General features: G+C 37.4%; 6 protein-coding genes across 6 annotated transcripts; 1 reads left to right on the plus strand and 5 right to left on the minus strand.

Annotated features, from left to right (window-relative positions):
* The first annotated feature begins 2,559 nt into the window (after positions 1–2,559).
* On the plus strand, positions 2,560–4,179 carry LOC140143380 (uncharacterized). Its single transcript, XM_072165236.1, has 3 exons — positions 2,560–2,784; positions 3,096–4,022; positions 4,156–4,179. Exons 1-3 carry the CDS (start codon positions 2,560–2,562, stop codon positions 4,177–4,179), a joined length of 1,176 nt encoding a protein of 391 aa, XP_072021337.1.
* A 10,842-nt stretch (positions 4,180–15,021) lies between these two features.
* LOC140143381 (uncharacterized) lies at positions 15,022–15,369 on the minus strand. Its single transcript, XM_072165237.1, has one exon. The coding sequence runs from the start codon at positions 15,367–15,369 to the stop codon at positions 15,022–15,024; it is 348 nt and encodes a 115-aa protein (XP_072021338.1).
* A 909-nt stretch (positions 15,370–16,278) lies between these two features.
* Positions 16,279–16,731, minus strand: LOC140143382 (uncharacterized). Its single transcript, XM_072165238.1, has one exon. The coding sequence runs from the start codon at positions 16,729–16,731 to the stop codon at positions 16,279–16,281; it is 453 nt and encodes a 150-aa protein (XP_072021339.1).
* A 7,523-nt stretch (positions 16,732–24,254) lies between these two features.
* LOC140143383 (uncharacterized) lies at positions 24,255–44,360 on the minus strand. The gene is made up of 19 exons (XM_072165239.1): positions 44,132–44,360; positions 43,281–43,576; positions 42,118–42,276; positions 37,965–41,878; positions 37,643–37,776; positions 37,266–37,515; positions 36,406–36,790; positions 34,406–35,605; positions 33,782–33,891; positions 33,065–33,687; positions 31,510–32,744; positions 31,116–31,346; positions 30,621–30,732; positions 30,119–30,309; positions 29,469–29,601; positions 28,328–28,504; positions 27,841–27,942; positions 26,674–27,357; positions 24,255–25,754 (listed from the first exon to the last, which is right to left on the minus strand). The coding sequence occupies exons 1-19, from the start codon at positions 44,358–44,360 to the stop codon at positions 25,252–25,254; spliced, it is 10,668 nt and encodes a 3,555-aa protein (XP_072021340.1). The 3' UTR covers positions 24,255–25,251.
* LOC140143366 (uncharacterized) lies at positions 43,287–46,053 on the minus strand. Its single transcript, XM_072165221.1, has 3 exons — positions 45,949–46,053; positions 44,132–45,336; positions 43,287–43,576 (listed from the first exon to the last, which is right to left on the minus strand). Exon 2 carries the CDS (start codon positions 45,158–45,160, stop codon positions 44,378–44,380), a length of 783 nt encoding a protein of 260 aa, XP_072021322.1. The 5' UTR covers positions 45,161–45,336; positions 45,949–46,053; the 3' UTR covers positions 43,287–43,576; positions 44,132–44,377.
* Positions 46,054–50,925: 4,872 nt separating this feature from the next.
* LOC140143384 (integrin beta-like protein A) lies at positions 50,926–63,047 on the minus strand. Its single transcript, XM_072165240.1, has 10 exons — positions 62,913–63,047; positions 61,995–62,227; positions 59,554–59,729; positions 58,005–58,105; positions 56,862–57,133; positions 56,285–56,446; positions 55,752–55,792; positions 54,692–54,789; positions 52,850–53,114; positions 50,926–51,044 (listed from the first exon to the last, which is right to left on the minus strand). The coding sequence occupies exons 1-10, from the start codon at positions 63,045–63,047 to the stop codon at positions 50,926–50,928; spliced, it is 1,602 nt and encodes a 533-aa protein (XP_072021341.1).
* Positions 63,048–136,925: the final 73,878 nt, after the last annotated feature.

Raw genomic sequence — 136,925 nt, forward strand, 5'->3', positions numbered from 1 at the left:
CCTTGTTTTAAATTCGGAGTAATGACCCTTCGGAATAACGAGCCTTGTTTTAAATTCGGAATATCGGGCCTTGTTTGAAATTCGGAGTAATGACCCTTCGGAATAACGAGCCTTGTTTTAAATTCGGAATAACGGAATAACGACCCTTGTTTTAAATTCGGAATAACGAGCCTTGTCTTAAATTCGGAGTAATGACCCTTCGGAATAACGAGCCTTGTTTTAAATTCGGAGTAATGACCCTTCGGAATAACGACCCTTGTTTTAAATTCGGAATAACGAGCCTGGTTTTAAATTCGGAGTAATGACCCTTCGGAATAACGAGCCTAGTTTTAAATTCGGAATAACGAGCCTAGTTGTAAATTCGGAATAACGAGCCCTGTTTTAAATTCGGAGTAATGACCCTTCGGAATAACGACCCTTCGGAATAACGACCCTTCGGAATAATGACCCTTCGGAGTAATGACCCTTCGGAATAGTGAACCTTCGGAGTAATGACCCTTCGGAATAATGAGCCTTGTTGTAAATTCGGAGTAATGACCCTTCGGAATAACGGTCCTTCGGAATAACGACATGACCCCCCCAAATCAGCCAAATCCCTCATTCACTATTATGTGTCCAAACATCCGCTTTGATTTTACACTTGTTCTGTCTGTCTCTCCCCCGGTCCCCGCACTCCGCGCATCCGCAGGTATTCATGCTTGTCGGTGAACTTTAAAAAGACCCCCTTTTGCATCTCATTTCGCGAAGTTTTTAGGGGAAAACACCCCTTTTTTAGCGATTTCGCGAATTATTTGCCCTTCGACAATAGCCCTATTTTCCTAAAACGCGAACGATATGCCCTTTTCTGGCAGAAACGCGTAGGCTGCTCGATGAAAATAGCCTTTTTGTCAAATTCGCGAACACGTGCTTTGAAAAAACACCCCTTTTTTGTGTGTTTCGCGAATCGCGTTTCTTCATCTGAAAACACCCCTTATTTCGCGAAATTTTCGACGAGCATGAATACCCGCGGATGAACGGAGTGCGGGGACCGGGGTCTCTCCCCACCCGTTCAGACTTACCTCACCACAACGATGCTCTGAAGATATCATCTGTTTAGGTACTCACGTCCAGATCAATCTGCAAACCTGGAAAATATAGTATATACAACGAAAAATTAATGTAACTTCATCTTCTTGAACAAGGGCATTTTTCTTCCAATAGTTACAATACTAATAGTATTTGTGCGAATTTGGAATGCTTATTGTACATATTGCAATATAGTTCGAACTCGAAGACACTGGAATCCAAATGAGAAAACGAACCTTCTGATTCATAATCTGCAAAAAATGCTGCACAGACACTGATGAATATCACCACTTTAACATGCATTCTGGGTATGCATTAGCACGAAGTAAAAAATAATTACTACATCAGTGGGTTCAACATTGCAAGTACTGCACGTAGCATCGACTGTTTTCGAGGCATTAGGCTATTATTATGCTTTTGACGCCATCCAATAGCCAATCAGGTATTAGGGTTCATTTGACACTGAGTTCATGGACACATATATTGAATAGGTAAATTAACATGATTAATTGTAAGCATATCAGTTACAGCTGCCTGCCTTTTAATTTGCTATACTCAGATAATATATAATAGATAGTCATAAACATATGAGCCCGTATATATATATATATATATATATATATATATATATATAGGCCCATGCAATATACCTGGGAAAAATTGGCTCTGGGAAATTAAAAATATTAAAGACCACTTGAAAAGATAAACAAAAAATATTAAAGACCTGTTAGTGTTAGGTCAAAATATTCTTAATGGTTTATCGTCGTATATAAATGATCCGGTCATACACGTCTAGTGCACTATTCTATTGACTATTTATTCATTGTTGTCACATGTATATTTCATGAACTACTTTGTCATTATTCTGAATCATTAAACAGGCAGAACTTGAGACACCTGCTTCTTTTCTGGACATGGTGGCGCTCTGTAGCAGTCACACCCACTCCGTATCGTCTGAAATTTTGTGCCGGATTTTCACCGTTTTTGCAGTGCTGTTTATCGTGAGTGTGTGTGTTATGAATATTAATTGTGAACTGGTACCTCCGCTGAAGAAAGAATTTCAGAACTCTTAAAATATAAAGACTTATTGCTGCACTGAGTGTCACCACCACTGTCGTAAGCTTAACTGTGTGTTGATATAGATCTACTTAAGGTTGACATTTTCTTGCTGTCTCCGTACCAACACGCACAACCTACGGGTTTTGAGGCGTTTAATGTCAGCCCTGTGCGAATCCATTATTCAAGCCTACAATATTGAATATTCGCAATGACACAGCCGTCTTACACACCAACGAGCAGGTAGAAAAATCCAACGCCCTATACATACAAGTTGTGGTTGGAAATAGACCATCAGAAGTTTCACCCCGCCCAACACGCCCACCAGCAGTGCTTGCGCAAGTTCCATCAGCATCAAATCTGCCACCCAAAAAAACTGAATCAAACACAACCAGCTTCCTCCTTCCAGGACTGTTTCTTACAAATGCCCGCTCATTAATGAATAAGTTTGATGAGCTGGAGATTTTGCTCAAACAAACAGATATCAACCCCATTGATATAGCAGTTGTCACTGAAACTTGGCAACCAGATAGAGTTGACAATGACTTTCTTGCAGTAGATGGTTTCAATCTGTTTACCACGACCAGAATTGAAAAACGCGGAGGTGGTGTCGCAGTTTACTCCAATGAAAACATTCCAGTGGAGACCTTACCTGACATCAATGTGTCCGACGAATTGGAATGCATTTGGCTTCGCGCCCGCCCCCACCGCCTACCACGAGCTGTGTCTGCAATAGTTATCTGTGCTGTCTATATACCACCCGAGTCACCGTACCAAGACTTGCTGATTGAACATATTTTGACAACCCTAGATACTCTAAAGTCTCAGCACCCTGAATTGGGTCTAGTCATTTTAGGTGATTTTAATAGGCTCAATATTAACCCGCTGTGCAGAGCCCATTCATTAAAACAAGTTGTTGATATTAACCAACACGTAACAATGCTATCTTGGATTTGATCATTACAAACCTTCAGAAGTACTATGGTACTCCTATTGTGAGCTCTCCAATCGGTAAAAGTGACCACAACACTGTCTACTGGTCACCAGTAGGGTATAGTAAGAACGGTAAATCTCACAAAAGAACAGTTAGGCCATTACGTAAACAAAGTGTGCATGAGTTTGGAAGATGGATAACCAAACATTCTTGGACTGAGGTTCTGAACGCGACATCTCCTGCTGATAAAGCGAATGCATTTTATGCTACTGTTCAGGAAGCAATTGATCTTCACTTCCCCTCTAAGGTTATCAAACTACATTCCGAGGATAAACCTTGGATCACTCCTGAGATTAAGAACCTAATCAGGAAACGTCAGGTAGCTTTTGCAGAGAAGAAAATGTTTCTTTGGCGCTTTCTCCGCAATAAGGTTAGTCGTGCCATTAATCAAGCGAAGAAATTTTACTACAAAGATCGCATTCAGAACCTCAAGTCAAGTGATCCATTAGGCTGGCATAAGGGAATCCAACTAATAACCAACAAATGCCAGAAAAGGCTAATTATCTCAGTCCCTGTTGTCCAGCAAAATGATGAAAAAGCAATTGCAAGGGCTATAAATGATAATTTTGCCTCAGTCTCACAAAGTAGACCTCCAATCAACCCACAGGCGCTGCCTGCCTTCCTACCTGCAAGATTGCCACCTCAGATCCAGGTATGGGATATGTACAATGCTCTGAAAAAACTGAATGTTAAAAAAGCAGCAGGACCTGACGGTCTTCCTGGGAGGTTGATTAGAGAGTTTGCCTGTGAGTTTAGCATCCCAGTAACAGATATATTCAACTCATCTTTAAAAGATGGAATGGTCCCCCAAGTTTGGAAAGATGCCAAAATTGCCCCAATTCCAAAGGAAACCCCTGCTACAATCTCAAAACTAAGGCCAATCTCATTGACTTCCCTTTTGGCAAAAGTATGTGTGGGGTTTGTTGCAAATTGGGTGCTTGATGATATTTCTAGTGCAATTGACCGCAACCAATATGGTAGTATCAAAGGGTCGTCTACTTCTCATTGTCTAATTGAAATTCTTGATGTTTTCTTCAAAGGTACAGACAAAGGAGGAACTGTAGGAACCCTAGTTGTGACGGACTTCTCCAAGGCATTTGATTGCATCGACCATACTTTAGCTATCCAGAGACTCTACGAGCTTGATAGGACCCTATGTCACTTCCTCCCTGCCTCCCCTACGAATCAATATCCCCTCTCCCTCCCCGGCCCCTTCTCTCTCCTCTCGTGTTCTTCTTTTCTAGTCTTTCCGTCTCTCCCTATACCTTTCTCCTTCGACCCTCCCCTCACTTGTTCAGTCTGTCAGTCTCAAGTATCTCTCCCTCCCTCTTTATGAAATGTATCATTTTGATCAATGCCTGACAAAAATCAGCTCCGCAAAAATAAACATTTAAAATAAACTCGAGTGTAGCATATAGGCCCAACCAATTATCAGATTAGTAATTGCCATTGTTACAAATGAATAGAATAAATTATCTTCGCTCCAATGCAATTCTTTAATATTGCATTTCAATATAACATGATGACCAAATCGCCACTTACACGCCTCATTGGGCATTACTCGTTGATGGTCGATAGAATTGTAGCGTTGCAGCTTGATTCACCATCCACAACATGATAATGTATGCACATGCTACATTATATGGTCGAATCCAACCAAAAGTGTCCACGGGCCAAAAATAAAAGTCCGAAATAAAAATGTCTCCACAATTTTTCCTTTTGCCCATTGATTGATGACATATTGGCCTTATAGGAACCAAAAGTGCCATTACTAATCTTGAAAAATAAATCCAGGACGTGTGATAGTAAATGTGATATCAAAACCCAATGTTACCTACGAATACCACTAGGATGCTTTCACTATCGCAATACTAATCAACCTAAAACAAATGGAATATTCCCATTAACGCTTTTTTCGTGTAATGTAGACCACAGGGTGTCAGGAAAATGCTAACTCAACCAGAAAATATTTGTTTTTATTTTATAACGCGATCAATATGATCTTAGTCAATTTATGCTAGTTTATTTTTGAAAATGAAGTTTAGGTCAGTTTCTGTATTTTATTTATCAAATGAGTATGAATAAATTTACACATTGTATAAGAACGAGTATGATATATGTTTTCAAGAATATTAGGAATTATACGCATACACCCAACGCTTTATACAATGAAAAGGTGAAGAAACCTGGGTATTCGTAGGTAACATGAGCGATTTAACAATATCTATATTGAGTTTATAGGTTTAAATTTGCTATTATGGTAATGAATTAATAAAATGGTAGTTTTTAGATCCCTTTCAGATGGTACGTCCACATGAATAAATGCTATTACCTTAGATCAAACAATTTTGATGCTTTTAGCAAGATTATGAACACTTCATTTTGATATACAAGTAGTTAATCAGCAATTTTACATAATAAATAATTGTTGAATGAATCCGTATATGGGTAATAATAGTGTCCTGGGATAACGCTTAAAGTTTTGACAATTAATTTCCATTGGTAGGGACACTTCATTACACATGTCATGTATTATGCTGTATTCGTAAGTAACATTTCAGTATTTGTAGGTAAGAATTAGACTTTTGGTGGATATCGCAATCAAAACTTCATTTTATAAAGCACTTTGAATGTATTATTTTCTTTATGTACGTTTATTGATACTTTAGACCCTATCATGTATTAATAATGTCGGTTCACAACGGTTGAAAGAGGATTGAAGTAAGAAACAAAGGCATTAAAGTGACTTTAATTTGCTTAATTGCACACAAATCGCTTAAAACCGTTATTGCAGACTTGTGAAGTCCATCTTGGAGTCAGTTACGTCTTGTGGCCTTTTGTTTGAGGGCAACTACAATTAGCTTTATACCAGGGTCCATCAATGTGTTGTCTAGATCATGAGACAATGAGAACAGTCGTTTTTTCCATGGTATTCGTAGGTAACCTTAGCGAAAACGTCAAAAGTTACCTTCGAATAAATCAATTTGGACACAAATTACTAAGAAACCAGAAGGTCGGTAAACATTTAAAATGAAGCACACATGACAGTTGACAAATCCAAGTATTTATCCCCTTCTAATCTTCTTTGAATCTGATTTTTCTTTCAAATGAGCAGACCGTCGTCTATTTCAGTACATATTTTCACCAATTAAGCCGTATTCAGTTTTGCATGGTGGGCATGTATGTGAATTCGCAACTTTCATTGACATATGATTTGATAGCAAACATACAGGCCTTCGTTATGTACCAATATGGGCACTGGCATGAATGGCGGTGTTTCACAATACTGTCATGATGTCAAAGTGTATTCGTAGGTAACATTCGGTTACCGAAATTTACCTACGAATACTTGCTTTTATTGTTGACATCTCAGAAATATTTAAACGCAGGTTATTGAAACTTGGTAGAAATAAAGAGTGTATTACCCTGCACCTATTGCTTAACTATTATTTACTATTCTCTCACTTTGTGGAAATGGCACAGCTTTTAACATGTATTCGGAGGTAATGCATATTTTTACCAAACCTACCTTTGTGCCATTTAGAATTTCTGGCAGCTAAACACAATAATAAAGATGTCCGAATGCAATGCATTTCAGTATTGGACATATCAAAGCTTGTATCAATTGCGCATTTATTAGTGATTTCCATTTTTAAAGATATATCTAGTGCTATGAAAAATTGTATTCGTAGGTAATGTAAAAAAATACCACTCAAAAAATTATCACAAAAAATTAATAATTATGTACAAATATGTGAAAAATTGAACAGGCAATCTTTGAATACACACCTTTCAGGAAATCAATTTAGATTCAATCCAATGACTTCTTTTCATAACTGATTTAGATGTTTTTAAAAATACTTTAAGAAATATTTTGAAAAAATGGGTAAAAATAGCATGTTTTGGGGTCTCTGTGTCTAAGTTTTTTCACAGAAGGGGCTCTTATTATATATGGCGCGAAGCGTATGATCAAGGCGAATAAACACAATACAAAAACGAATGCCAATTGATTAATACTTTTAAGTTATGGCCCTGAACATGCCGTGTACACTTTTCGTTGGATTCGACCATATACACTTGTAGGCCTATGTTGTTGTTGGTGTATAAGTAATGGGCCTTGCAATTGAAATGCCTCAAGCTTTTAATCCGATATTCAGATTATCTATTTGTTTTCATGAATTGGAAGACATTCTTTGATGTATTACTGAGCTCAATGATCTGAAATTACTGGAGTGTGAGGTCAGCATAGTATTTTATTAACAGAAAGTATAGAGGCCCTGCATGAAATTATCGATTGGCTCCAAACAAAGGATTTGAGCCGGTGTCCTTCACCGTAGTTATGGCGGAGTGCAGTCCATTCAATCAAATGTTGTCATCAACCTATTTGATTGCAATCATGCTTTTGTTGAATGCATTTGAGTAGTCCGCCATATTTACGGGATGATATGTCACATGCAAGGCCTCTATTCTCCAAATTCATTTCCTAATGTATGTGAGAATGATACAATAATGACATGATGAACATAGTCATTGATGTATCAGTTTTAAAATAGACTAGGCGGTTACCATATTTGGTGGTTCTCGGCTGGGCGCGATTACCAGGCTGATGGTGACATGCCCATACGACAGTTTTTACTAATTTGACCTCAGATGACCCCTGGCGACCCCAAAATGACCTTCCAAAAATGTGGCTCTAAATGTTGACTGTACCCACCAAGTTTCATGCCCATACGACAGTTTAGTAATTTGACCTCAGATGACCCCTGGGTGACCTTGGATGACCCCAAAATGACCTAAACTTATAACTCTAAATGTTGACTGTACCCACCAAGTTTCATGCCCATATATGAGTTTTACTAATTTGATTTCAGATGACCCGTGGTGACCTTGGATGACCCCAAAATGACCTTCAAAAAATATTGTTTTAAATGTTGACTGTACCTACCAAGTTTCATGCCCATACGACACTTTTTAGTAATTTGACCCCGGTGTCAGATGACTTTAAAACGAACATAAACATCCTCTTGCCAGGACAGAACTACACCCACCCACCGAGTTTGAGCCCCGTACGACCTAGTTTTATGCCCATATGACAGTTTTTAGTCATTTTACCTCAAATGACCCTGGGAGGGGGCCCTGGGTCGGATGACTTAACGAACATAAACTTCTTCTTGCCAGGACAGAACTACACCCACCCACCGAGTTTGAGCCCTGTACGACCTAGTTTCATGGCCATATGACAGTTTTTATTCATTTGACCTTAAATGACCCCTGGGAGGGGGCCCCGGGTCGGATGACTTAACGAACATAAACTTCTTCTTGCCAGGACAGAACTACTCCCACCCACCGAGTTTGAGCCCCGTACGACCTACGACGGCCTCACATTAGCAGTCACAGACAAAACCTAAATCTACAGAATATTTCCATTACTCGTCCAGAGCTCAAAATAAATAACTTAGAAAATTTTCTTGATGTCCTCTAACATGTTTCCATAGTTAACCATCGTTAGCCAGGGAGATCTATTCTGTAGAACTGACCGGTGACTAAGTCCGATTTATTGGGACGTCTATCGACCACCGACGAGTAATGGAGATATTTGGCTATTTTAGACGCTCGATTCATCGTCAGTATGAAAGATTTTGCTTATGGTTAATATATATTTCAATGCTAGGCTGTTTTCGCGAGTCACTCCCGCCTAGGCGGAAGTACCTATACACTAAACGCAAGTCAATTGAAGCCGTACAACTTATCGCGAATTTACGACCGTAAAATTTAGACACTTCTTTTGTCTAGATTAGCACCAACCCTCTCATCTCACGTTTTCATGTCAGAAATTAACATAACTCCTCAAGCCGAAAACAGAAATTATTTTCGTTCAACTTTTCAGTAGGCAACAAAAGACTAGAATAAAAGGATTGTTCACACGTACCATGCTAACACTTCAAAATAACAATGAGATCCGAAACCGAAAACTGAAACAGAAACCGAAACTGAACAGATAAAACGACCGCCAGTCAGATGGTCATAAGCAAGACCAAATGTGTAACAACTAGAAGTAACAAGAAATAGCACACACTGCTTGTGTGTAGGTAAGCACAAAAGAAATGGTCAAATTCTTTTGTGTATGCCTATTGTGATTGTGCAAGTGTGACCTTGTATGCAGATACACTAAGATGCAGACTGCAATTTCAGCTTTTCCACCTATATCTATATGAAGAAATCTATGTTTTTGCTAACATGAAACCTTTGATATTGAAACTTAAGGGTGGTCTGAACCCTGGAATTATGGAAACCTTTGGGCCTCATAACTGCTAAATTATTAGTCTAAAGAATATAAAAGTATACATTTTTAGAATGGAAATGACTTGATGAATTCATCTGTGAGGTCCAAATTTGGGCTAAAATGCTCATTTTGGGAGAAAATCACAAAAACAGGTTTTTGGCCCAAATTTTTCATAACGTAACAAAAAAAAATTGTTTGGCCAACAACATTTTTTTATGAATTTTTAAAAACTAGATAAAAACATCTAGGGACCGTTTTTTCATTTTTTTGAATTTTGACCAACTTCACCAAAAATATTTGAAAATCAGGCTTTTTTATGATTTTTTTGTTGGTCAAAATTCAAAAAAATAAAAAAACTGTCCTTAGATATTTTTATTTAGTTTTTAAAAATTAATAAAAACCTGTTTTTTGTGATTTTCTCCAAAAATGAGCATTTTAGCCCAAATTGGACCTCACAGATGAATTCATCAAGTCATTTCCATTCTAAAAATGTATACTTTTATATTCTTTAGACCAATAATTTAGCAGTTATGAAGCCCGAAAGTTTCCATAATTCCAGGGTTAAGACCAACCTTAAATGTCATTTAAGAAAATCATAATGACAGCATTTAAAATAAGAAATTTAATGAAATATAATGTAGGTCTATAATACTATACGTCGTACATGTTAACCTTGTTAACTATAGAAATCAAAGGGCATTATATGCTTTATCTATTCGTCCATTGTTAAATATCACTGAACAAGCATCTTGAAAAATGGACTGATCTTTGTAAAAATGGTGTCAAAAATTATTGGAAAGAGCTATCTACTTTGTTTTTTCAGTACTTACTGCCAATCACATGTTCATTAGTATGCAAAAGTTTTAAGAACAACATTAGAAATATATTGCTACTACAGGGGTTAATTGAAGCAGAAACAAAGCTTGTAATCACTGTTAAAGTCAGTCTTGAGAAGTGGACTGATCATGGAAATCATCTCCTCTGAGCTCCTGGAGCATTTTGTTTGTCATCCTAAAGATGTTTATTTTGAACTATATCATTTGTTCATTTCATACGATAGAGTTTTATTTTTTTACACTTTTCACAAAAACCCATCTCAAATTATGCACTTCTGACCACCATGTCCATTTTAGATATGCTATCCATCATGGCTTCCATGCACACACAGTATATTGCTCAATGTAGTAAAGATGGGCGAACTTGAAGTACAGGTATCTGGAGAGGGGAAGCAACGAGCTACCCCAAATCACAGCGGCAGGTAGTCACTGGGCCGCCGAGTGCGAATATGTATTTATTTTGGAAGGTCCGTGTTTGTTTTAAATTTTGGGGCGTTTTTCCAAAATTTGATATTTTTGGTGATATTTCAAAAAAGCGACATGCCAAAGCTCTTTGGGCACATAGTTTGTTATTGTCATTGCAGTTATTTTCCACATACCTACGTTACCATTTGCTTTGGTGATTGAATACTAATATTATAGATTTTGTGACTGGAATTTGTCGCTTTCAATGCGTTTTAAGCTTATCATGAAATTAACGCGAATATCTAGTCACGCTCCTTTTAGAATTTTACCTGATCGTCGGCTTTTGCAGGCAACAGAATGCGGATTGGCTCACGTCAGATGTCGTATTCTTCTATGTGGGTCACTTGATGATAAAATTACTTTGAATTCCTTGTAACATCATGCAAATTGGCGTCTGGAAACGGGGTCTGGAACTGATTTTGGAACAGCTATAGACTTCAGCGCCGTATAAAATCTCATAAAAAGGCCACGACTGGCGAGTATGTTTTTATGTTTCCCGCACGAAAGCTTGCGTCAACATCTATACTATACTTCTTTGGAAACGTTGACCTTTGACCATTCTTTGTAAATGCCCTGCCATGACCTTGATATGTAGGCTTGATTGGGTAATTAGTAATATTCTATGATTCATCGGTTTATTATTGATTGTTGATAACTTGAAAACTTGATTGATTGATCGATTGATAGTCATTTCACATTATATTCCTAGTTTATAGGCCCATATGGAACGTCTATCAATTTTGAATAGCATCGTACATTAGATAAATAGGCCTATCAATATTGATTTATTCGATTCAGCAATATCAAGGATTACTATCAAACTTCTCACAGCTAATAGTCAGTTGGCACAGTGGTAACGCACTGAATTTCATAAAAGGGAGGTCCCGGGTTCGATTCCCAGCTCTGCCTATTTTTTTAAGGTTGAGAAAAAAATGCAATTTCTGAACTACAAACTTATTTGGCGCGCAATCTGAGCTGGTCCTTTTCTGGTGGCTGTGTCTGCTACAGGCACACTCCCTCTGGAATCCAACCAGTTTACCGCCCATTACACATCCCTTAAAAGATTGAACAATGTTTAAGACTTCCGCTATTCATGCTTCTGTCACACTACACCGAATAGGTCTTCCGTACAAGAAACGGATGGTATTTTAGTAAATCCGTTGTTGTTCGTCAATGATCGTTTTATGTTCTTTTTATGTCCTGCTATCATCCGCCAAATGCGTTTCGTGTTAGGTGATGTTCGTTAAGTCCATCGGCATGCACAAAACTTGAAACGGAGTGTACCGAATACACATGTTCGGTATTTATCCGATGTGTGTTCGTATGGTGCTGAATATTGCCGGAGTTTGTTCGCTTTCCTTTTGTTCATGTTCGTTCTTTGTTCGTTGCACTCGGCCCGTGTTCGTTGCAAATACGTTCCTGTGAGGCCTTCACCACCGGATAGCATATTTATGCATTCGGTGATGTACGTTGACCCAGACCGTGTTAGTGTCACACTACACCGGATCGGTCTTCCGTATAAGAAACGGATGGTATTTTAGCAAATCCGTTAGTGTTCGTCAATGTTCGTTTTATGTTCTTCATATGTCCTGCTATTATCCGCCAAATGCGTTTCGTGTTAGGTGATGATTGTTTAGTCCGTCGATAATACGTTTCAAGTTTTGTGCATGCACAAAACTTGAAACGGAGTGTGCCGAATACATCTGTTCGGAAGTTGTCCGATGTGTGTTCGTACAGTTCTGTATATATACCCTGGGTTTGTTCGTTATTCTTTCGTTTATATACCGCAGGTGTTTGCAAGGTTTCGCAGGCGCTTGTGCCGGATGTAGGCCTATGGCGAACATGTGCATCAATCATGGGGGGGTTCTGAAGGGTGTGTGACGCAATATCATATTTCCCCAGTACTTTAGTGACTGACAAGAAGAAAAAAAGGGGAAAGGAGAGAAAAAAGGAAAGAAAGTGAGAAAAATTGAAGAGAGAAGAGAAGAGAAAAAGTTAAATTGCACGTAATTTAGTAGGCCTATGCATGTAAGTAGTATTGAGCATGTTGAGGGAGGGCACTTTCTGAAGGGTAGAGGACGCAATATCAAATTCCTACCAGTTTTAGTGATTGACAAGAAAGAAAAAGAAGAAAAACATGGAACAGGTTAAATTGTATGTTATTGAGTAGGCCCAGGATAGTATATAGTAAGCCTAAGTATAGGCCTGTGATTATTATAGGCAGTGCTTTAAATGTCGTTCCTTGGCCCAAAAGCCTGTGAAAATTACTGCCGGCCCGTCGATATGTAGGGCCCGTGACATTTTGTACTCCCATTTTGTCACCAAAATCAGTATTTAAGACGGACTTAGGTCTATTACTGACTTTAACATATCAATTCATGCATGCTTTACCTGAAATTACGAGTCTGAAGTCTTATATCTTAAAGTGTCAGTGGATCAGTGTAACATTTTAAATTTTGCAAATTCAGTTCGGGCCTTCTTTGTTTTTTGTTTAAGGCAATAATAGTGTAAAAATGATGCACCAAAACAAGTGTCCAAATTTTCCATTTTTAAAACTAAATTTTTACACAATAGGCCCAGGCCTAATAGGCCCTACAGTCCCCATGCAAATGGCTTCAATTGGACCTTCATTTTGAAAAATGGACAAGTCTTCCTTTTTGCTTCTGCTATGGACATCCACGTGTTATTTTTAAAACAATTGTTTCTATTATACAATAATTGTGAAAACTTTTCAATGGCTTTAATTAGGCTTTCGTTTCACCAATTTGCGGCTGTTTCAAACTAAAATAGTACCCAATAATATAGTGCTAAAATTGATCTAAAAAATGACAAATGGCTTCAATTGGGCCTTCATTGTCCAAAGGTTTCTCACCTCTATTGCCCCCGGACTCTGGTTGCCCTGATATATCAGATTTGTAGCCCTTTTGTACTTATTAGCCAATATTTGACCATTTTCGTCAAAGTTTTCCCCTAAAAGTTGTCTTTCCCCACTTTGTTCACCCTCTGAAAAAGTGCTTGCTACGTCACTGCCTCTAAGGGGTCAAAAACCCTCTCAAACACCCTCTCCTCCCCCCCTTTTCTGATAGTGTGGACGTCCCTGTTGGTGCCACATGCCACGGATTCGCCGGTTATTTGTCGGACGTTGAACGATTGAATATAAAACGCCTGCAGGATTATTAGCGGCCACAACGCATAGAGAGACGAACGGGAATCGGATCCCAAAATCCGTACATTTGTCGGACGTTGACCCCCAAATCCGGTCATTTGTCGGACGTTGAACGATCGAATATAATACGCCTGCAGGATTATTAGCGGCCACAACGCATAGAGAAACGAACGGGAATCGGACCCCCAAATCCGGTCATTTGTCGGACGTTGAACGATCGGATATAAGACGCCTGCAGGGTTATTAGCGGCCACAACGCATAGAGAGACGAACGGGAATCGGACCCAAAATCCCACCGAATCTTCTGCCGGACTGGTGATTTTTCCACCGAATAAAATATTTTTGTATTCGGTGATGTACGTTAATCCAGTCCGTCGTAGTGTGACAGACCTATCATGTGAAATAATGCACTTATTGTTCTATGGCGATATTTTCCATGGCAGCCATCTATGATCATACATGAGGTTCCACCAAACAAACCATGGGGTTTGAGGTCTTATAGTTTTTGTTGTATGTCAACAAAATCGCTTAAATTTTCAGGATGATCTTATTTCATGTTGTTATGTTCCAGATAACGCTAGTTAATAAATATATTAAGGAAAAGCACCTTAAAATTGCACTTTCTGTTAGTATTCCTTTTTGGACTTAAACTTTTTAACATGTTCTAGCAGCCCTATATAAAAACGTGACACTCGAAGGGGGGTAGTTCATTGGTAGATCACAAACGCGGTCATCTTCGGAGTCTAATTTCACCCTTCTTAAGATGAGCACTTGGTGTAGTTCTCTCTTAGAAGATGACAAAATTCTAAAAATCACCTTGTTGCAGTCTAAGTAACAAACAAACAAAATCAGCTTGTTACATTAGCAAGTGCCACACCGTTGCAACGGTCCACCCGGGGTGATGTAAGGCAGCAGGCAGGACTAGTGTATAGCTATGGAAAGTGTCGTTGAGGAATAGTCGTCGGTAAAACATCACCATCGAAGCCCATTTTCATAGTATAGTGTGCACTGGGGTCTTTGGACTTAGGACCAGACTTGGGGGGGGTAACCGGTTTATGAGCTCAACTTTCCCCATTCCCCAGTGCATATCGATGGTGTTGGTATAAACTCTATCTGTCGGAATGACTTTGTATTTCTGCATAGCCAGATGATGTAGCTAGCTCTTAGCTGTTTTGGAGGCAGTGTCTAGGATTGGTTTTCTTTTCCCCTTTGTGACCCCTAAGGCAGCTAAACACTTGGTTAGTGATGTGTTATAGAAGCTTCTACTTCCCACTTCTACTGGGAAGTAAAACACAGTCCATCCTCTGTTTTTACATTCGGCTACCAGGTCTTCGTATTTACACTTTTTCCTGACGTACGCATTGGCTAGGTTCTCCTCCGATGGTACTGTCAATTCTATGATGATTACATGTTTGGTGATGGCTGAATAGATCGTAATATCAGGCCGCTTGGCAGTTTCTGCTATTTCTGGAGGGAACACTATTGGCTTGTGCTCCTCATCCATCAGGAAGGTCCAGTCTCTAGCCTTCTTCAGGATGTTTTTTTACTTCTGTCTTTGGAGTGTGTAGAGCTGGGTTCCTGTATGTTGTGCCATCGGCTGTACGGAAAGCAATGGTAGGGATGAAGTCTGGAATATACTCTGTTGTTTTGCTGTTGTTAGCCTCATCAATATATGGTGCCAGGCCTGATGCTATTGTTCTTAGTGTTTGTTCATGGCGCCAGTTGTACCTTCCATTCTGCTGCAACAATTCAGGATGAGTAGAGTACAGTTACGGTAGTTGCAGAGTTGGCACAGTCCAAGATTGGTTTTCCCCCACAGTTTCAGATTAGCAGGTGAAGGAAGTTGGTCATGGATGGCATTGATATGGAAAGACAGGATCTCTGGTGTCCAGACATATAGGAACTTCTCCCATGAGGTGTCAGTCTGCATGGCGGAGTCCCATTTCAACCATTGACCTTGTTTAGCACATGCGTAGAGGTAGACCAGCATATCTTCTTCATTCACTTCTTTCACCAGATTAGTGAGGCATTTTCTGTGCTCTTTCTGGCTCATGTCCTTAACAAGCTTTTGGGTCTCGGCTCATCTCATTTAAGATGAGGTGGCGCTCTCTCTGTTCGAGCTCTTTAACTCCATTCTACCTCTTCTTGGTTTTCTTATTTTCCAAACAATCTGTATATAGTGTTTGGGTCCTTCCATTTCTGGAGTATTTGTTCAGATGGTATTTGATGAACTGCATGCATTTGACAGCGGTGGTGAGGTTTTTTTAAACTGTAGGCCATGTTTTCCTTTACTTCTGTACAATGCACTATTGGTGGTGCACCTGCTAATGCCGGCCCAGCTCTTCAAGTACTTCGTACAGGTTGCCTCAAGGTTCTCGATGTAGGTTTTTGGGAGATTGTATATAGTGAACTCCTATGTTATTTTTGGGATAATCATATGATTGTATATCCACATTTTCTTGATTCCATTCAGTTGACTTTTATCAGTAGTTTTCAGCATGGCTGACAGTTTCTGATTAATCATTTGTCTGATGCCATCATCCTTTAGATCTTCATAGATGAGCTTTCCTAGGAATCGCATGGGCTGGTTGTTAATATAGGTGATCATCTGTCCGTCTATTTGTAGCTGAGGATTGTAAGCTACGTATTGGGTCTTGTGGCCATTCAAAGTCTGTTCTGCGTTTGGAATTACTTTCTTCATCGCATGAGATCTGCATTTGGATGGTTTGGCCTTCGTAGTTCTTGTCCAGTTGAGGAAGTTGTTGACAATGTTAATAAGTTGCTGGCAACTTTCTGGGCTTCTTGCTACAAGGGTCAGATCATCTACATATGCCTTGGCTGACGATGTAAGGTCTGAGCTACTCATGCGGTATCCAAGATGGCTGGATTGGTCGAGAAGATCCAGACACAGATTGAAGACTGCTAGGAATAAGATGCAAGATAATGGGCATCCTTGGAAGACACCAGTACAACATTTAATCCAGTCTGTGGTCCAATCTTCAGTTTTCACTCTGATGAAAAGCTCATCGTAATAATTGAAGATGATCTTTCTAATGTGAATATCTCTGGAATGAAACGTCCGATTAAGATTATTTAAACGCCAAAATGTTTCTTTTATTTCTTTTATCAATTCCAGCCAATAAGTTAGGTCTGAATCAATTTAAAAGTACTTCAATTTTTAGTGCACATGCCTAATTATAGGTGAAAAGAGGAGAAGCGGACTGGTGATCGAGATTGTTTGGGAGGAAGACAAAAAGAAAAAAAAAGGAAGAGGGGAGAAGTAGAGAGAGGGAGAAGGAGAGCGATGGAGTAACAGGCCCCTAAAGTGTATAGGCGTAGATCCCGGGGGGATGGGGGATAAATCCCCCCAATATTTTGCCAGGGAGCATACAATCACCCTACCCCCATATTGACGCCTGTGTATGGGTTTCTGTCGAATTTATTCCACTTTTGTCCAATATTTCACCAGTTTAGTTTCAATAGGCCTATGGTAAAAATTTTCGTGCGCATTTGTACCATAAGGTGCTGGATTCACTATACCGGGAGTATTTCAAAAAAAAAAAAAAATCCACCCCCCCATGTCAAAAAGAAATCTACGCCACTGCTAAAGTAGCATAAAGTGTAGGCATAAGAAAGAATAAGTGCAGAGAAAGGAAAAGAAAGGAATGAAGAAAATAATAATTATAAATTATTATAAATATTATAGAAACTAAGCATATAACAGCACTAGGCAGCCATTCAATGATGCCAAAACCTTTATGCATTACGTAATTAAAACACCCAGTCAGATGTATTTCACACCTGCCAAACACAAGTCGCTAACGACTAGTCGATAACTGGACGTTGAATGTACACTGTCATGAATATTGAATGGCAATATTTGCCAATATGTCAGCGCTCAAATCGGACACAATAGAACAATAAACCCTCTAGTGCTGTAGGCTTGAGTCAATATTACACCATATTTGCAAATAAAATAAAACAAAAAAATAAATTTAAAAAAGCGCCCTCACCGCTTAACCCAGGGTCGATATTTTTGCAGACAACCTGATTTCAATTCCCATATGGGTAAGGTTTCCAAAAAAAGTTGTCTCCCAAAATCCCTAGAGGCCTGGAGGGGGAAGGGTTTCACTTCCTAGCCCAGGGCCTAACAGTCATGACAGTGTTGTGGGATGCTGGACCAGAATTCAATTTGCGCATACCAACGTATTGGCTTGCTAATTGTGCTAATTATAGACATTTAAGATGGAAAAGTTGTCGTTTTCATACATAGATGCATAAAGGGGACAATATTTTAAATTGTATGTACGTTTGAAGACAATCCATATCCTAAACCAATAGGGTGACAGATAAAAAATTAAAGTAGACTAAATAATTAGAATATTTTCTGACATTTCAGTTTATTTCACATATTGTCATGTTAAAGATATAATTGAACAAGCAATATATTCTAAAAATATCTTAGACTTTGCCATGGTCAATTTTTGATAAATAAAAAATATGTTATTATTCATGATGAACGCATTCAGTTAAACTCAAAATTCTACAGATATTTATCACAAGTAAAATATTCAATAAATGGTCATAAAAAGTATTATAATTAGTGACAGTAAGTAAATCATACCAATGTTATCGAATGCAACATATCTTGGCATAATTATAATAAGGTCTCACTTACTGATCAATTCTGATTTTGAGATCTACCAGTTTATTGATCGCGAAACCCCAAGTAAAAATATTGGGTATCAACCAAACAGAGGGAGTACGGTGACTAAAAAGATCAGAAAAATCTATCAATTGTGCACAAATAAATACAAATCGGAGTTTTATGTGCACAATGTAATAGCCAGTGTATGTACAATGATAAGTGGGCTACGGAGAATTCTAAAATATCTAGATTATAAATATTATATAAAATATAAAATATTGTTTCTGTTTAAATCCAACAAACTTATATACTTTTCGTACACCAGGCGATAATAATAATACAGACTGTCCTCCCCAAACGCCCATAAAGCGAATGTCTTGCATAATGTAAGAAATTAACGGCAGATGACGTATTGTTTGGTGTAGTTAAATATTAAAAGTAATTTCGGAAGAACTTGATCATATGTGTTGTTTAATTGTAGTACTTCGGGCTGGTTAACTGTTCACTCTTTCCTACAATTTGGGCGTTATACATGAAGTGTTTTTTAACATTATTTTTAAGTAACCTTCAAATCAAACATTGTCATATAAAGATACCGTAGAAACCCGTCTATAAGGAATAGAAGCGACTGTGATGATAGCATATTTCACGCTAGCGCCCTCCACAATATTATATCATTATGGAATTTGAGCAAATCATTTACCGACACAAGCAGGTATACAATGTATTATTTTATCTTTATTTCGCATCTCACGAGCATAGCTCACTTGGCAAGGCATAAGACTTTGGTTCTTTAGATCGGAAGATGGTGAGTTCGAGCCTCATCACGGTCACACAAACTTTTATAAACAAAATATTGTTCAAACTTTTCATTTATATTTTCTTGCATTTTCTAAAGACTCCTTTCGTGATCATTTTTTTTTTCATATTTAGTTTAATTTATTCTATTGTTTTTCTTTTATTGTTTCTTTTCTTTGTCTTTTTTTCTTGTTTAATTTTATTTTTTCTTTATTTTTCTTTGATTCATATAATATTGGCAGGATAAGGAGAGGAGGAACTAAAGACCCATTCAGTGATTTGCTCATCCGGACGATCGTAAAATCATCAAAATTCACCTTTGTCATTGTCATAGATGTGGTAACATAGCCTGCTAGTGGTTCAGCAGAAAACCGTGTGACACATAATATACATTTGGCTACATTTTATTATACGATAAATACGAATTTATTAAACATGGTAACAAATATTCTCTAGCAGATCGGTTATACGATGGAACTGGTAGGCATAGGCCTATTATAAATTCGGGATATTAAATATCTTCCTGACGAGACAGATCTGCGCATGTGGTCAAAGACGATTCCTTACTAGCCACAGACCGTCCGCTGGAATTAGTTGAATCGCTATGGCTGTTGGTCGGACCTCTCATCTCTCCACATCGATTGTGACCTATCCCCGACATTGCCCTTATGAACTCACATCCTCCTGTTTTATTCCAATACGCTGGCGAAGTTACGTAATAATCGGATTAACTACCATAGCAATAGGTGAAAACAATTTTTGAATATACCGCGTTATACACTGATACGTTCAGGCGGTACCTCTTCATTGAACCATATCATGCTGCACCTGTAAGATCTTTGAAAAGACCAGTATTGTATTCAATCTATGATTGCAGACATACACAGTACAGGTGATGAGTGTAACCTGCTTGTAGCGCAGCGCGATATGTTCAAAATTGTTTTCACCTATTGCTATGGTAATTAATCCGATTAATTACGCAACTTCACCAGCGTATAATGGCCGAATAAATTCTGACCATCACTTGGCTTGTTGGATTCGTCTATACTACAATTCGCTGTCGAAGTGACGTAAGTAACTACCATCAAGCAGATTGCACTAATCACCCGCGTATGTCACCAAACATAGATTGAATGCCACTCTTTTCATAAATACTAATCTTACATGGCGAGTGATTAGCATTTCTTTGACAACTATGGTTTAATGCATAGGTGCCACGTGAACGATGAAATGCAGGGCTATGGGTCTTTTTATCTTTTCAGTTTCCGTAACTCTATTGTTCAGATACGAAAACGCAAGGGATTCAGTAAGTTTACTGTAATCTGACTTCATTGTTAACTCTGAAGTACCAATCAGCTTATTTCAATAGAGGTAATTGCCTGTGTCAATAAAGCCCATAAAGGCTGGAGATAAATGAACACCGGTGTACGACCGCTGTTTTAATGGTCTAGCGCCCTCTCGTGTTTGACAGTGATAAATTGATTCACATAATTATAACAAAATGCAAATCCGAATGAAAAGGTCCACTTTTTTTCTGTAAAACGTTGAAAATAAGCCCTTCAGTCACAAAAGGTCCGCTTATGAGCCTGTCGCGCCCCATTGCACTTGTGCAGGGCCACAGTGTCGCCCTTCCCTCGTATCAATGTCTATCTCCCTATTTTGCTTCCTCCTGCCCCCCCCATGATCAGGCTCCCCACTCCTCCCCGGTCCCTACTCTCTCCTCTCGAGCTTTCTCTTTCTAGCCTTTCCGTCTCTTCCTCTCCTCTCTTTCTTCCTCACCCCTCCCACTCTCGCTTGTTTAGTCTCAACTTAAGTATCTCCTCCTCCCTCCCTCCCCTCGCGAAATTTATCAGTATGATCCATGACTAAAAATAAGCTCTGCAAAAATAAACATTTAAAATAAACCCGAGTCTTGCATATATAGGCCCAACCAATTATCAGATTAGCTTGCCATGAATAGAATACATTATCTTTGCTCCAATGCAAATTCTTTTGTATTGCATTTCAATATAAAACATGATTACCAAATCACCACTTGTACGCGCCACATTGGGAGATATTTGACTATTTTAGACGCTCGTTTATTTCACCCATAATTAAGAAGCAGTCTCTCAAGGCTGATGAATTAAAGAACTATAGACCTGTCTCTAACATTCCATATATCTCAAAGGTTGTTGAAAAGTGTGCCATTAATAACATTAACAGGCACATTGACAATAATGGTCTTGGTGAGGTTTTACAGTCAGCCTATAAACCAATTCACAGTACGGAGACAGCTTTGTACAAAGTGAAAGATGACATCATGAAATGTATGTGTCAACATCAGGGCGTCTTTCTGGTTCTGCTGGATCTCAGCAGTGCCTTTGATACGATTAACCATAAAGTGCTGCTTAAGAGACTGGCTGACGAAATTGGGGTTCGTGGTAGAGTATTAAGATGGGTCCAGTCATATCTGTCCTGTAGAATAACTAGGGTGTGCATAAATGGTGTGCTATCTGACCCTCATGACATTGAGTTTGGTTTACCTCAGGGGTCCATTGTAGGACCTTCAATGTTCACAATTTATACTCTTCCTATAGGCAGTATTGTAAGACAGTTTGATGTATTGTATCATATGTATGCCGATGACATACAACTTTATGTTGGCTTTAACCCAAAAGATCATGTTTCCACAGCTTCTTCGCTTCACCGGCTCTCTGAATGCATCAAGTCCATAAAGAACTGGATGAATAACAACATGCTCAAGCTAAACGATGACAAGACAGAGTTTATGGTTATAACATCACCACATCTCAAACACCACATGTATCCTATTTCTTTGCTAGTTGAGGACGTTACAATATCTCCTAGTGACAGTGTTCGCAATCTTGGTGTCATCTTTGACTCACAAATGTCCATGTCTTCACATGTAAAATCTCTCTGCACAAACCTAAACTTCCAACTCCGCAATATTTCGCGTATACGTAGGTTCCTGGACTATGACACCTGCCATCTCGTCACGCGTGCCATTATTCTCTCCAGACTGGATTATTGCAATGGACTCCTTCTTGGATCAGCCAAAACTGACATCCAGAAGTTACAGAGGATCCAGAACTGGGCCGCGAAAGTTATTTGCCAAGCTTTGAAACGAGATCATGCCACGCCTTATTTACACCAACTACATTGGCTGCCCGTTGAGGATAGAGTTACCTTCAAGATCTTGGTGCTAGTGTTCAAATGCCTCAATGGGACGGCACCGGACTACTTATCGCAATGTCTTTCTCTTCACATTCCAACCCGTCAAGGTCTCCGTTCAGCAGCAGACACAACTCGCCTCTCTGAACATAACTCAACTAAGACACTAATATCTTTTGAAAAAGGACATTCTCTTACACAGCTCCTCGCATCTGGAACAGTCTACCTGTCATCATCAGAGAGTCTACCACATTACCTGCTTTTAAGAAATCATTGAAAACACATTTGTTTCCTGCTTAACTGACTTTGTTTGTCTTATATACATGCCTGTAGGTTCTCATATTTGTAGTTTTATTATGGTTCTTCTTGTTCAGCGCTGCGTTCTTTATGTAGCAGCGCTATATAAGCATTATGTATGTATGTATGTATGTCGTTTCATCGCCAATATGAAAGACTCATTGCTTATAACTTGGCAACATGGTCAGTATATATTTCAATGCAAGACATTTTTTACGATCCACTTACGTCTAGGCGTAAGTACATATACACCAAACACAAGTCAATTGAAGCCGTACAATTTACCGCGAATTTAGGACCGTAAAATTTAGACTCTTCTTTTGTCTAGATTGGCACCCAACCGCACATCTCAAGGTTTTATGTAAAAAATCAATATAACTTACCAAAACGAAAACTGAAATTCACGAGCTTCAAATTTTCAGTAACTAACAAAAGGCTAGAATAAAAGATTGGTCATACCTGGGAGACTACCACTTCAGAATAACAATGACTTACAAAAACTATTACGGATACGGAAACAGAAACTGAAAAGATAAAACGACGGCAAATATTCGAAATTGTATTCATCAATTGCTATGGTAGTTAATCCGATTAATTACGTCACATCGACAGCGAATAGCCTATAGTATGGGTTCAAGTGGAACAAAAAATAGTGTATGTCCATTGCTAGCTATGGTAATTAATCATGTTAGTGTTTACATCACTACTTCGGTGAAGACAAGAGAAGTGTGCCTTCTCTACCAACGCCTGTGATATAACAGGTGCAAGCGAAACAAAATTGAATGACCAGAATAGTTTCCTTTGTCAGATGAATTGATTGAAGTTTTTGAAGACACTCTATTCTTGATGGGACAATAGATTCAAATATGGAATAATTATTATTCCTCATCTATTTTTTTTTAATTGAAAAACTGCAATTGTGGCAACAGAACAATATTTATTTTGATTTCATTTCAAGTAGAAACAAAATCGTGCTTAAGCCAAAAACGCACCCTACTCAAGAATTGGGATGGCACAAAGGTGCAACATAGGTTTTTATTGCAAAGACGAGGACAGACAAGTAGTTACAACACATCTGTCTAACCGTGGGTTTCGCTATTATTTAGAATAAATGCTTTTACTAGTTTCTATAAAACCACAAAATTATAAAAAAAACTATAAAAAAACTAAAAAACAAAAAAAAAACGCACATAAAATTAAAAGTAGAAAGGTAGATTTGAAGAAAGATAAAAAGAACATGTCAAAAGTTAAAATTAAACGAGAATGAAAAAACGGAACCGGTGCCCGGACCATGCTCTCTTCAGCATGTCTTCAGTTCCAAAGTCTGACGCTCTATCAATTGAGCTATACGATCCTGATATACGAAACAGTCGTTATTATGTCAATACAATTGATTGGTGTTACAACATACTTAGATGGAATGCATAGCCACCCAGTGCCAGTATATATTTCCTCAAACTCCAAATACAACAAGCAACCAATTTTATTGAGGGCGTTTCTTAGGTATATCCTTGTAGACGGGGTTTTACGGTATACATGTAATTGAATCTGGTAAAAGTAAAGTACAAACGGTTATAAAATGTAAGTCCATTGTACGTCAACACACAATGTATCTAAAACTATCTAGATTCAAATATATTTTCTGAAATATGTTATGCAAAACATCTTTATATTCTTGGGTGAAACCTATTTCCCTCTGACTACTCCTCACTCCTCAAAAAACATTAAGTTTATATCTCGCATGAAAGGGAAATGATGACAATATCTTTTTTGTTTATAGTTAAAAATTTAAAATTTCAAGATAACTTCATGTTGTTGTAAGTTTGTTATTGCATTCAAAAAAGTTATTGCACGTTATGACGACTATAAGTTGATCTTAAAAACATGCTTGTGTTACTTTGTTCATTAAAAGACACCATCTTATTTGACCTGTTTTTGGCTTTTGATATTGGCCTAGGTTATAATACACGAGTGGCCCAGGCAAAATCGGATGGCTCATCTTGTAATTGTCATATATTATTGATTGCAGCATGTCAGTAACAAATTTACACTAATAAAGTGCTTAAAGCGTTTTTCTAAAATTACACAACATTTACCAAACAAAAGTTTTGTTTGCATATTTGCTCTTTCTTAAAATCAGCGATATATGACTGCTGTGTTATTGAACATTATGTAATTGAAAAAGAAAAACATAAAATAAGCATTATTGTTATGCAATAACGTTCCCCGTTTATAATTATGTACATTGAAGTGTATTGTAACATGACTTATAATATATCGTTATAGCCAAAATCATGAATCAATATTGGACAAATTTCCATTGAATTTTGTTAACGACTTTCTTGATAAAACAATAGCCTTGTTTAAGTATTATATAGTCCGTGGTTTCGGATGACACCAAATTAATGGGTTTTAAGCAACATAGGTACTTGTTGGAAGAGAAGAAGCTGTAGATTCCAAATTATTAGTTCAAAATGTGGTGTCATCCATTGGTGTATTTGCTTCACTCGTATTTCCAGATACCATTGCGTCTGTTTCTTCCACCTGCTGGTCAGAGGACTGGTTGACTTCCACATCGGGTGCTGTGTCGACAATGTTATTATCTGCCGGTTTCTTGCTTTCCATACCATCCATTTCTGCGTTACCTTCTGTACCCTCCATGCCATCCTTTTCTGCGTCAGCTCCCGCCTCCCCCATACCGACCTTTTCGGCGTTATCTCCCCTCTCCTCCATACCAACCATTTCTGCATCGTCTCCCGTTGCTGCCTTGTGTACATATGACAATTTCTCATTGCGCTCATGAGCAACAATTTCTGCATTGGCTTCCGAATCAACATCTGTGGATTTTTCAGTTTTTCGACACGCGCAATACCATATGATGAAGATGATTACGATAATGATGATGATACAACACACAGCAATGACGATGGCTAACGTGGTGTAGTCCGAATTTCCAGGAAGTACTGGTCGATCTGTAGAAATGGTAAAATATTGTACATATTGTTGTGAACATACTCTTTAAAACGCAATTTTTTACAGAATATTGAAAAAAAGAAAAGAAATAGTGAATTACGGGGTTGAATATAATTCGATTTCCAAGAATGGAAGTGGAAGAAACATTCACGCATCCCACACTAGAAAAACATTCTAAATTGCGAAATAAAGTAGTCGCTAGATGGAGAAATTTTGTTCTGCGCACTTTGATACCTTAATCGGCACGAAACGATTTTATTCCACTAAGCTATACTCATTTGAATGACAAATGGTCGAGTTTCAAAAGTGACAAATTTAGATATTTCCTGCTTCAATGCAATTTCTGCTACCTTTTGTTACGGGTTCAATACAGCCTAACGGACGAACGCTTACTCCGCTGTGATCAATATCTGCGTCCTTCGAGGGAAAAGTCATGTCAATGCAAATTTTTATAACTTTTTAAAAGCTCTTTTTATTAAAATTCGTATAAGTTACGAAAATAAAGTCGTATCGTATTGAATGTGGTATCAAAATACGCGGAAGATGTTATATCTATGGACTACTTTATTTCGTAATTTAGGTTTAGTGTCTTTAAGAAATGGCTTTCGCCTTTAAGTGTTCGGATAATTTTGGGCGCAGTTTATAATAGAAATTGAAGGCAAGAATGAACTTGAGGTTGATCTCATGCAGTATTGTAAAAATTGTGTCTGATGCGAAAAAGCTTCGAAACGTTTGTTACGTTGTTCGAAATGTATGTTGAATAACTTCGTGATTACAGATAGCATTTCCCTATGCGTTGATGTACTATACTGTTTTAAAGTTGTGCTGTGAGGAGATGGGAGAGGGCACGTGTGACTTCATCTACTTTATGTACTGAAATCACTGATCATGAATGATAGATGCGCGGGACTTGCCTACCTGTAGTTGTGGCACATTCACCAATTTGAATCTCGACAGCGTCTTCCCAGCTATCACCATTTGTAATCTCAGTACTCCGCACAGTCACACTCAATTGAAGTAACGGAAAGGGAGCCATTGAAGACACCAATTCCAGCAATGGCAAATCTTCACTCAAGACCAAATATTGTCCGTTAGTAAGTCTATTCCCAGGAATCAAATTCACGTTTTCTGGCACTCCTGATATGAGCAATGTGACGTTTTCAGATCCATCTAGATCAGTGGGCGTGACTACCACATTAAGAGAGACTCGTGTCTGATCAGGAGTGTAACATGCAGGCTCGATGTCTATGTTAACTGGGTCAGCTACAGCTTGTAAAGCTAACGGCAGAGAAATCTCTCGTGTTGCATCTCCACTAGGCCCTGTCGTAGTTGCTATGAACAATAGAGTGATAGTTCCATCAAAATTGGGAGGTGGAATTAAAGCCAAGTCCGGAAGAGATTCCAGTGGGACGTGCCAGTCCTCGCCAAACTTATCACCGTAATTTAAAGCGGCTTCGGGTGGAACATTGCGGACAACTACCACAGTTGTGGAGTTGGGGTTGGTATCGGCAGTTCGGACGGTGATAGCTATGTTGATAGAGGAATCTTCAGAAGATTCTGTTGCTTGAAAGGCAATAATTGGTGGTTCTACTGGTGGAATATCTGAAGAAATAAACAGAAATTTAACACAGCTGATGTAATTATGTTAATGTTAGCTGATTGTATTTGTAATACAACTGGTAATAAGTATAAGTATACAATATGTGTTTACCATAAGCCTATCAGGAATCAGATGCCAAGGTGCAGTATAAAAGTTTGCGATATGCATCATTTTGGCGTAGTCGGTATACGTACCGGGAATTTAGTTGGGAACCTGTAAGGTCTTATCGCTCACCTGATCCAAATGACTTTGCTGGGACAATTTGCAAAAATAATATTGTGCTATTTTGGCTCATAATCAAATTGAATTTTGGTGTCAAACGGCCCAAAACAAGATGTATACCCCAATTGTGGTCGTTCTGCCCGATAGTTCAGTTGTAGAGCCTCTCTCTACGGGCACTCTTCCCCTGTCCCCTCCCATCCTCTACCCCAGGTCCTCTACCTAAATACGCCATATGATAGTGCTTGGTAACGACTAACACCTACCTGATTGGCAAGCGTCTCCATACCATCCCGGCAAGCAGTCACATAAATTATCTCCAATGCAAGCCCCATATCCAGAGCAATTGTTGACCATCTCACAGGAAACTGTCAATACAAAATATATCGTAACTTGAGTGAAATACGATTTTTGTTAAGGTGCGCTCAAGTAGGTTTACTGCCTTGTCCATAATTAGATAATGATTTGCTTGTTATATTCTTTGCACGGTTAACCATTTAATTTCATTTCGTAGACTATGAAGGCAGCCCTTTACATTCATATATATACACAATTAGTTTACTTATTTAATATAATTATGTCAAGGTAGTAAGGGGTGAAATCCAAAAACTCGACCGGCGATTGACCGTCGGTTCCGTCCGGTTTCCATTGTTTAGAACAATAGAACCCGGACGAAACCGAACGGAACCGGCGGTCAACCGCCGCTCTAGTTTTGATTTCATCCCTAAATAAACAACAAAAAGAACAACCTACATTCTATCTCTGGGAAAAACGCTTCTACAACACTATGTGAAAGTAGAGCTGCAATTGGTGGCGCATTACCAACATTATCCGTTGGTATTGCTATGAGCTTATAGGACATCCCCATTGTCAGATCAAGTGTAACAACCGAGTCAATGATACCATCTTTGATGATTTCGTTACCAGTATCTGTAATAGTGAAACAATAAAAAAAAAAAAAGGTTAAGCCTAAAATAATGTGTTTACCTGTTAAAAAAGAAGATAAAAAAGTCGGAGAGGCCATTTCTCTGTCGGGAGTTTCTATCTATCGTACCCGTTGGACATCCCTGTCAAAGGGGATACGCTCGCGAATCCCATTGGTTTGGAAAGGGCTTTTAGTTCCAGTCAAGTTTCTCAGCATAGATTGGCAGCCGATTCCACTGATAAAAAATCTTTGGGAGTTGTTTCACAAACAGTTATCTATGTTATGACATGTTATGATATGGAACATTTACAAACAGCCAATGCGATGACTTAGAGAATGATCTATTCCAGTTGATATCCATACATGGAAGACATGACCTTAATCTTCCACACAGGGAGTGTAAAATTTTAAATGGAGTCACCCATTCCGGTAACTCCATATGAATTATTCACACTCCCTCTGTACAAGATTACTGGTCATGTCTACCAAAGGGGGCGTATGGACTTCAACTGGAAGACCTCAAATGTGAGCAACTAATATTCCTAGTAGCACATGATAATAAACATAGAATGTTAGTTATTTGGAACCACGGAATACGTCATCCCATACAGGCCCTGCATGCTTTTATCGTTTGACTCCAAACAAAGGATTTGAACCGGTGTCCTTCACCGTAATCGTGGCGCAGTGCAGTCCATTCAATCAAATGTTGTCAACAACTTATTTGATCGTAGTGCATTTGTTATGTGTGTGAGACGAACTGTCGCGGTAGATTGCAATCATTGAATGCATTTGAGTAGTCCGCCATATTTACGGTATGATACTTCATATACACAACCGCTATATTGCAAAACTATGAGTGATTATTTGCATATTACATAACCTATTTTGGTTCATGCTAGATACTTCAATAAACCACTTAATCACACTGTATATGTATTCTTGTAAATAGTTCACATGACATGACAATACCTTTATCTACGAGTATATCCACGGATTTCACACCAGACGCTGCATCGTTCTTTTGCAAGCGAACAGCAAATATTCCAGAAGGAAGAGTCTCCTCAACGACAGTTATGTTAACACTTGGAACACCAGAATCAATCTGCAAAACCAAAGTATCATTCAAAGGGAGACCATGGAGACGGAAATGTTATTTCTATATATAATTCCAATAATGTGACATACGCTAAATCATCAGTTTCCAAACAGTGTTCCCTTGTATCATATTTTGTCTCTCTTATTAGGAAGTTTAGTCCTATACTGTGCATTAAAACCATAGTTTGCGAATTTTTTTAGAAGATCGTATATTTAAAAAATCGTACATTGAAATGAAATCGTATAAAAAATGAAATTTGCTAAATTGAATCGGGCCAGTGAACACCTGAAAAATGAATTTGGTAAATTCTGGTCAAAAGTGACTTTTTACATATTTTGTATTATTTACACATGCACTGACATAAAATTGGAATCAGTCAAATTCATTGTGCTCGTAACTTGTAGGAAAACAGAGCAACTGTGAAATTTTGCCTCTGGTAGCTTTGATGTATGTGTCTTGAATACTTAGTTTGAATTATCTCTGATCTTTATTGATTTATAATTACATAAAACGATTTTGTTACCGTGTTAAATATAGGTGGAGTATCGATGGGATCATTCTGATCAAATATAATTCTTGCTTCAGCATCGATAACGGCCAAATCTGGAGTGTCCCTCTTTGGCCTTACACTGAAAGTGACATAACCCTGACCATCCGTGCCATTCTCCGGGTTTGGTGGTAGGAACCCGATTGAGGGATCCGTTGGCCGTTGACCTATACAAATCAATAACATAAAATGAAAAAATGACACAACCAGCTGAAGAAGGCAAGCAATGCATCAAAGTTAACACCACAACGTTGTGGCAATGTTGTTGTAACTTAAAGACGTTGTGACAACGTTATAGTAACGTTATGACGTTGTGTGTTATTTGTTGTTGAGATGAAACGGCACCCTATCCCCCAAATTGTACACTCTAAAAATCATTACTTGTAGTTGACATTACTTCAAAAACTTAAAAGGTGACTTAATGTTTTTATCCAATTCATTCAATTAGCATTGCATGAAGTAATTTTTACAACCTTACCAGTTTCTGGGTCAATCGTCAATAGTTCCCAAGTTACTTCTTGAGATATGATGTTCAAACCAGCTCGAACCCTCACATAAAGACCGAGTGTGTCCACGAGATCTAGGTTTCCCTAGTGGTGATGTAAAATGGGAACATCAATAAGAAAGCAAACTACAACTAGCACATTACATTACTAATTATTACTCAACCTCTAAGTCTTATCACAGATCCTGGACAGATGTAAGCGTATGGTCATCAATCTTCCGTTGAAAATCAAAAATGAATATTTTACATCATTTTTTTCATCTCAGAATTAAGCAGATCTTCGGATAGCATGCGTCGATTAGTTCAACCAAACAGTATTCCTTGTAATTTGCTTATATTGGTCATAAACTGGAGACTATACAGCTGAACCGGTTATTTTCCCCGAAATAATTCCAATGGAAATTTGAATTACTGAAGATTAATTGCTTCAAATTTAAATGGAATTATTACATTCACTTTTAAACTTACTTGCAAAAATCCGCTGGGGTTAGCCACTTCTTGTGTTAAGTTTCCAAAGCCATAGCTTCCCACACGAAGAGTTCTAATGTCCAGATCATCATCCAGTTCGGTGATAACAAACACGCGCTGAGCAGGGGCCGTGGCGTTAACGTCATTCTCGAAACGGATTCGGTACGACAACACTGCGTCAACTGGCATAAAACGTGCGTCACCATATCCAGAAGGCCCGATGATATCATTCTTTAAAAAGGAAAAGACATACAGTAATATTTTATTTCAGTATGCAGTTAGATATGTAATAGATGTCAGTACACTACCATGACTACTTTATTATCTAGCTATAAAGTAGATTAATATAGTAATGCTGGTTTGTAAAAAATCTGTTTTGGTGTTTCAAACTTACAGGATCTCGTGACCGAGGCCAATCTAACAAGTCTTCCACTAAATTACTCGCACCATCCGCAATATCATCAGTTATATCATCCCAGAGATCTCCCAAATCATCGATTGCATCACCAATATCCTCAACTATATCATCCACAGCATCGCCTATATCATCCAGCGTATCGTCTACAATATCACCAATATCGTCAATCGCATCGGATACACCCTCGCTAATATCATCAATGGTTTCGCTAATCGTATCCGTTACATCGTCAATCGCGTCTGAAGCCGTATCGGTGATTTCATCAAATGCATCACTCGCTGTTTCCTTAATATCGTCCCATGTTTCGGATACTATGTCGGAAACATCATCGATAGTATCGGAAACTGTTTCTTTAATATCACTTGCAGCATCTCCAATGGATTCGCCAAAGTCATTCACTGTTTCACCTATGGAATCTTTTATGTCATTGATGGCATTGCCAGCTGTATCCGTTACGCTATCAATTGTATTATCTATTGTTTCGGATATGTCTTGAATGGCATCCCCGATAGCACTTGTCGCTTCATCAAATGAATTGGCATCCAGAACATCACCGACGGCATCATTAATAATATCCCCTATATCACTCGCACCACTACCAAGAGAATCGGAAATATCATCATACGCATCCGTTACTGAATCTTTAATATCATTATAGCCTTCCGTCGCTGAATTTGATAAATCGTCGAGGGTATTTTGTAACGTATCTTTGATATCAGTTGAAGCATCTCCAAGAGAATCGGAAATATCCTGGAAGCCTTCTTGCAAGGAATTACCAATACTATCAGTAGCTTCTCCAATTGTGTCTTGAATTTTGTCAAATGCTTCATTCACGGTGTTCGAGATATCTGTAGCAGCATCGCTTACTTCGTTTGCAATATTGTCTATTTCTTGTCCTACTCTATCTGTAACTTGGTCAACGGCATCCGATAAAGAGTCCCCAATTTGATCAGCGAAGTCACCGGCATCTTGGATTAAATCGTTTGCTATGTCTTTAAAATCGTCAAGTCTTTCGTTAGCATAATCAATGCCATTTTCGAAAGCATCTGTTATTATTGGCCAGGCATGCTCAACACCAGCCTCAATCGCATCAATCAATTTGTTTGCTGTTGTGCTGATTGCGCTGCCTAGGCCCCCATTTAATACCATTGATAGTCCAGGTTTGCCGAGTAAATTTTGTCGCAAAGTCTTTTCAGTTATCGCATCTAGAACTGGATTTATGAAAGAAAAAATTAACTGTTAGTTTAAAATTTTTAAGAAAAGCATTTCGTTTGGTTATTTGGCGCATTCTTTGAAACCTCTTAATGTATAGGAAATTAGACAGAGCATTCTCATGCTCTTGGTTGTATAACACCATCATGCAATCGACTTGTAAACTGTATGTTAATAGTCAACTAAAATGACCTAGGAGTGTCCTAACATAATGAGGTCAATTAGGCAAGTGCAAAAGTTTCAAAACCTCGTGGATTTCTTTTTTTACCCATCGGATAGATTATTGTAGGCAATAACAAGTGTTTTACAGAGAACTTACGAGCATCGGAACTGCCATATAGAAACGGTTTAATAGGAATTCCGGCGGTTGCTCCTCCAACTAACGTTTCTTGTATTAGCTGTCCGACATCAACGTCTTCCCCTTTAACAACACTGCCAACGATGTTACCAATCGCAGCACCCACTGCGGATCCTCCCACCGGCCCAATTGGAGTAAGAGCCAAAGCGCCGCTTACCGCCCCTCCAACAGCTGCACCTGCAGTACCTGCCAAGGTAGGGGTGTTTCCGGAGAGGAGCTCTCCCACTACATACACACCAGTATTTGCTACCGCTCCTACAATACCAGCAACCACCCACGGGATTGCAGTGCCTTTGGGGTCAATATTTTCTAAAGGATTATTATTTCCATAACAGTAGAGATTTGTAGATTTTCCACCAATTCCATATGGATCAAGGGTAAGAAACCGACCATGTTGAGATTTGTAGAATCTGGCTCTCATGTAGTAGAGTCCCGGTGATTCTTTAACTTTCCTTACACCCCACTGACCAACAAACTGATAACTATTTGGGATAATTTCCTCAGATGCAATAACGTTACCAAATGGATCATATTGATAAGTATTGAGTACCATTTGCTGATCGTCTACCAAACTAAGAACGGATCTGTGGAATAGAAAAATACACGATAATTAATAGAAAATGTGCATAAATAAGATAAATGAAAAAAAAAATAATAGAAATGATAATCTAAACTTACCCCAGTGCATCAAAATGATAATAATACACTCCTGTATTGTTGGAAGGCACCATAGCAATGAGACCGTGATACGAGGCGTGAATGTAATATACTTCATCATCATCCTGTAGCTGTGAGTATGAAAATTGTGAGTATTATATCCATAATTAAACAGAATTAAAGTGAATGCCAGTGGCGTAGATTTCTTTTTGACATTGGGGATTTCCTCGAGGTATAGTGAATGCAGCACTTTTTGTTGACAGAACAAGTTTATGGTACAAGTGCGCGCGAATCGCTCGAAAATTGGGAATTTTTTAGGCAAAAATATGAGGTTCAGTTGGCCAGAAACTCCTCATATCATGCAGAAGTCAACATTGGGGGATGATTGTATGGACCACCCTCTATCAAAATATTGGGTGATTTATCACCCATCCCTCCAGTATCTACGCCTATGGTGAATGCCATAATAAAGGGAGCATTTGATTACCGGTTATTTGTGAAAAAACCATAAATCATGAATTCGCATTCGAAGTTTGTATACGAAAGTATTTTCTACAAGTCTCAAGTCATTCATACTCCAATTCGTTAATTTAAATTTGCGGAACGTTAAGTATACGTGGCTAGTTATTCAATAATTATACTTACCTCTGCTAGGACATCTGATCCGAAGTATCCGAATGGGTCGACTAGATATGTAGTCGTTTTACCAGAGCACGTTTTTTGATACAGATTTCCCAGAGCATCATATGTTAAGCTACAATCTTGTTGCGAAGTTGCGATACCAACAAGTTGACTGTCAGCGCTAAAAACAAACCTTTCCGCATCCCCTTGTGCTTGGTCGAGGATTTCAACAAGATTTCCATTCATATCGTGTTCAAATTCAATATCATTGCCGAAATTTTCATATTGTGTTAAGTTATTCACTGTGTATGCCATGTCTGTGCTACCTTCTGACAACACTCGTCTATTCTTGGCATTATCATAGGTGATACTCGTTTCTTTTCCTCTTGGATCTATCCATCCGGTTACTTGAGACGTCGCATCATATCGATAACGCCAATTTCCGGACGTAGAATTCATCTCTTTGACGCGATTTCTTGAATCAAATCCGTATTCCACTTCCAGAATACTTGCTGAATTACCAGAGTCTAAACATGACGTTTTCAAACTTTTGATCTTCTTTCCACGGGCGTCGTATTCGTAATCTGTAGAGCACCCATTACCAGTTCCTCTTCGCGATACTCGTCCAAGGGAATCAAAGTCAACTTCAAGAACCTTTATCGCTTTGGAATTGTCAATAACATCAACAAGCTGACCATTATTATCATAAACGTAGGTGATGTTATAGCCCATGTTGTCGTGAAGTCCTGTTCTTCTTGACTGGTCGTCATATTCATAAGTTAAGATCCTGCCGTTTGGATATTGTACCATAAATGGCAGACCGGACACGGTGTAATCAATAAGTATTTTACCAATTCCATTTGTGGCTTCGACAACGAAGCCTCTATGATCATACAGGTAGTAAGTGGGCGGTTCGTCGGGGACTTCTTTTTTAACAATGTTACCATTTTCATCTGATTCGTAGCTTAGAGTGTCGCCATTACGAGTTTTAAAACCTGTCAGGCTACCATTGTCATCATAAAAGTATTCTTCTTTTGAGCCATCTGGGAAGGTTACATTGATCAGCAAATCGTTTTGGTAAGCAGCTGTGCGGACATTTCCTTCGCCATCTTTGATGTAGTTTACATCACCGTTTGGTTGGAGTCCAAGGGCATTCGTAGCACCATTTGCATCAAGAACCATCAGTGTGTCAGTTGTTACATCGTATCTTTCCTCTGACAATAGCTAGTGAAAAATATTGCATATAATTAAACATGATAAAGTTGATTTGATAATATTACGGTTTAACAAATGTACAGCAATTTTAATTGAATGAACTACACGAACTATTGGTTCTACTTATCAGAAATAATACATTTGTTGCCAAGAAAAAGGCAATTTGCTTTCTTGTGGTTCATGTGTGGTACAAAAATTATGTTTTCATACTTTTCGCATATCACAAGACGAATATGGAGAGCCAGTGCTGCATTTCAAAAATTAAATAACATGTGTAAGTCATATTAATCCAACAAAGCTACAAAGATCAAGATCTTTCAGAGCAATATCCTGGCTATGCCTAAAACATACCCGAATCACGGATATCATTACCAAGCCTTCGTTTGGACACCTCAAGGAGGAAGAAGACTCAGGGGCAGACCATACATACCTTATATCACGATATTGGATATGGACCAAAGGGCTTCCAGAATCAGAATCAAAATATATTTTCCAGTCGAGAGGTCCACAATCAATCAATAAGAAGTCATACAGGTACACAATAGCAAATTATGGAAGTGTGCTTAGACGTGGTAGACAAATGAGCCCATAATGGGGATGAAGAATGATTTGCTCCGCGCTGTGAACCAACTATGGCAGAAGTTACGCCACGACCTCATGACTCAAGAAATGAAACCTGTAAGGCTAATATTTACCTTCCTATAATATATCACGGAAAAATAGTAGCATATTGAGAGCAGCAAACACCAATGAAGGTGTCATTTACCTTGAAATTGATGTTTATTGTAAGAACTGTACTCTACACTAACCTGATCTCCAATGAATGTCGTTTTCGATCCATCACGGTAGTTCCTTATAAACCGATAAGAAAGCGTCCCAAGCGTCTTGACGTAGCCAAGATTTGCCATCTCATCAAAGATATATACAGTCGTATCGTTCGTTGGTTCTTCGAAGGACACCGTCTTACCACTACTATCGTGTTCAAAGGTGATTCTTTTGTCTAGTTGCCCTGTTGACTTATCGAAAGTTGCAGACCCAGTGTAAAGACCATTGTCGTCGTACATATATTCCTGCCGGACTCCATCGGAATCTCCAACAGATTGCAATGCTCCATCTGAGGTGTACGTGTAATGCACAACGGATTCGTCCACTTCGACGGATGTTAAGTATTGATATTCATTGTCGTAAGTGTATCTGGCAAATGAAAGTATCATTCGGTTTCAAGTCTAATGTAATACCATTACACATGTTAAGTACAGCTCAGAATATGGCAAGTTAAAAATGGCGTAATATATTACATGTAAAACTTTTCATAGTCTGTCTAGTTTCAATAAGTTTACAAAATAGAACCATTTAATTAGACGTATACTTTCCCATGAATTATACAAGTGGTGGTCTAAGGGAAAACTCAATGCAATAACGCTATGTTGTCTAAGTTACAGGTAAATATTGTGACAGTGCGCAAGTATTATTCTTTGCGCCATACAAAAGTTTAATTTTAGTCATGACTTTTGATGTTTTTCAAAATGATTCATCAAGCTCATGAATAAACTTGCATTAACAGATAATTATAGGGATAGTCAGGTTAATTTTATCAATAATCAATACTTATCAATTATGTTTATCAATATTTTTCCGCATTGTTACGGGTATAATAAGAACATGGTACCTTGCAACTGTGGGTTCCGCTTCCTCACCATTAAGTGACACGACGTCAATTAACTTCTGAGAGTTGTATTCAAATGTGAGGTGGAATCCATGACTAGATGTAACGGTCTCAAGTAGAGAGGTACTGTTGTCGTAAGAGAATGCTAAGGCTGTGCGATCAAATTCGTTGGTGATTCTTGTCAACCGATATGTGCTCTTGTCAAAGTGGTAGTTTGTCTTTGCTGATAAAACAGCATCAATAAAAATTATCTCTGAAAAAAAAAAATAATAATTACTTTCGACACACAGATTTTGTGAAAAATGTAAAATCTACAGGAAGGGTCATTTGAGAAGGAAAAGTAAATTTATGAATTTGGCATTCAACTCCAGAATACTCACCTGATTCTTGGACTTCGATCTGACCTATGAAAGGAAGCTCAAAACGATTGAAGCTGGAGACAGGAAACACAAGGGTTTCTGGACCACGTTCCAACACGGCGTATCCAATTGTTACCTTTCGCAAGTTAGTGCTCCTGTACATGACATTGGAGTACAAATCATGAAGAGGTCATATACAAAATAATAACTTAAAAAGATCATAAAAATAATTCTCAGCGTGAGTATAGTAGATGTTTCCGCGCATGCGTGAAACTACTCATACAGACGAAGTTTTATGAAGAGTTGTGAAAATCAAAATTTTAGTATAAACAAATCAACTTACAAATATGGTGTGCTCCAACCTCTGCCAAAGGATCCAACATAGTTACGATGACCAAGTCGAGGACTAAAACTTCGAACGATTTCAGCAGAATGTAATCCTGGATCTTGGCTTCCAAATGTCAGATCAGTTTTACTGTACAACACGTTGCCGGCCTGGAATCCATCAGCAAGTTTTACTTGTAACTGAATCATCTCGTTCATATCAAACAATCGTCGTCCAATCAAACTCAGTTGATTTGCAGTTTTTGCAAGTTGACCACTAAGACTTGCTTGGCTTGAGCCTGTGAACTTGACAAAGTTGGACCACACCCGTTGCCAGGAACTTTTGTCAATTTCGTACGGTTTAAAGAGATGACCCTTTTCTTTGTATGGATTATCGAAATTAGCGTATGGTGGCAACTCTGTTACCCTAAAACGAACACGAGAAGTCGCAAATGAATTAGGTCTTATGTCAAAAGTGACGCGACTATTTTGACCAGGTGGAAGAATACCTCCTGGACCTTGTTGAGGTACACCGTATATCGTGTGACTTGTTGTCCAGTTGGATGTTTGCGAATCGCCAATGATCTGAAATGTAGCGTCTCCATCAAGATCCAAACGTAACATTGGCGTGAGAATGTCAGACTCCCCAACATTTTGAAGGAATAGGTGAATGCGTCCAGTCTCTGAAGGCAGTAATCTACCAGGATTATCGAACCTGAAGCTCAGTGCCCCTGGTCTACCATCAATAATCGTCATTGCATCCGTGAATACCGTCTCTATTGCATTCGAGTAACGGTCGCTTATTCGTAGAGATAACTTTGAACCAATTTGTTTGTTACTTATATTAAACGTCGCATATATTTCTAAAGATGTGAAATGGAAGACTTCCTGGGCATCAAGTGCAACCATATCTTCGTCCAACAATGATACTTCTGATTCTTCTGGGAAAAGGGTTCCTGAAATACGAAGTGTCACAGTACCAAAGGGAGCAGCTTGAGTAGGGGTAACTTCGAGAATTTCTAAGCGTGCGTATTTCACCAAAAGGGTTATTGTTGACTGGTACGAACTCGGTTCGGACGACAAAGATGTTCCTCTCTTTCTTATCAACACAAAGTAATCGCCAGCTCTTGATTTTGCGATAGCTGCGTTCTGGTTTGGGGCGAGGAATTCTAAGCCAGCCGCGTCGTATTCACCAGTAGATGCTATTTCACCATGACGTACATAGAGTTCACTAAAATCAGTTTCTGTGTCACTGGACATTCGAAATATTAAGGTCTCTTCAGCAATAACGTTTGAAACCCGAAACACTTTCACTTCATTCAGGCTCAACATCACGTCAATTGGGTCATCGAGATTTAGAATATCAATATCTACGTCTGTCTCACTTTGAGCTGCACCTACGTTGTTAGCAAGGTTAAGATCTCTGATGTTACTTCTACTTCTGACAATTGTCCTGTACCCCTTGGGTGTAATTAAAGGCACAGTGGATGTAAGAGAGTAAGACATGTCATTTCCAGCATCGTTATTGAATGGGCGTAAATTAACCGAATTACATCGCGTACCAATTTCTTCATCATCGATGGACCACATGCTGTCTTCAGAGAAGTAAGTAGTGTCACATTTGTACCCGATGGCGTCTTCAGACCCGTTGTTCCTGAGTGTCCACTGGACCGTAATATCAGCGTTTACCATAACTGGTGAAGGGGGAGGAGTAACTGAAATGACGGCAACATCGGTGCTGAAAGATTCCAAGACGGTCGCCACCGCATAGGCTATGTTGTTCTCATTGTTGATTTCATAAACATCATTTCGACTATCAATGTGGACTATGACGTAGTACACTGCTGTGGGAATATCAAACGGCATAAATATATCAAACTCAACTGATTCAGTGCTATTAATATCTATGTACAGTGTTAACTCCGTGTTAAGAATCTTGGTATCAAAGGGGCTAATGTCAACATCTTCACTCAAATAGATAACGCTGAAAAAGGTTTGATTTAATGGTGCTTCTCCAATATTCGTGACATTCATCTTCAGGGTAAATGGTTCTCCAGATCTCACAGAAAGTGTATCTTGTGTAGAAACTATCAGATCTGGTAGTGGCGCTGCAACCACTGTGATAGGCGAAGGAAGTGTGATAAAATTGTTCTCTTCATTAGACTCATCGACGCTCTGGAGATAATCTAATTGAATGTAGAGAGCAAAAGTGCCGCTGACTGAATAAGGTACTTGAAATTCAGTTTGAGTCTCATACTGCTCATTATATCCAACACTACCAATGTGGTGCACTTGTTGAACAAGTAAAGCACTTAAAGAAGGAGCATCCGCTTCTGTGTAAGAATCTATGTAAACTGCATCAATCCATGAATTGATTGGAGTTGGGCCTCCAATATTTCTTCCAAGAAAATTGATAGATATAGATTGACCTGCTGATACCTCCAGTGCAACTTCACCACCTCTGTAATCTGCGGTCAGATCTGGACGAGCTCGTTCTGGAATGTCAATTGGGGCATTAACTTCAAAAAGTGGACGCGATTGCAGATCAGTAGAAGACGACGTAAGGACTTGGAAGTAGTCAGGAATTACATAGACGAAGAAGCTTCCTCCTTTTAAACTGTCTGGAACTATTACTGTCCTCACTGCATGGTACGATTGCCCGGCTCTAAGTTTTCCAGTAATTGGAAAACTTGACAGTAGTACACCAGTTGGTGGGTCGATGATACCTTGTACATTGCTTACAATTACGGCATCTTTCCAGGTAAAATATCGAACCATACTGTTTCCGGCATTTTCTACCACCCAGTTTACAGTTAATAAACGGCTATCAGTGTCTTCAACTTGTCTCTTACGACGACGGTTTGCTACCAAAGAATAGTCAAGGTTTATCACGCCAAGTTCCGGAGATGGTGGTATCTGTAGGTTTATTGGTATTGACAAGATCTTCGCAGAGCCATCACTTTCTTGAAATAAACTGTCAAACTCGTCCGCTTTCAATATGATAAACAAGTCACCCCATAAGTCATCTGGAAGAGTTAAGTTAAACTTATTTACATACTTGCTGGCAGGAAAAACCTTCCCTGTATGTTCTAATGAAGCAAGCAGCCTCGCTGAATTGTCGATGAAACGAAATCGAGATATACGAACCGTATCTAACCACAAACTTTTCTCGGTTGCCCAATTGCCGGTATTGGTAACGTTCATGATAAGATCAATTTCTTGACCAGAATAAAGCTCAAACCTGGGAATCCCTTCTGCAAAGATGCCACCAGACACGACTTCCAGATTCGATGACCTGCTGGGTATATCAATTGCAATAGATCTTTCATTATTCGAGATCTCATTATCTTTCTCAATGACTTCATTTCGATAATCTGTTTGTATGTGAATATACATCTGTCCAGAAACACTTTGCGCCAAATTAAAAGATGACGTAGTAAAGTAGGAGCTGTCAGGTGGTAATCCAGAAACGTCTTCGCTGACATCACCTTTCCGATGAAGAGTGTCACCAAGAACTATGCCGGATGATCTAGGTAAGAAAACTTGCGAATTGGACAGGAAAACTCTATCTACCCAAGTTGATCTTCCGGGTTTACCGTCTCCAATATTACGCACGCGCCAAGAGATTGCGAGAGAAGTCCTTTCATTCTCCGTATCGAGTGAAACACTTGCATTAGCATGGTCTACAACTAAATCTGGAAGCAGCTGAGTGACCGTCATTTGATTCGTAACGATGTTGTTGGTTGTAAATGTATGTTCGAAAACCTGTCTATTGTAATCTACATAGAGTGTGACGTCATAAAGTCCATCAGGGAATTCTGAAGGTATACTGAAGGCAACTGATCGTGAGTACGTTTCTGCTACCGCTAATCTGCCAGAAAAGGCTTGTGTTGTGATCACTAATGATTGGTGGCCATCAACGGAAGACATGATCTTAAGAGAAAGGGAGAAATATCAAAACAGATTTCACTTTGTTGACCAAGGCGGTTTAACTGTACTAAAAGTGTTACCTTTCAACCTTTGTACAAATTTAATTAATGTGGTAATTAATTGTTATTTCTTCATTGCATTTTATGATTTCGTAGTTTTATACAAACCATAAAACCTGTGATATTAATTACGCTAACTACGTATTACGACGAAACACAATGTATGCAAGTAAGTCTACTTACCACTCTGTCGCTCCAGTACGTCTCATAGGTTTCTGTAAAGCCGACATTTTCCACCGTCCAGTAAATTTCTACAGTAGTTGCCGATTCAGCTTGGGATGGAATCTCAAATGCTTGGACTGCTAGGTCAGGTGGTGGACTTACAAGAACTTCGATAGGGCTCTGTATATGTGCAAGAAAATCATAGTCACCAATACAGCCAATTATTTGTTTTTTTACAATGTCGATTCAGACCACTACAAATATCAGACCTACGTATACCTATACCGACTATGACTACACATTCAAGGTAAAGACGCTTTTTTCGAGTGCACGACAGATACCCAAGTATGTGTAGTGCGGGTTCCAGCGGACCATACAGCAGCCGATATCACGTCGTATTTTCACAATACTTATTTATTCACTCAGCTGTATGGTTGTGTCGCAACCATTTACGCTGTAAATTTACTCTCCTCTTTAGGCATCACACTGCAGTTACTGTTTATTTTCCTATACACAATACACAGTGCTCTCACCATTGACACGTGACCTCTATAGGGAATTGCCTAGTTAACGTCACTGTGTGAAAAATAACCGGCCAATATGTTTTGTACTTTCTGAAATTCTAGAAAATATAGTTTTGTACCATGTCCTATATTTTTTAGCTAATTTAGATGTTTGGAAATATTCGCACTTTGGTGATTTAATAAGGAAAGGCACGCATGGCCTGCAAAATTCCGTGTAAATCGAATGCAACTTTTAGTGACTATCACTAACTCTCTTCCGAAGGGCATTAAAGCTAAACCACTTGACGGATATTTTTTGTACTTGATGTCAATCAAGAATAATGTATATATTACATGTAGGCTAAAAACTGAGTAGGTGGGGCATCTGCAAATGTTCGTACCTCCCTGATATGTAAGTGACAAGCAACAGCAAAAACAACTCCCATATCTGTCCATAACTTTGGTCAGTGGAGCGAGCCAGGGGATTTCAAGTGGGTGATTATTGATTGGCAAGTGCCATATTTGGGCATAACTACAGTCCACCATTCAATGTGGAGGATGGGCTAGACTTTATCGATTGATTTTGCTGGAGTAATTACCTGTTAACCAGGTTTAAGTACTGCAAAGGTCGAATCATGTTTGCTGTGCAGAATAACTGCACTATGTTCAATTTAGACTCACCTCTGTAATTTTGTCATTATTGTTTTCAGATACGTGCTCATAAACAGAGTTGGATACATCTGTAATAACTGATATCCAGAAGTTCCCAAATATTCGCCTTGGCACAGTCACAGTTTGTCGAACCGTATATTCAACGTTAGGTGGCAGACCGTTGGTATGCCGGACTGATGCTAAACGCAAGTCACGTGTATTTGTGATGTTATCCGAAGACCAGAGGATGGCATCATACCAAGTAGATGTTGCTGTTACTCCATTCCCTATGTTTTTGACGGTAAAGATCACCTCTATTTCTTCGCCTGTAAGTTAAAGAATGATATCACCTTAATTCAAAACCTAATAAAATGAATCGGAAATCTGGTCAGAAACAACTAATTTTATGCGAATTGAAGGTTCAACGACCTCGTTGTCAGACAAGTGTAAAATTGTCAAGCTTTTGTCGGGATTAACTTCGAGTTCTTCACGATAAATTATACTTTATATCAGGAAATATATGCATATGGACCGTCTACACTGGGTCTGGAATGTGCTGTCCCATGTCGAATAATGCTGTATGAAAAGATTCATGCAATGTATAGTGTCCTTTATTAACGGACTATGGATCCAAAAAGAGTAGTTATAGATGATTACTGCTATTAACAGCTCTTCAAAGATACCGTGGACAAGGGACAGTCTTCATGCGTAAATCCTCATCACACTGATAGTTAATACTGACGATTTCAGAGCTGATGAAAGCTTTTCTTTGTATCGCGAAAGGGCCGGCTATCTACATGTACCATGTCATGTAAAGGTGTGTAAATTACCGAAGATTTAATCGACAAAACCTGCAGTCTAATGTAGCTAAATAGGCTTACCTGAGTAGCTGCTCTCTGGTATCACAATGTCGCTGACAATAAGATCGGGAGGAGGGGTTAGACGTATATCCACTGGTGCTTCGCTTCGTCTTAGGTTATTCGCTCGATCATAATCATCGATGTAATAGTAAATATCAGTCAAGACAAAAACGTAATAAAGACCAATGGTATTTTCTTGAAGCTTGATTGTCGTGCTTGAGGTATATCCATCCGCAGGGTCAAGAAACATTGACCTGCGCTGGGTGGCTAATCTTCTGGCACCACCATCAAAATTCGGACTAAGAGATATATAAACCGCATCATACCAGGTTGATACTGTACTTCCCTTGATCCTATGTTCTCCACTTGCCAGGATACAGTAAGATCTTGTCCAGAAAACGCCTCCACAGGAACAATAACCATGGATGCAGAAAAATCCGCATAGGTACGCGTTTCAAAACCCCAGATCGGGCTGGGAACATTTGTAACATTAAGAAGATTATCTGACTCGGAGCTGAGGATGTACTCTACCTGCCAAAGGTATCTTGTGTTAGGAGTATATGGCGTTGATGGTTGGTACGTCAGTGAGGTTGTCGCTAAATTTGGCATGGAAGGACGGGCCAAATCATTCTCCAACCAAATGTAAAGTCTAGATTCGACCGCTCCTGGATAGTGTGGCCACTTCAACATTTTATTCAGGTCGACGTTAACTTGTCCATCCTGTGGCTGATCAGGCATCTGAAGTTCAAGAATCTTGATCGCTTGTTGAATACCTACTGAATTCCCACAATCGTCAATCACAGACCAATATCTTGTGAAGGATTTGCCACATAACTTCTGCTCTATCGAATCTAGATATGAGACGTTCATGCTCCTGTTGCAAGGATGTGAAAGCAGACCATCTTCCACCAATTCCTGAGAACTTCGTAGGTCGTCAATAGGATCACCACATGGAAGCAAGAGTCTCGTTGGAAGTTGGAGCACAGGAGGTTGTGGATTCGAAAAGGTAAGAGTCTGCATGACCGATGCAATATTGCCAGCGGCATCCATTGTCGTCCAAACTCTTTCAAGAATGCAACCATCGCTAGGATTATCCTTGTACGTAAGAGAGGGGTCGGAATCGTAGCTGTCCGTAACTGTTGGAGTTCCTGTTGAATCCGGTGTGAAACTGTCCCCACAGGAAAGACTCACGGGCGCCACGGAAAGGATTTCAGGCGGAGAAACATCTGATTAAAACAATTATAAACAAAGGCAAGATTTGGAGCAATTTAAAAAGGTGAATGTGTTTGTTTTATGTGTGAAATTTCTATATTGTCAAATTATCAAATTAAATCTTTCAACGTTTAACAAGAAGACATATGGGGCATTTGAAGGTCATGTATTAATGAGTTTAATATGACGTGATATCAATCTTTAATACTCTAGTCAGCTACTGCTACCTATCTTCAGCTAATCTCCAAGCATTACAATAATAAATGTTAATATTTGTGATGCGATCAAGCAAAATCAGTCGGAAATATTGAATTTTCAGTTTCTTATAGGATAGTAAAAAGCATTTACAAAGCCTAATTTTGCAGGAAACTAAATTGAAATTGAGCAACCAATTCCAAAGATATGAGCAATTAAAGAGTTTCCAAGAGAAGAGGAAACAAAAGCAATTATTTCTATTGTTTGGCTATATCTCAGAATCAATATTTTTCGAGTTCCGACTGATTTTGCTTGACTACTGCCTTTCAGTAGTGGAAACACCATGTCAACGTGTTTGACTCAAAACCACTTACTGATTTATACGCAATCTTAATTTTAGCCAATTCAATTGAAGTCTACGTCTAGCTTACCTATGTACCACTTGAAAGACGCCGGCTTTCCTTCATTGCCAACTTGATCAGTTGCTCTTACGAAAAACTCGTAAAAAACGCTGTCATCCAAATTATTCCGGTAAAATGATCTGGAGTTACACTGGGTGTAAGACGGCTGTTCGCCTTCTCTCATCAAAGAACATTCAAAAGTACAGCTAACTTCATTACATGTGAAATAAAACGTGGCTGATTGTTCGTTGGTAGGTGACAATGGTGTGCTGGAGATAGTTACTATTGGTGGTGTTAAATCTGGAATAAGAAAACGTATGTAATGGAATACGTCATTGGCGTTAGGCCGGGTTTTTATTTTGAAAACTTCTTCAATTTGGTTTTAAGATACAGATTGCGGAAAACCCGGTTTAACATGGTAGATAAAACCAAACATTTTGCGTAGTGACGTTTTGTACTCGACGTTTAGGAGATAAGAAGCTGCTGTGATTAAAGTTTCTGTAGAACAGTGGCGTAGATTTTTTTGACATGGGGGGTGGAGGGGGCGGGTGGTGTTGAAATACAGTGAATCCAGCACCTTTTGGCGACAGAAGAAGTTTATGGCACAAATGCGCACGAAATATTTTGTCATATTGAAGCTAAAATGGCGAAATATGTTGCAAAAGTGGCCAACTTTGACCGAAGAACGCACAAAAATTGGCATTCTTTAGGCTAAAATGGTAAAATATGAGGTTCATTCGGTCAAAAACCCACATACAGGCTTCAACATGGGGGAGGGGGAGATTGTTTTATATATAAGTCCTATGTGACTTACCGACTCTCCATGAGTGAACCTTAGGCAGTGCAACATTACCGGCTTCGTCCACACCAGTTACATAAATAGCATGCGATCCTTCAGTAAGATTACTACCTGTCCAAGACAAGTCGCAATCCACTACGGAATTGGTTCGGTCTGGATATTGAATAGTACAGGACGAATTACTCTCCTCGTTGTAAGTCCAAGTGATGGTGATTTCATCATTTGAGACGGATGGTCGGCTCGTGAATTGTAACACTGGTGGCGTAGTATCCTCTGGCATGATGAGAAAGGATGGATGCATATTATTTTTTTATTATTCAGTCTTCGAAAACGTAGCAAATGCACATAGTAACTTAAGTGTAGTTACAGTTTCACGAAGAAGACTAACTGATGGGCCAAGATGGCGGTGCTTGAATTTGCTCGTAACGACCTGCGACCTACCTAAACAAATGAACATTATACTCAATAAAAAACTTGGGGTGGGGGGGGGGGGGGGTTTATAGTATTTTATCTACGCAGAAAGGTAGTGAGCTCTTTTAATTTTTTTCCTGATATTCAAAGCTCTGCTAGCAGGTACACTAATGCCCTACAATTCTACATAATGTTACATAATTGCTTTTGAGCCGAAGATTTTAATTTTAGTGTTAAGCATGTTAAGAGTAGAACAGCTTGGATCTGTTTTTAAAGAATGATGCCATGATTACTGAGAGAGGACTACCCAGCATGCATCAGCGGTAGCAAGACGTGTTCTGGAGACGTCCGGTCTTATTTTTCGTCTTTTTTAATGGAATACGGTGGAAATGTAGTCTAATTGTTGGATATATATCTGCATAACTGTCTCGAGCTTCTAAAGAAACTATAAAACATGTCGAACGGGCGAAAATCCGGAAAGAAACACAAAAGACATTCATCAAGTCGATCCAGCACAGGTGAAGAGTTTGCCGAATTCGGAAACCGTAACAGTAACGAGTCTCCGGTGTGCAGTGAAAGATACGGCATGGCGACTACAAAAGAACAACTCGATATAATTATGAAAAAACTTGAGAAGCTCGAGATACTTGACACAATCAATAAGCGGCTAATGGATATGGAGAAGGATATTCACGAAGTTAAGTCCAAGGTGGCGGAATTAGAAGAAGGATTAGAAGAAGCTGATGCTTCTATTAAGGACTTGACTGATGGGAAGGTAGACAAGAAAGACTATGACAAGCTGGAATCACAACTCGAGGATTTGGCTAACAGAGCAAGGAGGAACAATCTGGTATTCATAAATGTGCCTGAAGGCGTTGAACAAGGTAATAATAAATGTGCTGAACTTATTAAGACGATTATTGCTACGCACCTTGAACTTGACCTGGATGATAATGATATAGAAAGAGCTCATAGAACCCCAACGCATCTTACGGCCCCCAGAGCCAATCCCAGGCCAATTCATGTGGCATTCCACGCCTTTACTGTGAGACAGAAAGTGATTAAGGCTGCTAATCTGTTAAAACTAATCCTTATCCCGATGGCGAGGCTCAGCGTAAACTTGTGATTACGGAAGACGTCACCCCCAAGCTGCAAATTGAGCGTGCCAAGTTGTGGAAACTTCGCAGAAAACTTTTGGAGGAGAATCCAGCTAGAAAGGCCTTTGTAAATTACCCATCGTCGCTCAAAGTAATAGAACCAGATGGATCCGTAAGGCGGATAAATGCAAAGAACATTGAGTAATTGTTTCCAATATGATTCGGACTATCCGGATAAATACTGCATGCATGCAGAAAGGTAAACTTTAGGAAAACACAGGATTTGACTTTGTTTACAAACAGTTAACTGTGGTTTCGCGGGTGTTTTTACCATCTTAAGCCTGCATTAATTTGTTTTTTTGTTTGGTATGTTTTGCAAACTTCTGTTTAAGAATCCTTATCTGTGTGTTTTTTGTTTTTTTTTTAACCCAAAAAATTCCAAGATTAAAAATCGTTACCTGATATATGTTTATTTAAAAATATTTTCTGAATTTTTTCATGATTAATCTAAGATTTTGTACATACAATGCCAAAGGCTTAAGAGATGGTAAGAAACGTTCCACTGTGTTTTCGTGGCTGAAGAACAAAAACTTAATGTTTACTTTTTGCAAGAAACGCATAGCACTCGTTTTGATGTTAATGCGTGGAGTGCACAATGGAAAGGCACATCAATATGGAGTCATGGAACTTCAAATAGCAGAGGTACTGCCATTTTATTTGATGAAAATTATGACTGTGACATTATAAAAAACTTGTCGACCAAGATGGGCGTTATATAATTGTGGATGTTAAAATTTTTGATGTTATATATACATTGGTCACTGTTTATGGGCCAAATAGAGACTTGCCGCTTTTTACAGAGAAGTGGACAATGAACTTGATAATTTTTGTTGTGACAATATAATTTATGCCGGTGATTTTAATCTTGTTTTAAATGTGGCTTTTGATAAGAAAGGTGGTCGCAAACAAACAAATTTTAAATCTCAAGAAGAGATTCACAAGTGTATGGCCAAAGGGGATCTGGTTGATATCTGGCGTTTAAATAACCCTGGTAAGATGATGTTTACTTGGAAATCAAATCACCAACCACCTATCATGTGTAGATTGGATTTTTTCCTGATTAGTACAGGTTTAAAGAATAAAGTTAAAGATTCTGGGATTCAACATGGTCTAAGATCAGATCATTCTTTGGTTACGCTTTCTTTATATGGTAACGAAAGCAATCATGGTAAAGGAATGTGGAAGTTTAACACCTCCCTCTTACAGGACACTGAGTATACTAATTTGATACATGACGTAATTAAGGATATTTGTTCAAACAATTCAGAGGCATGTCCTGATATTCTATGGGAAACTATGAAATGTGTTATTAGAGGTGAAACAATTAAATATGCAAGTCAGAAGTACAAAAATATGAATCAAGCTGAAAAAAGTCTTGAAGGTGAAATAAATGATCTTGAGCATGCATATGTGTATAATCCAAGTGTTGATCTTAGAAATAAAATTGAGACCAAGAAACATAACCTGGAATTCATCTACGAAGAAAGAGTTAAAGGTGCAATGGTCAGAAGTAAAGCAGATTGTATTGAATATGGTGAGAAAAGTTCGAAGTTCTTTTTCAATCTTGAAAAATCACGTGTTAAGAGGAAATCTGTCGAAAAAATTGTGTTGGATGATGGTTCCATTATTATGGATGATAAAAACATTCTTGATGAATTAAAATTTTTTATTCAAACCTGTTCTCGACAGAGTGTGAGGATGAAAACTATATTGATACAGGTATCTTAGAGTTGGGAATACAGCCTGAGGACATTCCTAAAATCAGTGATGACCAGTGTAATTTATGTGAAGGTATTCTTTCTCTGCATGAATGTTCTGAAGTGTTGAATGATATGCAGAATGGTAAGAGCCCAGGCTCTGATGGTTTTCCAATTGAATTCTTTAAGTATTTTTGGAATGACATCGGCCAAATTGTCGTTAACTGTTTCAATTACTGTTTTGAAAAGGGATGTATGACTGATGAGCAGTGTAGAGGAGTCATCTCATTAATTCCTAAAGAGGGTAAAAATCATGATCAGTTGAAAAATTGGAGGCCGATTAGTCTTCTCAATGTAGACTATAAAATAGCAACCAAAACAATTGCAAATAGGTTGAAGAAAGTACTTCCTTCTGTAATCTCTAATGATCAGACAGGCTTTTTAGCAAATAGGTACATAGGTGAGAATATCAGGCTGGTGTTAGATATTATTGATTATGCTGATATTAAAAATATTCCAGGCCTACTCTTATTTTTAGATTTTGAAAAGGCATATGATAAGTTGGAGTGGAATTTTGTTGAAAAATGTATTAACATGTTTGGGTTTGGTGAGAGTTTGAAAAAATGGATTTCTCTTTTTTATAAAAATATTCAAAGCTGTGTTATTAATAAGGGTTTTGTTTCACCATATTTTGAATTAACACGTGGTCTGCGTCAAGGATGTCCCTTGAGTTGTTATGTTTTTATTCTTTGTGCAGAAATTCTTGCAATTGCCATTCGTAAAATGATAATATAAAAGGGATTGAAGTTAAGGATTCTATTTCTGTCAAATTAACCCAATTCGCAGATGATACTACCTTAATTTTGGACGGATCTGAAAACTCCCTTCTGAGTTCAGTGGAGACCATCACAAAATTTGGCAAAATTTCCGGTTTGGTTGTTAATTATTCAAAATCGTCCATTTTAAAAATTGGTTCTTCAAAGAATGAAGACGATATCTTGATTCCTGGCACAAAATTTACTTGGACCAAAGGCCCAATAAAATTTCTTGGTGTGAATATTTCTTTGGATAAACAAGAGATGTTTAATTTAAACTATGAAAGTCAATTGCATAAAATGAACACAGTTTTGAATATTTGGTCACAAAGGGGTCTCACCCCAATTGGCAAAGTTGCCATTATTAAGTCGCTTGCAATGTCCCAGCTTACTTACCTTCTTTCAGTGTTATCTAACCCCCCTGATGCTTTTCTTAAGAGAGTTGAGAAACTATTTTTTAAATTTATTTGGAATGGTAAACAAGATAAGATTAAAAGAGAAACAATGTATAATAAAATTGAAGATGGTGGTTTGAACATGACTAATATATTTCTTTTAAAGAGGCAGTTAAAATATCTTGGGTTAAAAGGTTCATGAACCCAGATAATAATGGCAAGTGGAAATTACTTTTTGCTAGAGAACTTGACAAAATTGGTGGGTCCGGAACAAGTAACTGGTTATGGCAGTGCGAGCCATCTAGATTTCTGATTTTAAATGTCACACAAGTAATGACTTTTTGAAAAATATTTTGGAAGGCTGGTTTAAATTGCGTGCAGAATATGATGTTACAAACAAAGTTATTTGGTTTAATTCTAAAATTAAGGTGAACCGGAAGTGTGTTTATTACCGTAGTTGGAGTTTAGATGGTGTGAACTTGTTATCAGATTTAATTGAAAATAATCAATTTATGACTTTTGAGGGTTTTAAAAAAAAGCATCCCAATGTGAAGTGTAACTTTATTCAGTATTATGGTATAATTAGGAGCATCCAGAATGCACAGTGCAAGGTTTTTTTCAATGAATGATAATGAGATGAGTGACTGTCTGTTGACTGAACTTTGGAATACACAAAGAGTTTGCAAATTTGCATATGAAAAGCTAAGACAGCAGGCATGCCCCACATCACAGGCATACTGGAATGCCAGGGTTAATGATTTTGTTGTACCAGTACCTATTGAAAATTGGAATGAGATATATACTATGGCTTTTACTAGCAGTATCGACACATACACAAGATATTTTCAATTTAGATTTATTCATAATATTTTAGCGACAAACAATTTTCTTTACAAGATAGGATTAAAAGAAACAAATTTGTGCAGTTTTTGCAAGACAAGTATTGAAACCACTAAACATCTGATGTGGGATTGCAATTTCTCCAACCTTTTCTGGAAGGAAATTATTTCCTGGATAAAAATGATCTTCATCTTTTCATAAACCTTACTTTCAAAATAGTTTGTTTTGGTTTGCTTAACGAGGAATTTGATTGTTTCAAATATTTAATTATTCTTTTGGCCAAGCGCTACATTTATAGGTGCCGGGTCGAGGAAAAGCCTTTGAGCATTTTTGTGTTTACATCGTGGGTCAAAACTTTTGAGAAGTCAGAGAGGTTTATTGCTGTTAGAAATAATAAGTTTGCTAAGCACACAAAAAAATGGGAGCCTTTGATAATTTGATTTTGGAGCTGTAACCCTTTATTTTATTAATTCAGGAACTGTACAATTAAAAAAAAAATTATTTTTTGGGCTTTTTGTCATGTGTTGTGTTATTTTGTTGCAAGGTACATGTACATTGTATGTTGTATGAATTATGAAACTCTTGATTTGTAATTACATTTTATGAATACAGTCTATAGTTAAAGTTTGTTTCCTTTATATTATAAAGTGCTTTACTGATTACATGTATGTATCTTGCTTGTTTATGTGTGTAGGGTTTGATGGTTTATTTTGTATGTTTTTCCCCCATCAAACCCAAGTACAGGGAATAAAATACGAAAGAAAGAAAAAAATGATTACTGAGAGAGATTCATATCTTTGTATTTCCATACACTTACTTATCTTTACGGTCCAGAATGATCGGTCCCTAACAGCTGAAGATTCTGGCCCACAAAACTCTAATCCTTTTGTTATCCCAGACTCCATGAGAATGTAGTAAGTTTGTTTTTCTTGTAAGGCAAGACCAGTAGAAGAAAATTCAACAGATCTGTCCAAACTGGAAAGGTACAAAGCGTCTGATCTCGATGCCACATCAATGGAATAAACGTTAGTGCCTCCACTAGTGTAGAATCGAATGAATGTTGGTTTCGTTGGACGCACAAACTATGAACAAAATCACGTTTGAGTTGAGAGTAGTAGAAAGATTATATTTCAATTTAGGAATACTAGTAATATGCGGCTGTAAAGACTGGATTGCCTTCCACAGCCAGCCCAAAGAGAAAGACAGCTCTTCTTAGAACCAGCTCTACTTAGACTCGTAGACGACCAATAAAGGTTTTGTCACCTTCCCTTACATAGGCCTTTCTGAGAGGATAGAACGTTCAGGACTGCGAGGGTATCGACCAATTTCAAACTGACCAAAAACCCGCATATGAGTGCTCTAGGAGCCCCAAAAGACGAGAAAGGAATAGAAATAGATAATATCTTGCATTACATATCAGTAAGGACTATTCCATAATTGTCATGATTGTAGACAGGATAAAAGCGAGACTGAATCCCAATTGAAGACAAAAATCACATTATCTCCATCTGCTGGAGACGCTAGTCGACCCACAGTTGTTTGATGTCATCATTTATTAATGTTTCAATTTATTAATGTTTCTAACTAAACATTACATAATTTTCAATTCTAGACCTTTACAATACCAACAACTGTCACACTTATATATACATAACCCTTTTCTGCCTTTTTGTTGTAATATTTATTCTATGAACTGTATTATTTGTGTACAAATTGAGGGCGCTATTTACATATATTTTAAATAATTCTTTCATTTCATGATAAAGAGTATTTTGAAAACTTCCTTGCTATATGATACTCATTTTTATGATGTTTTAATGCCATTTTACAAGTGTCTTGTAAAGATGCAAACAAGATTTAAGATAAATAGCGCCATCAGTGTTCAACTTGGCTTGAAAATTAATACAGTTCTATATGCCTTCAAACAATGTTCCAGTGAGAAACAAATAGCGTAGTGTTGAGTAAACTCTTTAATCACGTTTATTTTTGTATTTAAGTAAACTGAATCGGGAAGGGAAGGGCACTCAACTTTCGAATTGGCGGGCATTGAACGAATGATCCCTTTTTCAAAATCTTATACCCGATGGTCACCCTTTTCATATACCCAATGAGCCCCCCTTTTTTTTTAACAATATTTAATACAGATCAGATAGGCCCCCCTACTTCATGATGCCAGTAGGTACATGGAATCAAATTATTTTAAAAAAAAGGGTCACTGGTTGAAAATGTCGAAAAAAGTTGAGCAAAATTCTATTTTCTTTTGTTCCATATTTGCAAAATTTACGATACAATTTGTTGAAATCAGGGAAATTGTAAGTTTCCTCATAATTTTATGGCATTTTGATGATGAACATTTGACAATAACAAATGGGGTCTTTGGGTATCCGAACCTAAAAAAAGAGGGTCATCATGTGTGACTTTTAAAAAATAGGTCATCGGGTACATTTGACTTCAGAAAAGAGGGTCTTTTGACAGGTACATGTCCGTCACTAAAGTTAAGTGTCCCCCGGGAATTGAAGCTATAATATTTTTCAGGGAATACTGACGATATGCGCAAAGTAATGATAGCGCTGCAGTACAAATGCCAAACACACAAAATAGATTTTTTATATAATATAAATTTATATCAAACTATTATGAAACGTAAACAATCCTTTACCTCGGCGTCGAATTTCATGCGCCATGTTGAATGACTCGATAAAATTTCTGAACCTGGTGGTGGTTCCAAAGAGGCAGGAATGACTTCAGGTGCTGCAACTATAATTTTATAAAACAGAACATTAATGGTGTATTAATATCAATTTTTATTATAAATGAGAGCAAATTATAAATGTGAACTAATCTAGCAGATGGCTATAATGATTTGCAGATGGTTTAATGCAGTAGCGTAGTCAGAATGCTTCTGGAGGGGGGGGAAACGACTTTCAAGGGATAAATTTTGAGGAAAATGAAAAAAAAAGGACACAAAAGACCTAAAAATGTAAAATTTGAGGGGTTAGCATCCCACAGGCAGGGAGGGGGGGGGGGGTGAGTTAGGGGTGAAAAGATAGCAGGCGGAAAGCTTCCCTCCCTCTATTGGCTACGTCTCTGTAATGATAGTAAGTACAATATTGATATACGATAGTGAATTAGGCATAAGTATTATTATTAATTAATAGACTCCGAACTGTAAACCTCCATTGATTTTGTAATAATTATTGGTTTGTTGGTTGGTTTTAAATGATTCTCTCGAAGGAACTCAGCATATTATATACATATCATGCATAACGGGACTTTTGTGGTAAAGTTCTTTATGATTAGTTTCGTATTATAGATACATATATTTCCTTGCGGAAATACTCTCAACATGCAGCTAATACTAGATACAATCAATATTCTTCCGTTTTCCGCTGGCAAGATCCTATTTTGAAACAGTAATTATACTACCACAACAAACCCACGACTTCTCTAAGTCACGTTATGTTCATGTCATAAGATACTTGTATAATTATGTAAAACATTTTGTAAAAAATCGATTTAATTGACCAAAAAAAAATTCCAACAAAATTTACCCACAGGAAGACTTTAAAATGTTTGCAGTAAATAGGCCTACATCAAAAATATTCAAGTATTGGATTAAAAAAAAACCATACTCGCAATTGATATACTGATTACTGAAAAAGGTCCAACTGTTCATCCGACATTATAGACTAAGCAAGTAATAATCGTGTTATAGTTACCTCCTGCCACATATGTAACACACTGCTGGTCACTTGAGAGGCTGAAAATAAAGCAAGTTATATTTTATGTATTAAAAAGTAATTATATTACATCATTATACACATTTAGAGTTATTTTTTCCGTGTATAAAGTGGGTCATGGTTTTATTTAGGGTGTTTACCCGCGTATATCCAAACTTGTGCAAGTTTCCTGTACACACCAATCCCGGGACACCAATATCTTTATAGAAAACATTGTATTGAAACTTAAACCATATCACACTGATGAAATCAAATCGGAACACAATTAGTTTCATAATGTAATTAAGATGAAGAGACTATAATACATAAGTTGATCAGAATTCAAGTATCTGTCCTGCAACGGGGAGTAATTACATCACTAGTAACTACCTCAATTACAAGGTTGTTCTCCTAGATAGAGAACACTTCTAAACCGTGTCTACATAAATGCATGTAATAAAATGAGATTCGGTTTCAACCAAGAACAGTATTCCAGTTTAATATGATGATGATGATGATGATGATCAACATACCCAACGCTATCCGCTGCAGTAAAACAGAATATATTTTCTCCATATTGAGACAATTGTGGCGTCCATGTTAGATTGACGTAATAATGGCGATCAACTCCCTGCAATTTGCCAACATCTGATTTGAAGAATCCTATCGGTGATACAGTTTCGATAGCTAAAATGCTAGAAGGTAGAAATAAAAGCTGTTATTGAGTTCAAATATTCAAGAGTCACGAAAACCAGTCCCATTATAGGCTGTAATGTTTTTGTTTTTTTCTTTCAATTATGAGTAACAAACGCCTATTATAATTCGTGTAATTTTTAAAAGTTAATGAATGTAAGAGCACCAGCTAGTAGTTGTTTTAAAACCCTCTAACACGGGTTTTTACTATTTGTATACCGTATGATATTAAATCTTATCTTTAGCAGTCAAGTTAGCTCAATCGATAAGGCGTTCGACTATGGTGCGAGAGGTTGCGGGTTCGAATCCTGGCGGTGCCTAGTATGCTCTCGTGGAAAACCTTTTACCATTTTACATGTTTTAGGGGTTGATGAGAAAAAAATCTGTTACTATTTTAGCAGCGAAATCATTGCCTACCTGACAGATGAGTCTCCAGTTCTCGCAACGAGTGGCTCAGAGAAAGTTGTGTTTGGCGGAATACCGACACATGCTCCTGCCTTAGGTGTTGGGTCCACAAATTCCGGCGCACTGCTACAAGGGCCATCATTCGAGTACACCAGCACCAAAAATTGAAGAGGTATTTTACTGAGTGGAGTGGAAGACAACTGATGAGCGAAGTCTTCTATCATTAAAGCTACAGCATACCATCCCGTTTGATAAACTGCTTCATATCGGAGCGTACAGGTGGTCTGCAATATAAAATATAAGTTTGAAACTTGCCATCTCGCCATCTGAACAAAGTCACACTTCGAAAGAACGATTTGTAATTATCTCTCCCCGACTATTTCTTTCTTTCTTTCTTTCAATTTAACGGTGTTGTAGCTTGAATCAATACCTCCATAAAGTGTATATTTTAAAGACAATCACGTCTATTGTTGAGTTATTGTTTTACGAAGGGGAAGGTTAATATGTCACCAATGCATTCAGGCAACTGATTGTTGAATACCCCAGAAAAGCAAGACGCTTATACAATAGCTAACAATGCGCACAATCATTTCATTTCATTTTGAAGCAAAATATTATTATTATCTAAATTAAACGAAGGCGACAACATTATACAGTCATGGCAGGTGCATGCTATATACTGGATAGTAAAGAGGTTATTCACTTTACTCATGTGTGACTTTTAACAAAAGGCAGTGACGTGCGCAAAGGGGGGCGGGGGGGGGGACACGACCACCAATTTGGTTGGTCATTCGGGGAAATCAGTCATTTCCCCGGAAATAGGTGATTTCGCCCGCACAATCAGACTCCATTCGGGGGAACTGAACAACCTGGCCCCCACTTTCATTGTGCTGCGCACGCCTCATTCAAACCAAGTCAATGCACGACCTCGGAGTTGGCTGCATGACTTTGGCGGGCTATTTTAAAACAGTCATGGTTGCACAATGCACATGCAGGTATGCTTCTTTTGAAAGTCCTAAACAAGGTATAGAAGTCGCTGATAGGATAACCTCTATAGCTTCCATGAATTTACATGTATTGAGACAAGTCATATGAGTAATCACGTCGGGTTACCGGGTCTCCAAAAATGGTACAAATGAGTTGTGAAAAACTTACTTCTTCCAATAGTGAATTCGGAAAGGTTTTACAGACACCGGCGCACTCGTCACTTCCTTCAGCCCATCGGCATCTTACAATGTCTCCGTCAGGGTCATTAGCTGAAATTCAATAATAACATTACATCTTCAACAAGCAGAATGTATTCCACAATTCGTCGGCTTCATTCAATAGTCATAATAGTGGAGTAAGATCGGGTTTGAAGAAATGCCAATATAAAATCGAGTTGTGTTAATCATAATATTCATTATATTTTGTACTTGATTTCTGTATTAAAACAAATAGATTTAATCTTGATATAAACTTCAAAAGAAATAAAGACTTATTATTACTGGCAAATTAACAGAAGTACGTCAGTATGGAAAACACAATACCCTCTCACCTTACGCCACCTCGGTCGCCGTGTAATCCCTATGGCGTTACTTTTACGTCGGCTTCTTACCATAGTGGCGTAAGGTGACCTTAGGCCACTATGGAATGAAGCGACGTGATATGCCAGTATGACGTGCAATGTTTTTCATTTTGCCGATATTTCTTACTTAGTTTACTATTATAAAATGTGTATAAAGAGTGGCATAAGATGGATACGCCAATTTGGAAAAACACAAAATATCACTTTGTACCCATACGCCCAATTTAATTAATTAGTTTTTAATTAATTAGCTAATTTTGGCTGGTCAGACTTAGTAAAATGATAGAAAACATCATTCAAAACATGTGTACCAATTTTCAAAATTGCCAAAACTACCTTACGCCACTATGGAATGAAGTCGACGAATGTACCATATACGTCATTCTTTTTGCTTTCTCTATACATGTACATGTGGCAAACGACCACCATTTCACGACGACTAAGAGCAGCTGTTCCAAGCCTCAATGAAGTAGATTGTTCGGGAAGTCAGTTTAAAAAAACCGTAGTGATTTATAGTGCGCTACGCATAGGCACAATGCCTAGACCTTGATCCACAAGCCACTTTACAGGTTCTGTCACTAACCACTACAGCCCATATAATTCCATAAACCATTACACAACAACACAGGGACTTGCAGGTAAGAAGCGCACACCCTAAATATTCCATAATTGACTTTCGCAGCCAGGATCAGCTCCCAGAGTTCCCAGGGCCACTACGAGACAATTAGCAGTAAGTTCCTTCTCCACGGGAATTTCAAGATAATTCAAGAAGCGTACTAACCACTGCCAGGGTTCGAACCTGCAACCTCTCGTGTCATAGTCGAACGCCTTAACGATAGAGCAAACTTGACTCCTTCAGTTACGTACGCCTATATCATACACCTTATGCATTCATTTCTTCACGATTTAGTACTAACAGTTATTCGTTCGTTTGACAGTAGAAATGCTACCCTAATTAAATCAATTTAAGATTAAAGTAGACGTTAGAAAATTTATATATTGTCTCCAATAATGTGGATATGTAGGGGCCTCGAGATAGGGGCTCGCATACTTCATGAACTTTATCAATAAGGATGAAGATTACTCCATTCCGGTGTCAATTTCTTATATTGTGACAACATTTACAACATTTCTTACTTGGAATAACGAGTGTATGGTTACATCCATGTTGCAGACGTACAATAGGTGTGACGGCGGATCGTGGAGATGAATTAGGTCTGCCTATATCAGCCCTTCGTGTCAGATTGACCGTTGCGGGCAGAGACCACCTACCGCCACCGTCATTAAGATTAATCCAATCATTTCCCGTAAACCTGCAGATAAAAACCCGGAAAAAAGCAATAAATGGATATCATAAAACACTTCAAAATGCTTAGCTTTACCAGACTTGCACCTGCATTGCTGAAAAGTCACCCAGTTTTTTTTCTTATCCATCTGTTCGTATGGGACAGGAAATTGTCAAAAGTCTCAGGGAAAACCTTCAAAAGTCACCCATTTGGGCTACCAAACCACGGGTTTGGCAACCCTGATTAATTTGTCCTTCAACACAAAAGCATCCAACAGTTTAACTAATTCAATAAAGAAACACTCTACTGTTGACAATAGGTTCTCCATAATAATGTTGACAAATTAGTTGAATAAACAATACATGTTAATGAGAACTCTAGTAATAATGTTAATGATTTTCTACTGTGTGATATAATAAACTGCTCAAATAAAGAAAGTCCGCAGTCATGTAACCTGTCCTACACCAAACCCTGATCATGTTATGACAATTTAATTGATACGGTCGTATGCATAATCTTGTTCGCTCCAATTTGATACCAAATTTGCTACCAAACACTCTAAATTCAGAGAGATTGATACCAGTATATGAAATTTGGTGCATTTTCAAAAGTTGCAATTTAAAAACGGACCACGCGGACCTGTAGAGGTGAATAGCAGAGCGTATCCCGAAACAACCGCTAGGACATATCGATCGCATCGTGCCCTAGTTTTCATCAGTAAAGCACTGTAGCAATCCATGCGTTTTAAATTAACAATGGAATAAAGCGCGCACTTGGGATAGTCAACAGGGGCCCATCGTGGGCAAGCAAGCTTGACCAAATTACCATGCAAAGCAATTTCGACCGCGTGCATAGTGTTGATTTGCAACTTTTAAAAATGCACCAAATGCCATAAACTGGTATCAATCTTTGTCACTTTTGAGTGTTTGGTAGCAAGTTTGGTATCAAGTTTGAGGTAACAAGATTCTGCATACGACCGTATCAATTAAATTGTCATAACATGATCAGGTTTTGGTGTAGGACAGGTTATATGACTGCGGACTTTCTTTATTTGAGCAGTTTAGTTGATGTATTGACCGGGACATGGGACAAAACAGAGTATGCGAGTGAAAAATATGGCATTGTTATTTTAGACTGAAAGGCCTTTTCAGTGCTTTTGGAACTAATTAACTTAATTTGAACCCCTTAACGTGAACAAAAAAAAAATTGACGTTTTATTGGGGTGCGCTCAACCTTGTTCTTCGCATCGCAAAAGTCGGTTTTCCGAAATAATGTAAACCGAAAAAGTTTTTAGCCTTACCAAATTCGCCAGTAATTTATTATAGATTGGTCTTGTTGGTCGAAGCAGCCAACAAAAACGCAATCAAGCAATAAAACAAGGTCGTCGAGGAAGCACACCCCAATAGACATACACACATTGGTTGTATTATTGCTTGCTTATTTCTTCTTTATTCTGGGTCCATATCACTTGTTCATATTCAAAGACAAATGTAAGTATCCCTCTATTATCTCATATTATATAATGGCCCAACCATTGATTTAAAGTCAAAACTTAGAAAAACAAACTTACATATTAAATATGTAGACCTACCCAATAGAGCAAATTACAATTACAACTGAAAAAAAAGATGTGTTTTCATGTTATATACTAAGCAAACTTACAATCTGGTACATTAAAACATATACAATTGTATAATTGAAACTAGTATTCCGGGTTTTTTTATATTAACGATTTAAAGGCCCATTCAGTGATTCGCTCATCCGGACGATCCTAAAAATCATCAAAATTCAGATTTTGGTACCATTGTCATTGTCACAGATGTGCTAACATAGCCTGCTAGTGGTTCAGCCGAAAGCTGTGTATTTAAGGGTAGACTAGGTATTGTTGGTCGAACAACCCAAAAAACAAAAACAAAAATCGATTTTCATTATCTAAATCAATATATTATTGAAAAATAACACTTTGATGTTTTGCAAAAGTTCATTCTACAAATCATATACCTTGAAAACTTGTTAATGAGTTATGTACGTTTTACTAAAGTGTTTCAGCCCTCTTTACATCATAACTCAAGAACCACAGGACTTGCAAAAGTATATCTGTGATATTTAATTCTTCTACAAACTCGCTAAATAATGATCAATGCAATTTTTGCCAAAGCTCACTACCATTTGCAAGATGCTGTGAACTACGAAATCGCAACAGTTTAAAATAGTTGATAACCTTAAGATACATCAGTACTGGACACCGTAAAATAAAATAATTTGTAATACAAATTAATAACAAATGCAGACCTGACTCCAAATTCGGGAGTTGGCGCATCGTAGACAATGGAGTTGACACCGGTAGACCAATCTTCTTCTGTGCTGAAATCCGTGCAGTAAAAAGACATTGGACTAACTGATCCAGAACAGCCGGAATAGCACTGAAGATTACCCTCGCCTGTTACTAGTTGTGCTGAATCGACGAGACTTTGATCACACCTTACAGCTGAGCGTCTCCAGGATATTCGCCATGAAATTTCAACCTGTATAGAAGTTTAAAACAGAAAATGGAGGTGCAACGCTAATTGGGTTCCAACCCGATAGGACGTATTGTCAAACCAGGGATATGGTCAAACTTGTGTACAGAATTATATTTTCTTTCATAACGTAAAAGCGCTAGGTATAAAAAAAAATCGGATTATTAACTGAATTATTTTTTGCAAGATACATGTAACAGTAGGTATTATTTCCAGTTGCCATATCTTGTCCCGTATAAATGTCCAAGTCAAACACGCGCGTGGTTCGTGTAAACGGGTATCCAACCTGTAGACATCCGTTTTCCTGAAAATCACTGAAGACTTTTGTCCATTTTGTAAAGTGGTACGTGCATATTGTAAATTTTTATTTTCCGATGGCAATGTTATCCCATTATGTGCATGTGCATAAAATTGAACATATGTCTACAATATAAAAGGGCTGACGCAGATCATTGTATTATATTGGTATACATACGATGATACAAAGAACATTATTTGTCATGCAACCAGTACCATGGTAAGCATAGAATTTTCGGCGTGAAAGTGTTTAAAGAATACTTTCAGATCCACGGTGGGGGAAACAAATCAGACATAAGTGTTCTAGTCAGAATACCTTAAATTCAAAGTCACTTGGTTCAAGTTACAACACAATTAAATTAATCTTATACAATTTTATCCTGTTTCTAATTACCTGATTAGGTTCATCAAGTGAATCCCATGTAATGATAGCTCCACGAAAATGTGATGCATAAAGCGTTGATATAAATGATGAAACCCAAAACAGCAGCAGAGAAACGGACACAGTACCTCTGTGCCCAACCGCCATGTTGGCTCTTCCGAGCTTTTCTGATTGAAAAATCAAATCCTGCTCATATACAATAATTATTAGTGTTAGTATTATTCCATGATATTACTATGGTCAGTCTCTTGAAAACGAACTGAAATTTCACACGCGCGTTAAACACACACAATTCTATGCCCGACTGCTTTCAATAAATAAGTGTATCATGCGGAACTACTTTCTGTTGTTTGCTATTCAGCGTTTACTTTAAGGGCGTATTACACTAAATCACTGCGCGAAAGGTGCAATGGTGATGAGTTCCGGTTAAACGTATATGGCTACTGGAGACAACGTGGTGTCCTTAGGGACCATGTTCTTCGTGAGGTTGACATGTTCTGATTTAAATGAAAGATGCTAGCCTATTAATGACTAAAATAGATATGAAATTATACAAATCGATTTCACAAGAAAAGTAGGCCCTGTCCGAATTACTGCTAACGGAACAAGTTTTAATGCTAGTTTTGGTGTTGAAATAGCGGCGTCGATTTTCAACAAAAAAAAAAAAAAAACTGATTCTATAAAGTTCCCCAAAATTGAAGCTTAAATAAAATTTCAGTCCTTAATTAATACAGGGATGACGTAAAACAGTGAAAAATATTGTCACGCCTGGTAGAAAACGCCGTTTGAAAAAGTTGATTTTTACGTGCTTTTCAATGGAGAAGTTATTTGGTGGTTTACGCCCTTAATGATGATGTATTGGTTGCGGGGAATTCCCCTTCATTCGCAATGACTGTACTATTTTTTCATAACCTTCAACCATAGCACTAGTTCCATGGTCCGCACGTCGTGATTTGAAGCTAGGGCACGTCGAAGGCGTGCTTGGTGTGTGCACACCGTGTGTGCATCCTGTTGGCTATATTAAAAGTATTAGAAATCATAGGCTACCTCTACATTAACATGATGAACAAAAGAAGCAAAGTCAACCAGAGCTATTAAGATTGAAAAACAGAACTTCAGAAATAACAAAAAAAAGACAAACGTCAAGACGAGCAAGACAATATATGAAACTTGAGAGTTTTTTTGAAGGTATTAACTCATGGTGCATAATGGAAATAACTTAATGCCACTCCTCTATACCCTTCTGTACAATATGTAGTTGAAATTCCGCAACGTCAACATTTGTCCGACTGCCAGTGGGTATGACGTTGTTTTGGTGTCCATAGTTTTGTTTTTGATGGATATTGCTTCTCAAGACCACCAACTTCAAAAATAAGTTTACTGGAACTATGTCAGCATTGAGTATTTTGAGATATGGCGGGTCAAAGTTAACACAGAGGTCAAAATTCAACTTGCTCAAATGCTGTTAAAAAGTTCTTTAAATTATTCCTCTTGTCATGGCGAGTATACTTTTACCTATCTCAGACATTCTCTTCTGGAGTTATAAGCAGAAAGGTCAAAGGTCACTATTTGACCACCACAGGGATCAAGCACGAATCACATGGTTTTATTTAAAATAAAACCATATTAACCATAAAAACGAATAAAAAACAGATATTCAAAATTCCCGCGCCGAAATTGTCTAGCGCAATGATGTCCCAATAATTCAATGAAGCCTGACGACAAATGAGCACAAATAACCATTGCTTCCCTGACACCCCCTCGAACCACTTCTCTGGCAACCTCCGCTGGCTTAAAGAAGTGTTCCGATGTATTATAGTGAGGCCAAAAAAAAAAAAGGTTTGTCTCACGAACATTTGCCAAAAAAGCTAAGTGCTATGCTTTTTTTTTTTTTTTTTTTTTGGTTTAGAAGCTATGCTAATGCGTTTTTTTTTTTTTTTTTTTTTTTTTTTAGCCTGAGACAAATGAAAATCACAAGACAGGTATTGGAAAACTACAAGTGGTCTTACAATGAAAGAGAAGCAACAAATTTACAATGTTAATATTCTGTAACTGTATTTTTTTTGCCTTCCTAGAGCTGATCACTATTAAAAATCAGTGCAAAATACAAAGTTACGATACAAATGTTGGTATGAGCGAGATTTGATGTTTCCATAGAGGTGAATATTTAGAGGGCTGAGTGAGCTTTCGGTACTCTATCGAGAGGTTTCTTCAGTTTTCACATTTTTTACTCCTCTATGGACCGATCAATTCTCGCTCATATGTACCAACCTAGAGTACAATGTGGCTTTTTGTTTCAAATTGTATCTATTGTGTTGGTATGCAGAATGCATATTGAGTGTAAAAATACAATGACCAATTGGGTCATCTAGTGTTCATCAAAGTACAAATGTGTGTTTTAGTTCTACTATAGTGGCATTTCTATCACTTGTTCTGTGAACAATTTTAACATAATTTTTCCTTGAAACTGCTTTTTATATCACTGCCACATATACTGCCTTTTCACAATGTAGAATACACAATTGTAAATATGGTTTAAAAATAAAATATGTACCAAGAAACTTCAATCTGTGTGAAGTCTTTGCATTTAAAGTGTCCCAAGCATTTCAAAAGCAATTTTTGTGGGGAAAAGTATAAAGAACTCTTGATACCATTTTTCCAGTTGATATCTCAGGACTCAACCAGTCAATTCATCAGAGCCGGTCGACATTGTAGGTAAAACGGCTCAATTGCCGGAAAATACGGGTTACAGCTTCGCCCCGACACCAACTCATTTTTTAGGGCATTCAGAGTAACCGAATCGGCGCACCGATGCAGTGCCCAATTCCTCAGCACAGTCCCCCTGTTTTAACTATACGAATACGAACAATCATGTTGAAATAAACGGTAAAAAATTCGTTAAAAACAGCTACAAAAATACAAAAATTTATGAAAACAACATGGCTTCACTCGATCGCAGAGTTCTCCGTAGGCTAAGTCCTTTTATATTGCATCCACTTTGCTTCGTCGGCTTAATACGCTCCGTGCCGTTGCAAGGATGGCGTGAAACTAGCGAGACTGAGGCTACGGTGTGGGTTACGGGCTATCTGCAACACTAATGGCATACGCGCTGTCTGACATTTTCGATGGTTTTCTGACATTGAGGAATTCATTTTTACTACGTTGGTCGAACTATCGGGAACCGGAAAAATCGGGGAAAAAAAAAAACCTTTAAAAAGGTGGTCAGCGCGTAGACAAACGCGCTGTATCGCTTTCACATACTTATGCGCGCGGGTTCGTGAGACAAACCTTTTTTTTTTTTTTTGGCCTGATTAAAACTGCAGCTTACTTACTTACTTGCTTAATTCGAGTGGTGTCCTCGAACTGTGATGGCTTTCCACAACTTCCTGTCCTCCATTGCTGTCTTGAAGTCTGCTGCCTCCAGTCCAGTGTCATCTTCCAGAATGTCAATGTAGGTCAGAGCAGGTCTTCCAGGTTTCCGCCTCCCATGCTTGGGTATCCAATGAACCATTTTTGATGCGGGCTCCTCACTTCTGGAACAGTGGCCAGCAAACCGGGTTCTTCTTTTCCTGATCTTGTGGCTTATTTTGGGAAGATCTCCATATAGGTCTGCATTAATTATGTTCCTTCCAATGCACATTCAGAACAGTTCTTAGCATGCGGGTGTAACAGCCATCCAGACCTTTTGCAAGTTTAGGGGTGATGGTCCATGATTCGCATCCATAAAACAGCACCGACTCCACTGTTGCAGCAAAGATTCGAAGTTTGAAACTCCTGGTAAGAGTTGACATCCAGATTTTCTTAAGTTTACTGCACGCCCTCCTTGCTGCTGCGTTACGTAACTTTACATCCCTTTCTGTGCTTTTCATCCAAGCGCCTAGGTATTTGAAGTCATCTACCTCCTCTAGTACTACACCTTCATTTGTTGTGATGTCTTCTCTCCTGATATTGTAGGACATATACTTTGTTTTACTTCCATTCATCTTCAGGCCCACTTTAGCAGCTGAAGTCTCCACTCTATGAAGCAGTTCTTGTGCTTGGTGTATTTCCTCAGACAACAGTGCAATGTCGTCAGCAAAATCAAAGTCTGTCACCACGACTGGGCCAACTCTCCTACTTCGCCTCTTTTCCAGATGGAATCCTAGCTCCTCTTCGTTTCCTTCAATAGCTATTCTCAGTGCAAAGTCGAGGACAATCACAAACAGGTATGGGGCGAGGGTATCCACCTGCTAAGATTTCAAACAATTCTGTTTCACCATCTGGTGATATTACTTCGGCTTTTGTGTTTTGGTACATTCTGCCAATAGTTTCAACAATGAGTTCCGGAATACCGTAGGCATGGAGTATCTTCAACATCTTGCCTCTATGGATGGTGTCGAAAGCTTTCTTGAAGTCGATGAATGTTATTATCGCTGGCAGGTTATGCGCCTTTACCTCTTCAATCAGCCTACGCAGTGCAGGGATGTGTCCAACAGTCGTTCTACCAACTCTAAATCCATTCTGATTTGTTCTCAGATGCTGGTCAATTTCAGGTCTGATCTATTAAGTATCATTCTGTTGTAGGTTTTGGCTACGATGGAGGTTAGACTGATACCGCGATAGTTGTTTCCGGAACTAAGATCTCCTGTTTTAGGGATAGGAACAATATTAAGTATGGACCATTGATCCGGTTTCTTCCCTTTGAGATGTGCGTCATTGCAGAACCCTAACACAATGTCATCTAGGTTGCATCTCTTCAGCACTTCTGGAGGTATGTTGTCCTCTCCACAGCTCTTTCCCTCAACCAAAGATGCTTTAGCTTCTTCATATTCTTCTTTGTCAAATGGCCCCACTTTAATATCAAGCTCGTCTAAAACTGGTGTTATTTCTTCTTCCTCATCACCAATGTCAGGAGGACTTCCAAGAAGGCCTTTGAAGTGGTCGTACCAATTGATGACCCTTTCACTTTGTGTATTTCCCTTCAACTGACCTGTACTGCATGCCTTTCTTCCAGTGATGTCGTTGATCAGTTTCCTACTTTCACCATGTTTGGAGTTGACATGCGCTCTGTCAATCTCTTGCAACCTGCCATTTAGGTCTGCCTCGATGACTTCATTGTATGCATCATCAAGGTTTTGCAGAGTTCTGGAATTATCTAGTGACGGCGAAATTGAAATGCCTTTTATTTTATTGCATACCATGTGACTGCTTCATGGGAATATAAACTTAATAATGGGCAATATTTGGTCTTGAGTGAAGATTTGCCATTGCTGGAAATAGTATCCTCAATGGCTCCGTTTCCGTTACTTCAATTGACAGTGCGGAGTACTGAGATTGCAAATGGTGATATCTGGGAAAGCACTACCGAGATTCAAATTTGTGAATGTGCCCCAACTACAGGTAGGCATTTTGGTTCCAACAGCACAGAATCGTGCAAATCATGTAAAGTTGTCATATTTGGCAGATGAATAGTATTAGTAATAATAGTATTAATCAATCTAGGCTATGGGGACAGCACCCTCATTTTACTGGAAAAAGGTAATTGAACTTTGCACAGAGGGTCAAGTTCAAAATTACTTAGACCTGTTAAAAACTCACAATCTGGCAATAAGGATTCAGAAAAAGTATAAGGGATCTCAAATTATTTGTCTTGTTGCAAGAAATAAAAAGAACAGAGAACCGTTTTTTACTTTTTAGGGTGCTTTCTTATCCAGAAAACACAACAATTGTCAATGTCAAATGGACTCAACAGAACTTTTAAAATACGAATCAATGGGTATTGTCCGATTTTGATGTGTTACGGAGGTAACGAAACATCCTAAACTATTATTTTTTCAGATTTATCATGGAAAGACAAATAAACGATCATTTTCATTAGAATCGGAGCATTTTTCATTTTTTGCTCCACGTGGAGCCAAAATTAGACCTATGACGTCAAAATGTAACATTTTGGGCATAACTCCATAACCGTACGTCGTAGATAGGTCAAACTATACTTTTTCTAGACTGGAGGAACACATTGCTTGTGTTTTCACCAATTCTAAGCAATTTTGAACTTGACCTCTGTGTAAAAGTTCAACGACCTTTTTACCAAATAAGTGTTAAAATGCCTGCATAGCCTCTAATGATCAGTGATGTTAAGTACTGTATCTAACAAATACAGCAAATTTAACATGATTTGTACGATAGACTTTACAGGAATTTATTGGACTATAATGAGGATATGAATGTGCATAAATGACCAAGTTTGTTACATATGTTGGATTCATCATGCAGTTATTGTTAACTACATGTATGCACACAACACAGGGGCACTCACAATAGGCAATTGAACCCTACTGGTAGCGCTGTGTTGTAGCTATAGGAGATGAACTTGGCTGTATTTGGAAGATTGGTGTCACGAAACCGTAATAGGTACACATTTGTCAATCAAGTGTGGTTTATTCTCTACATGTCAATCTTTAAATAATTAGCATAGTCCTTATAATAACGGGGGACCGCCTTGATGAGTAAATGACAGCAAACCAGTGAAAAATACCCCAAAAACTCGGTCAGTGGAGCTCCGCTCGTACATGTCAATAGCGTCATTATCGATTGGATTAGTCGACCGTAACGGACAATTCGATCGCTCATTGGATTAATATTATCACGTGGTAATAAATTTGCATTCGAAATGTTTGTTTCGGATGACCTTCATTACAAGGTTAGAAAAGATTTGCAGTTTGCTGGTGATAGTTATGAATCCATTTTTGTTGAAATATCATGCGACAATGATAAGAACATCATTGTTGGTACGATTTATAAATCGCCAGATACCGGTTGTAAGGAATTCTTACATATGTTAGATAAGTGCCTTGACAAGATTATTGTTGAAAACAAGCAAGTTTACCTGATGGGTGATTTTAACTTCGATCTTTTAAATCATGCTACACACAAATCTACTGCTGATTTTCTTAACATCATGTTCTCTCACAACTTGCTTCCACTGATTGATAGGCCAACTCGAATTACACCGCATTCTGCCACATTACTTGACAATATTTTCACAAACCATGTTGATAATGTTTTTCCTTCAGGTATTCTCTATTATGATATTTCTGATCATCTACCGGTTTTTCATCTCAGCAATTGTAACATGCACAATAGTCGTTCGAAAACTATCAGGACCCGTAAAATCAATGATCCGTCGATTGCTAATTTTGCATATGATTTGAACCAGATCGATTGGGCTCCCGTTTATGATACTGAGAATGCTGATCTGGCATATAACACCTTCCATGATGCCATAAGCAACCTTTACAACAAACATTTTCCATTGTCAAATTCAAAAATGATGAAAAAGAATGAAGTTCCTCGCAAGCCATGGATCACTGCAGGCCTGTTACGCTCTATAAATAAGAAGCAGCGTCTCTATAAGCGTTTTCTTCACAAGCCTAACGCTGTTAATGAAAAGCATTATAAGACCTATTGCAATGTCCTTACTAATATAATGAGGAGATGTAAACGCAACTACTACACAAATGTTTTCCAGAGTCACCGTACTAACCTAGCGAAAACATGGCGTACAATCAATGAGATTCTTGGAAAATCCAAGAATCAGTCATTACCTGACCATTTCAACAACAATGGTATTGTTATTAGTGATCCATCTGACATTGCCGATTCATTTAATGAGTATTTTACCACCATTGGGCCAAAGCTTGCAAATTCTATTCCTCATGTAAACAATCATAATATGCATTCTTGTAAATCTAACTTATCAAATTCTTTCTTTTTTATCCCAACAGATCCAGAGGAAATACGGAAAGTTGTTGCTAAACTCAAACTTGGAAGTGCTGGACTTGATGACCTAAACCCTATGGTCTTAAAGCAAGTTATCCACATCCTTGCTCTGCCATTATCTCACATCTTCAACATGTCCCTTCAGTCTGGTATAGTGCCCGGTAAACTGAAAATCGCCAAAGTCATTCCTATCCACAATAAGGATGACCCTCATACATTCTCAAATTACCGGCCCATCTCCGTCTTACCTTATTTTTCCAAGATACTGGAACGGCTTGTTTACAATCGCCTCTATAATTACTTGTCTCGCTACAGTCTCCTTCACAATAACCAGTTTGGCTAATCATTCTACTGATATGGCCATTGCCCATCTTACCAAAACTGTTTATGATTCCTTGGATAAAAAAATTCCAACTGTCGGTGTTTTCATTGATCTGTCAAAGGCGTTTGACACGATTAACCATGATATCCTTCTCAGGAAGCTTAGCACTTACGGGATAAGAGGTCTTACCTTGTCTTGGTTTGATAATTATTTGAATAACCGTCAACAGGTTGTGAACTTCAACTCCCGACTTTCATCACATCTCCCGATCACTTGTGGCGTGCCACAGGGCTCAATCCTGGGTCCTTTGCTCTTTTTTCTTTATATTAATGATCTCTCCCATGTATCCTCCAAGCTTTCTTTCCTACTTTTTGCAGATGATACAAACATCTTCTTCTCACATCGTGATATAAATACCCTGGTTGCTACCATGAACACAGAATTAGATAAAGTTGCTTCATGGTTTCATGCCAACAAGCTTTCGTTGAACGTAGATAAAACTTCGTTCATGCTTTTCACCACCAGAGCAATGAAAAATAAACTCCCTGCTGTTCTTGATATTCGCATTGACAACAAAGTTATTGATCAAGTCTCTCACAAAAAATTCTTGGGTATCATCATCGATGATAAACTATCATGGGCTGATCATCTTTCATACATCTCAAGCAAAGTTGCCCGAAGCGCGGGTATTTTATCTAAGCTTCATTATGTCCTTCCATCTGTCATCCTGAAGTCACTCTTTGACACCCTCGTGCTCCCCCACCTGAGTTATTGTAATATTGCTTGGGGTAGAGCTGCGTCTTCACGCCTAAACCCTCTCTTTAGACTTCAGAAACGTGCAATCAGATATATCACCAATGCTGATTTTCGAGCACATACTGGGCCTTTGTTTGCCAATCTTAAAACTCTTTGTCTGGATGATATAAATGAACTTTATACAGCTATCTTTATGTTCAAAGCTCACAAATGCTTGCTTCCTGCACTTTTTGACAACTATTTTCATTATAGTGCTACAATTCATAGTCATAATACAAGGCGTGTGAATAATTTCTATCCGCCTCGTGTTCGTTCTAATCTTGCTGCTAACTCGATTAAGGGAGGTGTAATGAGCGTGAACCTGGTTTGGATGCAGAGGGAGTGTGCCTGTAACAGACACAGCCACCAGAAAAGGACCAGCTCAGATCGCGCGCCAAATAAGTTTGCAGTCCAGAAATTTCATTTTTTCTCAGCCTTGCAAAAAATAGGCAGAGGTGGGAATCGAACCCGGGACCTCGGTGTTGTAAAACCTACTACGTTACCACTGAGCCAACTGACAATCAGCTATGAGAAGTTTGATAGTAATCCTTGATATTGCTGAATAGAATAAATCAGTACTGATAGGTCTATTTATCTAATGTACGATGTTATTCAAATTGGCCTATAAACTAGGAATATAATGTGAAATGACTATCAATCGATCAATCAATCAAGTTGTCAAGTTATCAACAATCAATAATAAACCGACGTAGGCCTATCATGGAATATTACTAACTAGGCCTACTAACTAATATACCAAATAAATAAAATAAATAAATAAGTCAGTAAATAAATAAATAGGCATAGGCCTAAATAAATAAATAAATACATAATGCAGAATGCAGTTAGTATTTTAGTTGCAAAATTCCAAACATTCTATTCACACATTCTATTATAATTTTCTGCTATACACGCAAAGGACCTGTGCCTTTAATATGTCCGCGCCTAATCAATAATGAGTCTTTCACCATGCTCACACACCATGTTAAACTATTGTATCCCTGCAAGTATTATCTACTGACCAAGTCCTAACAATGAATGAAATGGATGCTATAACGTACCCAATCAAGCGATCAAGGTCATATCAGGGCGTTATACAAAGAATGGTCAAAGGTCAACGTTTCCAAAGAAGTATAGTAATAGATGTAGACACAAGCTTTCGTGCGGGAAACATAAACACATAGTCGTCAGTCGTGTGGTTTTTATGAGATTTGATACGGCGCTGAAGTCTATTGGCTGTCCCAAAATCAGTACCAGACCCGGTTTCCAGACGGCAATGTGTGTGTTGTTACAAGGAACGCAAACTCATTTTATCAATGAGTGAACCACATAGAGGAATACGACATCTATCGTGAGCCAATCTGCATTCTGTTGCCTGCAAAAGCCGACGATCAAGTAAAAATTCTAAAAGCAGCGTGACTAGATATTTGCGTTAATTTCATGATACGTGTAAAACGCATTGAAAACGCCAAATTGCAGTCATAAAATATATAATATTAGTAAATCACCCAATCGAATGTTAACGTAGGTATGTGGAAAAGAACTGCAATAACAATAACAAACTATGTGCCCAAAGAGTTGTCTTTGGCATGTCGCTTTTTGAAATATGATCAAAAATATCAAATTTTGGAAAAACGCCCCAAAATTTAAAACAAACACGAACCTTCCAAAATAAATATATATTAGCACTCGGCGGCCCAGTCACTACCTGCCGCTGTGATTTGGGGTAACTCATTGCTTCCCCTCTCCAGATACCGGAACTTCAAGGTCGCTCATACCCCAGCCCTAGTGCATGGAGTTAACATTTGGAACTCCATTCCCATTTCCATCCAAAATGCCACATCCACAAGCTCCTTCAAACATCATTTTAAGAGCAATTTGCTTTCTAAACCGGTTTACCAGTAATTATTCTTTGACTCCTGTTCACATCTTATTTTTTTGTAATGTCTTGTCTTGTTTATATTTGTATTTTCGTTTGTATTGTTTGCCGGCAACCCGCACCCACGAGCTTTCTTCCCCCCGTGTTGCCCCACAACTTTATTTTAGGTTTTTTATTGATGCCCCTCTTAATCTTGTCTCAGGCCCACTCTTGACCTGTCTCTTGCCTTTTAATAGGTTGTTTGTTCTTACGTGATCGCATTTGACTGTCATCAGTGGGCTTGTGATCGGATTCACTACTTTGCTTTGTATGTAATTGGTTTGAAAATTTATGGCATTTGTCATTTATACTATGTATTTTTGAAGTTGTGAAATAAATGTTTCTTGAATTGAACTTCTTTAATTGACAATAGATTACTATAATGGTTTAGTACTGCATATATTGGTTTAATCTTCACTAAGCGGGTTTATGGCTGGAAAGTGAATTTGCTGTGGACATCACTGCACTATGTTAAATATATAACCCTATGCAAAAGAGACTGTCATAGAGAAATAAGTTCACCCACGAATAGAAAGACATTATTGTAATATTATTTGTTTAACATAACATATTATTATATTTTATAAAATATATTTGATTATAGATAGTTTTAGATACATTGTGTGTTAACAATATACGTTATATAACCGTTTGTACTTTATTATTTTACCAGATTCAATTATATCTTTTATAAGACAATGTTTGATTTGAATGTTACAAATAATGTTAAAACACACAAAAATGTGAAGCTTTGTAAAAATCTCTTACCACTTATACAAAGGTTTTAATATTGACATAATTAAAAAACAAAGGGAAATTATCATAGAAATATTGTTTTTCTTTTTGAATTACAGAGTGTCCCAATAAAAACAGAACAGTCATGGCTCGCTGATTAGAACAAAATGAAAACGAGTTAACCGTTATAGACGAATCCAACGATCCAAGTCATGGTCAGGATTTGGTCGGCCATATTTGGTTCCCCGCATGCACCAAACAGGTGTTGTGAGTGCCCAATTGGGTGGATTAAACCCGCTTAAAATTCGATGTTAGATTCTTTTGTGTTGTAAACTGGCATCATTCTTTTTTGTCTACGTGTAACACGGGTGATATAATGCAGTTTAAAATACCCTTCATCATTTCACATTTTTAGGTGACATAGCTTGGTCCCCGTCGCGGCTATGGTTGCCATTGAGGAGTAGGAATGCGTGAAATTGAATTCGTCTATAAGCAATGGTGCTTCGATTCAATATTCGGGATGACTTTATGTGGCATAAATTGACTGCAATCAAATTTGATGACAACCACACGATGAATTGTGTATCTGTCTAATTTGGCCTTGTCCACTCCACAAACAGCCAAACACAATCTCAAATCAGTCGTGTTTTGACGGATATTCTTGTTGTCGATCTAACCTTTAATTAGGTAAAAAAGGGTTTGTCTCGATCTCATCAGCTTTCCGCACCTAATGGTTGTTTTTTCAATTACACATTTGAATACCTGAATGAAACAATAACCCAAGTCCGTATTTTTTTGGACAAATTGAGTTGGAATTGGAAAGATGTTGCTTTCATACATAAAAGACTATCATCTGTGTGAACGATAATCCCAAATTCATTCTCTGACATTGCAGAATCCCCCAGCTTCCCGTACACCCCCTCGGTGTTAGGTAATTTTTTGTTTTTGTTTTTAGTTTTCTCAAAATCAACTGTCATGGATTTGGGTCATTGCGTGTATTTAGGTATTCAATCATGTAAATTGAAATAATTGCCATTTGAACACATTTGAATACCTGAATGCAGCAATAACCCAATTCCTTTTTTTTTTTGGACAAATTGAAATTGGAATTGGAAAGATGCTGCTTTCATACATGAAAGACTATCATCTGTGTGAACGATAATCCCAAATTCATTCTCTGACATTGCAGAATCCCCCAGCTTCCCGTACACCCCCTCGGTGTTAGGTATATAATTTATTTTTTGTTTGTTTTTAGTTTTCTCACAATCAACTGTCATGGGTTTGGGTCATTGGACATTTAGGTATTCAATCAGGTAAATTGAAATTGCCACAAACATTTTTAACAAGAAATTAATTTTTTCCCTCATGTCGCCACTTTGAAAGTGGAGACCGAGTTGGTTTCCTCCCTAACCCTTTATCAGAGATGAACAAAGTACGATGACGTTGGATAAAGTTTGCACCAAAGATAAAAGAACACTATTCAGTGGTATTTTGCCGATTCTGTACATTTTTCTTTTCGTTAGTCACCACTTGCGCAGTAGATACTTCATAAGGAGGCGGTGATTCAAACGTGTTGTACAGCGGTGGACCTGGAACCTGTAAAGGATGGAAATCTGAAAGAAAAAGTTGATAAATTTGAGCTTTTTCTGTACAACAATAGCGAACAATACTGTGATAATTATTTGCACATCTTCATTTAATGAGGATTATTGGCGGTCAAAATATCAAAAAGCCTTTTACAGCGGCTATTCTAGAAAATATATGCACACCTCCTAGATTTCAGGTCTTTTTGTCTAATCATGATTGTTGGAAATCCATATTATATACAAGGCAAAAAATCCATCAAAATAGTTCAAAATCAAATATCCTCAATTTGAGAGTCTCTTTTTGGACAATTATATAATTTTTCATTCATTTAATTGCATTTCCAAACATTTTCTAGTAACATTGACAATTGGAATCCAGTTGTTTGCACAAAGCAAACTTGGAAATCCAGACATTTCTTTGATTGAAAAGTTACTCCTCCATAGGGGTGTGCACTTATTTTCTGGAATAGCACATTATACTCGCACTGCTATTTCAGAAATTGTTGGCAGTCTAAAGGAGATAATCATATCAATTAAAAAACAATAAAACAGAAAATAAAAAGAAATTGGTTAAGAACCATGCCACAATGTATGACCTGCTCAAAATGCTTCAAACATTTGTAAATTTCCTGTCAGTGCCATGGACCATATCAATTTGCAAGCGCTCTTTAGCATAGTTCATTGAATTTACAACCGTATGACAAAACAGGCGAAAATAGTATTTTTGGCACAATATTTGCAATTTAAAGAGAATTGGCCGTTGCTCATTTTAATGACGCTAGTGTATGGACAATAATAAGTGTGCTTTTTCATTTAATGACAAATATTGTAAGGAACACTTGGGGCGAATTTCTCGACGGGTGGCTTAGCAGTTGGCTAGTCTAGCCTCAAGGCTTAAGAGGTCGTAAGACCAGGCTTAACTGAAAACACGTTCCCCGAAGCACGGCTACCATAGCCTCGAGGCTTCGTTAGCCTGTGGGCCAGGCTTGTAGGATTAGCCCCAGGCTTCGGTAAAATTTGCATTTCTCGAAATCAGTCTTCTGTAGCCGTAGTCTACGCAAGCCTGTTAGGCCAGGCTTACGGCGGCTTTTCTTGGCCCTGCCTCAGAGCAGGTCTTAGGTCGTAAGCCGTGGTCTTTTTCAATTGCTTAAATTGCGATGCAAAGTTTTTCTTTCATATTTTTGAGAAATCGAAACAGATGCTGTCTTTCATTCAACATAGAGTACGTAATAATTATTGTTCGATTTAGTTGAACATTTCACCATTTTATTTTAGTGTTCATTCGAGTCAGTTAAACCTGCTGTTGCTATAAGGCCTACTCATTTTGAATGATGAACTTTCTTTTGGAGCAACGGTGCCAAAGGGGTGCAATTATTATAAAAGCGAGACGCAATCTTCGACGTCAACTTGCTGTCGTGAGCGTCTTCAGGAGAGGAATGATCCTTTTTTGAAGTATTCGGATACCAAATTAAATCGCGCTGCCGATTCAGTAAAGGCAATGTTTTAAGGCTTACTGATCTGCTTGAACCAAACTTGTAACGGTCAACAAATAGGAGCAACCCTCTTCTTCCTGTTCAATAAATATTGCTAACCTTACGATATTTTGCTACAAGAAGTGCCCCCCCCCCCCCATATTTGACATGTCCAAAAACCTTGACGTTCCACATGAACTTGCTCCATGCTTTCCTCTTTTTTGCCTGAGATTTCAGGCGGCGGATGACATGATCGAGCCTATTTGTTTGTGATATTTCAAGCGTTTTAAAATTTCAAAATAATCCCATTCAATTACACGGTTGACGATGAAAATTTACTGAATTTAGGGAATGCACGTCATACACCACCTGTGAGATTTATTATCGGACGCCTTGCTTTCAATGACATGAAGCAGTGGCTGCAAAATATGCAGTAATTCAATTATACATTTGTTGCCTGAGTGCGACTTTTCGGAGGCATGCTGATGGTAATAATGATTTATATTTGTGAACGGAGTCGTTTCGTTAACATACCCGAAGGAACAGTTCTTGAAACGTTTGAATGATCAAGAAACAAAACCTTCTTTGATCATCATCATCATCATTATCATCATCATCATCATCATCATCATCATCATCATCATCATCATCATCATCATCATCATCATAAACTATGCACTCATGCTAAATTCGCAAATAGAACATGAAAAATCAGCAGTAGATAGCACGCATAGCACCAAAAGTATCCTTAAATAATGTTTTACTTTTGACAAACATGCGTATGATTTGTTTGAAGTGTGAAACAATTTTTACTTTAGGCCTACTTTCAGGGGAATCAAAGTTTCCTTTTCTGTAGGCTTGCAGTTTGACCCTTTTGAAATGCAAACAAAAATGTAAAAGTCGAGTAAAAAGTATAGAAGTATCATTCATGAAAGCAGGACTAATAATAAAGTACAGTGGAAATAAAATAATACATACAAGACACAAAAACAGAAAAAATAGTCTTGCATCAAGTTGTGTACGGTGTAAGCCCCAGCACAAGACCGCCGGTCTAGGCTAGTCTTTGCGCTGGTATCATTGCGATATAAGACGGTAACCTTGTCAGTACGGTAAACCATGAAGGACAACAGCTTATGCACATCTACCTCCAAATGCCTATACAATTAAGTCGCTGGTAGAAAGGGACGCGGTTGTCAAGCGTTAAGCCTGCAAGGCCACTAAGACCAGGTTGAATTTGCGTTCAAGAAATCCGGCTACAGTTAAGACTCGGGCTTCGAGAGCGGGCTAGGTTTAGTAGCCTCAAGGCCACCTTAAGCCTAAGGCTTACTAAGACTCCTATCGAGAAATTCGCCCCAATTGAGGTTTTGACTTTTAAAACCTACATTTTGGTCAAAAACTGTGCTTGGATAGGTAGTTTTCAACAGTTTTAGCACATTCGCCTTGCTATAACATTGAATTACGTTATTTGTTGACCTAGTGACGAAAAGTGTTTTTAGGGGGAAGTGGTAACTTTCGTTTGATATAAAAAAATTCTGATTGGATGAAGGGAACACTTGAAATTTCGACAAAAACCAATCACAGAGGCCCATTTTTCAGCTAGAAGCTCCACAGCTCTTACGATACTATGCACTCAACCGTGTAGTGTGATCAAAGACTGTGTGGAGACAATTCACTGCTTGCTGTTCTCTGCTTGGAAGCTCTTGGACGAAAATGTGTGCTCAGGTGTATCGAGGTGGAAATTGTGCGTAGATGGTTTATAAAAGAATCGTTTTTGTATAGAAACCTTTCCATATGAAATATTTATTTTCCAGGGTTATTATTATGTTGTGTTTGTCGTTTTTGTCGTTTGATTTCAACTATTATTATGTTGTTGTTGTTGCTTTTTCGCAAGAAGTTCATTGGTATCCTTGTTAAATAGTTCCGGTTCGCAATTCCATTTCTTAAAAGTCATTTCTTCTTAATTAAACATAAACAACTGTGCCTTCTTAATAGTAGTTTGTAAGTACACGACTTTTCCCACTGCTGCAGATGAATATTCTTGGGAAATTCCCACTGCTGAACAAGGACCATTTTTATGTGCTTCTTTGCCCCGCTTTCATCATTATATTCTGAATACATTAAGAATTTTAAGAACTTAAAAGTATTCCCTATTGTATTTCCTGACCCATTTATACGCACCTGTCATGATTTTTGTGTTTTTGTGTGTGTGTTTTATTTACTGAAATTTTGTGTGAAAGAGTTAGTTATACAACACGTGTAAGAGAAAATGTGTCATGTTATTTTGGACCACAACCAAAGTGGGAGCACGTGTGGCCGAGTGGAGATGGCGCCCGACTCATAATCCATAGGTTGCGAGTTCGAGCCCCGCTCGTGCCAACGTGTTGTGTCCTTGGGCAAGGCACTTTATCCTCATTGCCTACTGGGCAGAGGATGTTTAAAGACATTCCCACAACCCAATGGGGTTTCTGACCTTGGTATGTCTGGCTTTTGTACACATGTGGTACAGTTGATCATACCTTGTATTGGGATTGTGTGCAAATATCTGGTGTTTTCATCCTATTATTTAACATTCAAAACATCGAGACTTAGGAATAAATTTAATGCAGTGGGACAATATGAATATTTCCTGTAAGAAAATCAAATATCAGTCCTAAGTCTCGACTATTAGCTTGTTGGCTGCAGTTTTAAAATTACCATTTTGTGTGTGTGGCAATGGGGACTTTGCCTTTAAAATTAGGTTATATTGATCAAATTTCCCAATCATATAGTGCATTGTAGGAATGCCTTTAAGCCTCCTCTGCCTACTGGGTATGGGGTTGGGGTTGGGGTTGGGTTGGATTGGATGTTTGTATAGTTGTTTGTTTCAATGTTGCAATATTGGCGCTGATTAAGCTGCTGCCTGCAAATTGCATTGTGTCTATTTAGGTGTGTTTAATGTACAATTCTAGCAATTTGACCTGCGGGTCACCATTAGAGTTTGAAATAAAAACATTCCTTTTAAGTGAGCTTGTCAGATGTGTACACTACAATAATACTGATCAGGAATGAATGCTCTTATAAAGTGTTAGTGATAAAGATATACAAAGCTTAAAACAAGTTTTTAGCATTTATATCTTTGTTCCGAATATTTCGGAGAAAATCTTCTTTTTCATCAGATACTGAATTTTGGACTAGTTGATCTTCTACCAGTAGTGGACGCTAGTGGTGTCCTTTGTGTTCCATCAGAGAAAATACACTCTTGAGTTCAAGGTTACCGTCCCTGCGGAAACACCAGGGGAAAACACCCATCACTAACAGGGACGGGGCCGTGAAAAAGCAAAAACTAGAGTGTTGAAAACTTGTTTTAATCTTTATGTACATACTAACCTGGCTGAAAGTGAGGTATGACGTCATTCTCTGAATAAATGCTACCACTATCCAGATGAGATATGTAGAAGTTTGTTCTTCGTAACTGTGCAATAAATTAGTAGAATATGAAAAAAGAAGCAATTTCTATAACTCTTTTTGCAATATTAAAAAGTATCAATCATTTAACAAAGTTTAATCTTTCCCCAGAGCAGCCAGCGCACATAAACGTTAAAAATGTGAACAGTGCATCTGGTCGGATTCACGACCACCTTCGTAATACTAGCACGACGCTCTAGCCAACTGAGCCACGGAGGCACGCTGGAGAAGAGCGGACCATTTTCTTTTTTTCAACGTTTATGCGCGCTGGCTGCTCTTGGAAAAGATTAAAATTTGTTCATCCTATCAACCCAGAGAACTTAATATAATAACTTTCATACCTATGTGACTTTGTGTATTTGTTATAAATATGCAGTTCTGATGCTGTCCGATAGAAATGCGATGAATATCATTCGAACCTAATCCAGAGATGCCAACATTAACATCCAGAAAATAGAGAGGATTCAAACAAAAAATAAGGAAGTTTTCAAAATTACATGCAACTTCAATGTCATATAACTTGTCATAGGGAGGTTGCCCAATTTGGGTGTCAAAATGGACGAAAATGTTTCCAAAAATAGGGGGCCTCCCTCTAAAATAGGGAGAGTTGGCATCTCTGCTAATCCCTTTGGATTTATATCTTCCGCTCTTCTCCAACGTGCCTCTGTGGCTCAATTGGCTAGAGCGTCGTGATAGTATTACGAAGGTCGCCGGTTCGAATCCGGCCAGATGCACTGGTTTTGTTTCATCGTTTATGAAGAGCTGGCTGCTCTGGGAAAGATAAAAATGTTTTCATCGTATCAACCCAGAGAACTAAGTATAATAACTTTCAGTATCAACCATTGGCTCTTCTAGAAAGGCAGCTTATGCGCAGCAAGTCTACCATCTTGAAAAAGTACTTGGATCATACACTGGAAACTGCTGAAGACATTGGCATTTCTCAACATTGCAATGGGAGAGGTGGTGACAGATTCCGTTCTTTATACAAATGTGTTCCAAGTCTTTTCCCCCAAGATTGTAGGCAAAATCACGGGTGACCTAAGTACTATAATAGTAGTTCAGAGGTATCCCTGCAAGCTCTTGCTGCAACTCCCTATTTAAGCAAAAGGAAGTTATTAAAGAAACTTTGAAAACTTTGTTCATACCATGTCATCAGGTTTGCTGCCGTGATAAAGTTTCTTAGCTGATATGATGCTTCCCTTTATTGCAAACAAAATCTCTGCTACGGCTATTGATGCTAGTATGGAATCAATCGCCACACGCGCTTGGTAAGGTACCTGAATTACCAATACGTGGTTAAAAAAAACCGGCATAATTCATTATAATTACAGGTGAGGTTGCATTAGTTAATTTACCCAAAAAATGGTTTAGTAACGTAAAAATTATACCTTGATGTTTAAGGTGCAATGTTACAAGTCAATTCTCAATTCTTAAGAATTACGATTGAAATATCGTAAATATCGATAAATATATAATTTACGCGAAATGAGTTTTGAAAGTAATATTGTAAAATTTTATAGCATTATTCCAGCAAAATGTTTGTTTTCTCTGTCATATATGTCCCCTTTTAATTTTGACCTGAAAAGATGAGACAAAACGCCTTGATTTTTACAGGGTATGTTAGTTTACTACAGTACATTACAAGAATTTTAAACAACTTGTGAGTCTTCCGTGAGTCTTCAGCAAATGTTACATATTATGTCTTTGCAATACAAGAAATGTGTGAGTGCTTTAAATATTGAGTTTCAGTGAGCTTTAAAAGCATTACTTATACCAATTTCACTTACCAACTTGTTATGTCGTTCTTCAGACGTTGCAGCAATACACGAAACACTCATAATTAAGATAGCGCACGCTAGGCTGCTTAATGAAAATATCAGGTACATAGTCACCTGCAAAAAATATTACTTCATGTTATTTTATGAACAATGCGTTTATTTATGAAAATATGCAAATTAAGGTATTATAATATTAACACAAAGAGAAACGCCAAGGAAGTTATGAAAGAGACTCTGTCGTTTGATTTCAATTATTAATATGTTATTTTTTTGCAAAAAGTTCCTTGATGTCCTTGCTTAATTATTCCGCTGCCATTAGGATATATCAGAATCATGTCCGCTTCCACAAGTCCGCAACAGATGCGCAGGTACTCTCAGCCGACCTAGATTGTGATTACCCTTAGCAGATCCCCATTTTACACCTGGATGGAGTGCAGCAATTGGGAATTAAGCCGTCTTGCCCATGGACGCAATTCACTGGCCATGGTGGGGCTCGAACCTTTCGATTATGAAGCTCGCGCCCTAACCACTAGGCCGCCGTGACGCAAGTTCTGACGTTTTTCTGTTCAATTGATTACATGTATTTCATATCATGTAGTTCATATTCATATTTAAGTCTACTAGCATATTAATTGTATTATATTTTCGTAATTCCGTGGTTATGTTTTATTTCATGGATTTGATACAATATTTCATTTTGTAACTGCCAATTTCACGATGATTTTTCAAGTTTAGGTAATGGATATTTAGGTTACGATACTAAATCATTTTACTCACCACACATAAGTTTCCTGAATTTCGTACCGATGAAACACCAAGAAACGCTGTAAATACGATCTGTAAGAAATAGCAGCCATGAAAAATCAGAAGAACGATAAAGTATGAGGTGCCTTTATAGCGCGCGTTACCTTCAACTCGAATCTTAACCTAATAGTAATCTCAGCGTCAAAATAAACGTTAGTTACCTTCATCGCATGCTGTTGGTGGTAAAATGACCTTGAACCCAATCCCCACATGTAAAGTCCCTTTTGATACGAGAGCTAAAAACGTACAATGGGCCTGTATATAGTCTATTGTCTGAGGCCAATCCCGTGCGCATGAGAGGTACCCTAATTTACTCTTCGCAGTCATGAACTAGACTATGTGACACGACAAAAAAGTGATGGTAGACTTTTGGTACCCTGGCAATAACTCTGCTAGAGGTCATTGTACTTTGTACAGGGGTCAAATTTCTTCTAGTCATAAGGAGTAAATAAAATACTACTTTAATACTTACCCACACCCCCGAAACAACTGCAAATCCACTTTCACTGTATTTACAATCCAATCCTATGCTTACAAAACCGATTGCAATACAGAGAAATCCACAGATTCCTTGCAACAAAGCATTTCTCTTACATGCTTTATTCCAATCAGTTTTAGTGGAAGTCCCTGATGATGATCGGCTTTGCACTACAGGAGTAACTAATGATGGAAGTACGTACGGCGGAGGTCCAGTTGCGTTGGACTCAGTGTCTGGCCCACTTAGTATCTGTCCATCGGGAGAATGCTCTTCAGTCCAACCTGTAGGATGGGGCATCTGTGGCGTAGACATGGTAGATGCCATGGTTGAAAACAATTTGCATTCAAAACCTTTACGCAATGAAATCTGCCATTATATAGAAATAAGATCTAGTAAACCAACGGCGGTAAAAAGTGTAATTCTTTTATATTGGCAAAATAGTAGAAAAATAATGATCCATCCAACATTTCGTGTCCACTCGGCTTATTCAGGCTCTCATTTTAAAAATTAGAAGATTTTCCATGAAACGTATCAGGTGTTATTGTTTTTTATATAAGTAATCGTAGTCTATTATAGAGCCACTGTACATGTATATCCGTGTTATTTTGACACTTATACCATTATTATCTATCTCCGTCATCACGCGTTATTATTTTGTGTACCTGTTTATAGGGTTTAAAGTCCAATCTCATTACCCTCTTATGAAACGCTTACACAAAGACCACGTAACCTAGACAAAAGATAAGCGTAGTGTTATACATTCCAGCTACAGTAAAACCTGGATTGAGAAACCTGGATTGAGAAATCTGGATTGAGAAACCTGGATTGAGAAACCTACTTTGAGAAACCTGGATTATCGCTGAGAACCAGGTTTTTTTAAAAATCGAAACCCCGTTTTAAATTATTGGGCATCGAACTGGCCATAAACATTGTATGGTATATCGGCGAGAGTCCAAGGGTAAAACGTGGATTTTCGACCGAAGTTTTAAACGAGAATCATCCCGGTTTCGGTACATCGGTACAATTACCGAATAGGGTGCAAATTGCTAGATTTGAGTCCAGTCCTCGTTTACGGAGTTTAGAGTAAGGGTTTTGGGTTGAGGTAGGGCAGTCTTGTAATAAGACTAGTAGAGTTGCACCCTATCACAATGGGTACACCTGGACCTAATTGGACACCAATGTTTGTGCCTGCTAGTGTCTCTAAAGCACCTTCCTGAACAACATGTAAGGAGAAAAAAGTAGGGAAAAATATCATTTGCATAAAACAAAAATGGCCAATACAGGGCAGAATTGGGCGAATCTGGGTAAAACCCATATCATCGTATTCCTCTCACTATTATGATTCAGAAAAAATATAGTTTGACATTCTCCAATGTACAGTTCTTGAGTTATAAGGGAGTGTTCAGAAATACTCTGGTGGGGGGCTGGAAAATATGTAGGGGGGTCATAAAATTTTAGGAGTTCTGAATAGGGGGGTTAAAAAGTTTTGGGTGTATGAACAGGGGGGGTTAAAAAATTTCGGCACGTAGAGGGGGGGGGGTAAAAAAATTTTCGCGCGCTGCGCGCGCAAATGTTCCCATATTAAATCAGAACAAAAGTACATTTGATCCAGTGTTACAAATTGTCGTCTGTAACTTCATTTTCAGGTCAGTTCTTTCTGGTCAGCTCTAAAAGCTGCAATATCTTTGTTCTTCTTTAGTGTTGACAATTTTTACAATAATGTTTCATGTAGTACAGCTTATTAATTTATTATCACTGATATATACAACTAAATCATGTTGCATTACAATTTATAGGCGGAGGAAGCTTGGAGAACCGGGGTACATGCCCCCCCCTAATTTTTTCCATGGGGGACATCCCCTAAAAATCCTTAAAGAAGAAAAAATAAAGCAATAATTGCCATGTGCAACTTTTTTAGCACGTCGAAAAGCACCATGTTTTGGGCCCAAATAGGGTAAAATTGCAAAATTTTGCGCTTCCCGATCACGCGAACTGGCCCATCAATTTAATAGCAAAACACACCATTTCGGCAGTAGTGTAGACAGGGGACGGAAGGGCCCCTGACAACAAATGAAAGAGAAAAGTGCCTCTCTGGCAAAAAATGAAAGAAAAAATCTGGAGGGCAAAGAAAAGGAGCAAGGAGACCCTTTTCCATATAAATTTAACCCGATCATGGGCCAAAATAGTGTAAAATACAAAATGTTTGCACGCTGTGTGCGCACATTGTCACAATAAAAGCATTTTCATCCCATCATGGGCGAAATACACAATTTTTGCACGCGTTTTGTCCCAATAAAGCCTTTTTTGGAAGCTCAAATACATGTGTACATCAGTCTCTCTAAAAAACAAAATCGGTGTATGTATTTGCATCTTCAATTTCTTTCTTCGTCTGTGCCCCCAAAATTTTATTCACCCCCGACCAAGAAAACTGGCTACGCCCCTGTATTTTGGGCTAAAATAGTTTTGTTTTTGCGCGCTTCGCCGCAACATAAAGTCCCAGTAAACATAGGCGTAGATCCCGGGGGATGGCCCATACAGCCTGTATGTGTGTTTCTGACCAAATTAAGCTCATATTTGGCCGTTTTAGCCCCCAAAGTACAAATTTTTGCGCGCTTCGCACGTATTTAATCCACTTTTACATCAAATTTCATTCGTTTAGCTTCCAAATGGCAATTTTTTAGCATGCTACTTTAAAACATTTCCACAATTCCATAGTATTTTATTTCAATGACATGGGTACAATTTCATTGCACTTGAATACAAAATTTAGTATCATTGTGTCAAAATAGTTTTTCTGAACTCAAACTTCAAAGTATTTCTGAACACTCCCTAAGCATAAATGTCAAATGTCAAATTTTGGTATCTACATGCAGAGTAAAATGTCAAAAATGCTCCGATTATGATAAAATTGGTCTCAAATTGTCCGCTTGGAATGACATTTTAAGCAAAGAATAGTTTGTCGTATCTCACGTGTTTCGTCACCTGGATAACAGGGGGAAAAGTCAAAGCCCATTAAATCATGTTAAATTTGACCTATTTTGTGATGTTACCAGGTAACAAAGCAGCTGAGATATGGCAAACTATTCTTTATTGAACAATTTAACAACACTTGATCAAAATTGGAGCATTTTATATTGCTTTGCCCATGTAGAGCCACAAATTTGACCTTTATGCCTATAACTCAAGAACTCAAATTAGCATTTTCACCCCTATTTCCCTTTTCTCCTTTTTTGATATGTTGTTGGGGATGTCTCTTAAAGATACTTGCAACAAAAAACATTGATGTTCCCATTTCATGTAGGTCAAACGTATACTTTTCAGTATTGACTCGTCTAATAGGCAATAACTAACGGCTAGCAAAATCAGTCGGCTACAGGGGGTCCCAGCATGGTGTCAACGGTTATGCTCGGGTCAAATATCAAAATTGCTTGAATTTTAAAACCATCAAAGTCTTTCGCTGGTCATAAGGAAAACAAGAATTCCTGAAAAAAATTGGTGTCAGTTCCAATTTACAATGTAATTATTATTTGAATGTAATGTTATTAAAGATGGAATTGCATGAGAAGTTTTGCACTGCAGCACTGACAGGAACATTTAGTGGTATTCATTTATCATTAAATAATTATACACTTACATACGTGTTTTGGCGCAGCGTTAGCCTTCTATTCTAGCTAAAAACGTTTTTAAAAATAAAAAATATGCAAATGAGACAGCTAATTTGCATATTTTGCGACAAAAATCACATGGGATCTTAAGACTGCCCCTTACCACCATCCCACCAAGTTAAATCTCTATACGCCTCACCAGTTCCAAAAAATGGCAAAATGCCTTTTTTTAAATAAACAAATATGCAAATGAGGTGGCTAATTTGGATATTTTGCGACAAAAATCACGTGGGATCTTAAGACTGCCCCTATATACCCCTACCAGTTCCGAAAAATGGCAAAAAGCATTTTTAAAAATAGAAAAAAAGGGAAATGAGGTGGCTGATTTGCATATTTTGTGACAAAAATAGCATCTGATCTTAAGACTGCTCTTAACCATCACCCCACCAAATTACATTTCTATATGCCTCACCAGTTCCGAAAAATGGCCAAAAGCAATTCGACAAATGGGCAAATGTGGTGACTAATTTGCATATCTTGCGACAAAAATTGCATCGGATCTTACGACTGCCGCTTACCACAACCTCATCAAGTTACATCCCTATACGCCTCACCAGTTCTTCGAAATGGCAAAACAACCCACCAAAAACAATTTTTAAGTTAAATAAATTATGCAAATTAGCAACCTAATTTGCGCCAAAAATTGCATCAAGTCTTAGGGCAGCCACTTACCACAACCCTACCAAGTTATACCCCAATACACCTCACCAGCTCCGAGAAACTACCGCTTACCACAACCTCATCAAGTTACATCCCTATACGCCTCACTAGTTCTTCAAAATGGCAAAAAAAACCAAAAAACAATTTTTAAGTTAAATATGCAAATTAGCTACCTAATTTGCATATTTTGCGCCAAAAATGCATCAAGTCTTAGGGCAGCCACTTACCACCACCCTACCAAGTTACACCCAGATACACCTCACCAGCTCCGAGAAACTAACCTCGAAGCCAAAGGCATTTAAAAACAAAGTTAAATGTATAAGACCCCATTATAGCATAAGGCAATTTATAAGTCATTTTAAATGATTTTAAATGTGACGTATAAAATTTGTCTATAACACAGGGAGATATAAAATGTAGGGATTTGGGTACTTTTTGTTCATTTTTCACAGAAATTGAAGGATTTTGACCTATGTTTTTGTTTGTCTGTTTACCCCTGGGTCGCTGAAACAAAGAATTATATTAATTAAATCACCTAATTTATAATTAATAAAGGACAAAGAAAGATAAAAGCAAAAGGATGCTTCATTTAGTTAAAACAATAGTAACATCCCTGTTGTGTACAAAAATATAACTCTATACGACAATGCAAATCAGGATCAATTCATGGACTAAGTGCACAGGGAAATGTTGAGTATGTAAATTAAATGGAACAGCCAAAATGCCAATGAGTATGTAATTTAACTAGAACAGCCTTAACTTGATATCGATATTAATATTGACGTCACAGATTCGATTTGTCACGTGATCGTCAAACCTGTACTAAAGGTGTCAGTTCTGCAGGAACTGACACAAAAATAGAGTTCGACATAATTAGGTGACGTACGGTTCTTGAGTTATTAGCAAAAATGTCAAATGTCAAATTCACATTCCACAGAGGTCAATATCGTAGAAATGTTCCGATTTAAACCAAAAATGTTTAAATTGTTTCTCTTGTAAAACCATTTAGAATTCAAAACACTTTGCCGTCTTGGATCTTTTGTTACAGGTAACAGTGTAAAAGAGGTCAATCACTATTGCCCTACATTGACCTTGACCTATTTGACCAAGTAACGTATGTAACAAAACATTCTAGATGGTGCAAACTATTCTTCATTTGAAATGATTTTGCAAGAAGAACGTTTTGACACGTCCTTGGGTTAAACAGTACATTTTTACAATGTTGGCCTTATGGTGGTCAAAATGTGACCTTTGACCTTTTTACTAATAACTGACGAACCATACGTCCCGGATATGATTAAATATACCTTTTCTGAATCTTTATAACCAGAGAAATTCGTTGGTGGGGTTTAATACAAGATTTGAAATTCGGCCCGTATAACCTTTGACACCGTGCTGGGACCCCCTCCCAGACCCCCCTGCAGCTGATTACTTTTTTAGCTAACCAGAAGTTACTGCCTATGATCTATAGAAAATACCTTTTACCTTTTACAACACGCCATGTGAGGTCATGCTGGGCACCTTAGCTACCAACCTACAAGGAGATTTAGAGAATAAACGATAGGAATTTTTATTTTGCCTATCCTCTACCGTGTGATAGACGACAGGCAGGTCCAATATTTTGAGTAGTGGATGCCGGCGCCACTACGATAAAAATATTGGACCTGCCTGTCGTCTATCACACGGTAGAGGATAGGCAAAATAAAAATTCCTATCGTTTATTCTCATTCTTAGTCAGTTAAATATTATTTTAATAACTGTAAACAGATTTTTAAAGCAAAAACTAAGCTACCGTCATAAAAACTCCCCTCATTATAAAATGAACGAAACTTGTTTACAACTTCACGTATTCTGTTGCGCGTATTGCTAGCGCGTTCGCGTATTCCGCACTAGTCTACGCATCGAGCGCGATACATACCCGCACCTCTACACGCGAGTTACGCATTATCAAGACGCATGATGACGTGGGGTCGTCTACGGCCTGATAGACGGCACCCGAAATCATGCGATTGTCCAATCAGAAATGTGTCTACGAACTAGACCACTCCCACTGACTAAGAATGCACAATGGAAAGGAAACATTTGCGACGGGGAGAGGAAAGAATCACAAAAGTAAACACAACTGAAGACTGAACTTAGATTTGACTTATCTATTTAATTGAATGTACAATGTGATTGTTATATACATAATGTCATACGTGATACAGAGCAGCTTGCCAGAATATTATTTTTTATTTATTTTTATTTATTGCTGTTCATATGATCCTTAAATCTAAACCGGAAAACTAACAGATATGTCCGTAACCAGGATGAGAGGGTGGAGACTGCTCGGGTGCAGCGCACTCCTCATAAAGGTCGAAAATTTCAGGGTAAAATTCTCCAAGAGGGGTCCAAATTAGAACGAAAAATTAACCACGTTTTCATGTTAAACTGTGGCTTGTTCAAAATATCCCAAAAACCCCTGTTGAAGGGCGAATTCTTGTTTTGTTTGCGTGCAAACAATTTGCGTGCAAAATCCTGATTACGAGCCTGCTTACAGGTCCCTTCCTTTACCTTTGCTATAGCAATGACATGGTTACTTCGGTTAAAAACAAACTGCTCCTGTATGCAGATGATAGCGTAATCATCTGATACAAATCCAGATGTGGTTGCTCGCGACCTGAGCTTGGACTTGGAGTGGAATCATGTAATAACTAGCTTATCAACAACAAGCTATCTTTTCATGTGGGCAAAACTCAAATTGATTTTTTGGATCTCCTAAACAGCTCAAACAAGTTCCGGTTAAGAATATGCAAATTATTTTGTCTTCCATATTGTATTAAAAAAGACCTTCAGAAATGTTCAAAAGAGGTCATGTCATAATCAATAATTGTTATCTTAGGCGACGAAAAAAAGAAACCCTGTTCTACGGGCGGACGGACCTTTCAAGTAGGTTTCGGTCGGTCGGCCTTTTTTTTAAATGACCCAAAAAATCACCGAAATCTGTAAATAATTTGCAATTTGAGAAAAAAAAATTGTTCCTGAAATTTCCGAAATTTGGGTCGGCATTCATTTGTACAGGAAATTTTTTTCCCAATTTGTTCAAAATCTGGGTCGGTCGGGCCCGTAGAACAGGGTCTTCTTTTTTCGTCGCCTTATATACAGTTATATACTTTTAAAAGTGTATTATTACCATCATGTAAGCCTACTCGCCCTCACAGTTAGCCTAGTATCAAGACAGGGTTTATACAGCTTACGGCATGAAGCTGAGTAATCCATCAATGAAGTCTTGGCAATAGGCTAATTTCGTGTAGGCTTTCATGAAGGATAAACCTTTAAGGAGTTAAGTATATGTGACCCGGCAGCACAAATGAGCCGTAAATTCCCTAAATTGTATTCTGAGTTACGTTGTAAAATGTGTACGAAGGTCATATTCATCGGTAACTTGCTGGCCCGACATCCGTCTCATTTCGATAGTCAAAAACTAATCAATAATCCTATTGTTGAAGTGGATAATAAGCTTCTACCTTAGATGGCTATAGAACTTTTAATAGCTCTGGTCTTTGCTTATATTGCTAAATCCTGTTCAAGTGGTGGGTTACCAGGCATTGTATTTTGTACAGGTATTCATATGCATAACCAACAATTAACAATGAGAGAACTTTCTTAAACCTCGTTGACTTGGGGATGTTTTGAAATTACCGCCAATTATGACTGTTTGATATTTATTGCCAACAATGTGGAAAAAGAGACACATGTAAAAACGTAAAAGCTGTAATTTTGTTGAAGGAGCAAAGTTTAACAAACCATAACCCCGCTTCTGGATATCGTTTGAAGTCAAATGATATACCATTATTTTAAGTTTATGATGTTTATTTTTAAACACGAAATAAAACAAAATTGACTGGGGAGGAATTTACGGCTCATTCGCCGTGGACGGTCACATATTATAAAGTCTTGTCATGTAGGCTTACATGAAGGATATCGACTTAAATAGCACCAGCGCTTTGGATTTTAGAAGCAAACCCGTTGGCGCACAGAACAATACTGTTCATACTTTTCATACCATCTAAAGAAGCATATCTCAGGCCTGTTATTTATTTTATGAGAAAAATATTAGTTTTCTTCAGATGACAAAATCTAAATTTTGATGGGGTGAAGTCAATCTGGTCACCCACCCTTTAATAATTATAATACATACAATAAAGTAAAATACAGTGATACAATACAGTAAAATATGACATTTACAAAACACTTGATTAATATAGCGGACAAATTATTGTTCCATTATTATCATAACATAATAAACTTAAAATAGGCACCTGAAACAATAATCACAGACTCACAGAGTTTAAAATCATCTTCGTTTTTTTAAAGAGAGATGAAGCAAGCAATTCAGAACGCCGTTCTGAAATTGTATCTAACATTGATAAGTAATGCACCGTCCATTTATATATACAATGGCATACTTTAATGTTTCAAAATAAAACTTGATAATAGAAACACCTATTAACCATATTCAAATTATGGTGAAATAGGTTTCAAATCACTGGATCTCATTAGTAATCATGGTAACAAAATACATTGTGAGGTGAAGTCAATCGGGTCACCCACCTTTAATATGATACATACAATAAATAAAGTACAATACAATGATACAACACAGTCAAATATGATACTTCCAAAACATTTGAGGTATATATATAGCGCAAAAAATTATTATAAACATGGTTACCTTAATAACTTATAACAGACATCTGAGACAATAATCACAGATTATGAGTTTGAAAACGATTTACAACATAGTGCACTTATGTCCACGGCAATTTCACCGCGACCTTTCCAGCCATAAACCCGCTTAGTGAAGATTAAACCGAGATATGCAGTACTAAACCATTATAGTAATCGATTGTCCAACGCAAGTTTATTACCACGTGATAATATTAATCCAATGAGCGATCGAATTGTCCGCTACGGTCGACTAATCTAATCGATAATGACGCTATTGACATGTACGGGCGGATCTTCACTGACTGAGTTTTGGTGTATTTTTCACTGGTTTGCTGTCATTTACTCATCAAGGTGGTCCACCGTTATTATAAGGACTATGCTAATGATTTAAAGATTGACATGTAGAGAATAAACCATACTTGATTGACAGAAAGTACTAAATGTGTACCTATTACGGTTTCGTGACACCCCTCTTGCAAATATGACCAAGCCAGGGCGGCCCGGTGAAGCAAAATGTGCATTGGAATAACACGGGAGTTTGGATATAGATGGTATATTTCTTTTTCATACAAATGTATGGTCCATCGTTATTTCAACCCGGCACAAGCTTTAAAAAGCTTGTACCGGGTTGAAAATTTCAGATATTTTGAAAAGAATAAGTAATTGAAACATAGAGAAAGTACTAAAATCATAGCTTTTATACTTTTTCATATTATATGACGCTAACTAGTTCATCTCATATATCTACAACACAGCGCTATCTGTAGGGTTCAATTGCCTATTTGTGAGTGCCCTGTGTTGTGTGCATAAATGTAGTTAACAATAACTGCATGATGAAAAGTGTTGTTGTTTCAGCCCTCTTTACAACATAACTCAAGAACCACAGGACCTGATATTCAAATTCTTCTACACACTCGCCAAGAAATTATCAATGCAATTTTTGCCAAAGCTCACTACCATTCGCAAGATGCTACAGCTACCAAAACGCAACAGTTTAAAATAGTTGCTAACCTTAAGGGATGGGGGTATGAACGTTTGGACAGTATTTATTGTGGGAAATTAGAGCACATCAGACATATCAAATTGCATTCTGAATACGAAGATTGTCCTTCTGATATCAAGTAATTATGATTTTTTTGAAATTTGTAATACACTTTTTATGGCAAATGGTTAAAAATTGATATTTTTGATATTTAACAGTACTCGAAGTAAACTTTATAAACTTTATAAATCTGATGATTTATACTTAAAGTGTATGTAGGTGGGATGAAAAGCCGATGATCAATCGAAAATGTTGACCTTTCGTATTGACGATATGGATTTTTTTCCCAAAACACCAAAAAAAAAAGGTCTGTTTGGGAAAAAAATCCATATCTTCAATATGAAAGGTCAAAATTTTTAATTGATCGTCGGCTTTAAGAATATATCATTAGATTTATAAAATTTACTTCGAGGACTGTTATATATCAAAATGTGAAAAATATCAAATTTTTATAATTTGTCATAAAATTTGTATTAGGGAGAGCGGGGAGTGTTCGCCCTATTTTTTCTGACCAGCCTAGCGATGTCAATTTTAAGGTTAGGGATGACCTGATTAGCCCATGTGAAAGCCCTATGTCTTAGCTATATACGGCCACAATCCCAGAACTATAGGCCTTACAATAGCAACAGGATAGAGCAAACAAAAAAAAGTTTTGCAAAGTGGCGAACTTGCCCCGTATTGGGGCAGGTTCGCCCATATGGTGGGGTAAGTTCACCCTGATCACAAAAAAAGGTTTAAACATTGCATAACAATAACATATTCAATGCAAACATTTAGCAAGAGTACACAGGGCATTCATTCTCCTCTGGGGAGTCACTAAATTTGTTGCAGGGGTCGGGTCAGGGTAAAATGTAGGGGTCCAAAGTGAGCTTAAACGTATCATATTTAAAACTTAGGGGAGATTATGGATTAGGATATAAACGGTGGTATGAGTAATAATGATACCACATAACTTTAAAAAACATGCTTTTCAGTAGTTTTATCTTGTTTAATGGCATAATTATCAATATTTTACATAATACGCTGATGGGGCAGGTCCGCCCACCAGTTTGGGGTAAGTCCGCCCGGGGAAGATATAGGGCGAACATGCCCCATCCTCAAAAGGGCGAACGTACCCCTTATGCACATTTTTGTATTTTCTTCAGGGTATGCAAAATACAAATCGAATAAGGAGTTTATAACTGCATTAAATCTTTGACAAATCCCATATATTCCCAATACAAATTTCCATTAAAACCATCTGTATTTATGTATCAATGATAATACAACATTATTAATGCAAGAAAAAATTACGTTTTGGTGTAATTTTTTTGTTTTGGCTGCAGTTCGATGAACACGTCCCTTTATGCCGCGTAGCTAATATGAGAAGTTTATACTGACCTATGTCACCTAATTTTGCCATCACCAAATTCCCCGATAGCTGTAGTGCTGAGAAACAAGGGGTGGGCGAACCTGCCCCTAGGGCGAACACTCCCCGCTCTCCCCTATATCGTGAATTTCAAAAAATGTAAATTATTTGATATCAGAAAGACATTCTTCGTATTCAGAATGCAATTCGATATGTCTGATGTGCTCTCATGTCCCACAAAAAATACTGTCGAAACGCTTATTCCAGATCTCTTAAGGTTTCAAAATAAAACTTGATAATATAAACACATATTAAACATATTCAAACAAATTGGCTCGCCTCTGCCTTGTAACTTTCTTTCCAAGTTATTAAAATAACTCATAACAGACATCGGAGACAATAATCACATATATTATGAGTTTACAATCGTCGTCTTCTTTTAAAAGAGCGACGAGGCAAGCAATTTAGCACGCCATTCTGAAATTATATATAACATTGATAAGTATGCACCGTCCATTAATAAAGTATGCACAAAAAGTAACTCAGCTGTTATAAATACGCCTATAGATTCAGAACTAATAATTGTTTTCACAATATTTCAACATAGAGAGAAGGATGATTTATTTACAAGCATTTTGATACCCCATTCGTCAAATGTCGTTCAATATTAACAATACAGTAGTGCTTTTACAGAAAAATTTAAAAGTTGCAGTTTACAGCGATCAATGGTTATAATGCCAGCACTGGAAACACGTAAAGCCCGCCATTATATACGCGCTTACTTCAAATCAATACAAATAACTGCAACTTTTAAACTGGGGTATTTTTCTTTCAAAACACTGCTGTATTGTCAATATTGAACAAAATTGGACAAATGGGGTATCAAAATGCGCGTAAATAAATCATCCTTCTTTGTATGTTGAAATATTGTGAAAACAATTATTAGTTCTGAATCTATAGGCGTATTTATAACAGCTGAGTTACTTTTTGTGCAGACTTTATTTACAATGGCATACTTGAAGGTTTCAAAATAAAACTTAGTAATAGAAACACCTAAACATATGTGACCCGTTCTGACAAAACCAGGAACAAAACCAGGAACCTTTACACAGGATTGAATAGGGATTATCATAGTAAATAAACCCTTTTTTAATAAGTACTTTCAGTCCCAAGGTCAAATACCATGAAATTAAGAATTCCCAAAATTAGATTTTTTTATGGGAATGTCTTCTTTAAAGGCTTATAACTCAAAACATGCCTGGCGACTTGTTCCGGGTTTTGTTGGAGCTGATCACATAATTATATTCAAACGAATTGCCTCACCTCTGCTTCCTAACTTTCTTTCAATGCTTCTTAACCTATGGTGTAATAGGTTATAAATTCACTGTATCTCATTGATAATATACTATGGGGTGAAGTCAATCGGGTCACCCATCTTTTTATATGATACATACAATAAAGTACAATATAATGATACATTAAAATACGACATTTACAAAACACTAGAGGAATATGGCGCACATTATTTTTCCAATATTATAAACATAGGCTAATCAACTTAATTACTTATTACAGGCATTCATCTGAGACAATACGGTATATACAGATTGTATGCATAAAGTAAGTTTAGAGTCTTCTTCTCTTTAATCCTAGAACTACAAAAAATGGCTCAGTAGTTCTAGGACTATTTGAGGAATAAGGCAAGCGATTCAGTACCTAAAAAACCAAAAACCCAAAAAACATGAACAACATTTAGGTTTTTTGGGGAAAGATCTATATCTTCAATAAGAAAGGTGAAAATTTTCAATTGTTTATTGGCTTTTTATCCCAGCTATATACACTTAAAGTACATAGCATTAGATTTATACAATTTACTTTGAAGACTGTTAAGGGATCTGGAATGAGCGTTTTGCTTGTTTCGACAGTATTTTTTGTGGGACATGAGAGCACCTCAGACGTATCGAATTGCATTCTGAATACGAAGCATGTCTTTCTGATATCAAATAATTTTCATTTTTTGAAATTCACGATATAATACAAATTTTATTACAAATTATTAAAATTTGATATTTTTCAAATTTTTGATATATAACAGTCCTCGAAGTAAATTTTATAAATCTAATGATATATTCCTAAAGTGTATGTAGCTGGGAGGAAAAGACGACGATCAATTGAAAATTTTGACCTTTCATATTGAAGATATGGATTTTTTTACAAAAAGGCCTATTTTTTTTGGTGTTTTGGGAAAAAAATCCATATCTTCAATACGAAAGGCCAAAATTATTTGATATCAGAAGGACATTCTTCGTATTCAGAATGCAATTCGATATGTCTGATGTGCTCTAATGTCCCACAATAAATACTGTCCAAACGTTCATACCCCTTCCCTTAAGTTTCTAAAATATCAATTTTTAATCATTTGCCATAAAACTTGTTTTATATCAAAAATCAAAATTATTTGATATCAGACATTTCAGAAGGAACTCGATATGTATGATGTGCTCTCAGGTCTCACAAAACTCACACAGTTTATTCTAGCCACATAACAGTCCGCATATAAAGTTAAAGAACTTTTACTACACGATTTTAACGGTTAATTTGAAACTGTGATTATATGTTAAGAGGTCATGAAATATATATATATAAATATTTTCATATCGCTAGCTACACCTTTACTTTTTGGTAAATCCCATTAGCCTTTGCGGGTTTACATGTGATACCGTCACCCCGTAGTCTCCTCCGCAGTCTGCCAATGGCCACTTATAACACCGTTTTGTTTTGAGCCCCATATCTTACTGTTTTAAAGTTTAAAAAGAGCTGTAATTGAATAGAATTGACATTAAGGAATGTGTTCGTGCACAAAATATGAAGACAAAAAGCTACAAGATATAAAAAATTTCTTTCATGGCCGTTCTTAGGGGCGAACTTCGCTACTCCGAAGGTTCGGTATTCCGAAGGTTCGCTATTTCGAAGGTTCACTATTCCGAAAATTAAAAAGGTTCTCTATTACGAAGGTTCTCTATTCCGAAAACAGAAAAGGTTCTCCATTCCGAATATGAAAAAAGGTTCTCTATTCCGAATATGCAAAAATGGGTTCTCTATTCCGAAAACGAAAGAAGGTTCTTTATTCCGAAATAAGTCACCGTGTTCTCTACTCCGAATATGAAAAGAGGTTCTCTATTCCGAATATGAATTTAGGGTTCTCCATTCCGAAATCTAAAACAGGTTCTTCATTCCGAAATGAGTCACCGTGATCTCTATTCCGAATTATAAAAAAGGTTCTTTTTTCCGAATCTGTCGTTGTTGAATCATGTTGCGCCCTCTAGCAAAGTCCTTGTTTGTTTGGCGGTATGATATAGGCCTGGGCGGTATGATTAAGGGTGCTTTGGCACTGCATTAAATTTTTAATGCTAATTTATTGCACATTCTAGGGAAGCGTGTCTAGGGAAGCGTGGTTACCTTTTTGAAATCGCCGAGTGGGAGGGTTTTCAATGAAATATTTTTGGTGTTAAAACTGAAGCATCCTATGTATAAAAGAATATATGAATATTAACTGCACATCATATATAACGATTCATGATACCCAATCGTGAAAATTTATGTGGTTTAGGAGGCAGAGAATTTTATTTTAATTTTATATGCGCCAAAATATTTTCTGAATTTAGTCAAAATTAACGCTCAATTGATGGTAAAAAATTTATGTAAAGATTAAGGGATCTAAAATGAGCGTTTATTGCGTTTCGACAGTATTTTTGTGGGACATGAGAACACCTCAGAACTATCGAATTGCATTCTGAATACGAAGCATGTCTTTCTGATATCAAATAATTTTCATTTTTTGAAAATTACAAAACAATTCAAATTTTATGACAAATTATGAAAATTTGATATTTTTCAAATTTTTGATATATAACAGTCCTCGAAGTAAATTACATAAATCTAATGATATATTCTTAAAGTGTATGTAGCAGGGAGGAAAAGCCGACGGTCAATTGAAAATTTTGACCTTTTATATTGAAGATATGGATTTATAGACCTTATTTTTGTTTGGTGTTTTGGGGAAAAAATCCATATCTTCAATACGAAAGGTCACAATTTTCAATTGATCGTCGGCTTTTTATCCCACCTACATACACTTTAAGTATAAATCATCAGATTTCTAAAGTTTACTTCAAGTACTGTTAAATATCAAAAATATCAATTTTAATGATTTGCCATAAAATGTGTATTAAATTGCGAATTTCAAAAAATCAAAATTATTTGATATCAGAATGACATTCTTCGTATTCAGAATGCAATTCGATATGTCTGATGTGCTCTAATGTCCCAAAATAAATACTGTCCAATCGCTTCAATCAATCAATTTGTCAAGTTTTGAAGTCAGTGTTACTAATATACACAATATATATATATACTGTTTTCTTTATAAGGTATGAATAGGTCAAACCTTAGATGCCGCATTGAAAGTATAAAAATAATCACCAGATGTCAGGGTGGGTTATACCATTTATTTGAAATAGGGTGTTTTTCAATTTTTCAAAGTATGAAAATATACCAACTTTGTATAGCTCATAAACCATATGGTAGTGCTCCGATTTCAACATCGACCACAGCATGTTGAGATGATACATTGGTCTTATGAAAAAGTTACATTTGAGCTTGGGGAAAACACATCTGTATATACAGTGTTGCCAGACATTTTCCTATTTTTCGAAATTCAACACAAATCTCACCTTAAGTTAAATGATGTGAAAATGAAACATCATCCTTTCAAGGAACATTTATTAGAAAGAGAGTTTTTATTCATATCAAATTTGATCAGTTATAATGGTCAGTGTTGTTCTAAACCACATGGGTGTTGCCATAATTGGGGTTTTATTGTGATTTGTGGATATTTTCAACTTTTTAAAAGTTATAAAAATACCAAAATGCATTTCTATAATAAAGAAAGAAACATCGACCTCGTCATGTTGAGATGATACATTGGCCTTATGAAAAGTTATTTTGATCGGGGGGGGTAAAACATCAGTTTATACAGTGTTGCCAGATATTTTCCTAAAAAATAAAAAATCAACACAAGTCTCGCCGTAAGTTAAAAGATATGAAAATGAAACTTCACCTTCATATGGAACATATCTTTTTAGAAAGAAAGTTAATTTCATATTCAATTTGATCATCTGGGATGGTCAGTGTTATTCTAAGCCATATGGGTGTTGCCATAGCTGGCGTTTAATATGACAATATTTAGATATTTCCAGCTTTTTACAAGTCTTAAAAATAGTACACACCTTTAAAATTATTGTGGAATGAACGCAATATTAAGGTTAAAAATTAACCTAAGAACACTTAGTATGTGAATTTAAATTTTAAATTTGAGTTCGGAAAATATTTCCTTCTATACAGTATTGCCAGATATTATCACGCAATTCAAAATTCAACGTATGTTGAGCTTTTTCAGCTTTTTTTTTCAGCTTTTTCAGCTATTTTCAGTCTTAAAATGCCAAAATACAATGGCATGCATTCCTAAAATAAAGATGAGAAAATGAAACAACGACCTCATCATGTTGAGATGATACATCGGTCTTATGAAAAATTTACATTTGAGCTTGGGGGAAAAACATCTGTTTATACAGATATTTTCCTATTTTTTCAAAATTCAGCACTAGTTTCACCTTAGGTTGAAAATGAAAGTTTATTAGAAAGAAATTTACTTTCATATTAAATTTGATCAGTTGTATAAATGGTCAGTGTTGTTCCAAACCACATGGGTGTTGCCATAATTAGGGTTAAATAGCGAGATGTGGTTATTTTGAACTTTTTTTAAGTTTTAAAAATACCAAAATACCATGGTATGCATTCCTTAAAAAATATGTGGAAGTGAAACATCAACTTCACCATGTTGAAATGATACATATTTGGTCTTATGAAAAATTTACACTTAAGCTTGGGGAAAACATATGTTTATACAGTGTTGCCAGATATTTTCCTATTTTTTCGAAATTTAACACAAGTCTCACCTTAAGTTAAATGATGCGAAAATGAAACTTCACCTTCACAAGGAAAGTTTATTAAAATGAAATTTACTTTCATATTAAATTTGATCAGTTGTATAAATGGTCAGTGTTGTTCCAATCACATGGGTGTTGCCATAATTAGGGTTTAATAGTGAGATGTCGATATTTTTATAAGTCATAAGGGTTCAAATAGCGACGTTTTCACATATTTTTGTGGACCTGAGAGCACATCAGACATATATTGAAATTTGCGATATAATACAAATTTTATGGCAAATGATTAAAAATTGATATTTTTGAAATTTAACAGATCTCAAAAGTAAATTGTATAAATCTAGTGATATGTACTTAAAGTGTATGTAGCTGGAATGAAAAGCCGTCCATATGAAAATTTGACCTTTCGTATTGAAGATATAGATTTTTTCACCAAAGCACCTAAGGTCTTTTGGGGAAAAATCTATATCTTCACTATGAAAGGTCAAATTTTTCAATTATCATTAATTAATTGATTAGTGGTCGGCTTTTCATCCCAGCTACATACACTTTAAGTACACATCATTAGATTTATTAAATTAACTGTAATATGTCAAAAAATAAAAAAATTCAATATGCATAATTTACCCTAAAATTTTTATTGCATCGCGAATTTAAAAAAAATCTAAATTATTTTATATCAGAAGGACATTCCTCGTATTCAAAATGCAATTTGGTATATCTGATGTGCTCTCAGGTCCGACAAAAATACTGTGCAAAGGTGGGTGACCAACCCCTTAAAATACAACACAGAAAACATCAAACATGTATACTTTAAAATATACATAAAAGCCATAATGTTTTTACCAATATACACATACTAGCTAGGCTAAAATAAATTAAAATAACATAAGATTGTTACATTGCAAAAAGATGCATATAAGAATAAGATAATGTTTAAATTACGCCTACCCCATATTATTAAAGCACACATCCCAACTATACTTGCAAAAAAGATATGGGGAAGAAATGGGCAAAAAACTATGTAGATCCAGCGAATGTTTTGAAAGATATGAGAATAGTCAAAGACAATAACGCACAGAACCTTTTCACAGCCAGACAAATTAATGTCCAGTTACCTTCCCGAGAGGAGCTCCCAGGAGAGTCGAAAGTATGAAGAAGAAATGACCATTGAAATGTTGCATGATATTGTTGCTAATTCTCTGTCATTCAAGCATCCCCTGCTCATTGATGACATGAATTTGTATGAGCTTGTAAAAAGGAAGCAACTAAAATTAAGCTTTCATGATTGAAGGAGATTTATATGAACACTTTTGCAGATACTTGCAGGGTTAAAGCAAAATAAAAAATCACCAAATGTTGATAAAAGTTGTCTGAGGAAATATCCGTTTCAAGTAGAAAAAGAGGACTACTGGGCACAGTATACCTATGACATGACCCCGGAGGGGTTCTCCCTGGTTAAAGGTATACGGGGATGTGCCACGGTTTTGGGGGTACCTTAGCAATTTTGGTATGTCGATTGGTGGGTTTGCAGTGGAGACAATACACCAAATTGGGTGCATTAAGGCAAAAGTGCCTATAAAAGCGCCAAATTAGGACAAATTTGTGTGCTTTTTGGGTGTTTTTTGTGAAAAATTGGAATACTATAGCTGTAACTTTCATAAGGTGTCATTTTAAAATTGAAAATGTATCCACATTTCACTATTAACTCCATTTATAGTGGCATCATCCATGTGGTTTATTCATGGCAGCGATTTAAACAATATAAATCCTAAAGTGAGACATACGTTGAATTTTGAATATATGTGATAATAACTGGCAATACTGTATAGAAGGAAATATTTTCCGAACTCAAATTTAAAATTTAAATTCACATACTAAGTGTTCTTAATATTGCGTTCATTCCACAATAATTTTAAGGATGTGTACTATTTTTAAGACTTGTAAAAAGCTGGAAATATCTAAATTGTCATATTAAACGCCAGCTATGGCAACACCCATATGGCTTAGAAATAACACTGACCATCCCAGATGATCAAGTTGAATATGAAATTAACTTTCTTTCTAAAAAGATATGTTCCGTATGAAGGTGAAGTTTCATTTTCATATCTTTTAACTTAGGGCGAGACTTGTGTTGAATTTTGAAAAAATAGGAACATATCTGGCAACACTGTATAAACTGATGTTTTACCCCCCCCCCAGATCAAAATAACTTTTTCATAAGGCCAATGTATCATCTCAACATGACAAGGTCGATGTTTCTTTCTTTATTATAGAAATGCAATTTGGTATTTTTATGACTTGTAAAAAGTTGAAAATATCCACACCTCACAATTAAACCCCAATTATGGCAACACCCATGTGGTTTATCTGGCAACACTGTATAAACTGATGTCTTACCCCGCCCCCAGATCAAAATAACTTTTTCATAAGGCCAATATATCATCTCAACATGACGAGGTCGATGTTTCTTTCTTTATTATAGAAATGCATTTTGGTATTTTTATGACTTGTAAAAGTTGAAAATATCCACAAATCACAATTAAGCCCCAATTATGGCAACACCCATGTGGTTTAGAACAACACTGACCATTATAACTGATCAAATTTGATATGAATAAAAATTCTCTTTCTAATAAATGTTCCTTGAAAGGATGATGTTTCATTTTCACATCATTTAACTTAAGGTGAGATTTGTGTTGAATTTCGAAAAATAGGAAAATGTCTGGCAACACTGTATATACAGATGTGTTTTCCCCAAGCTCAAATGTAACTTTTTCATAAGACCAATGTATCATCTCAACATGCTGTGGTCGATGTTGAAATCGGAACACTACCATATGGTTTATGAGCTATACAAAGTTGGTATATTTTCATACTTTGAAAAAATTGAAAAACACCCTATTTCAAATAAATGGTATAACCCACCCTGACATCTGGTGATTATTTTTATACTTTCATTGCGGCATCTAAGGTTTGACCTATTCATACCTTATAAAGAAAAAATCATATTTATATTGTGTATATTAGTAACACTGGCTTCAAAACTTGACAATTTGACTGCTGAAAAATGCAAAAATTGTGAAAATAGGTCTATGTCTATGTGTATGTTTAAGGATAAGATGTTTTTAAGGAATGGGGTGCAAGAGCACGGAAAAGCCCCATTAAACCAGGGACCATTTTTCTTACCAGCTTGGGTCTAAAACTCTCTATTTATACTATACTATTACCGGGTGAAAATCATACTTTTCAGCAACAATAAATCCATAGAATATCCGTTTATTTTGGCAAACTTTAAGTATTATTTCCCGTGGATATTTTTGAAATCAAAATATAGCAATGAAAATCAAACCATCATTTTGTTTGATGTTGAATTTTAGGTCACTTTACGAAGCTTATAATTGGGGGGGGGAGGGTACGCTTCTGCAAAGGATCATGGGTAAATTTTAGATCTCGTACAGTGACGTAGTCACGTAGAAAGGGGCAAAGGGATCAGCTGCCCCCCCCCCCCCCGCGGGATGTTGGCCGCCCTGATATTTAAGATTTTAGGCCCTTTTTTAGTACTTTTTTTTTTTTTTCAAAGTTGTCCCCCTTAAAAGTTGGCATGCCCCCCCCTTTGCCCACCCTCTATAAACTGAGTGCTGCATGGTCTTGTAGCCACGGTCGACACGATACCGATATCCATTCAATTTGTGTGTGAAATTTGGCCAACTTCAGCACTATTTTATAAGGTGTCACGTAGATTTTACAACATGGGCTTAGTTTAACAAAACCGTTCGTTTTCTGCATAATGGTTTTAATAAGATGTACAGGGTGTATCAAAATTATTGGTACCCATCAATTTTGACGTTTATTGAAAATCCTGTCTCTTCCAAGTGTAACGTTGGATACTCTCGAAATGTCCAGAATGTATAGTTTATGACTTCTTTTACAATTAATCTACAGATTATTTGGATCTTGTGTTGAATTTTGATGTGTCAGGCTCCTCCATTATTGATGAAAACTGATGGGTACCAATCATTTTAATACAGCTTGTAGGTTACACACTCCAGAATTTTTATAAATAGCGCACAAAATGAATGTCCGACGCCATCTTGAGGGCTGATTTTGGCGATGATCCATTTTTGTAGCCCAGTTAATCAATAAATACGAGGGACATTCAAAAGTTCTACCTCCACTCTCAGCTTCTGCAAGTAACAGCACATTCGTATTTTCCATGATAATAACCAATGGTTTTATCTAGCTAATGAGAAAAATGTGTTTTAATATCTTTTTCCGTTAATTGTAGGCGAAGTATAAATGAAACCAGGAATCAGGACCGCGGAAACGGAGAAAATCTGGACCTATATCCATATAAAGAACACATAAATAGACCAATTTGACTTCACCATGATAAAATATGATTTAGTCATCAGGTGGCTTAAATTAAAGCTGACATAAGGAAAAATATTGACAATTATGTACAATTATGTAAAATGACAAAACAATCGGCATTAATCCAACAAAAAAAACTTGCTTTTTAACAAATTGCAGATAAGAATTTAATCAAACTAGCAGTCACCCGTCTTTCGCGGTCATTGTCTTTCGCGGTCACTGTTTTTTGCGGTACTGATGTTTTATAATTTTTTAATGTTCTATTTAAGGGCTGGGGTATGAACGTTTGGACAGTATTTATTTTGGGACATTAGAGCACATCAGACATATCGAATTGCATTCTGAATACGAAGAATGTCATTCTGATATCAAATAATTTTGATTTTTGAAATTCGCAATTTAATACACATTTTATGGCAAATCATTAAAAATTGATATTTTTGATATTTAACAGTACTTGAAGTAAACTTAATAAATCTGATGATTTATACTTAAAGTGTATGTAGGTGGGATGAAAAGCCGACGATCAATTGAAAATTTTGACCTTTCGTATAGAAGATATGGATTTTTTTCCCAAAACACCAAAAAAAATTAGGTCTTTTTGGGAAACAAATCCATATCTTCAATATGAAAGGTAAAAATTTTCAATTGACCGTCGGCTTTTCCTCCCTGCTACATACACTTTAAGAATATATCATTATATTTACATAATTTACTTCGAGGACTGTTATATATCAAAAATTTGAAAAATATCAAATTTTTATAATTTGTCATAAAATTTGTATTATATTATGATTTTCAAAAAATGAAAATTATTTGATATCAGAAAGACATGCTTCGTATTCAGAATACAATTCGATAGGTCTTAGGTGCTCTCATGTCCCACAAAAAATACTGTCGAAAAGCAATAAACGCTCATTTTAGATCCCTTAATGTGATCAGTGAGGTGAGGGATATTGTCATTTAAGATTACAATTGAGACGGTCAGATGCAATTTCAATGTTTGATTTATTTTTTTTTACCTTGGGGTGCACCCCATTTTGAAAGTTGTGGTGCAATTTCACCTGATGCAGCGCAATTTGAAGTGCAGTCTCAGAACAATCACAATACATTTACAATTTTGTAGGACACTTACGTTCAACATGGGCCTAAATATATTGCACAGCACAGTCCCTTAATTGAATAAATGTTTGTAGCATGTTTGTCTTATTGTACAGTGATATGAATGAGAATGCACTAGGAGCTTGAGATATCATACCAATGTCTGATTTTTGAAATACAGTCACTGCTTTACTTGCCCAAAAGTATAGTATAGTTTAACTCATTTTACCAAATCTGCTTCTGGGAGCATGTTTATGTTGTCCGTACAATGATGTGAATGAGAAAACTCCAGGAGCATCATACCAATGTCTTATTTTTTTAAATACATCACTGCTTTACTTGCCCATGTTGTCTGTACGACGATGTGAATGAGAATGCTCCAGAAGCATCATATCAATGTCTGATATTTGAAATACAGTCACTGCTTTACTTTCACATAAGTATAGTTTAACACATTATATCAAATCTGCTCCTGGAGCATGTTTATGTTGTATGTACAATGATATAAATTAGAATGCTCCATGAGCATGATGTATCAGCGATCACCTAAATCCGGGACAATCCCGAGAATGGAACATAACACCCCGACAATCGATAGTTCAAATATGCTGATTGGCGCTGACTGCTCCAGGACCATATGCTCCAGGAGCATATGCTCCTAGAGCATAATTTCGGGCAATGGAGAATGAACTTTGCAAACAATGCCACAATGAAATAAAATATGAATTATAAATGTTTCTGCATATCTAAAACCACACATTTAATAACAATTTAAAAACAGCAAATGTTGTGAAGATGTTTTGTGTTTGCTCTGCTGGGTATAAGGACCGCTAATAATAATCCAAAATAAAGGCGACCCAGTTTTGGAGAGAGAAACATGATTTCGGTGATATTTTCATCCCGGTTTCTGTAAACACGGTACATGACTATATCAAGATGTGCCACATTTCGGTTCTTATCTTTGGTTTTAATTTTAATATTTACATATGCCTGTACGGGTGCATTTCTTTGAATTTTTAAAATTACTTTCAATTGAAAAAAGAGAAAAAATGCGCATAAAAAGTATAGACTATACACATTTCAGGTAAACATTGCAAATATTAGGCCAAAAACATGTTTTATGTCCGGATTTTCGATAAAAAATAGAGAGTTTTTTAAAAACTTTATATCGCACGCATCTGTGTGTATAAATAGGCCTTTTTATTGTTGTTTTAGCGTGATAGCGTCTATAGCCACGCATTTGTATGGCTTTAGGCCTATATTATAACTTAATATATTAAGTCCGAGGTAACCCAAATGGAAAAAGTATATCGCATTATATTACATGTACCTCATTTGTAGGTGACATCCCAATGTGTATCTTCGCCATGTTTTACGAAGCTATATACCGTAAAATGGGGTAACTTCGGTCAGCAGGGTAACTTTGGTCGGTCAAATATATTTTTCTAAATGGTCTTATTTTCGAACAGCAATATTGTTTTTAGTCATATTTGGTGTTATTTTGTTAAGAAATTAGCATTTTTTTACATTTTTTTCAGAAAAAATAAAAATCAATATTTGTGAGCAAGGATGTGTGCTTGCTTGATTAACTTTGCAAGGGGTCAAATGTCACAAAAAACAACAACTTGCTCATATATAACGAAGGTCAATTTTTTGATTTTTTTTCTTCGTGGAATGTAATACTCTGTCCAAAGTTGCCCCAAATGCGGGGTAACTTTGTTCAGGCTATTTTTAACCCCTAGGGCACCCTTAAAAAATTACTAAAAACATTTTTTTCAACATCAAGGTGAAGAAGGGAACCCTAATGTCACAAAAAGAGATAATTAGAAATATATAATCGGATTTGTTTGGAAGCAGTGGTTTAAAAACTCTCCAAAGTGCCCAAAGTTACCCAATTTTACGCTACGCTTTACACAAATTTTATGGGAGTTGAAGCAGAACCCAGAGGCAGAGAGAATGAACCACAGTCATCGCGTAATTTTAACGCCCAACCCTTCCCTTATAACATATAGTAGCCTACAGGGCGCTAGTGTTGGAGACCTAAAAAGAAGAAAAGCACTAGCCTGGGCAGCTTTCTGGAAACTGGAACGCCTTTGGAGAAGCCCGTCCCTGCCAATCGAAACAAAAATCAAGCTGTTTCAGACAACGTGTGTTACTGTCTTTCTGTACGGGTGCGAGTCATGGGTAATTACCAAGGACATGGAAAACAAGATCAATGCATTTGCAACATCTTGCTACAGAGTCATGTTAAACATCAAGCGTGTGGATCGGATTCCAAACGAAACCATCTACAACCTGACCAACACCACTCCACTGGTTGCCAGAGTCAAGATTCATCAACTCAAATTTCTCGGTCATATACTGCGTCTTGAAGATGGCGAGCCTGTGAAAGAATATGCGCTTTATATTCCACCACATGGGAAGAGGAAACCGGGACGGCCGCGCACCTCCTGGGAGATACTGAAGGGATGCTGCAGCCAAACAAAATTGTTTCGCTTGCCCAAGATCGCATTAGTTGGAGAAAGCTTGTAGTCGCCTGCTCCGCAGCCGACTGATGATGATGACAGGGCGCCATAGGTTTGGGATTTTTTTTTTGCTACAAATTATAGTGGAACCAATGTTTTTTTACATCCTGCTCCTGGAGCATGTTTATGTTGTCTGTACAATGATATAAATGAGAATGCCCCATGAGCATGATGTATCAAACAAATGTCAGGCTCAGCGATCACCTAAATCCGAAAATCCTTTGAAGGATAAACATTTAATTGGTTCCATTTTTCTATACCCCTGTGGTTCTGAGGGGTCGAAGTTCACAGTGGGGTCAAAACTTAAAATCAGCCCCATAATGTTGTATTGGCGGAATAAAAAAGTCTATTGTCATATTTTTCTACAGTGCTTAGTTCAGGTCGAATAGGTCAATGTCAAAATTTTCATACACACGGATCAAAATTTTAAAAAGGTCCGATTTCATCGAAACTGACTGGTGTCAAATTACTCCCTTTAACATAACTCCCAGTACTCCTCTCAAACATATTCTTAATTCACAATGTTCACAGTCATGACAGTGTAATTTCTATTGTCCTAGCGGGCCTTCAGATTTTATAATGCAGGCAAAGTCCAATAGAAATAATGTACATACATACATGCATAACCTTTGACCTATGATTTATTCCGATTCCGAGATTAAACATGCCTCAAACAAATTCTATTCATATTCGTTTGTCGAGAGGAGTAATATTTGCGACAAAACGCGATTGAATCGGTGTATATTGAAAATAGCTCTGTAACTCCTAAACTAAGCACCCTAAATGAAAAATGACAATTGACTATTACATTCTTATTAATGAGAGGAACAGTTTTGATATATATTACAACATGATAGAACAACTTTTACATTTTGGCCTCATTCTGACCTCCGACCCCTCGTGGGAAGCATATGGGGCATAGAAAAAAATGGAACCAATTCTAGTTTTATCATTGGTTGCACTATATGTAGCAAGACAAATGTAGCAAGACAAAATGCTTTATACCCTTCATTAATATATTCTCGTTCATTATTTGGTTAAAAGAGTATCATGTGATCAAAAATAGTTTTGCTATTTTGCAAAGCAGTCAAAAAGCTGATTGATTGATGAGGGACTGAACGGGGTATACTCAAAGTATCTCCCCGGGAAATAGTTATACTATCTCCATCTGAGCGCGTATGACCTCATAGCCGCGTCGCAGTTCCTAGTGGTCGGAGCCATATCAGCTATCTTCAGTAGATGACATCTTTAGTAGATAGAAATGACCTTTAGTAGATAGCCATTACCTCTCTTCAGTAGATGTCAATGACTTCGCATTGCATGGTCATCAGATATCTTATATAGGTAGATAGCAATGACTTCACAGAGCTATCATGGATCAGAAGCTAGAAATGTTGCTACCTGTCACTTTGCCCCCCCCACGTTTTCTAAATTGGCAAATATCAAGTTTGCAATTGATACAGGGCCCTAATCCTAACCCCGAATCTAACCTTAAACCCTAACCCTAAGCCCTAACCATAAATCGTAACCATAAGTCCCAAACCCTAATCCCTAACCTCAAGCAGCGACATTACCATTAGGCTCTGAAAATCCTAATCTGAATCCCTATCCTAAGCCATTAACATAAGTCCCTAACCCTAAACCCTAACAAATGCGGTGGGTATAAGCACTATATTTAGCAGTGCAGCGTGTAGGCCTCATGTAGGGGGCAAAATGGCAGGGAGGCGAAGTGTCCTGTTTCCCTTTAGTAGATGTGTGGCTGGACACTATCTTTAGGGTCAGTCCATGTCAAAACAGACTGTACACCCACCATCTTGGATGGTGCTCTCCTTTGGCTCAGGGGTACCTTTCATGGATCCCTAGGTCACAAGAAAAAAATTCAAATTCCATTTCGTTTACAAATGGCGGGCCATCAAAGTTTGGCGACCTTGACCAAAATTGGGAATTTAAGGGGTCCAATTTCCCGTCCAAATGACAAAGTGCTCTCTTTGAGGGTCATTTTCTTCTTAATTGAATCAGTTGTGACCCTATTTTTGAATGTGGTCACTCACTGGCTGTGTCTGATTTTGACCCACCCCCCCCCCATAAAATCCCTGAAGAAAATTAAATTTTGCCGCCCCTTCGTCAACAGCCCGAAAAGGTGGATCCAATTTTTTTTTCGGTGGTTTGAATAGGCGCTAGCGCCCCAAAAGCAACACATTTTGATGTATAGTACCATTTTTTCACAATATTTTATACTTTTTCAAATTTTTCCGCCCTTTTTTCTTTACTAATTCTTTTTGCCGCCCCTTCGTTTTGCCGCCCCCTGTTTTGGCCGCCCCAAAGCCCCCCAAAAAAAAATATGCGCATGATGATCCTGCTGAACACATCTACTGGGTGTATTTGTCATTGCCTAGCTGGGGTCAGTTTGTTCTTACAGCTTGCAACAAATCTCTGTGCATGTGGGCATGTACCATAATGGAAACTTGATAATGCTAGATGCAAACCCGGCCATAAAGATTTCACACCACCAAATAGTATATATGGTTGTGCGCCCTTGAATTTCACTTCTCAGAAAAACCCATTGATTCTGAATTTAAGCATTAAAATGAGCAGAAATTTGCATAATTTTAGCCAAATTTGGATTGGTCATGATAAGTAATATTAATTCCTGCAAGTGTATACCACAGATGGGAGAGATCGAATAACTTTTAATGATTTTAAGCAGCCTTTTCTTTACAGAAACACCGGCGTGGTTTTGCCTGAAAAATAGGAAATTCCCAGACATCGTAGATTTGAGGGCCAGTCGTAAAAAATAATGACGGTCAACCTATATTTTTTTTTTTTTTTTGGGATCAGGCAAGGGCTGATTTCAACCATCATAGCTGTCGCTTAAAACTGAATCGCTCCTGTGAAGAAAAAAATGACGTTTTCTTAAGGCAAATTTAGCACATATCTCTATGGGACTCTGATTTGGTGGTGTGAGATCATAAGGGCCCATAAAATTTGACGGTTCACCTCTGGTTACCTAGCTGGGGGGGTTCTAATGCTATCTGATGCTTCTTTCACCCCCAGCTAGGTATTCTAATGCTATCCGATTAGCTAATTTTCTATTGTTCCTCACAAAGCATTGCACAGTTGACAAACCTTAAACTGTTCGATACCTTTACAAGTAATAGGAACTCAAGATAAAAAAACACCCAAAAACACATGACACATTGATTGGTAAAGCGGTGATTTGCTTAACTCCAAAGGACATTGTTAGAGGGCGCAAACATGTTTCAACATCGACAGATTCGGAATAGAGAACCTTTTTCATAATTCGGAATAGAGATCACGGTGACTCATTTCGGAATACTGAACCGTTTTTAGTTTTCGGTATGGAGAACCTTTTTTTCATATTCGGAATAGAGAACCTTTTCTTATATTCGGAGTAGAGAACACGGTGACTTGTTTCGGATTAAAGAACCTTTATTCGTTTTCGGAATAGAGAACCCATATTTGAATATTCGGAATAGAGAACCTTCTTTTATATTCGGAATAGAGAACCTTTCTATTTTCGGAATAGAGAACCTGTTTGTGTTTTGGGGATTTTCGGAATAGCGAACCTTCGTAGTAGAGAACCCTTATTTCGGAATAGCGAACCTTTAATTACATTCGGAATAGCGAATGGTAAAATTACACGTTCGGAAAAGCGGACCTTCGGAATAGCGAACCTTCGGAATGGCGGACCTTCGGAGTAGCGAGAGGACCCCGTTCTTAGCAGCAAATGTTGGACAAAATAAGAAAGCAAATTATACTTTTTTAAAATTATTTTAACATGGTTAAATATATTTTTTTAGAAAAAGTAAAATTGCTTAAAATGTAAACCCCTTAATGGATCCATAAACCAGAAAGAGGGGGTCCACGCCAATATTGTGGATTGGCCAAAAAAGTTCCCAAATATCGGTCAGACCATAAATTGTGCAATACGCATGCGCAGATTGCATGGTTCGTATATTGATTGACAGGTGAGCCGTTCTCACAGGATACAAACTTCATGAATTGAAGATTTACCGTTGGCGCCTATACGTGAATTATAGACTACTTTATTTCCCAAACTGCACCGATTATAGCGGAAATTAATGAAAAGAAACTAACCACATAAAAAGTAAAACAAAAATAACCACCCATTTGGATTTGTTTTTATATTTCAAAAGGTATTTTTCAATTGAAACCTTTTTTTTTTTTGCATCATCAGTAGACTCAAAACATCAAGGACACCAATTTCAAACCTGTAGTTGAATTCATGCTTGAATGAGCACACATTAAATGAAAGACTTCACTAATTCAAAAAGTTAATATCAAGAACTCGATCATAATGCACGTAAGAACTCGATCATAATGCACGTTTTCCTGATACTGGGTGCCTGATTATGATGCAAGTGCCCGATTGGAATTGCTCTATTCTGGTCAGCCAGTCGGGGTATGATATCAAATTCCACTTGAACATCCTCCTGAAATTTTTTTTGCGTGTGATCAGAACACCTATGGGATTAGAAACACTGGGTATAAATAGGCTATATGAGTTTGTAGATGATGCATGTCAAAAATATTTTCAATCGAAGAAATGCTTTTTGAAATATAAAAACAAATCCAAACGGGTGGTTATTTTTGGTCTACTCTTTATATCAAATTCGTGGCTGATACAGACTAGATTTTACCAAAACGTTTTGATCACATTTTTAATAGAACACTATGAGTAACGAAACGTCTGGGTTAGCGATAGTATGGCATGGCTGGTAGATGATGACATTTAGAAACGTTTCATATTTCGGAGTTGTAAATATCGAGCGTAATAAAATTAGGAGTACGTACTGGAGGTGTGGAAGGAGGGCATATTTCAAATTAACAAAATGACAACCATTTTCAAAGACGTGTTTCATCTTGTGTTGTCGCTGCCCTACGTCGGGAGCTGCAACACATGGTCATAGCCATCTTTTGTTTTAACTTTTTTTGGCGATTAAAATAATAATTAGACACTATTTGACCTATTGCATACAAAGGATTGACAGTAGAATTGATTGGTAAAGCAAAGGCTATGATCCATGCAAAGGCAGTGGGCGAGACTGTTGTGTACTCAATTTGAACAAGAATGCCTAAGATAATGATAGGCATCCAACATAAGAAGTCTGTAAGAACAAGGATTCCCATTTTGAATGCTGCTCGTACTTCCAATATCCATCTGGATTTACTCATTCCCATATGTGGAACTATACATGAACATGAAATAATACAAAATATTGCAATATAACAAAACGCCAATGTGATGCAACAAAGAAAATTAACACCTAGAAATAAACCAATGGAATAGTAGGGGGAAATGGTTGATCCTGTTATGTTTATAGATGAAAAGGTGATATTTGGATCAAGTCGCTCACTATCCTTGAAAGGAATTGTAATTTGTTCATACACTCTGTCAAACAAAATATTCCTTGCCAATGGCAATCCAATGCACACCTCTGAATACGCAAAGTCCTGGTCACCTAAAAATAAAGGTACGATGCTCAGTGTAAATGCAACAATCCAAGTAACTATCACCGCGATCACTCTTGACTTTCGAGTTGACAACAAATTCCGGGAGTCATGTACCATAACAACAGGTCTCGTTTCATCTATCACTGGATAACGCAACGTCCAAGAACCAAGAAAGATATTCTTGAATACCCAGAACCTGTCAAGACTTATCAGTGTCAAGAAGAATAGAGATGCCTCACTTGACAAAATAGACAATACTGCGGCAAATTTACACAAAGAGCTTATTTTCCATTTTGTAGCATACAGTGGAAAATATATGCCATCAATGCTGTCCTTTACTGCAAGAATTAACAAGTAGAAACCCATGAGTAAATCAGCTGTTGCCAGGTTTACAATCAATAGCTTTTGTTTTATTTCATCTCTTCGGAGTTTCCTTAACTGAATAAATCCCCAAATGATAACCACTGAATTTGTCAATAGAGTTAAAAAACCAATTATCCACACTGTTGACTGCACAGTGTCTCCCAACAGAAGCTGTTCACACGATAAATACGGAGAAATAACTTCCTCCGAGATACATTCAGGCCTATCACTTTGATTTAGGAAGCATTGGCACACAGACGCTGAATTTACTTTTATGACCGTGTGAGATCCCAATCCACTAAATGATTCTTTGGTTAATTTAACAAGAGGATTCCCCGTCAAATTTAGGAACCGCAGATTGTAGAGACCATTGAAAGCGTTAGCTTCAATAACTGAAATATCGTTTAGATCACATGAAATTTGAAGCACACCACTCAGTTGTTGAAACATGAAAGCACCTAGCTGTGTAACTTTGTTACCTTGTAACTCCAGTACTTCCAGTTTATGTAATCCCTGGAAAACACCTGATTCAAGGTGTTGTAACAAATTATATTGAAGCCACAAAACTGTCAAGTTACCAATATTACCAAAGACACCTCGTGGCAGCGATTTTAACATGTTTGCAGCTAGTTCTAACCTCCCTAGTCTGACCAACCCATCAAAATCATCTGGAGTAACTGCTGATATATAATTCTCAATAAGGTCAAGTATATACAAATGAGGCAGATTGAAAGTTACCGATTTTGATTTATCAGGTGTCAATGCATGGAGTTCATTCGTATGCAGAGTCAATGTAGACAGTTTATGTAACCCTTGGAATTGGTTCACATCGAGCACTGTCAACTGATTTTCATGCAGGTACAGTTCAATCAGATTGCCTAGCCCCTGAAATATGCCAGGTTCCAATACTTCGAGTTCGTTTGTGTTCAGTGCCAATATAGATAATTTATGTAACTCTTGAAATAGGTTGACATCGAGCACAGTCAACTGATTTTCATACAGGTACAGTTCAGTCAGATTGCCTAGATCCTGAAATATGCCAGGTTCCAATACTTCGAGTTCGTTTGTGTTCAGTGCCAATATAGATAATTTATGTAACTCTTGAAATAGGTTGACATCGAGCACAGTCAACTGATTTTCATACAGGTACAGTTCAGTCAGATTGCCTAGCCCATGAAATCTACCAAAACACGTTTCAAAACGTAAAAAGGGGCCAAGTTTAAAAAATCTTTCCTGTGTGGCTTTTCACCCTTTTTTAAACTTGATCCCATTCAGTAAAGTGGTACCGTAATAACATGAAGAATGAGTCCTAATTTCTACATGCAACAATTAGGTTTAAGACAGTTCGAAAGCGGTGCAATATGACGTAGGCTATGTATTATCATAAACATTTGAAGGTTTATGTTTCATTATATTGCGTGTTCATAAAGAGTAGTAGAGTATTATATACTTAGCAAATTGACTGTCTGTCAACCTGTTACATATTATAGGCCCTACATCTGTACATAAGGCGCAGGATCGCACAAGACGATGAAGAATTTAACAAAGTGAGTATTTGCTACTTTTGCTTCAATCAAAATACATTATAACGTCTTTACGGAAAAACTTCAATCAAGCACGAACATTAATTAATTTACTCTACAAAATGAACACTGACAACTACGAAAACAAACAAGTAGCCTAAAGATGACTTCGTATGGGTCTTTAGAAACTTTCATAAATGGGACCAAGTTTAAAAAAGGGTGAAAAGCCACACAGGAAAGATTTTTAAACTTGGCCCCTTTTACGTTTTGAAACGTGTTTTGGTAGATATTAATTCTTTTTGAGGTAAAAAGATATTGCGCGGTAAGTGGTTCTTTGTAGCCATGCGAGGCGAAGTAGTTGGATATCCATATTTCGCGGTTAATGGTTCTTTGTAGCCCTGCAGGGGCAAACTAGTTGGATATCCATATTTCGCGATGAGTGGTTTTTGAAGCTTCGAGGGCAAACTAGTTGGATATCCATATTTCGCGGTTAGCAGTTCTTTGTAGCCCTGCGGGGCAAACTTGTTGGATATCCATATTTCGCGGGCTGTGGTTCTTTGTAGCCCTGCGGGTAAACGAGTTGGATATCCATATTTCGCGATGAGTGGTTTTTACAGCTTCGAGGGCAAACTAGTTGGATATCCATATTTTGCGGTTAGCAGTTTTTTGTAGCCTGCGGGGCCTATGTTCGATATCCTCATTTCGCGGTTAGTGGTTTTAAACGACCCGTAACCACCCCAATCAGCTGCATGGGGTAAAAGAATTATTTAAAAAATAATAGATGAACCCTATAGTTTATATATGTATTTTCCTGTCATTTCCTGCAAACCTAATAAAGATATTTTGATAATTGAAAATAGTCTTTATCATAAATCGTATTGAAAGAGTCAACAAGCGTCAGAAATTATAATTTGCCATGGAACTTCGGTCATATTTTATTTGAAATATAACTGGATGTTAGGGTCTGCATGCATGGTATGCAAGGAGTTTATATAGGAAGGAGAGGAAATAGATTATGTAACGCTTATTGTTCCTTTGTGCCAATTGAAGTTCCCGACACGCTATTCATCGAGAGGTACCTTTTGTTCGAGACAAAGGGCTTCCGCCATTAAATCGGTAACTGACCTGACCAGCATATTAACGCTATGATAGGCAGGCTACTGTCAATAAATGATGAAACGAAAGTCACGTAAAAGCGCCTATACGAACGAGAGGTACCTTTTGTACTAGTCCATCCCAAGGGTGTGCGTGAGTTGTCGCATGCACACAAAACAGAGGATCACCTACAATACAAACCTATTGCAGCGCCCAAATTGGTTTGGGCGCTCATTTGATTATACTCTACCATTTCGCTACGGACAGTTCAGCAGCATAGGCAAAGTGTGCGCTCTGTGTGGCGGATATAAGAATCTACACAAGTAAGTTGTCTACATTGTTTGCCAATAGGTCTACATATCATATAAGGATTTGAAGTAATTGTGATATCACTCCTACTGTAGTATTTTAAGGACATTAGCCGCGGTCCACATCGTGTTTTATTATGTATAGGCCTACCATAGTATTTTACATGAGCATCGCGTATATAGGAGTCTACCCTGGACCTCAAATGTGATATATTTGCTGATAACTCGAGAAGCATATAGCCATACTATTTCTGAATCAATCAATAAAGCAAAGCAAATCATACTTGTAGGCCTATAATACTATATTAAATATAATTGCGGACCAACCGATACAGCTCGATACGCCCAATGTATGAATAAAAGCACCTAACAATAAAGTCGCCCAATTGAACAGTTGTAGGTTTCGATCGTACAACTTCATTAATATTGATTGGCAACATTTTCCAATATGTCAGCGCTCAAATCGGACACAATAGAACAATAGACTCTTCAGTGCGTTGATGGTATGCATAGTATGATGATATACAGACACTGACCTTTCCCTAAAACTATTAAGCAGCAAGTTGTGTATCACACCCATCATGGGTTCGAACCCCTTTATTGTATTTTATTGTTAAACCTGAATAGCGTGATTACTTTTGAATGAGCGGCAGCACACATATTTTGTTTGAGGATAGCTGGATCTATCTCCTTTTCCTCACATCTTCTCTGTAGTACAAAGCTGTCTTTTTATCTAGTGTTTAGACAATGTTTACTCAACCATTGCTATCAATGGATGTTGCCATTTTTGACGACTTCTAACTTTTGAAATGCCCAAAATGAATCAATAAAACCGTGTATAAGATATTTGCGGTGATATTTGGGCGCGATTACAAAAAATTAGAAAATAAATGGGCACTTCTGGGTTGGGTATCTATAGAGGCCCTGCATGAAATTATTGATTGGCTCCAAACAAAGAATTTGAACCGGTGTCCTTCACCGTAGTTATGGCGGAGTACAGTCCATTCAATCAAATGTTGTCATCAACCTATTTGATCGTAGTGCAGGGTTATGTGTGTGAGACGAACTGTCACGGTAGATTGCAATCATGCTTTTGTTGAATGCATTTGAGTAGTCTGCCATATTTACGGGATGATACGTCACATGCAATGCCTCTATAGATTCTATAGAATTTAAGTATGATATATTTTCGATGGTAATATATTTTCACTTTCAAAGTTTGTAGTTTTCATAATTGCAATTTCTGAATATTATATAAAAGGTGGGAATAAGTCTATAAATGAAAGAGTATCGGATCATTTTGAATGTTAATAAATACGAAACGCCGGCGGTAGACACCAGCAATATCAGGGATTGCCGCGATTCTTGCAGTAGCTTTTATGAATAGAATACAATAGTGGATACAATAGCGGATACAATAGCGGAACAATAGAGCTCTCTTACGGGCAAATAAACCTCGTCGCGTTTTGCTAAATTTCACTTCTTCTTTTCATGAACTAACCGTTATTTCATTAAGTAACCGTTATTTTTAAAACTTGGCAAAACCTCGACGCGAGGTTTTTAATATGCCAGGTTCCAATACTTGGAGTTCGTTTGTGTTCAATGCCAATATAGACAATTTATGTAACTCTTGAAATAGGTTGACATCGAGCACAGTAAACTGATTTTTATTCAGGGACAGTTCGGTCAGGTTGCCTAGCCCCTGAAATATGCCCGGCTCCAATACTTGGAGTTCATTTGTGAACAGTTGCAATATAGACAATTTATGTAACCCTTGGAATAGGTTGGCATCGAGCACAGTCAACTGATTTCGATATAGGTACAGTTCAGTCAGATTGCCTAGCCCCTGAAGTATGCCAGGTTCCAATACTTGGAGTTCATTTGTGGACAGTGACAATATAGATAATTTATGTAACCCTTGGAATATGTTGACATCGAGTACAGTCAACTGATTCTCATACAGGTACAGTTCAGTCAGATTGCCTAGCCCCTGAAATATACCAGGCTCCAATACTTGGAGTTCATTTGTGAACAGTTGCAATATAGATAATTTATATAACCCTTGGAATAGGTTGACATCGAGCACATTCAACTGATTTTTAGACAAGTCCAGTCCAGTCAGATTGCCTAGCCCCTGAAATATTCCAGGTTCCAATACTTGGAGTTCATTTGTGTTCAGTGCCAATATAGATAATTTATGTAACTCTTGGAATAGGTTGACATCGAGCACAGTCAACTGATTTTCATACAGGTACATTTCAGTCAAATTGCCTAGTCCCTTAAATATGCCAGGTTCCAATACTTGGAGTTCATTTGTGTTCAGTGCCAATATAGATAATTTATGTAACCATTGGAATAGGTTGAAATCGAGAACAGTCAACTGATTTTTAGCCAAGTCCAGTCCAGTCAGATTGCCTAGCCCCTGAAATATGCCAGGTTCCAATACTTGGATTTCATTTGTGCGCAGTACCAATTTGGATAATTTATGTAATCCTTGGAATAGGTTGACATCGAGCACTGTCAATTGATTTTCATACAGGTGCAGTTCAGTCAGATTGCCTAGCCCATGAAATAGACCTGGTTCCAATACTTGGAGTTCATTTGTGTTCAGTGCCAATATAGATTATTTATGTAACCCTTGGAATATTTTGACATCGAGCACTGTCAACTGATTTTCATATAGGTACAGTTCAGTCAGATTGCCTAGCCCATGAAATATACCAGGCTCCAATACTTGGAGCCGATTTGAATGCAGTGTTAATACAGACAATTTCTGCAAGCCTTGGAATACGTTGACATCGAGTACATTTAACCGATTCTCATGCAAGAATAGTATAATCAAATTAGATAGTCCGTCAAATATACCAGAGAGTATTATTTTGAGTTGGTTCTTATCGATCCATTGACCCTTCAAATTTGACACACTATCAAGTGATTGTAATATCGTCAGTTGGTTTCCTTGTAACTCTAAGAATGACAGTTGGTTTAAAGTTTGAAACACGTCTTTGTTAAGTACAGAGATGATATTTCCGACTAGACTTAAGTAACTTAGATTTGGAAAACATTGGTGCACAGAAGTTTGTTGCGTGCTAAATGCAATTGAACTAATCTGGTTTCCGTTTAAATTCAATACTTTCAACTTTCTCAATGGGCAAAACATTTGAGATGTTACTGTTGACAATAAATTTTCTTCCAAGTAAAGCTGTTGCAAGGAACTAAGACCTACAAAGGACCCACTTGACACATTTAGCAATCTGTTTTGGGAGAGATCAAGTACCTGCAATCTCTCGAGACCTGAAAATGTGCCGTTTTCAATGGATGTCATTTTGTTACCTGGAAGAAGTAAATATCTGTATTGGGACGTACCGGTAAATGATCCAGGGGAGATGCTCAACACATCCCTTCCTGAACCATCTAGAACAGGAGGGAAGTACGATAATTCGTTTATTTGATTATAAACGAGGAACAAACTCATACTATCTTGAGAATATGTACATTTCCTATAAAAGATCTTAAAATAAATGTGGTTTGAGCAACCTATAGCATAAGGTATGTAGGGTAATTCAGCAATGTAGATATACTCTGGTTGTGGTAATATAGACATCGATTCATTTGAACCAAGATTTCTGATGTATCCATTGGAATACAATTCATTCAGGGCTTCGTTATAACGTATAAGTTGCTCAAACCATATGATATCATGTTGTACAGTAAATATATTGCGAAAGCTTTCCAAATAAATACATTGGGTGAGGCTAGAGTTTGATAACGTTACATTACAAAGTGCACCTGGTACAATATCTGTTACATTGACATAAGATAACTTTACCCTGGTCGATGCCTTAATGATAATCTCCAGATTACTGGTGAAAAAGACGCTACAAGGTTCAGGCTGTTGGGTGTAGGCAACAAGCTCCGTGTCCCAGCATTTGTTCCTCTGACTCATCTTTACGTATAGATAGTCATATGTTGACCAGTTCGATGCTTGTAGGACATTGAGGTGTATACCATTTCCAGGTGGTGAGGTGACGGTGAGATTGCAGGGTTGAGAAGCGCTGGATAAGACTAGTGCCAGAGGGAAGGTGCCTAAATCAAGATGAACCTCGCCGTAGCAAGATATGGTAGAGTTCTGCGTTTCATTGTGTCCACTTCTGAAAGAAAGGTTTGAGAAAAAGCAAGAAAAGTAATATATTAAGTTTGAAACTTGTCATCTTAATGCTTATTTCATTCAAAAGCAGATCGTCCAATTGGCAGCGGACCATGAATAGACTGATCATATAAGCGACTGTACAATAGTTATCTGTCTCCTTTAGACAAAAGAGGGCAAGTACTTTTTCGCAGGGCAAAAGAGGTAAGCAATAGGGCAAAAGTGGGGGCTAACAATTTCTGGCAGGTAGAAAGAAGGAGGGAGAGATTTTTGGCACGTATTTATGGGGCTCCAATTAACTACAAATATATTGTAGTCTTATGGTTCGTATACGTCATTGACGTATAAAATGACGTACGTTTCTCCTCTTTAGCACGATGGTATCATGTGGGTGCCTGATTTGGGGGTCTGAAATAATAAGTTTTGTCCGTATTTCAATTAAAATTAGGATTAGCACCCCGGGGTTTAAATATAAGTTGTACCCCCTTTTTTTTATAAGGGGACGTGTGGCCTAGCGGTAAGGATCTCGACTCATAATCCAAAGTTCCTAGGTATGAATCCCGGTGCTGCCAGGATTCGAATGGGGAAATATACGGTGTATGCTCAAAACACTGTCCACGGAAGAATAATACGGTGTGTGGGGTGGTGGTGTGTTGATGGGGAGTGGGGTGTGTGTGATGATACTTCGACATAAACTTCCCCATATGTCAAATGTTACTTCCGGAGACCTTGTTTTTGACAACCGTGGGCCTATCTAATCATGCTAATTGCTAACCGAGGACTTCCATTGCCCGAAGATACCCAGTGGGCACAGGTTAGGATTTCGACATTGAATCAACGTTGATACAACGTCGAAGTTTCAACCTAACCTGATTTCAACCCATTTCAACCTGATTTCAACCTAGAGGTTAGTTGAAATCAGGTTGAAATTTCAACGTTGATACAACGTTGAAATTTTCAACCTGACTTCAACTAACCTCTGGGTTGAAATCAGGTTGAAGTCCATGAGGTTGAAGTCCATTTGCAAATACAACGTGATTTCAATGGGCAAGCACTACACCGTGGACCCACTTAACTTTTTTAAAACAGATCGAGCCCTGACTCTACACTTGCAAACGTAGCATAGTCTTTTATGCATTTTACGCCATTTGCGTAAGGTAGAGACAACCATGGACGTGTTCGGTTGCTGGATGTCCTGTTTTCCCGGTATTTTTTGGGGTGTCCTCATTTGCACGTCTTTACAAACGCTGTACTTTAAGTCTTCGGACGTTTAGTAAAACAAACTTTCATTGACGTGAGACTAGCCCATTGGAGAAGGCGAAAGTGAGGACATGACCTGTTCGGTTCCAATAATTTTTTTAAGTTCCAAAATAGTTTATGGTGCAAATATCGGTGATCTTACGAAAGTGCCATGGGATAAATGTTTCGGAAATTTATATCGAAAATCCAGCAAATCGTGAGGAAAGGATGTGGGAAAATATTACTGTTGATAGTTGTTCTATGGGTGGAGGTAGATACGTATCAACGAGGACACGATGGCTCAGTGGTTACGGCCTTGGACTCATAATCTGAGAGCTTGCTCGTGTGACGTGCGTTGGTTCGAGTCCCTGTCCCACCACCGTGCGCTTTGCCTCACCCACCCAGTTGCAATGGGAAGCTGTTAGGGGTAATCACAGTCGTTCTACTGATTAACGTCACGCCATTGGAGGCAGCAAACGTGGTTCCGACATATTCTAATAACGGCGGAATAAATGTAAAGCGCTTTGAGGCTGTTTGCGGCTTAAAGCGCTATATAAATATCTATATTTTTTACGTATATCGATCATATCGATGGCGTCAAGAGTCATTATAAAAAATGCATTGATTTTATATGGCACTAGGTGTAAATCCACAAGCCTCGACACACTTTACAGGAATTCGCTGTCTACTGTGGCCAGAAACATATAAGCATATAAACCACTGAGCAACAATCCGGGATTTACCGCTAAGAAGTGCACATTCTATATATACCACAATAAACCACCGCAGCCAGGATCAACTCCCCTAAGTTCTCGTTGAGACAAACAAGCAGTAAGTTCCTTGTCCAGGGGAATTTCAAGTTATATTATTTCAGATATCTCGAGAACAAACAGAAACTGCGCTGGGGTTTGAACTCGCATCGTTAAACACAAATGTATCCGAGTCTAACGCCTTACTTGATTACAGTAGAGAGGCCATATAGACGAATCTAAATTCACGCATTCCTACACCTGACTAGCAGCCTTTAGTTGGGTAGCCGTCGGCTACAATGCACTCAAAATGTGAAATGATTCGGCCTTGGCGGAAATTTTAAACTGCATTTAATCACTCGTTTTACACCTTAATACATAATAATCGGATTAACTACACGCGGTATCTATGCATTGATGTACTTGCGAACAAAAGGACTATGTATGAATAGATGCGATGGGATTACCAGCGGAATTATCTCTAATATATATATTATTCTATTAACCCTCCTCATCCTTGCATCTTCTCTAGGTGTTAGGCTGCTTTTAGTTGCACAATTGGACGCTCAAAACACCAGGTTGGTGCTAGCGGCTACCCAAAGATGTCCGACCAAATCCTGACCATGACTTGGCTACTTGGATTCGTCTATAGCCAAAAGTGATCTATCCTTAAATAGGCGATATACGGCATGAGGTGGCCTCCCTACTGTTATACTATCCTTTAATTTTTGTTACGTTGACAAGCCTTAGAAATGGAACCTATATATTATATACATATCATTTGTTTTTCACTTATTGAATACAGCCTTATTGATCGGAAATGGGAGCCTATGTTCAGGATTTGGACTATTATTTATATCAGAAACCTAGAAAGTAAAATTTTAGGCTTTCATTGGTTTAGTAACAAAGAAAACACGGGAAAGGAATACAAATTAATGGTAAATATTAGAACAAAGGGACAAAACAAATATAAAAATAGAACAACCAATCTCTTCCTCGCGGCACAATATAAATAATAGTAGATAGTATGGCGGCTGTGGGCGCCTTATTTTAAAACACTATCTCCGAGAAAATTAGATTAAAATTATTGGTAATATAGGCCTGCTCACCCAGAAAGTGCTGAAACAGTATCCGATGTGAAAGCTGACGGAAGACAAATCACAAGTAAAAGACCCAACATCAGCGTAGACACGGTGATGCTATCTCCTATCCTTGCCATCATTCTGTCTTTACTCGTCTTATTTTTTCAAGTACTGGGAAGTAAAAATAGCGATCGAAATTTAAAAGACTATTTCGTCGTTGCATATTAATGGACAATGTTTCACGTCAAAACTTAATTTCAACGAAACTCGCCTTGTACTATATAGAGGCCCTGCATGAAATTATCGATTGGCTCCAAACAAAGGATTTGAGCCGGTGTCCTTCACCGTTGTTATGGCGGAGTGCAGTCCATTCAATCAAATGTTGTCATCAACCTATTTGATTGTAGTGCAGGGTTATGTGTGTGAGACGAACTGTCACGGTAGATTGCAATCATGCTTTTGTTGAATGCATTTGAGTAGTCCGCCATATTTACGGGATGATACGTCACATGCAAGGCCTCTATAGTTTGATCAGTACTGAATTGACAGGTCTTGTTACATTATGGATTGATTATCCTTAAAGTGAGTGACATTATAATCTGTTCCAGCTCCAGTAGCTTCCAGTAACACCTCATTACTTTCCCAGGATCTTTGGATTCATTGAAATAGATATTAGCATTTCTACTTTGAAAATCAATACACCAGGGCAATAGTGCTAGTTTTCATGCCCCTTCAATGAACATTAGCCTAATCCTAATCAGGGCAATATGCAAGAGGTGTCACTGGAGTTGAAACAGATAATAGTATAGAATTAAAAACAATATGGATTATGGATATTAGTATATCGAGGGTTCTGAACCAGAAACTCACTATGAGCAGCCCTCACAAAATGAGCATAAAGTTGGCTCCTTGCTTTGGTCTTCAAATATTTCCTCCACAATGTCTTTTGTTTTCTATTGAATTTTATCATGATTAATGGACTGTATAAGTGCCCTGGCGACTTTATGACGTCATGCTCATTTTGTGGGAGCAGGTGATTGCTCAACCCTCGATATGATTAAAAACTATATTGATATTAGTATAGAATTAACAACGAGATAGATACATGGCCCAATAGTGTATTTTTGCTTCGTTATTCTGTCGGTCCAACATCCGGGCTTTCTCTAGTCTCGGGCCCAAACTGCATGTGGCTCACGGCTTGTTATGAACAACAGAAACCGGCTGTGAAGGAGGCTACATAGTGATGTTGTTGGAGTGACATTCAATTTCAGAAAAAAACGACACTCGACCATGGAATTTAATTTTAAGTTTGTCAGTATATAAACGGTAAATCAAGTAAGTTTCTTCCACTCTGAATACTTAGAAACGGTTGTTTGATTCCACTGACTATTTGCGATCGAAATTTACATAACACCAATGACAGAAATCATCAACAAAAATCGAATCAGGGACTTGTTTTGACTCGACCGTGAGTCGCATCATCAACCAGAAGTGACGTGGCACGGACCGACAGAATATACACATAAACGTAAGGGGGTACTACATCCCTTGTTAATTTTGTGTCTATTTTGCATTTTCTCAAAAACTAATAACACAGTGGTAACAAAAGTTATGTATATTATAGGGGCAAGGAACCCAATTACTACACTGGAATTTCAGTGACCCAAGACAAACGGTTCTCTATTTATGATAAGAAATAAAGTACCGCTAGGATGTACCTCATTTCCTATCATATATACTGAACCGCTTGTCTTGAGTCACTGAAATTTCAGTGTAGTAATTGATTCCTTGCCCCAATAATATACATAACTTTTTTCACCAGTGTGTTATTGTTTTTGAGAAAAATGCAAAAAAAAGTAACAAATTTACCACAGGGTGTAGTACCCCTTAAACAAATAGGACAGTTGTTCGCTGTGCCATTATTATACAAGTCTTTGCTTCTGTCTGGCGTTGGAGCAATGCATTTGGCAGATACAGTATTCATATTTTAAAAATGAAAGTTGCTTTCATATTGTTATTACCTACAAACCGCAAAAGAATTAAGGCACCAGTTATGTTCACCCCTGTATATCCTAAACAAAGACAAATGTGTCAAAATAAAAACCAGCAGTCAGTACCTGTACCCTTTAGCTCTGATTGAAGACCTCATTTGTTGAAATTGGTGGAGAATTAAAGAAAAGGTGATCTACGAGTAAAATCTAACGAAGGAACGAAATCAAAAGTTGCACTTTTATTCCGTAACCCGATCGACAACATCATCCCCCCGATTTTTTTCATTGTCGATGAGTTTTTGGTATCACATAATAGATAATATTTTTCTCATTACTATCCTGAAATTTGACACTCACGGTCGAAGTATTTCCGGAGAATTCACGCAAAACACGCTCATTTACAGGCTACCAGTTGTATACAACTTCGGACTTCTGGGCAGGCATTATTCCGGGGCATTATTATGAATGAAATCGTACTATTCAGTCTCCTCAACAGCTAGTTTGGTTTCGCGTTATTTACAATGTATGAAAAGAGCGAACCGCAATAACTGCTGAGGAGACTTCAGATCGACAACGATAGTTTATAGTTGTGAAAATTCCCACGTATAGAGAGCTGCCTCCGTGGCTCACTTGGTTAGCGCGTCGTCTGATGTCCGAGAGGTCCCCGGTTCAAATCCTGGCAGTGATAGGTTTTTTCTGCTCCATTTTTTGAACCCAAACTTTTTTACATTCATTTGAAATGTACATATTGCAATGGGAAATATATTTAGTTTCTTTTTTTTCTGAACCGGTACGAAAAAGAGTTTAAAAAAAAAAAAAAAATCAAATTTTCCGTTCAACACGGGCATTTCCACTTCCAGCATTGTCGCCGTCAGGGCATTACTGTTTTGCTTTGCTATATTGAGCTCTATTGCCATTATGCCATAATTTATACACAAAAATCTATCATGAACGATATACAGACGAACATGAAAAAACTGGTTGTGGGGAAATGTCACCATAGTATCGGAACGTGTACCTGGTGGAGTGGAGCTTGCATGTTGTCGGTGCTATCGTAAGCAACTACGCACGCACGGCACACGAACGGGAATTACGGCACATCTTCCCAGAATGCAATTCACGCATACCATGCATTGGATTGCAAATTTTGCTATTTATTCACATTTACGCTGAAAAATCTCTCGTTTTTTCACAAATCTGCACAAAGGGGACAATATTTGATATTATATGTAATTTTAAAGACAATCCATATCCAAAACCAATAGGGTTACCCCCTTTAATGGAAGCACAGCGCTAGTTCTTTTGTTCGAAAACGCTGTGTGTACAAATCAATAGGGCATTGAGCACACTGCAACTTTTGAACTTTCATCTTCCTTGGGATTTTTTGGATTATCGTGTCTTTATTTCTTGAACGATTTCAACGAATGAGGTTTTAAATCCGAGCTAAAATATGGAGCTATTGGCTGTTCTAACTATTACCTATCTGTCTTTGTTTTGGATATACAGGGGTAAAACATATCTGGCACCTTAATTGTTTTGCGATCTGTATATGAGTGCGTCCGCTGCACTGAGCAAAACAGTACATGTTGTACTTCATGATTTTTATGTCTAAGTATGCAAAAACATATGTCTCATATATTACATGTTTTAAAAGGGCATTTCGTGATCCACAGCATCATCCCCCACTTTTCTCAAAAAAAGTTGAGATTTTTATATCACTGGAAACCTCTGGCTACATAATGTTCATGCAGATTAATTCGTTTTGCAAAGATATCGTGAAATTTGAATTTCGTTCTGGTGCGTTCTGGTATACCAGAACGAAATTACAACACATTGTCTATGGAACAGTGTAATACACATAATCATGGGAATAAGCTTTTCTCGTGAATATCTACTGAAAAATGACATAAAAAGAGAATAAAAAGAGCTAGGATCACGAAATACTCCTTTAAGTAAATACCTAGCAAATATAAAACCTTTTTTAACATGGGTGGATACAGGTTGCCAGAAAACGGCTAAATGTTGACTTACATAAATGTTATAAAACGTTATAATAATATATTCAAAACATTTTAAAAGGTGCCACATATGAGTAACATAATGTTATTTAAGTGCTGACAACAGATATTTTTATCGTTTTTCCTAATCTTTTAATGCCTTGAAATTTTAAGTTATTCAAACGTTTTAAACTATTTGACAAATGTTTCAAAAACGTATGTGTTTGCTTACATTGGTATCCGTACTTGAGGCGAAAACATGACGTACACTGAGCAAGCTTTGTATGGTAGTATAGTACTAGTAGTTTTCCTTAACCATTGTTAGCACAGACACGTTCTGAACTAGAATGTGATATTCCCAAAATCTGAAATTATTTGTAGGAACAAAGTAAACAAATTCAGAAAAAATAGTTAAATGGAAGCAACCAGGTATTCCATTCATTGAATTTAGTTTGTAAACATTAAAAAGTGCGCCAAAAGGTGTCAATGATTTGTACTATTACAGATAACGTGTACTTACACTCAATCAGTTGTAGAATGCTTCACTTGGAAAAAAGTTGACCGCACTCCAACTAAAACAGCAAAAATAACTCCAGTCCTGCAGCGTTGAATTTAGACTTCAATTTTATTAAGAACTATTGAATAATGCAGCAAATGCACCAAAGGCACTGTAATATAACTGTAATGTATTTATATGTTCACACCGAGCAATTATACACAATGGCTCTAAACCGTTAAAATTTCACATTTTATTCCAACCAATGTTTTCTCATTTTCGTTACTCTGTTCGGATAAGCCCCGCGTTACGTTTGGCTTTTTATAAACTGTTTTGACCAATTACGAGGGATGCGATCAACGCACTGAAGGGTCTATTGTTCTATTGTTTCCGATTTGAGCGCTGACATATTGGAAAATGTTGCCAATCAATATTCATGAAGTCGTGCGATCAACACCTACAGCTGTTCAATTGGGCGACTTTATTGTCAGGTGCTTTTATTCATACATTGGGCGTATCGAGCTGCATCGGTTGATCCGCAATTATATTTAATATAGTATTATAGGCCTACAAGTATGATTTGCTTTGCTTTATTGATTGATTCAGAAATAGTATGGTTATATGCTTCAGCAAATATATCACATTTGAGGTCCAGGGTAGACTCCTATATACGCGATGCTCATGTAAAATACTATGGTAGGCCTATACATAACAAAACACGATGTGGACCGCGGCTAATGTCTTTAAAAATACTACAGTAGGAGTGATATCATAATTACTTCAAATCCTTATATGTAGACCTATTGGCAAACAATGTAGACAACTTACTTGTGTAGATTCTTATATCCGCCATACAGAGCGCACACTTTGCCTATGCTACTGAACTGTCCGTAGCGAAATGGTAGAGCAAAGCGTGTTCACCGAGTATAATCAAATGAGCGCCCAAACCAATTTGGGCGCTGCAATAGGTTTTTATTGTAGGTGAACCTCTGTTTTGTGTGCATGCGACAACTCACGCACACCCTTGGGATGGACTAGTACAAAAGGTACCTCTCGTACGTATAGGCGCTTTTATGTGACTTTCGTTTCATCACTTATTGACAGTAGCCTGCCTATTATAGCGTTAATACGCTGGTCAGGTCAGTTACCGATTTAATGGCGGAAGCCCTTTATCTCGAACAAAAGGTACCTCTCGATGAATAGCGTGTCGGTAACTCCAATTGGCACAAAGGAACAATAAGCGTTACATAATCTATTTCTTCTCCTTCCTATATAAACTCCTTGGATGCGATCATCTGGATACCTGGGGAAAGTTAGTAGGCGTGTTTGATTGGTGTCCTCATCCAATAGAATTGTATCGATTGCTATTGGTACATTATGGCTTCATCAATGAACACACTGATTGACAGTGAGATAACTGTGACTAATGGGCATGGCGTGAGTAATTTCCTTCTTGGTTTGAAGTTAGCTTCACAAGGAAAGAAAGAAAGAAGGAAAGACTAAAGAAAAAAAGCAATAAAGAAAGAAAGAAAGAAGAAAGAAAGAAAGAAAGAAAGAAAGAAAGACTAAAGAAAGAAAGAAAGAAAGAAAGACTAAAGAAAAGAAAGAAAGAAAGAAAGAAAGAAAGAAAGAAAGAAAGAAAGAAAGAAAGAAAGAAAGAAAGAAAGAAAGAAAGAAAGAAAAAGAAAGAAAGAAAGAAAGAAAGAAAGAAAGGTTTTTTAATTTATAAATTTGAAATAAATATCATATTATTAGCAAAACTGCACAAAAGTGCTTGGGATAAACACGTTACTTTCAAAGTATAGGGCGTAGGGCCTGATGGTCGCTTGAGACTCAGTACGTTGAAACTTTCAGAAATGAAAAGAGAGCCTTCGATTTGCTTAAAAACACATTCATTTCAAGTTAGATCGATTCTGCTATATTAGGGCAGCGATGAATGTTGATTCGATTGGGTGTATTTAGCATAGGAGATTATTAATGGATGTATGAATGTCAAATGCATGACCTAAATGGTAGTGGGAAATTCTACAATATCTATGGATTATAATATTGTGCGCAAAATCCCGCGCAGAGATTCCAAATTACACAGACAATGTACTTTCACACAGAAGATTACGCAGAAGATTACACATGTTTTGTTACATGCTATAAGGCCAAAAAAAAACCGTCCTACCCTAAATCCTGAAAAATCAGGGTCGCAATTTTTTATTTTTTTTGGAATGATGATTTTTACAGATTTGTTCAAAAACTCAATGTTTTTCACTTAAAATTAATATTTTATTGTAAGACTAGTCTTTAATTGTTGTCTAACAGGTATCCAGAAGTCAAAATTGACAAATGTCCCTAATTGAACAAGCATTATTTAATATTTGAGGGGATTTTTAAAAACTGAAGGTTTAAAAAAAATAAATAAAATAAAAAATAATCTGACCGTCCTACCCAAATTTCCCATTTTTCCACTTGAGGGCAACACAACAATATTTTTTTTGGCCTAAGGTGAAGTCTACAAAGATATGGGTAGGCATGTTAGTACTTTTTGTGTGACAAGTGAGTCGCACTTTTATTTTCACCACATGGTAAATATTGGGAATCCAAATCATTTCACCTCGCTGTTTTTCCAGAAAGCTAATCTGTAATTTTCTCATCACGCTGCAGCAGAATGCCGTTTGATAACCGAGTTTTTGTTTATACATTGAAAAGAAAGTGGTAATATGAATATATTTCCTCAAAGCGAAAGGAGTAAGATAACAGGTTGTTTGTTTTATAACCTATATTTTTGCAAAGGGAAGCGCTCTTGAATATTGTTTGCGTCCCCCCATTGGGCTATTCCAGTTGAAATCCATTATACCCTATAGAAGACACGACCTTAATCTCCCACACAGGGAATGTAGATTTCATATGGCGTCACCCATTCAGGTAACCCCATTGTGGAAGATTAATGTCATGTCTTCCATATGGATTTCAACTGGAATATTCCATTATAGTCTTGTAGGGAATGGTTCTCAAAACGAAGTACATAATCCCACCGAACTTTGAGAAAACAAAATGGCCGTGTTTGAACTACCTAATCACAAATCCCGTTTCCATGCCACCTGAAAATCAAATGGTGCGCCCCTAAAGAACTCAAATTTTCGTCATACCCTTTCCTAGACTTTCACCTCGATTTAATATGCTCAAAGGAATTTCTTCAAGATGTATGTATAAAAATATTTATACCCTTTGGGGACTCTAAATGAGAAGCGATTTTGATTCATATGTGGTAGCCCCCCCCCCTCTAACCCAATCCTGGTTTTTACGTACTCGCATACGAACCTGATCAAAATACAAGCCACCCCTGGATCGCTTTGCCCTCATTGCAACCAAATATCCCCATCTGTTATGACAATAATCAAAATTGAACACTTCGAAAATGAAAATGAAAAGAGATAAGACAAATGATAACACAAATGAATAATCTGTAGCTAGTTTGTGCCATGCTACGTTATTTCCTTGTGTTTGACCGTTTATTATACAAATTAAATTTTAATGATCTGTAGCTAATTTCCTTATGACAGTTTATTATAAAAGTTTTAATTATATTACAGAATAAAGGTACTTTTTGTTTAAACTCAGCCATCTGAAGCCCTTCAACAATTTCACGTTGGTACTGACAAAATCAATATCATGTTCATTTACGCAACAATTATTTCCAATTCCATAAAAATACAGCACTTTTTTTGTGAATATATTATCCTGTTTGCTTGAAAATAGCTGGTATCCTAAATCAGCCAAAATGGAAATGAATTTCAATAAAATTTATTCAATTGATTTTTTTGGGGGAAAACAGCATTGAAAAAACTACCCTAAGAAATGCTTTAGGTCCATAAACATTGTAATTTGTATTCATTACATTTGATCAAGCTCATGCATCTACCATTAAATTAAATCATATTAACCAATATTACAACGCGCTTGAAGAGGTTAGGGAACAACCCAAAAGTTCGATGAAGCCCTATAAACGAAAGTCCTTTTGTTAGAAGGCTAACCCCCTCCCCCCTCTAACGTAAGTGTCAAATATCGAAAATTCCAACCCGTATTCATTGGGCACAGGGCCGTCGCTATGGTCGATGGGGTTGTGGAGGGTTCCGACATTGCTAGGATATTGATTACGTTTAAGAAACAATAATTCTATTTTATTTTGAAATATTTTTCTTCATAAAAAATTAGGACTTGCTGGATTTCAAATAAAAAAAGAATGGTTAGGGCGCGAGCTTCATGATCGGAAGGTTGCGGGTTCGAGCCCCACCACGGCCAGTGTGTTGCGTCCTTGAGCAAGATAGCTTAATTCCCAATTGCTTCACTCCACCCAGGTGTAAAATGGGGAGCTGCTGGGGTAATCACAATCCAAGTCGCTGAGAGTACCTGCGCATCATTGCGGACTTGGTGAAGCGGAAATGATTCTGATATATCCTTATGGCAGCGGAATAATTGTTGAAGTGTGCTGATAATTAGGCCATGCCTAGCTGAAGCGCACGTTAAATCAAACAACATTTATTTATTTATTTATTTATAAAAGTGCGGTACTGCTGCTTTAAAAATGAACTTACAAGCTGCAGGTTGCGAATACTGCACTCTATTTGAAATCATTTTGAAGCATTCACTGTAAAATGTCAATATCGTACTTCAGAAAATACTTACATTTTACAATTATATATTAAATCCTTAAAAAAGATCAACTTTGACCGATGTTAACTACTTCTTTACAAACGTAATCGGACTTTTTTGACCCCCTCCCTCCCTAACGAAAGGACTTTCGTTTATAGGGCTTCATCGAACTTCTATATCATTATTTTTTTTTAATCATGTGAAAACTTCTTAGTGCTTTATTTTTTTTGTCATTAAATCGCCCATGAACAGTTCTTTTTTAAATGAAATGAAACTGACACTATATGTTTTTGATTGATTGAAATGTTTGATTAGTTACCTGGTAAAGTCAACTTTCGAGTTCATATAGAGCTTGCATCAATACATAAATTCTATTTGCAGAGAACATCTGTTATCATATGCTGAAAAACAAGATCTTTAAAATAACGGAAAAACTAACCTTTAAAAGTATTGAATTTTATTCTTTCCATTTGAAAAGGATTATATTTTCAATATTGTCATAAGAGAAGGTTTCCGTTGTATCAAGGGTCTTTTTATTAAATTCCGACTTTGGTTACATGGAGAAAAATAAAACGAGTGAGGCAATATCACCTGATTTTACAAGTTTCATTTTCTACCCCAACTTGTCGTTTCTTTTCGTTGCTGTTCACGAGTGGAGGGAGTGGCACTCATTATTGTCATAACAGAAAGCTTCCTTTGTATCAAGGAACTTTGTATTAAATTCCAACTTTGGTTACATGGACAAAAATAAAACCAAGGTAAAGCTGTATCACCTGATTTTATCACAAGTTTTCTTCTCTGCTCAACGTATCGTTTCTCTTCCTTATTATTGCTTGTCCCACATAACATACAAATGTAGTGTTTCTAGTAACAAATAGTCATACAAAAATGCAAATGCCTAATTGGTTGCCGATTTGTCAACATCACTACATAATTATAAGCTTAATATTTACCACAGGACCGTACACTATTTATAGGCCCCCCCCACACACACATATATAAACGTATGAACAACATAACACCATAAAGGGGGTAGGTGTCTCATTGAAGACAGACCATCATGATATGCTAATTAGGGTCAGGGGTTACGGGGGTTAGGGTTAGAGTTAGCATTAGTAACCCCTGACCCTAATTAGCATATCGTGATGGTCTGCCTTAAATGAGACATTTACCATAAAGGGTGGTTAGCAATGGACCTTCTTGCAGAATTGTGTGAGCAAATTAGGGCTGTTTTAGAATTCGCACTGACGAAGTAACCAACTCTAATGACGTCACTATTTAAACAACGTAGAGGTATTAAAAATCAATTAGGTAATTCCAAATTCGGTTGTATCCAAAAGTATGCTTATTAGAATGTTCAACGAATCAGAATACGATCCTGGTATCCAAAATTATGTAAATGAGTTCAAGAAGGTTACGTGAAACAAGTAGTTCAGATTTAGCGTTACTAAAAGATCTTTACTCTCATGAGTGAAATTTGACTCCAGTAGAGTGATCTACAAAATGTGAGTAATAAAACACGCACAAATACATGGGATACTGTTCAGTGTCTCATGTTTAGAATCGTGCGAGAGTATCCTCTCTTCCTCTACAGGACATGATCTTATATATATTGGCGCCCTCTGTTGGTCAACGTTACATTATGGTTATGCAGGGGTTTGCTTTGTTGCCCTGCGATGCATTCATATCGTCGGCCGTATCACATACTGACGTATTCGACATTTTTAACATTTTTGAGAAAATTGGTATATTAATTTGTTATGTTCAAATCTATATATTCACCAAAAACCATGCCTCAAAGTGGCTTAATTAGTAAGATATTAATTAATTTAATTATGTCGTATTTACAAAACCTTGAAATGTCCGCATCACATAACGACGTATTTGCCGATCACCTATACTGCGCAAGCCCAGTATATCGTATCTGCAATTTGAAGATTTTGCCGTTTCACATACTGACGTATTTGCGCAACGTATTTGCGCGACTCTGTCTTTTCACGGCAAAATTGCTGTTTTGTCCTTTTCACATACTGACGTATTTGCGCAACTGTTTCACATACTGACGTATTTGCGCGACGTATTTGTCATTTGAACGACGAAATTGACATTAGTCCTTTTCACATAGTGACGTATTTTATTTAATATTGATTTTTTGCAGAATGAGTTATGCTCTGATAGTGATAAGTGAATTATATTGAAAATATGGTATATTTGCATTACTGTTAACCTGGTTTTAATCGACAATAATATTTTAATCAAGATTATAAGGCAAATGAAAATCGCAAAATTTTCAAGTTCGATTTTCTCGAAATGCGTATTTTGCAAATACGTCAGTATGTGATGCGGCCGACGATATATTGGCACTCGAT

Source organism: Amphiura filiformis, unplaced genomic scaffold (assembly GCF_039555335.1).
Source record: "Amphiura filiformis unplaced genomic scaffold, Afil_fr2py scaffold_21, whole genome shotgun sequence".
Classification (NCBI taxonomy): domain Eukaryota; kingdom Metazoa; phylum Echinodermata; class Ophiuroidea; order Amphilepidida; family Amphiuridae; genus Amphiura; species Amphiura filiformis.

What these genes read in the sequence shown, in the direction of transcription:
- LOC140143381 (XM_072165237.1), bottom strand. Translation starts at nt 15,369, where the DNA reads ATGGATGAGGAGCACAAGCCAATAGTGTTCCCTCCAGAAATAGCAGAA.
- LOC140143382 (XM_072165238.1), bottom strand. Translation starts at nt 16,731, where the DNA reads ATGAGTAGCTCAGACCTTACATCGTCAGCCAAGGCATATGTAGATGAT.
- LOC140143383 (XM_072165239.1), bottom strand. Translation starts at nt 44,360, where the DNA reads ATGTTTCTTGACCCTGCGGATGGATATACCTCAAGCACGACAATCAAG. An exon ending in ATATGGCAGTTCCGATGCTC is followed by an intron (nt 32,745 to 33,064) that starts GTAAGTTCTCTG and finishes TCATAAATCCAG; the next exon opens with TTCTAGATGCGATAACTGAA. An exon ending in CTCCACCTATATTTAACACG is followed by an intron (nt 29,602 to 30,118) that starts GTAACAAAATCG and finishes TTGGTTTTGCAG; the next exon opens with ATTGATTCTGGTGTTCCAAG.
- LOC140143384 (XM_072165240.1), bottom strand. Translation starts at nt 63,047, where the DNA reads ATGGCGGTTGGGCACAGAGGTACTGTGTCCGTTTCTCTGCTGCTGTTT. An exon ending in TGTTACATATGTGGCAGGAG is followed by an intron (nt 54,790 to 55,751) that starts GTAACTATAACA and finishes ATAAAATTATAG; the next exon opens with TTGCAGCACCTGAAGTCATT. An exon ending in ATTCTGGACCGTAAAGATAA is followed by an intron (nt 51,045 to 52,849) that starts GTAAGTGTATGG and finishes GTTTATCCAAAG; the next exon opens with AAATATTCACACCAAGAAAT.
- LOC140143380 (XM_072165236.1), top strand. Translation starts at nt 2,560, where the DNA reads ATGAATAAGTTTGATGAGCTGGAGATTTTGCTCAAACAAACAGATATC. An exon ending in AGACCTTACCTGACATCAAT is followed by an intron (nt 2,785 to 3,095) that starts GTGTCCGACGAA and finishes ACAAACCTTCAG; the next exon opens with AAGTACTATGGTACTCCTAT. An exon ending in TGACTTCCCTTTTGGCAAAA is followed by an intron (nt 4,023 to 4,155) that starts GTATGTGTGGGG and finishes TTTTCTTCAAAG; the next exon opens with GTACAGACAAAGGAGGAACT.
- LOC140143366 (XM_072165221.1), bottom strand. Translation starts at nt 45,160, where the DNA reads ATGGATGCCGCTGGCAATATTGCATCGGTCATGCAGACTCTTACCTTT.